Source organism: Melozone crissalis, unplaced genomic scaffold, assembly GCF_028551555.1.
Source record: "Melozone crissalis strain CALT ecotype California unplaced genomic scaffold, PUWL_Pcris_2 ptg000006l_1, whole genome shotgun sequence".
In the NCBI taxonomy this organism is placed as follows: Eukaryota; Metazoa; Chordata; class Aves; order Passeriformes; family Passerellidae; genus Melozone; species Melozone crissalis.
In genome coordinates this window covers 35,417,309-35,561,487 of record NW_026535784.1, presented here as the reverse complement: position 1 = coordinate 35,561,487, position 144,179 = coordinate 35,417,309, and the positions used below count along the sequence as shown (strand labels likewise).

The 144,179-nt window shown below is 37.7% G+C and overlaps 4 protein-coding genes across 4 annotated transcripts; 2 read left to right on the top strand and 2 right to left on the bottom strand.

The window, feature by feature from the left end:
- Positions 1-53,037: 53,037 nt before the first annotated feature.
- Positions 53,038-98,966, top strand: RXFP1 (relaxin family peptide receptor 1). Its single transcript, XM_054295827.1, has 18 exons — positions 53,038-53,121; positions 69,575-69,730; positions 81,863-81,967; positions 82,766-82,871; positions 84,130-84,201; positions 85,756-85,827; positions 86,874-86,945; positions 87,744-87,815; positions 88,562-88,636; positions 88,916-88,987; positions 89,885-89,956; positions 90,686-90,757; positions 91,151-91,222; positions 93,203-93,271; positions 93,520-93,749; positions 95,093-95,503; positions 96,021-96,239; positions 98,305-98,966. Exons 1-18 carry the CDS (start codon positions 53,073-53,075, stop codon positions 98,604-98,606), a joined length of 2,298 nt encoding a protein of 765 aa, XP_054151802.1. The 5' UTR covers positions 53,038-53,072; the 3' UTR covers positions 98,607-98,966.
- A 2,580-nt stretch (positions 98,967-101,546) lies between these two features.
- On the bottom strand, positions 101,547-101,974 carry CUNH4orf46 (chromosome unknown C4orf46 homolog). Its single transcript, XM_054295949.1, has 2 exons — positions 101,813-101,974; positions 101,547-101,717 (listed from the first exon to the last, which is right to left on the bottom strand). Exons 1-2 carry the CDS (start codon positions 101,972-101,974, stop codon positions 101,562-101,564), a joined length of 318 nt encoding a protein of 105 aa, XP_054151924.1. The 3' UTR covers positions 101,547-101,561.
- Positions 101,975-102,233: 259 nt separating this feature from the next.
- Positions 102,234-122,146, top strand: ETFDH (electron transfer flavoprotein dehydrogenase). Its single transcript, XM_054291775.1, has 13 exons — positions 102,234-102,319; positions 104,289-104,435; positions 104,850-105,079; positions 105,924-106,005; positions 106,264-106,382; positions 106,691-106,768; positions 109,323-109,469; positions 111,220-111,360; positions 113,322-113,465; positions 118,338-118,506; positions 120,222-120,404; positions 120,752-120,973; positions 121,282-122,146. Exons 1-13 carry the CDS (start codon positions 102,286-102,288, stop codon positions 121,443-121,445), a joined length of 1,860 nt encoding a protein of 619 aa, XP_054147750.1. The 5' UTR covers positions 102,234-102,285; the 3' UTR covers positions 121,446-122,146.
- A 69-nt stretch (positions 122,147-122,215) lies between these two features.
- Positions 122,216-136,567, bottom strand: PPID (peptidylprolyl isomerase D). Its single transcript, XM_054291787.1, has 10 exons — positions 136,441-136,567; positions 134,641-134,781; positions 134,095-134,201; positions 130,588-130,776; positions 129,712-129,834; positions 128,085-128,191; positions 125,411-125,552; positions 123,103-123,189; positions 122,983-123,025; positions 122,216-122,447 (listed from the first exon to the last, which is right to left on the bottom strand). Exons 1-10 carry the CDS (start codon positions 136,523-136,525, stop codon positions 122,359-122,361), a joined length of 1,113 nt encoding a protein of 370 aa, XP_054147762.1. The 5' UTR covers positions 136,526-136,567; the 3' UTR covers positions 122,216-122,358.
- Between the last annotated feature and the right edge of the window lie 7,612 nt (positions 136,568-144,179).

The following is a 144,179-nucleotide window of genomic DNA, read 5'->3' as shown; positions in this document are numbered from 1 at the left end:
ATGGGTGTTTTTCCCCATCCCATTTGCAAGCTCTGTTCATAGTTAGACATCACAACTTTTTGCTATCATGACTTGATATTGTTAGCATGTTTAGATTGCAATCATAATTTCTCCTTTCTCCCTTCCACCTTTCTTTGTCTGCTCTGCAACAGATTTGATTTTATAACTGTTACTTAACCTGCTTTTTCCTGTCTTGTCTTGTTTATTCCTACCTAGGTGTCAGAACTTGATGTCTGACAGTTTTTTCCCCCTTTAGGCATTTCTCTAATGTTAAACTTGTTCTCCAACAAGGTGGCAGCATTTTTCAGCCGGGTGTCATCTGCAAATTTAATAAATGTACTCTCTAATTGCTATAAATAATTAATGAAAATGCTGCATGTTACTGGCATTTACTTACATTTTGGTATCTAATACTTCTTTTTACTTTTCAGGGAACAATTGATTAACCTTTGAGTACAATTTTCCTGTCTTGCAGTGCTTTTGTTTAGACTGTGTTCTCAGAGCTTTTACATAACATCAGGTAGAAAAACCATCGCACATGATGTTTTCTACTAATACCTGATATTGAACTGAAAAGTGGTATTTTTTTTTCTGTCCAGTACCTGGGTCAGGCACAATTTCTCCTTGACAGACATCGACTGTTACTTACCTAGCCATTATTCTATTGACTCAGACAAGGACAAGTAATATATTCATTGTGGTTTTGAAATAACTTGAATTAAACAGGACATTTATTCATTTCCTTGGTTCTGTTTAATTTCTTAAAGTTCACAGTCTTAAGGATTCCCTTCTTAAATATTCCAGGAATTTATTCCATGCCAGAAAGTTGCTGATCAACAAAGAATTGGAAAAATGAAAACACAATATCCTTAGGCTCCTCAGGTTTATACATAGGCTTTAGGATAGGACTTTAAAACTGGCCTTTAGTATGTCAGTGAGGTGCATATACTTCACTGGTTTACATATAGTAAATTATTAGTGCCTCAGTCCTGCTCCCTAGGAGGGGCAAGGCAGCAGCAGGACAAGCTGCCTTGGGCAAGCAGGTGACAGCAGCAGGGGCAGAGGGGCAGGTGCCTGCCCTGCACAGCCCCTGTTTCCCCCCCCAGACCCTCTCCCCTTTCTCCCCTCTTCCAGGGGGAAGCTGTGCTCTCAGTGAGCAGTGAACTCTGCAGGAAATGTCCCTCCTGCTTCAGGCAGGAGCTCTGGGCTGTTCCAGTGCCCCTGCATGGAGGATGGCCAGAGGGTGCTGGTTTTCCAGCCATGCTTCCAACAAGACTGTGCCTGCTCCACCTCAGGAGCAACTCAAATGCAGGCATGCTATTGGAGTTTTGAAACTCAAGGGCTTTGTGGTGTCTAGAATTATAATCACTTTAGGTAAAGACATGTCACTTTTAGATGAAGAAAAGAAACTTGGATGCAGTATTCCATGCTGAACTGTACAGGAAATGTTACAAACTGTACATTCTGTTCATCATCTCCGTAACAACTATGACTTTAAAGGCTTGGGACATTATATTTACTACAGGAAAAAATCCCAACCTAACTAGTAACCAGGGGGGTTTTCTTCACAAATAGGCATAGATCTAGTTCAGCTATGGAGAAGATACATGCTCCTGTGGCTGCTGCTATTTCCATGACGATGAGAGACAGAACTTCCACCCTTTCTGCTTTCCCCCATCCTCTATACATTCCCTGGGATAGATGATCTTACAGCCTCTGCTGTCTCTCTTGGGGGATGCTGTTAAATTAACTTGAAATACAGGCACAGCATTCATCTACTGGATATGATTACAGGAAACAGCTAAGTGTTCCAGGGCAGGAGCACCTTTGCATTTCCTAGATTTTGTACAAGATCATTGATTTTTATTGGGGGGGGAGGGAACAAACAAACAAACACAGAAAAAAAATAAAAAAAAACCAAAAAAAACCACCTGAGCTCCTGTCCATAGCAATTGCCATGTAAATAAATGTTTGTAGTCTGATGCAGTTCTCCAGTCTATGTTGTAAGGCTATCAGATCTGCAGGCTTAATTGCTGACTGCTAGGATGTTAATTAAAAATCTTCCTTATGACAGCTCAAGTATGACCTTTATTAAAATTTTTTTACAAGCTGTCCTATTAGATTTGACTTGTTGACTGCAAGAAAAAAATCCCACCACTTCCAGCACTTTTCTGTGAAAAGTCCCCTGTGGCATTCCAAAATAATTTTTGTGATGTTCACTTGGAATATGTTGTATAAATATTCCACTCATTTCTGAGATTTTTCTTGGTCTTGACATTTCCAGTTAGAAATAACACTGTTACTTCTTTCATGTGAGGATGCTGGATTAACAGCATGTTTACAGAGTTATTTGTACAAAATGGTCTGGAGTTAGAAATAACACTGTTACTTCTTTCATGTGAGGATGCTGGATTAACAGCATGTTTACAGAGTTATTTGTACAAAATGGTCTGGAAGTAACTGAGTTTAGTAAGAGAAAAATCTACAGCTAATATAAATTGCCATGGTTCTGTTTATATCAACTTGTTTTTGTATAAATGGAAGAATCACATCTCTTGGAGAAAACTAAGCTTTCAAATATTTGTTTATGCCTGTTCAGCAACTTTTAAGAACATATTTTAGCTTGCTTTAAGAATTTTTCTCTGGTAATACTTAGAGGCAAAGTAGCCTTTAAAATATAGGTAAACTGGGAGTTTTTGAAGATTTTTGTGCAGTCTTGTGAGCTGGGGAGCTCGGTGTCATCTTTTTTTAGATTTCTTTTACCTCTTTATTCCTTTACCTATGTTAATTATCAATGGATAATTTGAGGCTCACTGCCCTTCCAGATTTTTATTCCTTCATATTCTTAGTAAAAATTATTGTACGTGGAAAAATAATTTAAATACAATTGCTCCTAAAACTGGTGCTTTTTTAATCCTAGATAAATTTTGTATTTTCTTTGCATCATAATTTTCTTTTTCAACTGATATTCAAGGTTGATTAAATACTATTTCAACTGTCTGACCTGATCTTGAGCTTTCTTGCAGCTGGCCTAAAAATAAAATGAAAATTAAGATGATGCATGCTGGCAATTACTGGTTTTTTTCTTTTCATTTTGACCTTGTTTTCAAATATAAAACTGATGTTTAATGCCCTATTCCATAATTACTGAATTACTAATGGATTATACTTTCCTTTAGCTATATGTAATGCTGATAGATAGTGACTATGAGGTATATTATGTTAATTGCTGAAGAATTACATTCTTCATGCTTACCATAAAATAGTTTTAAAATCTAAAATATATTTAATTTTTAATATAAATACCAAACAGTTCTTGTGTCTCTTGCTGCTGTAAAGGGCCTGTTTGAAAGTCTAACCTGAGAGAGGAAATAAAGGAAACAGGACCTGCATTAGTCCTGCTGCTATCAGTGGTTCAGGCAGTCCTTGGGCAAGTAACTTGGCATGACCTCAGGTTTTGGTATTCATATAGGGACCAATTCACTGGTACTGACATAAACCATACCTAGAGATACTAAAGTTATTGCCCATGTCTTAGCATTTTTCATGTTGTAGATCTTCTAAAAACATTTCCTGCAGAACTGGGAAACAAACCACACATCTTCCCGGGCCAAAGCAGGGAAGAGGTGCAGAGGGAGAGGTTTTTCACCTTACTTAATAAAATGAGAGAACTGGTGGCTGCAATTTTTCTGTGCCCCTTGGTTTGCTGCAGTGAGGAAGCTGTCACATCTCTCTGAGCTAGTCTCACTGAGCCTGTAGGCAAACCTCAAAGGATATTGTTCATTGACACCGTTCAGGGATCAGAATAAAAATGTTGCTGTTTGTGCATAGAGGCTGGGGAAGAGGAGCACTTGTTCAGGAGTTGCAGAGTGATAACTGCTCCCCACCTGTATTTGTACACCTGGGCTTTGATCCCAGCCAAGGAAGAGCCCTGGGAATACAAAGGCCAGATACTCTTTGCAGATCCATCTTAGAAGAAGGACTGATCTAGTCCTTAACTGGATGGCAATATTTCACATCAGGTGGTGCTCTGACTCTGTAGGTTATTTTCCAGTTGATTTTGTGTGCAATTGAAAGGTTGGAACTTGTATAAAAGCATATCATGGCTTGTGTTCCTTGAAGCATTCTGTGCTTGTCAAGTTCAAAGGAAATGGTTTAGACTGTTGGCTTGTCTTACTTCCAGATGTACTTGCAGTGAGCATGCATGACCTCATCATCAATTTCTGCTTCAGATGTTTGTGTCTAGCATTTTCAAGTGAAGTAGTTGAAATTTAGTGCATAAATCCAAAAACTAGCATTTCTATCTAACTAAAGCTCTATGAGAATAAAAAATAGCCTTGTTTGGATGTTTCTAGAAGTTGGCAGCATAACACATTACGTTATGTGAACAACGAGATATTTATTACAAATAGGTTAAGCACTTGTAGCTTGTGAGTTGTAGCATCCATTTTGTTTCCTTGACTTTCAAGAGGTAGTTACCACATTCTGCTTATACTCTTCTAGCTTTGCAGACATTGAAGTAAAATGCTTGTCTTTTTTTCTTCCTTGGTTACATTGATTATAGTTTAGATAGATTTTTTTTCTTAACTTAGTGGGCAATAGTCGATTCAATAAAGCAATAGTGAATTTCACAGAAAGGGGGAAAAGCTGAACTATGTAGACATGTTCCAAGGGTTGGTGATATCTTGCCATGCTATTCTTTAGCTGATCACACCTTTCATACTTTTCTTTGGTAGTTGTCATGTCCCCAGCATTTCCTTTTTTTACAGGAAATTGTGATAATTCAGTTAGACTGATCCAATTAATAGACTTCTGCTATTGAATCTGGATTTCACTCATTGTTCTCTTTACATGGGTCAAGTTGATTAAAGATTATGCCACTACCCAGCTGTTTGCTACTAACAGACACCTTGCAGTGAAACCAATGGATAGGATTGTGAGGAAGGTTGTGAACTTCTTGGCAAAAAAACAGCTACATAAATTTTCTTCACTGTGACGAGGTCACCCGAGGAAATTCTGGGGGTGTGGAATAGCACTTTAGCCTAGCTCATTAAGAGCATGTCCCTGCTACTTTTCATCTGATTCTTGGGATAGAACTGCTCTTTCCTAAAACCTTTTGTTTTCCCCTTTGTTTTACTTCAGTGAGAAGATTCAGCTTTTTTTTTTTTTTTTTTACCTGAAGCTAAGAACTTTGCAAACATCTGTGAATTTATTGTGCCCTGTGAGGCTTGCAAATTTGTTTGCTGCTTATCCTATTTGGTATCATTTCCATGCCTTACAGATAACATCTTGATTTTGCTAGAAATTCAGAATCCTGGCTGCTCTAAACACCGTTTTTAATATCATGTTATTTATTAGCTATGCCTTACACATTGTATCTTAAATATTGTCTGCTGTTGATGGCTGGGGCTGTTTAAGGATGAGTGTGCGAAGTTTCAAAGTCTCTTTCAGTTTTAGGTCTTCATTAAGTGTCATTTTGATAACTGCAACTAAAAACACAGGAAAGTATCTTCTTTACTGGATCTCCATGAAATATGCCCTGACCAATATTTGGAGAGCTCTTGCATTTGTTTCATGAGGAAGATCCAAAAGAGTGTGGTTAGACTCCAGCACATGGATTTCTGAGTGGCTAGAAGGCCCAAAGAGCTGCCATGCAATGAAATTGCTTCTGAAAATTTAAAAGAATAAAGCACCTCAGCAAAACTGTTCCACTCTGTCTTACATTAGTTTGTTATGTCTATGTATCTGTTGCTAGAAATGTTACCTTTCACATTAGTGGCAACTTGCTGATGGAAGATTAGTCAGAATATCGCATTTTAGGGCTACCATCAAAACATTTCAAAGAACATCACTGTTTCAAATGACCAAGTTATGTATATCTGCAAATACATAAGCTGTAAATATCAATATATGTGTGTAGACATGTAGAGATGCACTCTAAATCAGGTCCTTTTAGTTAAAGAAAGATCTGGGAGTTTTTGCAACTAGCTGCCTGAGAATGTAAATTCAGTGACATTCACAGGTTAACAGCAGTTGAAAAATGCTAGCATGTTTGAAATTATTAAACAGTAAGTGGGGAAATATCACTATGCCAATGTGTAGTTTCAATTCACTGATCACTGAAATACATATTTAATGGATTTTTAAAAGTCATGCAGAAACAATAGATCTTCCCTTTTAAAGAATAATTCCTACTTTAAGTAGCACAAGACCCAGCCTGAATGTGATAACATTATCAAAATGTGATAACATGTCCATACATTGACAAGAGGAAACATGTTAATAGGGATTGATTAGTCACTGTGGGTTATGCAGGAAAAACTGAACACAGTAAAGTTATTAGAAATGGGTTTTGAAAGACAATAGTGACTTTTTCAAAGAAATCATAATCAGTGTTTTGAAACTTATTCTCAGAAGATTTAGTACCCATTAGTATTAAAAATGGGTTCTGAGGCAATTAGTGAAAGATGAGGCCATTTCTGACTATCAGTCACTACTGCTGATCTGAATGGAACCTCTGGCTCAAGCCTTTAAGCCACTTGATTTCCAGAAAGAGCTATTTCACGAGAGAAATAGCTTTTGGTTCCAGACATAATCATTCAAAGTCCAATATTTGCAGACTTCTACATATAGACAACATACAATATAATTTCATTAAAATGGTGATATAAATTCCATGGCAAGGTTAAGCACAAAGCACCTTTTAGGTGTAATTTTTCAACAACTCTCATTGTTCCCAAACACTGCAAATGTTTTGGGTAATACTGACATCCGATGCTTAAATTAGGACCTAAACTTTATAATTTAAAATCTGTTTATGTTGACCAAGACTATTAGATTAAAATTCACAACTTCAATAAAAACTTTGAAATATTCCTTCTAATGCAGAACTTTGCACAAAGCAGAGGCTGTTTCTGGCAGGTATCATTCACCCTAGCAGCTGTGTGAAAGGTTACACTGTTAGTTTGGTTTCTATCTGCTGTGGCTTCTGTCCTGCTGCTCACTGCCCAGCAAAGAAATTTCTCCATGGAATCACCGTGTGATCATTGGTATGGGTGGGGACTACTTTTGATTAGTGGTGATTGTATTTTTTCTTCAACTTCTGTCTAAATTTGTCACCATGGTTTGTGCTAATTGTGATGACAAGCACAAGGAAGTCAAAAGGCAAAACTCCAGGAGATAGTAAAACAGAAAATGTTAAAGAGAGATAATTGAGAAAAGCAGAAGGAGCAAGCTAGTAGAAATTAATGTGATGAGAAATATAAGCAGAACATTGATGTAGGACTTCCACTAGAAGGACAATGAGCTTTTAATTAAGATGTGGCAGACAGGCAGAAATTCAAGAAGTACAGATGACAGATCAAACCAAGATGAAGCTGATTGTCTTTCCACTGCAGTAATAAAATTAAGAAGCAATGAAGTTACAATAACAGTTTCTGATTATCTGAATTAAAGGGACTTTCAACAACTCTGACATATTGAACTGATTATGCTTCTAATTTAGGGACTGTGGTATGTTTTAGCATAACTTTGCTCAGATAAAAACTTGGAATCTGTCTCTTCCAGCCTTACACAGTGAACTAAAGGAGGCTAAAAAGAGCAGTCTTTGTACAATTTTATCAGGGAATGCTTTCAGTATTTCTCCCCAACCATTGCAATGTGTCAGCAGCATAACTTATTTTCCTAGTTACTTGAGTAATAATTTCATTATTTCTCTGTGTGTTTGTTCTCAAAATAAACATGACTTGGCAAAAGTTTCCATTGTGTCTTCATTTTGAAGCCTGTAGGCAGTAAAGCTGGCTAATAATATTTGAACCTATTAGAGAAAGGACATAATAGAAAAGAAAAATAGTGGTTTAGTCCTCTTGTGGCTTCTTAAATGACTATTAGAAGCAAATTCATTTAGAAAAAGTGTCCTTGTATGTAACTAAAAATATGAATCATAATTAGGCCATATTTCTGTCAGTTTCATAAGGGAAATAAATGCTCTAGTACCAGGAAAATAATCTTTCAATTTAAAGTATAGCTCTTAACAAATAGTCTTGAACTGAACATCATGCTGTCATGTTATTGATAAGACAGTGTCTCAGTTCTCCTAATCTGACCATTCTAAAAAAAATACCTTTGGGGAGGAAAATGTTTCTGCTGGTTTTGTGATGTCAACTGAGCTGTTTTTCATATTTTTTAAATATTTAAGCCTAGGCCCAGAGTCAGTGCCTGGAAACAGGAAGTATGCATCTGTATACCATATTGATGCCAGTTTGAAGGGATTATTTCATTTTCCGTTGTCTTGTCTTCCACTTTAAAATGAGATTTGAGAGCATGTCCTTCAGCTGGAGAAGTTTCACAAGAGGCTCTGGATGAGCTGCGTAACGAGCTCAGCCGTGGATGGAATTGCAGCTGTCCAATGGTGTGCCCACAGAGACTTTAATAAGGGTAGCTAAGATGTGCCAGCCTTGACAGGAGAGTGAGTCAGGTGGACAAAATGTGTGTGCCCAACCTGTTCCTTGTGAAATGAAGTGCAAGGGGAAGAAAAATAATTTCTTAGGAAAGCATATTCTCAAACACATCTTCACTGGCAAGAAGCAAGGGCAGGTAATTTTAAGGAGTAACAATGTACTTTGGTCATTAAGTGATAAAAAATATCTCTTAGTAGCCAGGATGCTTTGAACATTTCAGTAAAACATTCTTATTTTGGCCATACTGGTGTCTGTAAACATCATCAGCCGCAGGGCAGAAAGGGTGGGTGATCTGTCTCTGTAACCACACCCTTATGCAGCAATGACTTGTACAGAAGAGAGGGAAGAAAATCTTAGCTACTCCTAGAATCACTGCCTGTTTCTGGGATAAATTTAAAGAGTTTTTTTTTTAATCATATTGCAGCAGGTATCAGAATAAACCAGTTTTTCCCTTTTAAACATAGATAGGAAAAAAACCTATTGATTACATAGCAATATCATTGTCATTGCCTTTTTATACTCCCCTAATTCTTCTATACTTCTACATTTTGCAAGATCAAGTAAATGTAATTATCTCCTGCAACACTTACTCTATATTTTTAGTATAAAAATTTTCCTATCAATTTCAAATGCTGAAGATTCAGAGAAATTGTCAGCACCTGAGGTGAGCTGTCAAATTGTTTAATAAGAATGATTCAAAACATCAGCATGGGTTTTTCTGGTTTGGTATTTTTTGCATTTTTTTACATTTTCCATTTTTATTTATCTATGGAAAATCTTTTTATGGAATAAGATCTGAGAAAAAATATAGATGTTTATGTAGACTTAAAGCATAAATATGCATATATAAAGAATACAAACTTATTTTGTTACATTAAAATTCACAGCAGTGAAAATATGCATAGCAGCATTACAAATCCAGGACTGTCAGTTGTCTTGAGCAGAGATTTCTAATGCAATTTTCTCAAAAATAAAAGCAAAATCAAAGATGCTTTATGGCAAACAACCATTGCGGATTGACATTCCGGGTTGCCTTATCACACTGAGGAAGAAAAATTATTCTGGCTTTGCTAGTGAGATAGAAAACCAAACTAAAGAAGTTATGCTTGGACTGTTCAGTACTAGGAAGAGAAAAACTTTGTATGTAGGGATGCATTTTTAAAATGCTTCTGCAGAAGAGTTTTGTGTACCCCACGAGAAGATCTGTTTAATCTTAACTTTCTCCTCTTCAGCAGTGTGGTCAATAAGCAAGCCAAACAAATAGAGAAAGGAGTGTTGCTCATGGATGGCTTTGCTTTTCAGTCAGATTGAATCAAGGCATCCCTGCCCTGTAATGCGTTCATGACATCTGAAAAATATTGGGAAAGAAATAAAACATGCTTTGAAACTTCAATTTGAAAACAGTAATAAGGGTTTAGGTTGGAGGATTTTGCATTTGATATCATGGGGAGGTGGGGCTGTGTGTATGAATAAAACCTCTTCTAACCCATAAAGGAACCTCCAATTTAAGCTACTTATGTTAGGTTAGGGTGGTTTTTTTTGTTTTTTGGGTTTTGGTTTTTGTTTTGGTTTTGGTTGTTTTTTGTTTATCTCCTTACAGCAAAGAATCAAAATGAAGGAAGAAGTAGGGAGGAAACTCACAATGCTACAAAGATTTTGTAAAACACCTAAAATACCTAAACTTCAATGCAAATATAGAGAGTTGTTTTCATTATATCTCCAAAAAAAAAGGTTTATTGAGATAAAAAAATTTTTGTGCTTAACTTATTCCAAAATACTGCTGCAACTAGGAAAGTGTCATGGTGATAGGAGAAAAAATGTTACTGTAGCACAGAGGATTCAAATATTATTCTTACATCAAAGCATAACAGAGGCTGTAGATGAGTACAATATTTCCATATTTATAAATAATATGTATTTGTTATTTTAGGTATGTAGGACTCCCACCACTGGCTGCTTCTGCTTCTTGGAGGTTTTTCCTGAAGGAGAACTGGTTCACAGCAGTGCAAAAGGGTCAAGTGTCAGAACACACAGGAATAGGTCTGACATTATGAAAGCTGAGCAATATACCGTGATGTACTTCAGGTAAATCTTGACAAGACTTAGTGGGGAAAAAAGAACTCTGAAGAACTGTGAATTGCCATTCACCTTGGAATCTAGGACATCCACAGTGCTGTCCTGGTAAGGTGTTTATCCTTTCTGCCTGGACAAAACTGAGAGTGTATCTTAAGATTTTGACTGATTTTCCTTCTAGGAAACACAAGGGGAAGAAGAAGGAAAGAAAAGGGAAAAAACCCACCTTCCTAAATTTTTTAAACAGAATATATTCAAAATCAATAGAAAAAATTATTGTTGTTGCTGCTATTGGTTAACTAAGAAACTGAAACAAATGAAAGCTAACACATGTAAGAGAACACTGTTTACTTTTTTTTTTTGAAAAGAGAAGCACCTGCAAAAGAAAAGGCATTCCCAGGTGAAATATGAGCTAAATTCAAATGCCATCAGAAGAAAGACGTCTAACTATTAAGTTTTAATGTGCCCTTTCTCACCCAAAAACATCTCGAGAAATATATACGTTAAGCTGCTGGCTCTTGCTTCTAAACTTTTTCAAGTCACAGACTCCCAGGTGTGTTCCTCTGCAGGATTTTCCAGTTCAATAGCTTTCAAATTGTTTAGTTCCATATAAAACATGAATTTTAAATATGTGTAAATTAAAAGTGCTCTTACAGTGAAAAACATTGACTTCAGCAGATTCTCATGAATGGAACATGAGCAATTATCAGAACAACAGCATTCTTGCTGAGAGTCTGCCTTAAACATCCCTATTTCTGATTTTCTCCTCCATTCGTCTTTGCCCAAAATTCACTTATCTCATGAGCTAATCTTTTTGTTTGCTTGGTTTTGTTTCTAGGCATGGAGTTTGGATTAAGATAATTTAGGAAGATGTAGGCATTCTGGAGGACAAAAAAATGGTGTTTATTTGACTTAGGTGCAAATAGGGTTTTTAAAACACAGTGTTGTTTGTTGAGCTTCTACCTAATTGTTTGATAGGAAAGCATTGAAAAACCATCTGTTGAGGAAACAGCATTTTAAAGATGAAAGCTCATAATGCAAGTCTTAACAAAGAGGGAAATGTGTGAAATAAGCCTTCTTATATGATTCAAGAGAAAGGAGACATTTCCTGGGGAAATTTAAAATGTTGCAGGCCAAAGCAATTCGGGGTGCAATCTTTGAGAAGTGACTTTCCTCTCCTCTCATGGTTTAAATCAATTCAATGAAGGGATATAAAATGAATAACTTTCAAAGACTTCAAATAAATCATCCTGTTAGATGATTACTAACTTTACTCCTTCAAATTCTATTTTACCTCTGGCCCTACCTCACTTTCTCACTTACCCAGTACATCAAGTTCCATTTTTAGACTATCATAGAAGACATATATAAACACTCAAAATTCAAAAGTTTCTTATGGCCTTATACTTTTCAGATGTTTCTTACATGAAAAGTTCCTTTATTGCAAAATATATGAATACTTGTGTCTTTATGGCAAGAGAATAAAGATCAGTATCCCTAATATTATTTGCTTAGAATAATTTATCTAATGATTATTACAAAGAAAAGTACGTTATATGTCTCACTCTTTTCTTTTTAAAGGAATGACTGAATTTTTGACTGTGGTATAGAATAGCTGTGCTATAAGGCTTGAAAAAAGTATAGAATTACATATATAGATTAAAGATTCTAAATTTCTGCAAATCAGGGACAAGTCCTCTAAGAATCAGGCTTCCTATCTAATTCTTCTCTTATTTAATTAATAAAATCAAATCAGTAAATCTAAACAACAAGTTCAAAATTCAGCTCTAGGTGTATAACTCTATGTATTAGCAAATAATGGTAAAAGTGGTAACATTCAAGTAAAAGAAAAGGGAGGACAACTTAGTGAACCTTTAAAAGAATCTTCTCTCTGTTGATGGCTGAGCATCATGTCCTTAAACATGGTGACGAGGGCACACTGAGGAATATTCAGTGATTTTGCTGTCACTGAAACTACCAATACAAAGTAAATCAGACATCATCTGCAATATAAAACAACAACTAATTAAAGATTTGCTCTTGGCGCACATTTTAGTCTTATTCAAGATCTAATATAATATTTTTAATTTTACCACCCAGCACCCCTCTAAACTAAACAGTCTCAACTCCTCTGAGGTAAATAGAATTCACAATTGAACTCTAATATTTTTATATTAATGCAAATCTACCTTACCTCTGGGCCAGAAAGATAGAAGTGACACAGAAATCCAGGCAGCCAGGTATTTTATTGCTTTTATGCAATTTCATAATTTCAAAGTGTTTATTTTGAAGGGCTGAATAATTCCAAAACCTTTTGTACAGGTTATTTATTAAGGTGAAATTATGGGGGGAGGATTACTTATACCCAACATAAAGAGGAAATTCCTAGTACATCACATTCTTTTCTAATGTGACATTTAACAACGTTTGATTGCTGTGCTTAAATGGCTAAAGTTATTTATATAGCTAGATATTATTATTGCCTTTGGCTTCAAATTTAAAAATTAATTCATAGGCATCATTACTGCATAGTCCTTTGAATATACTGTAAGGTCTTCCAGCTGCATGAGCACCCTAGCACCCATCACAATGCATCAGTCTCACAGCTGCACTTTATTTAGACATTCATTTCAGAAATTGTTTCCATGAATTTTTGTTTGTAGCTGTTTGCATTCAGCTCACAATCTGGGATTCTGTTACACCTTGTGCTCAGGCAAATTAACATCTGAACAATATTTGTTTGTTGATCTACAGAGTGATTCATTACAAGCTCTGAATCACAGTTACTTCTGGGAAGGCTCCATATTGTTAAAGTGTGCCTTGCAGTGAGTAGAACTGCTGAGATAATTACAATTTGAAACTTGAAACTTTAAGTTTACTTCAGTACAAACACAAGGAGCTGAGGTTTGGAGGCATTTATGTGAATCCATGAATAATTAGAAATGCTCATATGATTATGCAATTGAATTTATTAAGAAAAAGAGGCTTAATATCATCAGGAAGGTAACTGGGAAATAATTTTGTCTCCATTATGCTAGGTAAGTAATGAACCAATAATCTTGTACTCCCAGACCATTATATGTGTCTGTCTCACAACATCTTTGCACCTCTTTTACAATATTGTTCTGAATATACCTTGGATCAGCAGAAAATTGAAAAAGAAAAAAAACAAAATAGAGATTTCCTAAGTTGGAAGACGGTATACCTATTACTAGATTAGATTTTTTTACTTCAGTAAAAAACAAAATTTTTTTTCCTGCTTCATAAATACAGTAGAATTGTCTTAATTGGTTTTGAGAGTTTTAGAAAATTCCCTTTCTCATAGATGGAATTTCTTAGATTTTAGTCTTCTATAGAAAGATATTCTGATAAAATTGTTAGATGCTAAGTTGAAGTTATATTAAGAAATTCATAAACTGGTGTTATACAAATGCCTTTCTGTTTTTTCCCCAGGTCTCTAAAATAATTTCTAATGAAAAAAATAGGGCAGCTATAATAAAGGAAAAAAAATTATTTACAAAACTAATAGTTCAAAAAATAATTCAAGCCTAGGTTTTTAATTGTAAATTTCAAGTCTGATTCCTATCTGTTTAAATTCCATATTGTGTCACACAAACTGATTTGCGGACAAGGTTATTTGTGGTGCTGCATCAGGATGTACAAAGAGGAGTGTGATGGGCTCTGAGCTCTTCCATCTCTGGGGCAGGTTTGCAAGGGGGTCCTGTGGCTCATCTGGCAGGAGCCAGCAATGGGGAAAACCCTCTCAGGAGATTATTTCATCCTTTCTGGAGAACTTTCTTTCTTCAGCATGTTACTGACTTGCTTATTTCTACTAGCAAAACCTAGGCCTGTAAATGGTTTTTCACTGGGTGAATATTCTAGGTTGTTCTAAAAGTTGTTCTCTCTAAATAACTACAAATTTTATGTGCAGGAAGTGATAGTGAGTCCTCTCAAAATAATTCTTCTTTCGCCCTCTTGGATGTGTCCATCCACAAAGAATCTCATATTGAAATGATGAGGAACAGAGCCCAGATTGCCATTGTAGGTAATTCCTAAATTGCTGCCTTGGGGATCTCTTTTTCCACTACATAGCCACGTGGTGCATTTTCAGGAGACTGAATTGACACATCCTACCCTTTCAAACATAAAAAAGAGGAGATTTTCCACTATTTTTATAAATATGTTGCATGTTTAGGAAGCATGTATGATTTAGTTTCAAATGCTGCTGGTAGAATTGGCAGTTTAAATAAAATGTTTGTTAAACTTACTAGACTAGAGGACACAGTATTTAATTTCACTCTGTGAGACAGAAAAATGCTTTATTTAATCATTGCACCAAAAAGTGGAGCCTGCTGGGAAGGTAAACTTGGAAGAGATATTAAAGACTTTACTGCAGTTCTGTGAAAATATAATGCTTCAGTCTTAAGATAGAGATTGTAGCTTTTTCAGGGAAAACTTTGTATAAATTCTGTATGTTGATTATGAGTCTATTCATTACTAATTTATTTCTATAAATTAATGCACTATGGATAAACAAAACAGGATCAGAAGCTCTGGTTCTATCTAGCAGACATTTTGGGACTATACAGGAGAAGAGGAAAAAACCAGTGATACTGAACAGAGACCTTTAATGTGGACATAAAGTACTAAACAAGCTGAATAAATCTAAATATTACAGAGGGATGACGAGAAGATCCTAAACAAACAGGTGATTTAGATTGAATTTATGCTCCAATGTTCTTCAATTATCAGTTCATTGATCTTGCAAACTAAGGCCTTCTCAGAGAGAAGGAGGATTACCACATATCTTTGTAACAGCAGATTATTTTATTTGTGATCATATCTTCAGTTCTTAAAAATGGGAATTAACAAAAATGTGTTAGCATTAAATTCAGAAATAGTTAATACCATTAGCAGACTACTGCATTTTGGCAGGTGTAGGAAAATCTGCATATTCATGGATTTTTTTTCTTCTCAAATTAAAATGAAATGTTTTGGCAACTTGGCCAACCCTGTTTCTAGTTTCTTTCTTGTCATAAATCCTCCATTCTTCTGAAACCATTCTCCTGATTTTCCTCTTGTAAACTAAATTCCTTATGCAATTTCCTTATGTTACCACATATTTTTAACCCTCTAAATCCAACCTAGATTAACCTAAATGTTCCTCAGTGAGCTTTCTGCTGCAGTCACCAGGAAAATGAGAGTATAGAACTGTCACGAATGCAGAATTTGGATTTGCTCAGTTTGGCCAAAATGCAGTAGAACAATGCACATGTGCAGGAGTGTTTGACAACAAGGATAAAATGAAGCCATTGACACACTTTGCTTGTAGGGTTGATTGGCTGAAATATCTTAGAGGTTTTCAAAATGAAAGATATAAGTTCAAGTACAGGGGAAACCATGTGCAGAGTTCTGGATGCAGGTGTTGGAATGCCAAGGTAAGCCCTGGCCAGCCCTTGTACCACCCAGTGCTACCAGACATTCCTGTGTGAGAGATCTGGGGCCTCCAAAACCTTTTATGTTCACTCTCTGCAAGGAATGTGCAACCTATGTTCAATGTTCAATCTATGCAAGGAATTTAAAAAAAGGCAGATAAATGCAAAAGAAACATATCAGAAGCCTGTCTTTGCAGGTCTCACATTATTTAATTAGGATAAGGTTATTTCTGTGGAAGGGGACAGAGAGACTGGTCTGGAATGGGCAGCTGTGAACACTTCCCAGAGAATCCCATTGAGAAAGGGTCAAGCCTCAGTGGGCCCTGTGTTTCCTGATGGTTGGTTTCAGTGTTTTTCTGTGGTTACCACAGTTACATCATTGTTTTGTTGTGGTTTACTAGGGAAAGTGACTTGTTCTTGATCCCTTGCAATGCAATGATTCACATTGCATTAGTTTCTGTTTCCTCTTTCCTTTATTTGTTTAAAATTAAATTGAAGAAATAAATATTTCATGAACGTTTTAATTTAATTGTGCAAGGGAATACAGAAAGCAAGAACCAAAAACAAAATGTATACCAAACAACAATTTTGGATTACTTTTCCAGAATATGAGGGAAATTCAAAACTCAGAATTATAATGTGTCCATTTGCAGATATTTTTTAATGGAAAATAGAGGTAAAAAACAAATGTTGGCAGGAGTGCTTGTCCAAGCCACTGCAACCTGCATCAGTTTAATAGTTTCTCCTTTACTGACAGCTAAGTTAATACAGCAGCATGAGACTACTTTGGGGTTCAAAATGTTGTGGTGCTTGCTCAATTGAATTATATCAGCAGAAATCCTTAAAATTGAGAAGCTGTACCAGTAAAACTGCATTTTTCTCAGTAGAGCTCACTTAACTAATTTACCACATTGGTACAGTGTGATCTTTTTAATATACCCTCATTTATACCAAGAATGTTTTGCTTCTTCCATACTTGACTCTGATGGCATGGTAAAGCACAACTGAATTGAAAACATTTAAGAATACAAATGAACACTATTTCTCAACCTTAAAAACCCCTGTGCAGAATAATATGTTCCATCATGAGTAATTTAAGAAGAGGCATGTTTCCCCATAGATTTTTTCTATTTGCTATCCTCAGCTTAGCTTACAATTTTATTTTTTTTCTGATAGTTCCCTTCCAGCATTATTATCATTGGTTTTGTTGATATTTATATTTTTGAAGACAAATTTGTTTCTCTAAAGGAGATGCCTGTGAAAGAGATTTTATCAACAGAAGGATAAGGACAGAAGGAATGCTTCTTTTTCTTGGTCCTTTGAAAGAAAGCTGGCTTTGAAAATTCTTATCACTGTACTAAAGATAATGTTCCAGACTGTTAAATCACAATTTGATTCCTCAGAGAAAGTTAATTAACCTTCAAATGCATTTAGTCACACATCCTATGCATTTCAGCATAGCTCAAGCATTAAGTACTGAGACATTACTTTTCAAGAAAAGGTGAAATATACATAGAACTTTTGAAAAGTAGGAATTTTAATCAAAACTACATTTAAAGGATATAATTTGGCATCCACAATGCTGAACCTCCAGATGACTGGGTTTGTTTCAGATCAGTGTTGCTGAGCATTATTTTTACTTGACAGCTGCTCTGCATCAGCTGCACTGAGCAACTGGTTACAGCTCACACCCAGCTGGCAAGGCCCTGGGTAGTAATTGCCACTACCTGGTGGTAGTAATTAGCACTAATTGGTGGTAGTAATTACCACCAAGTGCCACAAGTGCCCAGTTTACCTGGGCAGTGGGGCACAGGGCAAAGATCTAACTACTAGCAGAGGGGCAGGACACACAGGTCGGATAATGTGTGCTGCTTTTCCTTGGGATGCATTTTCAGAGCTACAAACTCTGAATTTTTTTGAAAATTTGCACAGCAACCTTTTCAAGGAACTTTGAACATTTCAAGGTAGAGATCTCTATTCAATTCCTCTTAGCAAAGTACATTCAATTTGGTGTCCATTACAGATAGACCCATTAACTAAATTCATTTGCTTTAAACAGGGACATTTCTACTAATGCTTGTTCTTTTCTTGCTTCTTATGATCTTTCAACTATTTTAAAGAGATGCTGTCAGTATATTTTTTTTAAAAAAAGCAATTTCTGAACTCTGAATTTGGTTAAGACAATGTCACTGTTTTAAAATGTCACTTACGAAGTACTTTCCTTCCCTCTACCATTTTTTTTCCAGTAACGATTTTCTCTGGCACTTTTAACTCAATAACATGAATTTTCAACTTTGAGGTTGGTGACCTCCTCCTTTATAAAATGTCAGCTTTAAACTGCTCTGCATTTTAGTGAAATAACCTCATAACATTTTCCATAGCAAGAGGGTATGATGTAATTGCTGTTGAATTATGATCACTGCGAGATACTATGAATAAGAAAAACCTAACAAGCAAAGTGAAGTAATAGCTAAGCATTTTTTTTAAATATTAATAGTCTATTGCAAAATTTTTCTGTGTGGAACTTTTTTTTAATAGACCTTGTATTACAAATGTATGATGGTAGAAGATATGCTCATTCTGAGGAGACATGGGCTATTTAAATGGATTATTTCTCAACACAGCTGTTTCTTTAACATATGGAAAAAAAGCTTTGTCTCCATTGTCAGCTGGAACACAGTCAATTAGATTCTCATCATTGTCATATGTAACAACAATTAGGGTAAGAGCTATAAATAAGGCACCTGACAGATATGAGGATTCTCCTCACCTGTGCCCTGCCAAGACATTTTTTGTAGACTAGTGCTGTACTTAGGTTGTTCTTCACAAATACCCCTTCGGACATGTTGTTCAGCTTCAGCTCTTGGAGGTTTCATGAGCCACCTGATGATTGGTGCATATTATTTAGAGTGTCCTATCAATGACTTGGGTTATAGTGTACTGTTGTTTTTCCTTAATTGGAAGACTGAGGTATTTCAGTTGTAACATCATGCCTAAAATTTAGCTAGAAATCTCCTATATTTTACATACATAGTGCCAAGAATTTGAAAACTGTTTCATATTCACCTACAATAAACAAAAAAAAATTAATGTCATTATTGGCTTTCTACTGTTCCTTCAAGAAAAAAATCAGATATTTCAGGATACAAGCTGAGAATGCTTTTAGTATGAAAGCTACTTAAGTTGGGAAATGAAGTGCTATTAGACAGATATGATGTTTCATTAAGACCAGAAACAAAACAAATGAAAAACCACCTATACTCTAGTTAAAGAGAATTCAGCTAATAATCATTAAATATAAAGCTACTCTAAATCTTGATTTTTATGATTCTGCTGAACTTACATCCTGAGAAAGATATAGTGGGGGAAAAAAATGCATCTCAAAGAGGACAGTCTTTGAGAAGAACGAATTAAGCAGAAGTCATCAGAGATGCTTTCCATTTGTGCTGCTTGTCATGCAACATCTTTTTTTTCCAGACTGCTCTTTCATAGTTTTAAAGAAGTGGGGAATGCTAATCCTGTTTGATTGCTAACAGGGCTAACATCAGGCTGGTGGGTGGTCACCAGTGAGGTTGCTCAGGGCTCCATGGTGAAGGCCTTGAGGAGAAGCCATATGAGGAGTGGCTGAGGTCACTTGGTCTGTTCAGCCTGGAGGAGACTGAGGGGAGACCTCACTGCAGTTACAGCTTCCTCATGAGGGGCACAGGAGGGGCAGGCACTGATCTCGCTCTGTGGTCACCAGTGGCAGGACCTGAGGGAATGGCCTGATGCTGTGTCAGGGGAGGTTTAGGTTGGATATCAGGAAAAGGTTCCTCACCCAGGGGCTGGTTGAACACTGAAACAGCTCCCCAAGGAAGCGATCACAGCACCAGCCTGGCAGAGTTCCAGATGTGTTTAGACAATACTCTCAGCACATGGTCTGGTTTTTGGGGCTGTCCTGTTCAGGACCAAGAGTTGGACTTAGTGATCCTTGTGTGAGTTCCTCCAAACTCAGGGTCTTCTATGATTCTGATGTTTTCATTATTTGCAACAGTGCTGGACTGGTCCAGCTCACCCCATAGTAAAAAATCTAAAATTCATGGGTGGGTTGAGAGTAAGCTTTGGCTCTTGTTGGGCCAGAGTTTTCCAGAATATGCCTTCTAAGACTTCTTTAAACAACTTTTGATATGTACCATTTAATGAAAGGGAAACACAGTTATTGTCTTAGACTGAGATTCTTAGGACACGTTATGCCTAATGAGTCAAGGAGGAGAAAGCATCAAAATTAGAGGAAATCCTTCTGCAAGGGTTTTTTATTGCTTTTTAATTTGTTCAGAATTGTGAAATAAATTGTGCTGGGCTTTGATTAGCAAATTCTGTGGATGTCAACAAAAAGTCATGCAGCATTATTGATTTCAAGGTCTTGGTTGCAGAGGACAACTTATTTTTTGCAAACACAACAGTAAAATCCATATCTCCTGAAGGAAGCCTGGCAGTACCTAGAAAATAGCATGATGTTTGGGGTTTTTTTGTGGGACTACATAGTTTTCTTCTTTGCAAGTGAATTTTAATTTTTGGTGGATAAATAGCCTCTTGTCAGATTCACACAGGAGAGAAATTACAGATTTTATTTTCTTTGGTATAAGGGCTGGCTTAAGGCTGCTCTGATCCCATTCCAGTTACTTCATTCAATGACAAGCTTCAGAAAGGCTGCTCTGAAAGTGAGGACAGCTACAATTCTGTGATACAGTCACATCAGAGGGTCTCCACAAGGCAACACTGAAAGACCAAGGCATAGCACTGACAGTGCTGATTGCCACCTTCTTTAGTAGTCTTCTAAACCATGGAAAAACTCAGCAAACAGAATAAAAATCCTCTGGTTTCCACCTGCCAGTATATAAAGAATTCATTTTAGGAGGAAAAAAAATTGTGTTTTGTGATCTGAAATCACAATATGATGTGGAGAAAAGCTTTCAGTATAAAGACTACTTCAAAGACAAATTTGAAAGGTAACTGCATGACAGTAAGTTTAAATTTGCTGTCCTTTACTTAAAACTTCATTAGTTAGCATTCCACAAATCAAGAACTGTTGAATGCTTCCATAGAAAGATTTTGTGATGGGGGCAATCTATAGAAAATGTTTCAGTCCTCAATTAAAACAGTAGTGCTTTGAAGCATGTGATTTGGGCATAGTTCTGCAAACAAATATTCTTTTGAACAGCTATGGCAAAACAGTTTGAAAAAAAAAAAAGTAGTCTAAAAGTTTGACATTATTGCAAATATTCATCTCTCAAGAAATAAGGCAAGAAAAAAGGAATAAAGCAATGAGAAATAGTTTTTTTTAGGTTATTTTTTATTTATTCTCTTCCTTCTAAGCAGAAGGAAACAATTTATTCTCTAGAGCTCTGAAAGGTTAATCATTTGCAGGAAAATAAGGGTGTGAATAATATCTAAGTAATAAGAGCTAAAAATGTCAGATGCCTGGGGATAAAGCAAATATTTCTGTGTTTTTTCAAATCACTAGCTATTGTGACTTTTTTAACAAAAGGAAGGATATTATTTTAAATAAAACATTACCTCCTGCTTAAGGGGAATTATCAAGGGATGCAAAGAAAAAAATCAATTTGGAAGTGGTGAAAATCTGTGACCAGTATTCAGCTTTTTAGTGAATCAGTACAGCAGGCAAGGAACTGCTCTGCTGTTGGAAAGCACATTCCTATGCACACCCAGCAACAGGCAGGCACCAGCTGAATTCTCTTCAGAGCTGCCAAGCTGTGAGCCTGGCTTCCATAGGAAAAGACACTCAGAAAGTTAATGGTAGAGTGTATTCAAAGGGTGTTATACCATCCCTTTCCTAATTATCTTAATAAGCAGGAAAAAAACCTGCATCATTGCACATAGAAATTGGTTTTCAAAAAAATCTTGGTTTTTCTCCATAGCAGGTTTTTTTAGGTTTTTCTCAAGACATTAAAAGGAGTGGTTTTAAAAACTTGCTCAGAAATCCCTATTTCTGAGGGGAGTTTGCATCTGAACACTGCAAGTGTATCAGCTAGAAACATTTAAAATATAATATTTCACCTTTAACTTAGTGACAAGGGGCAAATGAAGAGTTTTTCAAGGTTATAAAATTTCTGATATATAATCTCTCATTTCCCTTTCAGTAGATCACTGTAGTTGCTCAAGCTTGTCCTAGTGCTGAAGTCAGAGAATCAGTACATAGGTTAGTGTCAAGCCTCCTGATTTGCAATAAGTGCTTTTGGTATTGAAAGTCTGGAGATTTTTATTTTTTTCATCTTGCTTCCTAACTATTTTCTTTTCGCTAATTTGTTTTGTGTTGCTCTCTGTCTTCATGACTCCTGTGCCCAAAAATGAATACAAATTTGTAGAAGCTGGTTTGCGGAATTGTAAATTTGTCCTAACTTCTATCACTTTATAATCCACAATTAAGTGATTGGAAGAGATTGCCTTGGTAGTAAACACAATTTCAATGAAACACCTTCTAAATCATGTTCTGAGTGTACACTCCAATCTTTTGGAGTTTTGGAAGGCATTTCCTGCTCCAGATTGTAGCCTGCTTTCATTCCCTGGCTCCCTGCAGACAAGCTAAGGGTGTTCCTGCCATCCGAGGCAGTCCCGAAGCAGACAGAAAGGGAATGGGGCTTTGGCTGCTCACTTCTCTTTGGCTGGCAGTGAAGGCATTCAAACAGAACATTTTTCACATAGTGCACTTTGTGATTGAAACACATCTATTGCTTAAATGACCTTTTTCACGGTTGGGCACAATTTGGTTAAGTTTGTGAAGGATTGTATCTCCCAGGGCACCGTGTTCTGTGGATACATTAAATGATCTGTCCTACATTTTCGATGTATCAGAGCCAGAGTTAATTAAAATACATACATGCTGTGTAATGTAACAACAGCAGTGAGGCCAATCCTGGCTCCCAAGGAAATTATCTATGCTAACCAAAAGTTATTTTCTCTCTGCACTGTGTAGCTGTTTCTTTTATTTAACATATTAAAACCATTTTAAGCTTTGAAGTTCTGTGGCTTACTTTGGCTGGTGTTTTCATCAGATGTTATTCATCCTCCTAAGGCACATGTTCTGCTTTTAGAGCAGATATGGGCGCTTCTCAGTAATTTATTCCTGTTAAAGATTAAAATGTATTTAAAATGTTTCATATTGGCAGAGCTGGAGATGATAGTCTTCTTTACTTATCCATGCAGCAGAAAGTGTATAAACTGTAATAGTGTCAATTTTTCTTTGTTAACTTAAGCTAGCACCTGTGAAATGATGGTTTGCTCATTATATTCCTAAATATGTATATGTGTGTGTATATATATAATGTCCTCCTTGTACCTTTCTTATCTAGAGTAGCATCTTCTCCTCTTACCATCAGTTTTAATGAAATGTTGCTATGAATTTGCTTATACCTATTCTGGCTGTGAAAGTTTATCAGACAACTTTGTTTCTGTACAGATAAGAAACTAGTCACGGAGATGCTTCCTTTCATTTTCCTATGGGCAAGTAAAATGGATTCTAGGGAACTGACTTCAAATAAATTGGTCAAGAAATTTGAGGCAAGGGTTCTACAATGAAGACCATGAGAATTTTGAAGCAGCACAAATACAGTCTTCAATGAAAAGTGCCTGATTAAATCATACTGAAAGAGCCATGTCCTTGAATTTGAAGGCCTTATAAAGGTCTTAAATGAAGAAAAATCTCCATTTAAGATGCATAATAATCTTATGAAGAATATCCAAATAGCTTTCATTTTAAACTAGCAAATGCTACTTCTGGGAGATATGCATAATGTTTCTAAATTTTATTGTGAGGATAATGTTACAAATATCCAAATACGCATAAATTTAATAATTTCTTTGGACCAAAGGGCACAATCTTTTTGGTGCAAGAATTCAAATGTGCTGCTGAGGTTTATGATGGATAAAATAACTTGGATCCAGTTTGTCAGAGATGCAGAGGGTGTCCCCATTTTTAGAGCATTGAATACTTTTTGGGTATGGTTTGTGGGATGCACTTCACAAGAGACTCCATTTCTCTTTTAAGCACTGTTGGTATTAAGCAGCGTTGGAGGTTTGGACTGGCATTTTCCACTGTCCTTTTGTCACATGCAATAATGCCATATTAGTACATCCAGAGAAGTAACAAGTACATCTTACATCTTGACCATAATTAGTTTTCTCGTCCCTGCCATTTCTAAAAGATAGAGGGTTCCACTCCTGTGGCATTCACATTCTCTGAAAAATCCCTTCACCCAGGATTGTTCTCCTGGGAAGCTGAGAAGCCTCAGAGAAAAGAAAACAATTTTTACCTCATTTGCTTCTCCTCTGTTTTGCTCATGTGGAATGTGTTTGGAGATTGTTTACCCACAGGTAAAAAATTGGATTCTGGTGTGAATTGTTTTGACAATCTGGCCAATCAGAGCTAAGCTGTGTCAAGACTCTGGAAAGGGTCACAAGTTTTCATTATTATCTTTTTGGCATTTAGCTTTATTATCATTTAGCATTTACAGTAAGTATCCTTTCTGTATTCTTTAGTTAGTATAGTATAGTATTCTTTAATATAATATAGTATTATAAAATAATAAATTAGCCTTCTGAGAACATGGACTCAGATCCATCATTCCTGCCTTCATTGGGACATTCCCTGCAATTACAATACACTTGTTTTTCCCATCATGGTAAAATATTTGTTCATTTATTCTCAAGGCAATCCTGTTTTATAGCTCTTTCCCTTCATTAGTGTTTACTCCAGCAGCTATACCTAGAGGAATTAAGTTTAGTCCCTTGGCCTTCATTTTTTCCGTGCTGAATTTTTCTACTTTCTTTTCTTTCCTATCATAAAAACAAACTGCGGATCCCTCCTGACAGGTGTCATAGCAGCAGCCCTTCCCACTTACAACAGACATTGCTTTAAAAACTATTTCATTGGAAGAGAGATGGAGTTTTCTGGTTAATATTTTTGTTTTGTGTTCATGATGTAAGTGAATTTTTGAGGGCATGTGTGAACTGAGAAGTGGATGGCAAAGAAGGAGCAATCCTAAACCAGAGAGGGGTTGGGGAGGGGGCAGAGCAGCTGTCTAGAAGCTGAGTAAGGAAAAAAAAAGGTGTCGTTTCAAAGCACTTTGCTTTTCTAAGGCTTAAGTGAACAAGGGCAATCGAGCTTTCTCCTAAATTGTGATCCTGGAAAAAAACGACACATCTCAGAGGATGCCTGGTGGGAAAGAGAACTTGAACTGAATGTAAATAATTGCTTGGTCATCTCTTTTAAGAAGCCAAAGTACGTTGCAAATACTTTCCCTAAGAATAATTCTGAAAAGAATGCCACAAAGCATTTGTAGTAGAAACAACTAGCTCTCATAATTGTCAGAGCTGCTGCTTGTAAACTGAATCTAGACTGCTTCAAATGAGATCTGGAGTTCTAACAGACACAAAATCCAGCTTTGTGTACTTGTGTTTTTATTCAGCCTAATAGGAGACAGAGTTCTTATAAGTCTTGATATAAAAAGAAGAAAAACTGGCTGTACTGACCTGAATCCATAATTAACAACTCTCCATTCATGGAAATTATACTGAACTTTCTTGGCCTTTTATAAGGCAACTAGCATAGTTGGGCCTTCATCTTAATTTAGCTCTTCTTAGTGACTCTAGGCAAGTTTTGTTACCTGGAGCAAAAAAAGAATTGTAATCTAAAAGGACTTCATGGAGACAAATTTTTAATCCTCACAAGAGATAATAAATGAACAGAAATTGGGTCAAGTATCAGGAAATGAGCTTATCAGTGCCTCTTTCTCTCCTCCAGCCACTTCTCCCACCTCTGGGAGGAGATCTTCAGATTCAGAATTTCCTGGCACCACAATTGAAGGTGCAGCTTGGGGTTCTGCAAAGGCATTCTGGATAGATATTTTGTGACATTAGTTACATGCAGTTTGAGAGCAAATTACAGCAGTGTAATGTCTCTGTAAGGCTGGAAAGAAACAGGATGAAAGTGTAGCTCAGGCCTTGTGTTGGCTGAGTTCTGGCAGCTGCTGGACCTGCCCCTGAGCCATGCAGGCATCTGTGGAATGCTGGCTCCTCCTCTCTGACAGCATTGGATGCAGTGTCTGCCTGACAGTCTCAGCTCCAGCTGCTATAAAAGTAGGAAAGACCAAACCACCAAGTAAAAATCTGCTCCAGTCTGTTCATACTGAGTGTTGCTGTGGAGTAGGCATCAGGCATTATTTTCTGATGCTTACCTTTGGGATCGTGCTGGCTGCTGATTCTTCTCTGCCCACACTGCTGTTTGAGGTCTGAGAACACTAACAGCTCTAATATTTTGACCTTTTCTGCTTTTCATTTCTGAAGAGCTAACAACAAATGCTTCTTCTCTCATCTAAATACTTCTTTTCCAAGAATCTGTCTTCTTTTTTTCCAAAGAAAATAAACTGACTTCTTACATTATAAACCTCTCATCATTCTCACTCTTTTTCTTCTGGACTCACTATTGGCCATTTCCTTTGAGACCAGGTTTCAAACACACCCAGTTTTTTGGCCCAGTGAGATCCCACCAGTATCAACTGGAATAAAGGAATAACCCCTTCCTCATACGCTTATTAATATGCATCAGTGTCACATTGAGATTTGGGGAACTTTTGCAACAATCTATAATAACAATCCATAATCTGCTTTGAAGTTTTTTGTTCATTATAACACCAGAATTTGTCCTAGATGTCAACACCATGTTGAACATCTTTGAGGCTACTTCACAAACCTTGCCAGCTTGCTCTCGATATGTTCATCTCTTTCATTATATAAAACATTAAATAATGGTACACATGTGAACCTGTCTTGCTCCCATGGGACATCTTAGGGATGTTTGTTTGCTTTCCTTTAGGATGAGACACATCCAGTGACTTCGGGCAAATCTTTCTACTTGTTTATACAATTCTCCATGACATTGTTATAAAGTCTCTCCACACACAGAGTATAGTGAAGTTGCACATCTGATCATTCTGAGTTTGAGGTAGATCCTTTTAAGGAGGAGGTATGAGATTTCATTAACACATAAAAATTACCAAAACAAAAATAAATTCTGGTAGCAGTTAACCAGAGGCACAATGCAGGGTGTATCAATATTCAATCAAACTTTATCTTGGCTTTTTTTTGTTGTGGCTTTTTTTTAAGAGTTAGGATATGTGATGCTTCAAGTAATGAAAAAATCATGAAAGAAAATCAGATTATTGTGGATAAATTACTCTTTACAACTCTCCATGCAAACCTGTAAGTACTTCAATATTAAATATCTCCTGTTTTTTCTAGATTTGCCAGTAAAGTCTGTGACTAATGATATTGCATAAGGACATGTTTGCAGCAGAGAGGTTTCAAAAAGCAATGCTTCTTGTTCTCTGTACGGGAATCACTTTTCAAGGAATTTCTGGACATTACACTTATTTCCTGGTTAGACATGTAAAAAGCAATTCTACAGTGCTTTACTGAGAATTCTTATCTGAACAGATTCCTGCTACTTTGGGATATTAGTAATTGAGGGGACCTTACTGAGTTTATAATGGAGTCCTCAGCTGTGTATCTAAGGCTGTTTTGTTGTGATCCCTCAATAATTGGCATTAACAATATTCACTGCAGTGATTAATGGGCTTAAGATAACCTTCTGTAAGGTTCCTATCTATGCAATTTTTTATTACTTTTCTATGGGAGTTTGTACTGGATCAATTTCTGAGATTCTAATTGAGGGGAAAATGTAGTTTTGATTCTATATTTCTGGAGTGATTGTGACTGAAATCAAAAACTAAAACTTGCATTTCACCAAAGTGAGGATTATAATGTTAAATTTTTTTTGGCATAGAAAACTGGAGTTACTCAAGTAATTCCAAATACTTGCTCTCGACTGCTCAAAGTCCTTCAAACAAAAACTGGTGTAATTTTTACATGGTCTAGTTTTTATTGAAAAAGGAAGAAAACTAGCTCACATATTTTACTTATCCATTTCTACTTTAGGGTTAATGATATTTCCATCTTTCTGGAAATTGTATTCCTCCCTCAGCTGAACTAATAAGCAGGAGTTTTTAGTTTAACTTGTTTGCTAATCATCAGTCATGTACAAGTAATCTTTTTCTCAAGATCCTTAATTGTAAGTTTTGCACTCAATATGCTGAATCTGATAATTAATTATATTCAAGCAATTTAATGTTCTTTATCAATTCTGCATTGTTGGGGATTTAAAAACTAAAATAGCCCCATCAGAATTCTTGTACTTAATGTCCTAGCTTGAAAACTTTCCATTTTTTATGGACTAATAGGGCTGTGTGTTTTCTTGTACTTTGTCAAACATCTCAGAGCAACACCACTACAATTTCAAGAATCTTAAACCATGAAAGTGCTGTCATCTGCTTTGTATCAACATCATTTTATGGGGTTTTAGAACAGAGGACAGTTTCCTGGGGAAATGAATATGCAGTTTTAGCCTGTGAATGTCAAAGTCTAGTTTGGCCTACATTATGGCTAATGGTGATGGTTTTCTATTACCTCTGACAGAAACTTGATCCCACTCTTGTGAATGATATTCAGAATTTTACTGCACTTCTATATATTCCATAGCTCACTTGTTCAAGATGGAGAATGTAGTTCTTGAATCCCTTGCCTATCCTGTTTCATGAAATAAAACAATGAATTTCATTCCACTGAATTTCATTCCAAAATTTTTGTTTATTTCGGTAATTATTCAAGGATATTAGAGAGTTTGCTGGGAAAAAAAAAAATCTTCTGAAGGATTTACTCTTCCCAGCAAATCACACTCTGCCCAGTTTGTTTTGTCATGCCTTTGGGTAAACAACTGAACGAGGATGTTGTTAGAAGATGAAAAACTTCTCAAGCAATTCCTCACCACATGGTATGGCTCAAGGAGACAGCTTGATCCCAAGCTGTACAGGAGGTCAGTGTCTTACTGTAAAAACTAATAAAATAACTTTTTTTGACATAGATTTCAGATTAATTTGAAGGTCACAACTCTGAATATAATTGTGCTAATTTTTATTTTTTTTTTACCTGCTAGCCAATTTTTCCATATTGTGAGGTAAGAGTTCCCAAAGAATTTTTTTTGGGGAAGGGGAGAATCTCCTCTAAAATATCATGTGTTGTGCAGAGAATTATCTCAAGAAAAATACACTCTAGCTTCCTTGCAATTATGAGGTTCCACAAGTTGTTCTCTTCTTTGGAAGACACGAGCCTATTTCTCTCAGTGCTGTTTGCTTTCTCTGTAGGTTGCCATGAAGGAACTACAGCCATCATCCTGCTTCATTCTTATTTGTGACTGAAATTCGTTTTTCTTTTACATGTCTATCACAAGAATAAGCTGTTTGCCCCTCTTTTCAGTTTCAATCTGTCTTAAAACATACACTACCAAAGCTCAAATCTTTTATGTTCCATAAAAGTTTTTCTGTCTCAGCCATTCTGTCACTGCAATTGTTTTCAACTAAGGGACATCAACTCTTTTGTTGATAACTTTTATTGACTGTCTTGCTTTTTACTGTGAACCTTGCAAGCCTTGAGTGAGAAGTATGAAATATAAAGTGAGGATGATTTTAGATAACAGAAACTAAAAATTAAACAAAAGAAAAATCAGGCCACACTTCAAGGCCAGTTTGCCACTGGCTTTAAAAATAAGTAATAGCATTGCTGCAAATCTAAGTTGCATTCCCTTCACCATGACTTTTTTTTTATTTAGACACATTCACAACATAAATTTCCTTCTATTTCTGGACTTTACTGCTTCCCAAAACTGTGGTTTAGTTACCCTGCTCCTGTACATCCTAAGGGTCACTGCTGACAGTATCACGAGTGCAGCATTTTTCACTGCTACCACCTTATGGTCACTTGGGGTTCACAAATCAGTTCTACAGGACAAATCAGGTGAAGCAAATAATTCGAGGTTTTAAGAATAATTCTTTTTTTTATTATTTCTGAGAATTATATGATTAAATCTCTAAATAAACATGTCTCACGCAAAAGGAAAAATGCCAGAAGAAATGCAAAGTATCTGTATATGGTCCCCATGTAATTTCCCTTATCTGTTCTGATCATTTCAGACAGGTCAGTCATCTTCCCTCCTCTCACCTCTGTGAGCTCACAGAAACTCCTGTCTCTTTCTGCAGGTGTGTCACAGTCTGGTTTTACAGACTTCTATTATGAAACTTGCACCTCACTCTCTCATTCTCTCTCCAAGCACTAGCGACACCTTCCCAACTGTCTCAAAACTTGAGAGCCTTGAAATAAGAATTCTTGAAGTCTTGATTTGGCAGGTGTCCCCTTCGTTCTCCTTCCAAGGAAATACCACAATTTTCTAGAACTGGAGTAGGCTGGACAGTTTCCCCTAATCCCTACCATTCCATTGCTCATGTAAATCCTTTTGACAAGTGCCAGAGTTTTGGTGAGCTTTCTCTTTGCCTGGTTTCCAATGGTGAAAGAGATGTGACAACCATGGCTTTGCTTGATTGCATTAATAAATAATGTACTCAAAAATTTAGCAGTTTAATATCCTCCACTAGAGCTAATAAATTGCACACAGGTGATTCTTTTTTAGCTGACAACCCCAGTATGTTACCTTTTCAGTTTTTTAAATAGTATTTTGTTATTGTGAGGAAAAGAAAAAATGTGTAATTTGATTTTTTTCCATGTTTTACCTGATTTTACAGTGAGTTATCTTAGAAGAGACAATCAGCAATTCTAATTCCCTGCAGAAAAAACCAAAAAAAAGATACTAAAATCATGTCTGCAGTCTTTAATGGGTAGATATAAATGTGCTAATCAGTCTAGCTCCAAATCCATCAAAGCAAAAGCACATCAAGTAGCAGAGGTTCACAAGGTCTAGATAAAAATCCCTTTCAAATATTCTGTTAGTCTATGTATATGAATTTACATTCATTAATAGGCTTAAATATGCACAAGGAAAATGGATTCAGCTCTGGGCTATTATCATGAAATATTGTGGCACATCTATTAGTAGAGAGTAATTTCAATATCTCACTATCTAAATTCAGTACCTGAATAACTCAGCTTCAGCACAAGACTCTTAACAGTGTTAGCAGCATGATTTGGTGGTTGTGGAGAGATTCTCTGTTTCTCTTTACATCTAGGGGCACTTTTGCAACATACAGGTGACTACTGGACCTGGAAAAGAGAAGAAAAAGCACCCTTTGTTTCCATATGCCCATCCAGGAAAGCATGTTTGGAATATCTTTTGTTAGAACTTGATGCAATAAAGGATTTATGATCTTGATTATATCTGAATATTCAGGTCACACATTAAAAATATATAAAAGAGACCCCTCTGTGACACTCACCTCAACTTTTCAAACTCAGTTTGTTCTGGGATGTCACAAAGATGCTAACTGACCTGAATCGTTCAGAATTCCTTCTAAGACTAGACCTGCAGCATCCTGGCAATCCTACAAATACATCTGCATTGCAGTAATGTGAAAAATCATTCTTTGCACCTAAGTGCTACTTCAGAAAAATGAGGTCATCTATACCTGAGACACATGCTATAGAAAAGCTGAGAATAAAAAAATCACCCATTTATCACAAGTCCCTGTGAAGAACTTTGATGTAATAATTGACTAGTAGCTTATTGTTCTGTCCCCAAGACTCTGCCTTCTGTTTTGTCATATTCAATGCCTTTTCATTTTGCCATCAGAGGCCAAATGGTTTGTCTCCTCTTCCAGTCAGAATAGTATTTTCCTGCTCTGAAGGGACCAGCTCCCAGGGAGTTCACAGCTACAGAATTATTAGCTAATGCCTATTTCAACAGTGTCTGGAAAGATGCAGCTATTTAGACACTGAGTTACCTGGGCAGCATCCCTTTCACTTTAAGGTGTTGGTGAAATTTCAGGAAAAGATTCTTGGTCAAATCCTTTAGTTCATAGATAGGGAATCTGAAAAAAAAATTTAATTTGTCAGCCTCTGTACATGACCTCAAAATCTCATGACACTCAGAAGGAGTATCATGGAATTATAGAATGGTTCAATTTGGAAAGGACATTAAGAATCAACCCCTTCCACTGAGACACTGAAGGAGAAAAAGAATCTTGTTTGCAGTTAAAGATCAACTTTCAAAAAATCATTTGTTTTTTATAATATTTTAAATATTATTCTATTGTATTTCTTCTGACAATAGTAAGAAGCAGCCTGTTCTACTTAATGTGGCTATTGCCAAGTGAGTTCTGCTCCTGCATTCCTTTTTATAATGTTGTTTGCATCTGCATACCATTTCTCTCTATTAACCACTCCATTATATATTTTCATCCTCTATAAGCAATCAAAAGAGGGCACTGTTAAGTAGTAGCAACCAAAAAAATTAACTGCACAAAATTCCATGTCCCCTCAAGCCTTATGTCTTGTATAAGGTAGTGGTTTTTCACTAATTTTCCTTTGAAAAACTGCTATGATACTGCAGATCAGAAGAAAACCTAGGAGGAAGGGCCTGAAAAAAAAATGGCAGCAGAGATCTGAAGATGATGGGAGCCACTCTCTGCTGTAATTTGTTTTTCTACAAAGCCTTGGTACAAAATAAGTTAGCTGTGCTATTCAAAAAAAAATCTACTGATGCTATGTAATGTTGTTTTCTGACAGAAGAGCCTTTTATAAAAGTAACATAAAACCTGGGAGTTTCACAGTGGAAATGGGAACTACTAATTTGTTCAGTATTAAATTTGTAGCTGATTTTCTTTTAAGACTCAAAGTTAAGGTTTCTTTCAAGAACTTTCAGATATTTTATTTACTTCTTTACTTTTTATACTCTCATCTTCATCTTAAAATCACATTATAATTTAACATACAGCTTTTATCCACTTATAAATTGGCTATCCACCTCCTATAACTCTGGGGATATGTCTCAGAGAAGGGGAGAGCACAGGTCCTGAAGCTTTCTGGAATGGAAAGCTCAAAGGCCAAGAGCTTGCAGACCTGTGGAGGGCTCTGGCAGCTTTGTTTTCTGCATGGTAATACAAGCCCCTCCACAAAGAGTAAAAGGAAACAAGAGGGAAAAGTATAAGAAAGGCAGGGGCATAAAAGCAAGATAGCATGGGAAAAGGGGCAACAGAGGAGAATGTTTAGGCACTGGTAAAAATCTGGGGGAAAGAGAAAAATGGTTTAAAATGTAAGGAAGTAGAATAAGAAAAAGAGCAAATGGAATGGAAAAAGGTCTCAATGGTAGAGTGTACCACTGCTATAAATTTTCTGAGAACTGTAAGAGAGGTAAGAAGAACAGTCTGTGATCTGGTGTTCAGGAGTCAGAGCTGAATAAAGGGAAAATTAATCATTCATGAGAAACAAATACTTTATTCAAAGCATAGAATTGTAATAAATAATCACATTGGTCACTAGATAGCTTGTGCATTTAGGGCTGGCACAAGTCTTTATGTAGAAACCATTTTGTTAAGCTGTTATTAACTTTTGACTGTTGGGCTCTGAGAGGTAATATTGAGAAGGGAATAGGAGACCAGCCTCATGTACGTGTCGGTGCCAATGGGCTGTGCAAAGCTCAGCTGCTGACATTATAAATTGCAAGCTGGCCAAATGGCAACTATGCCTGCTCTTTTTGCTTTCTCCCTCCCTTCTCCCCATGCTTTTTAAGGTTAGAAATTGCACAGCAAGTAGGCACAGCAGAAGGATTTATTAACGGAGACCACAGTTTCATACCTCCTCATTAGTTTCCATTCCTTCTGAGAATATTCAGTAGGTGCTGCAGAAGGTCAATGTCTTCTGAGAATAATTCAATAATATTCTGGCCCCTCTGCTAAGTGTCCTGTACCCTTAGACATCCAACAAACAGCAAGACAGTTTGTTAGAAAGGGCTTTTTGTTTCACCTCGAGACTTAGGATGTGTTTTGGAGTGAATATTTGAACAGGCATAAATTCCACATTTAACATTCCATATGTGGGAGGGCAGGGGTGTCAAAAAGTATAGACTCTTAATTAATTTATTCTCACTGTACTAATGTTACATCATATTTCAAAACATTGTATTAACATGCAGCTGCTGAGCTACACAGTTTTTAATGCTAAGCTTTTTTTTTTTGTATTTCAAGGGGGTCAAGAGAAAGGGAAGAGAAAATTAAATAGTTATCTTCAAAGCCCACCTTGCATAGAGCCAATATGTGACCTGAAGCCTGCTTTGGGGAAGTTGGTGAGTAAAAAGGATGAGAGTTGCTTATATTATTTTTTATGGTAAAGTTAAATGAATTACTAAATTAAATATATGCAAATAAAGAATATTATAGTATCATTGGTATGTAGGTAGATGGTGCAATAAGTGCATTTTCATAACATCGTTGTATGATCTCAAAGCACAGAATTATGCGCAGCTTTGTATACTGGGTTATATGTCTGGCTTGAAACATGTGGACGGCTCTATATTGTTTGAAGAACTCAGGACACAAGGAACCAAGTAAACATTAGAATATGAATTATGTAAGAATATTTTCAGATAAATGTTTGTTGCAACTCTTCATCTTTGTTAGCAGAGACATGCTGTTAAGTGCAGTCAGACTAGATTCAGACTCTGAAAGAAATTGAATACTAGGAGAGAAAAATGTTCTATCTTTTATGTCGTAACCATAGGATAGCGATCAGTGAGGTTATAATTTAATTCTACAAAATATGATTCTACATTTTCCCTGGAGTCAGATCAGTTCGTTCAGATGAGTCTTTCATTCTAAGAATGCCTTGAGTGTGCCTGAATATTTCTACCTGAGGTTCTTGCTATTCTGTTCACTCTTGCACCAAAATAAAGCATAAATCACAACTATCTGCATATACCAGAAGTCTTCATCACCTACATCCACTACCTCCATTTTCTTTCAAAATGAAAGAGCTGTAATTGCTAAATGGCATTCAAATTATTATCAACACACCTTGCAGAGACAATAGGATGAATGTCACACTAAAATATCTTTATTCACTTCACAGACTTATACAGACACCTGACCATCATTATAGTAAATTACCAAAGCTGAGAGTCTTTGTCATTTTAATGCACAAGCCTTTTCTTAATGCATTTTTTTGCCTTTTTCAGTCCCAGGACTATGAACTGCATCATACAACCTTTGGAGTACTTTTTTTTTTCTCTCTATGAACAAAGGAGAAGGGGAAATAAGGTTTGGAAATGTAAAGATTTTGAGGCTTAGTGTAGATAGAAAGCATTCTTGCCTGAAATGGCTGGTGTGGTAGACAGAGAGATCACTGAAATCAGGGATGAGTCCTGCTCAGCTAAGGACTGGCAATATGGTACTCCACTTGTGCAGGTGACAAGGAACCAGAAAACAAGTCTGTCATAAGCTGAAGTACTATGGAAAGGTGGAACAAGCTGCAAAAAAATTTTAAAAGGTGTCTGTGTATGCTAATCTTATTAGGTATGCTTATAGTAATTGAGTAATTGAGAGAGGTTTCATCATCTAAGGGAAAGCTTGAGGTAATTAAAAGATGTTAATATGCAGTGAATATGATGGTGTGTCCCAGAAGGAAACAAGAGAAGACTTAAGAGCATTTTCAGTGCATATTAACATCTTCTAATTACCTCAAACTTTCCCTTAGACAATGAAACCCCTTTCTCAATTAAATGAGGCTTCTGAGTGCAATAAACTTTTAGCAGGTAGCTAGAAATTCAGAGGAAAATGAAAAGAACAAGGTTTTTATCTTGTCTGATTTCAGTCCCTTGACTTAGTTGGAAAAATTTCAGAGACTTTAAACAGAATTTCTTGGATGAGCAAGGGAAAGAGCGTTATTGCTCCTGGCAAAAGTTCACATTAATTATAAGATAAACTTTGGTGATTGCAAATCAGTCAATGGTTTAGTGGAAAGGTTATGATGAGAAGGAAATAGAAAAGCAGTTCAAGAAGAGCTTTTCAAGTCTGACTTATCAAATTGTTGAAGTATATTTTTTTCCCTTAGCTTTTAATGATGTATTGACACATTCTGTAGTGCTGTGTATCAGTATATTTCCCATACACTACTTCAATGAAGGGATTTAAGGGAGAAGCTGAAATTAAAATTCCTGTGTAAATCACAACCTTCACCTCCTATTCCTTTATATAAGTGAAATTGTAAGTGAAATCTGGCAAGCCTAGCATGGCTAACACAGAGATGGGTAGTTCACATATCCAAACCAGAATTCTTTCTGTTCATCAGTTATGATAACAAGTTTTGATCATATACTCTCTATATGCGTACTTGCCCATGCCTGAGTGAGAATATAGGAAATCAATCTCCTTTTCTTCTTTCCCTTTGAAGCCATGTTCAGGTACTGAGTTATGAGCCCTTTCCACTAACCAAGATGCTACTAAGTGGATTACAAACAAAACTTACCAGTCTACACACATAAAACATACATATTCCTGCCATACAAATAACTAATTTGGGATAATTCTGACCATTCTTTCAAAAGGTAAAGATGTCATTTTTCTGGAAGAGATAGTCATCTTTGCTATTCACCAGTAAACTGAAGTAAACTGCAGCACCTCAGCTAAATGAAGTAATAAATGTGGATTTGATTGCTACTTCTGGGACTATCACAAACATCTGTTTGTACTATTGTGTAGGTGTGTGTGAAAATTTATTCCTCTGGAAAATGTCTGCTACTTTTATTTTTTTATTTTAAATATTGGCAAAGAAACTGTACTACATTATTAGGCACTTTTTATACCCAGAGGCACTTAAGTTCTACCCTATCTAAATTTGTGCAGCAAAATGTGAATTTATGAGTAACTTTGAATAGGATTTTTACACAGAGCTTGAATTTCTCTTTCCCTAAGCAGATGGCAGAAAAACAGTTGCTGTGGCCATCAACCACAAGCACAAGGCTTTAGGCTGATTTTTTTTTTTCTCTGATCCCAGTGGCTGTTCTGCAGAATGCATGTTTAGCTCCTGTTGTCCCTCTGTGCAGGTCATGCAAGGCTTTAGGGAGTAGGGTGGGAGATTGATCATCTTAACTTCATCAGAAATAGCTGCTGCTTTCCACCAGGAGAGCAACAAACACAGTTTTATTAAGGACTCATGTCAGTATTCCCCATTTTTCAGCCTAATGTGGATGAGTAATGTTACAGGAACAGACTGCTTGGGAAAGTGCTTGTATTGCTCCCTAAAATGTTGGGTGATATCAAAAGCTGTCTGCTACAGGTGAAATAAAACACTCTTCAAAGCAACAGCCTTTATTTGCATATCAGTCAAAGGAAAGTTAATTAAAAGTAACATAACTACTTTAGGTTTAACAATATTCAGACAAAGTGTGCAATTATCAGATGCTCAATATTCCTGGTTCATGATCTTTCATTTTAATTATCTCCATTACTGGAAGTTACTCTGTTTAAAGTGCATTCTGATGTCAGACACTGTGCATTAAACAGTTATTAGAGATCTGGAACTGCAGGATAGCCACTATATGATATGAACTGTCAGTGACTTGAAGCAGCAATTGTCCAGAAAATACAAGGGAAATCTTGATCAGAAAATGGTTTCCTTCAGACCTTTTTCTGTAAGAGTTGCAAATATAATTATTCTTCTCCAATGGCTTTACATGTTAATGTACTCAAAAGTTTTGCAAGAAGTTGTTTTAGAAAGCTTTGCTTTTTCATGGCTCTCCAACTTTGAACTGATGACCCACATGGATTTGGATTTTGTACCCTTTGTTTCATGTTTCCTCTGTGGTCTGAGATAATTTAATCACTTGCATGTCAAGTTGGTGCTATTTAGATTTCAGTTTTAACTAAGCACAAGAAAACAGTTTTTATTTTAGATCTGGGTAATAGTAAATATATGTAAACAATTCTTAATGAAGGTGTCTTCTTTCCAGGTGTTACCTCACTGCCCAAACTAAAGAAATGTTAAGTTTGGGTAATGACATGCACTATTACTCAAAATTACAATAAAAATAAGAGAGTTTTAAATAACCATTCTACCTTGCCACAAGTATTGAAAATTTTAGAATGTAGAAGGAATAGGATTATCTGTGAGATTCGAGTAAAGCTAAACAAAAAATGGTTTTGTATTCATTTGGAACATAAATTGCAGTAAATTATATTTTCCTCAAAGTATTTGTTAATTAGTGTGAGAGAGATATTTATATCTGGTGTCCTGTGAAAATTAAATTGCTTACATTTTAAAAGTTATTAGTATTCAGCATGGATGCTGAATCTTTTTGCTGATAGCAATTCAGTATAGTTTTTCTTAAACCACATTGTCAGCAGTTTTGCTGTAATAACAGGCTGAGACACATTGTATTCTGCATTTATGAAACAATGAAATGTTTTGTGATTCTCTATTAAAAACAGCATGAGTACAGGAAGATTTTAGCAGACAAATGCTAAAATGCTGAAACAGTCTTAAAGTGCTTTCTTTTTTTCTCTTCTTACTTCTGTTGAGGTGAACAGAGTAGTCATGGGGTCCAGTTGAAGCTGCAACCACTAAACACAGCAGCTGGATCATAGTAAAGGATTTTAACCAAAGACATCAAGATTGAGTCGTGGTGAGTTCATTTTTGATCACTAAGAAAACCTATAGAATTTGTTAAGGCAAGAAAAGAAGATTTTGTGGAAAAGACGTGCAAATAACAATAAAAGAGAAAAAAAGAGTAACAGCACTACCTCTTCCTTGAGATGGTAATGAAATTAGAGTAGTGTGGGCACCATTTTCACTTAGTCTTGTACATCAGGACAACATACTTGGTATCTTTCTGTTGAAATAATGCAATAAAAATCAATGTTCCCTGAGTCCATAAAGCTGATCTCTGAAATTCCTGTAGCAAGGAGCCTTTTATGCTTCCTTAGGATAATTTATATTATGTCATATTTAAAAGAATAATAAACAAAAGTAAATTCCATTAACTCCTTGTAATATTGGAAGGGTATATTCTGGAAAGGAAGCAAAAAAAAGTATTTCACACCTCTGCCAGAACCAAAATACATTTAGCCATTTGAATCTTGATCCATTAAATCTGGAAGAGTGATCAGTAAACCCTGATGGTCCATCTCTAGCAGTGCTGACTATCCAGCACAGTGAAAGACAGAACACATAGGGATTTTTCTCGATGGTTTTTCTTTAGTCTTAGGATAAATTGGCTGATGAAAATGTCTGTGCAGGAGAGTGCTGTGCTGTTTAAAGAGGAGTCCAAAACAAATCTATTTTCCTCTTCTACTGTTTTGTATTGTTGTCCATCTGTGTGCTAGCTAGAATTTCATGCTGTCAAATCTGATTGTAGAGTCAAAGTCATAATTGTATAACCTTCCCCAGAGGAGAAGTATTGCACAAGATGTAATCTTCTTCATTCATCGATCCCTTGTACTGCAGTGGCGTGTTCTGCAAAAGTATGAAAATTTTTTTAAAAAAATCAAATCTCCAGGAAACTCACTGAAACTCAAAAATTTCTTCAGCTAAGTCAGAACAGCTCATGGCATTTTTCACTTGCAGATCCCAATATAATTTCAAGAAAACCCTAATACTGTTGCTATATCTTTAGGGAAGCAATTGCTACCTAAGAATCATTCCTTTTTTCCTTACTCTTAATTTTCACAGAGGGACCAACAAGGAACTGAACAACAAACTAGCATAAGACACCTGCTCCTGGTCCAAATGCCCCCAGAAACCAATTATTCTTAAAAAGAAAATATCAACTACTGCACTGTTATTCTTACATTCTTTTATTACTTGCATTAAAATAATTATGTGCACCCAAATATTTTAAAACCTAAACTTCAATAAATTCTATTACTCAAAATGTATTTTAAAAGAACTTCAAAGTTAACTCAATTGATCTTTTTTAAGCAATCTACTTGATTTAAATGTAATTCTGGGGAAGAACTTGTATGGTTTCCAACACAGAGACTGCAATGCTTGCTAAACAGCAATTCTGTCTCTAGGAAAATACATGTGGCATGTAATAAAGGAGGCCATAAGTGGAGAAAAGCAAAAAGAAGAAACATCACAGGAATGCTGAGACGGCTGTTTTCATCAAACAGATTATCTCAAGCCAAATTGAAAGCAATCTGGCAGACTTAAAACAGGATGCTAGCAAGAATATTTGGTGACTATGAGTAAAAATGTAAACATCAGTCTTCAGCAGCCTCCAGCATTTTATAATGGCTATTCAGAACTTCTGGTAGTGCATCTATAGAAGCTAACTCCAAGTACCCTATCACAGCTCCCTCTTGTCAGTAGAGCTTTTCAATAGAATGGTGAAATTTAGAATAATCCTCGTAAGTTTCACTGGAAACATAGGAATATGTGTTTCCTATTACAGACATCTAGATTAGGTGCCTAAATGTAGAATATATGAAGTAGGTTTTTCTATTTCATTAATTAGCCCTTTTTTGAGAGAGAGAGAGAGAAGGAGCTGGTGATACAAGGCAGTACAAAGAAGCAATCTTCTCATTGTTTCTATACATGAGTAAGCAGGGACATTAGGAACCCTCCTACCCACATTTTTTTTGGCTCAGCTGTGTTTGTTTTCTAATCAAATTGCCTGGATGAAACATCTAAATTGATCCAGTACCTTTACTCCCTAAAAAAGAAAAAGCATTTATAGGCCAGTGAGGATTATGTGACTCAGTTTCACCTCTAGTCTTGCACAAGTGATAGGAACCCCTCTAAGTGTTGCTCTCTCAATCATTACAGAGCAAATGAGCATCCCTTGATGGCCTTAGTGAAGAAGCTATGGGAGGGTCACATGTGAGCTTCAGAGGCATTGCTGGTGTGCAGAGTCTTTATGACAAAGCCTGAGATCTCTTCAGAAGTGTCACGTGAGAGCAGCCCAGCTTTTTGAGCCTGTTGTTTGGGGAATTTACCAACCAAATAGATGGCAAGGATGCTGACATTAAACATACAAAGGAATACTGAGAGTGGGGATTTCTACTTTAATTCCATGTTCTTTGTTAAGGCAAGCCTAATGGCTGCCCTATCATCTCACAGATCAGAAATTCTCACCCTCTGTAGCCCACAAGATAAACCCAATTAGGGTTTATTAGGAAACCACACCAGGCTTAGCAGCCTCAGAATTGTGCACAGATCAGTTTTTCTGCTGCAAGCAAATACAAAACCTGGATTTATTCCCCTGCTGGGGGGGATGGCCTGACTCTGTTTGAGGTGGCACGCATCAGCTGACTAAACAATCCCACTAACAGGACCAACAAACACATTTGGGAACAGCTTCATGCACATGCCATGGAGAGTCCATGAGCTTTCATGGAAATCACTGGACAGCACACAACAGCAGGAGCGTGAGGAAACAAAGCACATGAGAAATGGCAAATGTTTTCTCCGTGCCTGTGGCGTGCTGCCTCTCCCAGTGTCCTTGTTCCAGCCACAAGGGAGTCTCAGGGTGGCAGAGGAAATGGGATATGCAGCACATAATCACTGGCCACACCACATGGGGAGATGTTGAATGATCAGCTCCTATGTCACGTGCAATTTTCCCAATCTGGAAATATGGCAGAGTACATTGTTCTAACACACTTTGGAGCTTTCAAAGTGCCTGCTGATTGTATTTTATTGTGCCCCTACAGAGAGGGAACTGCCAATCTGCATGGGGCATATTGTACCCAGTTAATTTTATAGGACACGTGGAAGAGGGGCACGTGTCCTTGCTGAATAAAATTTCAACTTAAATGCAACTCTCTGCTTGTTGTCTAGAGATGTGGAGTCACATTTAATTGGCTTGCATTGATCGTTTGAAACTGCTTATTAGTGTTAATGCAGTGTTTTGGCAAAACTGTAGCCTTCACTTAAATGGAAAAAGAGGTTGCTACTGGCAATTGTATTCAAATTTTCCATTTACCAATATATCAATTTATGAAAAACACATCTATAATCTCAAAGATTTGCTGGGTTTTTTAACTATGCACAAAAGTGGAATCTCAATGAAATTAAAAGTTGGAGACTGACAGAAAAGCATTACTGTTTCTTCTATATGTAGCTCTTAATCTGTCTCCCAAGGAAATACAAATGGTCTTGAACAGGGGTAGGAGTAGTGCAGCACTACTGGAATGGAAGTCTGCAATATCCCTTACAGGTAGTTAAGCATTTACAAAGGTACTTTACAGCATCAAAGACAAATAAATTAGTTGCTCTATTTGCATAAAGGTTTTTCAAACCTGCTGACCATTGTTAGTGCGGTGCTCAAGTAAAAATTGCCTTGCCAGTTTATGAAGGAATTAAAGATTTTGCAAATAGCACCTGTCAAAGTGGGGTGAAAAAAATCCCAAGCATAAAACAAATGAAATAAATACTGCTTGACTTGGACTTCCTTTGGTTTCAATCTCAAAACTTTGGATGAAGAGGAGAAACAAAACCTGACTGATCTGACTATTGCTGCTGGTTTATCTTAGCAAAAGCTGCAATACACAGCTGAAATAAACAGGGTTTGTTGACTGTTTCCAAGGGACGGAACCACTCCCATGAAGGCACAAGCTTTGCTAGTGTTCAGTAACTCCTTCATCATGTTGCACAGCAAAACCTTTATATTTAAGTCTTTGAGGTATATACAAGGGAAAAAAGACTTCTTTCTGCCTCAGTGGTCTGGTTAATAGGCATTATCAGAGCTCTTATAATGGTAAACTCTGCTTCGAAGTAAACTCTCAATAGGTCTATTTTGACTTGATTAAATCTGTTCTATTTTTACAGCAGCCTTGCCTGCTGGTTCCAAATATATTGCACATTCACACCTGAAGATACCCTTATCTTTTCTTGATCTCTTGTTCACACTTTTAATTGACAGCTTTTGAACTATTGAGTAGCAATACCCACGAAGTTGCCAGGTGGGCTGTGCTAAACTTTAGCTTGCAGTTTCGTGTACTGATTGGACTTTTGCTGAAAAGGACTTTTAAATTCCACACTGTAAAAGACCATGATTTTTGGGGGGAGTATTATGATGTTTTCAGTCTTTAAAATAAAGGAGCAGAGTTTTCCCAAATTCTCTGTGGCATCTATGCAGCACCTGTGAATGGATACAATTCTGCATTTCAGTGTTTGCTGTGCCACTAACGATACATGTTTACATGAAAAATGACATTTCTGGCTTTTATAAACTCGTTCTAATCAAAAAGGTTTGCATGTCTTAGCTGTAAAGCATTCAAATTCTGATCAGGCAATAAGTAATAAATATATAGTCTCTGTTCTGAGATGTAGCCTAGGGCTTCTGTGTGCCATCATGCTTCCAAATGGAAGGTGTATTATGTCATTTTTGGCCATGTGGATAAATGAGAAGAATTTTCTGAGTTTAGGTCTTCAAACAATAGCTGAAGGGAAAGGGAAGGAATATAGCACACATAATTCTACAGATATTTCCCCTGAATGAGCCCAAACTGTTTATGGGTAAAGCATAGTGTACATAGTGTTTCCTCTGGTCATTTATTCTACTGACTAACTATCCCCATTATTAGAAAGTCATGCATTATTTCTTGTTTGTGCTTATCTGGCTTTCAGCTCCTCATTGCTGCTTCATATTACATCTCTCTCTGCTATATTAAATATCCCATCAGTACCCAGCAGAAGTGACTCTGCAGGAGAGTGCTTATAACCTATAATCAAATTACCTTTTGAACTCTATTTTGGGAAAGGAGAGCAAGCAACTCACTAAAGATATTGTGGTTTTTTTTAGCATGTTCTCAGCATTTTTTCCTAGTTTTTAACTTCCCTTTTCACTAATTTAAATTTATAGAAACTGTCAGCAAAGTAGGTCAACTATTTATGAACCTGACTGTGTGCAAAGATAATCATTAAACCCTGTAATTGACTTAGCCAGAGGTTTGAGGCACTCTAGGGTGAAGCTCATTGGGCCAAAGCAGAAGAAAGATGTTGGACTTGTTTACATGTATCCCAAAATGTTATTTACCTGCTTGCCTCTGTTTGTTGCTCTTGTGTTGGCCAGCTGATCATCCTGAAGTTTTGAGTGAAAACATCCTTATAAAGAGCATTAAAAACTCTTAAATGCTATTACATACAGAGCCTTCACAGGACACTTAAAGCCCAATTTTGTCCTTTCTTTTAAATTATGTGTCCAGCAATTTCTTGTTCCTCTTGATGTCCCTTGCTAAGGGACAACTTGGTTTTGCACCTTGGTTTTGTCCTTTGGTGATTTGATTTTGGCCAGCATGCCTGATCTATACCTTTGAAAGTATAGATCATTTTCAGCTATCTGATTTCATTTGACTTTCCAGTATGGCTCTTTCCTGCACTACAGAATTAAAAATATCTGGTTGAACCTATCTGATTTTTTCACTACTCTGCCTTTCTTTCCCCAAGAATAGTATTGTTTACACTTCAGTTCTAAATACTGCATTGCTAGGGAACTGCCAGATTTCCTCAGGAGCTTTTTTTAGATCAGCATCCCAGAAGACTTCACCTATGAAACCTCTGATTTATGAGGTCTGCTTTTTGAAGCCTGCTATTTTTAATTTTTTGTACTGCACCAACTTTTCAAGCCAAAGCTTTCCCACAGCTGTATTTTGTCCAAATATGTCACAAGTTTCAGACCATTTGAGGGTTCGTTGAACCACATCCAGGTGCTATAAAGAAGAAATAAAAATTATGTACATGCAATAAGCATGCAGGGAATAATGACTGCCTAAAGGTGGCAGCTTGTCAAAGGATTTTGTGCTACTTTTTATTTCATCTCATGAGGGAAGCTTTCCCCAAAGGAAAAACAGGAGAGGAAAGGTTTCCCCAAAGGAAAAATTTATGCATCATTGCAGCTAAGATGCAACTTTTTTAAAACGCATGCAGTAACACACAGCTAAAACCATATGACCAAAATGGAAATCTTATGCCAAAAGAAACACCCAAACTGACTTAAAGCAAAACAAAATAATTATTTCAAAAATGTTTGGAGAATTGCCTGTCTCACCTTGATTTTCCATGGCTTCTATGATCCAGCCATGAAGAAAACGTCTGAGAAAAATCTTGTGACTTGGTTACTTTTAAAACTTACCCAGACTTTTATCTTGCTTGATGGTGAGATGCCCTAGGAAGGAAGGATTTGACCAGTGAAAGGGATTCCACAGAAAGAGAACAAGCACATAGCTCAAAGTGTGACTGTTGTTGGTTGCAGCAGTATTAAAATCTGGCTATCTGATTTTAAAACCAGGTAGATGTTACAAGGATTCCCACCATGGGTTTAGGTTGCAGGTTACAAATGCTTCTTTAAAAAGGTGCGGATTTCCCACCTTGTTCTGTAAGGACCCCAGAGTACCTCCAGCTGTGCTCAGTGTGGATGGGATTATTGGAATGCAACTATTTAAGCTAAAATGAATTCAGCACACAGTTATTGATTCATCTTTTATAATAGAAAATTCAAAGGCTTTATATATTTATAGAGAAATAGAGACCTAGAGGAAGACAACAATACTAGGCATTTGAATGATGCCTGCATAAGGCATGAGAAATGTAATAATTGTTGCTTCTCAGAATTCTGCCCATCAGTTCCTATTTATTTGTTTTAACATTTTGGGCAATTATAAAGTCAGAAAAGTAATAATTATTAAATATTATTTTGTTATTAATAATAATTATTATTATTTATTATATCTGGTTTTCCTCAGAGACCTGATGATTAAAGCTGATGGCTAGAAATGTAGATAATCAAAACACATACATTAAATTGTGTGAGATCAAGACCTTTAGAACATAGACCACATCTTTTAAGCAAGCAATAAAGGCTAAAAACTGTATCAGCTTTTTGAAATCCCAGAGCATTTATACAAGTAAAATTCATTGCTAAATTGCTGCTTTCAGGCCACTGGAGATACAGTTAATTATCTGCAAGTTTTATTTCATTTTACTTCAACAGAATGCAGAAGCTAGGTATTCATCAGCCTGAGCCCTCTGAAGACAATTTCAGAGCCCACCTGTAGGACAAAATGAACTCAAACTCCATACAGAACATAATGATGGCCCCTGCTGTTTGCCCTAATATGACCGTGTGTCAGCACCAAGCAGAAGTGATTGTGTTGCCTCCTTTCATGCAGAGCCCAGCATTTAAGGCTTTTGAGCCAGGTGAGAAAAATTTCATTCAATGCTCTCATGTCTGAGAGGAGTACACAAGGGAGCAAGGGTAGCAGAATGAGCTGTTTCTTTTAACGAATCTACTTTCCTGAACAAAAAATAATCCCAGACTCAGCCAGAAAGAGAGCACAAAACACAGTGTGCCACTAAAATTCTAGATGCTCAAGCAGTTGTCTAGAATTTTTGTTATATTATCCCTATTACAAAAATATTCCCTATAATTAGCATAGAAATCATCCTGGGATAAAATAAAAAGCCAAGCTAAATGCATTCTTTGATGTTATCTTACTCTTCATTAAATTATACTTTATATTCTCAAAGATATTAGAAAATTCAGGAATATTGGAAATAAATACCATCAACGGGAAAACAATTATTTTTATAGTGTTAGTCAGCCAGACACTTGGCAAAAACATCAAATATATTTACTTGTAATATAAAACTGTTACTTAGTCTTGCAAACCTGTAAACTTCTGCTATGTTTCAAAACAAAATAAGGAAAAAAGAACCTGGACCATAGGTCATAGCTTCCTATGGTTTAACCATACATTCTGCATGGTTACATTGAAAAGGTTTTCTCTACTTGTAATATCCCAGGGCTTTAGAACTGTATGCTTAATATTGAAATCAATTCTCATTCTAGTTCAAGCTGCTCACAGAAATATTGATTTTTTTTTCATGCACAATTTATTTGAAGGAAAGGAAGCAAAGCTCACCTAAATAAAAAATCTGCTAATTTAAGCTCCTTCATGGCAGGGTATCAGCTGTTCCCAAGCCAGACATCTTTGCAAGCTCTTTCAAGGAATTTTCATTTCATGCTTCTCAAAAGCTGCAATATTAGATACAGATAAATGTTATACTTATTCCCTGATTGCATCCAATGTGTATCTGTGTAAAAGAACAATCTAAATAGTACCCCAAAGAACGAACTCAAAGCCCCAGTGAATTTAGGTCCTAAATATTTACCAGCATTAGGAGAATGTTATGATACTGATCACTTGCAATTACCTAACAATGACTGTGGGATTTCTGAATTTCACAGCTCCTTATGCTGTCTCTGTTGGTTTGTTTGTTTGTTTGTTTGGGGGGTTTTGTTTTTTGGTTTTTTTCAGGCTGTTTCAGAAATACAAAACTAGAATTGTAAATTAAGGCATTATATAAAGGCACTGGATTGGAAACCATACCTACTTCCCAAAATATGGGTTCGTGTTAGAGAATTTATTTTCTTCACAACAGTGCAGTGGTGAGCTGTGGATATGGATAGTCTTACATTTAATATCTCAAATTCATTCTTCATTTCAGGGACTCCAACTTTTGTTAGTGTCTTCTTACATTACATATTTGCCCTCTAATAAGCCCTGCTTCTTCATACTGTAACTTTCATCCTCTTCCTCCTCACTTCTTTTGCATTTTGGGAGATGTTATTGAGGGTTTTTTTGGGTATGGGTGTTTGGTTTTTTTTGGAGAGGGGAGAGCAGGGTGTTCACCTTTTTTGGGGGGGGAGGGGAGTGTTCACTTCAACATATGTTTGTCCCACGTGTCTAGTTGTTCCTTCTCTTTATCTTAGGTTAAATATTTCCTCAATTCAGTTATTTCCTTACAGGGAGCATTGTGGATTCACATGTAAAGGCATTGATGAGTAAGCAAAGTGTAAACAGTTCAGAAGGCTCCTGGTGTCCTCTGAGGACAATTTCTTAATCTGGGAGATAGCCCAAATGTACTGCCATTCTGCTACCACATATCAATGTCTCTCTGACTTCAAAGTTGACTTTGGTAATTCTCTAAAACAAAGGTTTCATAGCTGAGTTACTGAAAGACCTTCGGTTCTCAAAACTTAATGTGCTATATCTCTTTAGAGTACATTTTATCAAAGTGGGACTTAATTGTCAATGTTTATGTCTGGTACCATCTCGTGTTCAAATGTATAAATAAATTCCCAGTGAACATTTTGTGAACTTTGCAATTTTGATATTCAGCTATTCATACCTGAGAGGTCTGCCTTTTCTTCTAGAATCTTAAGTCCTGTAAAGCAAAAATTGCACTGCCTCAAATATGAAGGACAGAGGTAACTTGGAAAGAGTCATATTGAAAAATCAAGATACATCTCGATTTTTAATCTTCCATCTTTCAGTCATAGGCAGTTACTATAATGTTCCCAAATGGTATAATGATTTACCAAAGTCTTTAACATCATACCTGTAATCATGCAGTCATAAAAATACTGTTGCAATCTTTAATCAGTCAAAAGACTGGAAATGGCTGGTTAGGAAGAGTATCATTAGCAAAGTTTATATGTTTGATTGCTTTTAGAAATGTACTTTCAACATTTCAGTTGCAGCTTTGAGTCAGGCATTTGATTTAGTCAAAACACCCAGTTGGAAGGAACAGCTGGAGGAAACTGGGGAATGAGGGAGGGAATGAGCAAGTTTGCTCGGACTGTGGCCTTCTTGCACAGCAGCTGTAGCAGGACAGCTGGGCGGGGCCCAGTGGCTGAGGGTACTTTTGTAGAAGAGAGGAAAGTGTTTCAGTGAGCTCAGAGCTAAATTACTGCTGCTTGTACGTCTAAATTACTGCTGCCTGTGCACCACTCTCTTCAGGCAATACACTGTCCCATCCACAAAGAAAAGATAGGTAAGGCTGTCTTAGAAAAAGAAAAAACAGTCATCCAGTAATGTCTCCTCTTCTGTCTGCCTGTTTCTTGTGGAAAACTGAAACTCATTGTCTGTGTTGCCCTCTGTAGCTGCAGCCTGAGACCTAGCAAGGGAGTTATGATCAGCCTGCAGCTAGGAGCTGCCACTAGAGGCAAATTTTGTACAATATCTTAAGCTTAAGATAACTTGGCAGAACTGATTTCTGGGTTAAGGCTTTTGGTGGATATACATTTCCACTGAAGAAAAAGCCTTCCAGGTGAGAATATCTAGCTCAGTTTTTCCAAGAGAGGAATATCTCTCCCCTTTCTCCAATGCAATGTCAGTAATCCCAGCTTAGCTGCAGCTGTGCTGATAAACAGGGTCTGGAGAAGGAAGTGAGAAGTGAGGAGGTCCTGCAGCAGAGGTGCCTGCACAGTTAGCTTGGCCCATTAGGTCAGGTGTCCCAGGCTCTTCAGGTTTTGAGAGATAGACCCTATTAAATCTCTGTAATTGTGAAATGGGAAGAGTAATCTTTACAAAAAAAGTAGTCCATTTTTACAGCACTGCTTGAGGCACAAGTGTATGAGATAGAGAGGTAGATAAAGATACTGTGGTGCAGCTTAATGTTTGGAAAGAGCTGCTATAAATGAGGTCTTTTCTATCTCTCTGAGCTTAGACATTCTTGTGCTTCTCTTAAGAGGTCCTTTAGTTTGCTTTGCTCTGAACTCAGGGAACCTGGATGTGGGTGTTAAATGAGGAATAAATCCTCTGAAGGTAAGAGTTGCCCTGTAAAATACAAATGTCTTATTCTCAGTTGTACTGTCTGCAAAGTACACTGACAGAGCTTTGAATGCAGTGAAAATTAAATATAATTAAGCCAATTATGTTCATTTTCACAGCTAAGTCTTTTGGATTGTGGGATTGATGGACATAATGAAGGATTTAGATTTTAAATGCTGTGTTCTGGAGCCTTATCTCTCCATTAGTTATTCACATAACTATAATACAAACCCTAGATTTTGGTCATCAAATGGCTGAGGAAACAAGAGGGTCATTTCTGGGGCTGTCATTTTTACGTATGAACTGCTGTAATACATAATCTTCATGATGCAGGTGGCAACATGGGCCCTGTTTTACTTTCAGTGCTTCATCCTGTACTGTTTTGTGTTTCACTAGGAACACAGCAAAACAGCTGACAGGTTAATCAGCATTTTCAGCTGAAAATTTGCTTTGCCTAATGAGCATCTCTTAGTAATAAATCCACCATTGGCATAGCAATTGTCTGGTGGGGCTTTGATTTGATGCGTGACATAAAGCATCTTTGAAAGCACTCCTAACTAAACCAAGGAAAATACCAGCATTAGGAAAGAGCAGAAGTGTATCCATACAGTGAGATCCATACTACTCACTACTTGGAGAAGAATGGCATCAGGCAGACTTTGGCTGAATCCATTTCCCTCATTTAGGCCAAAACTTAGAGATACAACTTTTCTCCTACCTGTAACCTTCAAAGGAGTAGCTGCAGCCTGCAAATAAGTAAACCTTTTTTCCTCAAGCTGAAAAGGAATTCTAACTTCTTTCCTTTGTAGCAGATTTACAGCTTAGTGCATTTTTTTTTAAATAATGAAAATTACAATGATGATGCATGCAGCTATCATTTCTTTACTTTTGTGTAGTTCCTTCTACCTAGCACCTAAGGTGAACAATAGAAAAAAGACTACAAGGGGCTGGAACTTCACTAGTAACTTGTTTGAAAGTGTCTAATAATTGCAGTTATTTAACTCTTAGTTCAAAATTTGATTATGAACACTTTGGATTTAGTGAAACATTAATGTGTTCTGATAATTTGTGGTTTGGTGGTACAATGTTTGTTGAATGTTTGGGGGGGGGGGGGTGTCCCCCACAGATATGACAATTAAGTTCCTGCAGTTTAGATACTCTTTGGACTGAATTTCAATTTTAGAACTCCTGTAAGTAGAAATAAAAGCAAATACTGACCATCCCAATGAAGTCCAATGTCTTCTCAAAGCTGTTTGAAAACATGCAATTCTGATGATTTATTTCTTTGCTGTGTAACGAATTAGTCTATCAAGACTATTGTTTTCTTGGAAAGAGTTCTTAAATGCCAACATACCATAACTTTTTACATTAAGTCAAGAGGGAAACACTTATTGACCTTCTAATACACAGAAATGTTTCTTCTAATAAGAAGCAAAAATGCATTCCACTAAGGTAGGCCAAAAGTACTTCTCAAAAGCTGGTCTCTCCTCCTTTTCCTGCCTGCATTCCACAGTTCAGCAATGTGTGAGTTTGTAACTCTAGCTTCTTGATTTAAATATAATTATACTGAGAATGGGCTGGAAATTGCTGCTGCTTCTGTTTGTGATATCATGAATGTGTAAGAAGTTTAGAAGAGGGAAGATCTCAGTGGGTTTTCCATAGAGCAAGTGTTTATTTGCAGCAAAATTAACTTTAATGAGTATCCTCGCTTACTCAGGATACTCATCCTAAGGTCATCCTAAGGTCCTTAAAAAAGAGGAAGGCTGAAAAGTGACAACTCCCACTGGGGCTGAGCTTCAGAAAATGTGTGTGAGTGGTATGTACCACATTTGGGGGTTTTCCCTGTTTGCTCTGACGTAGAATATCTTCAACTTTTGTGGTGGGTCAGACTGCTTTTTAAAAAAGCAGTTTGCTTGATTTATTATGTTATCAGGTGAAAGGATCTATTCCAAACACATGTATGGTTCTTACACTTCTCAAGTAATTATGACTAGATCAGGAGCAGAAAGCTACAGAGGAATCTATACAAGAAAGAGAATTCTTTCTTTATAATGTGAGTTCTCTCTCACCCTGCACTGAAGAGGTAAAGCTTTTATTTTACTTTTCATTGAAAGAGTATTTCACTTTTCATTACTTTCTTGGTTCAGTTTCTTCTTCTATTTTATCACCTTAGAAGAGTTTTCAGCTGAGACATTAGCCCTAGAGTATGTAGGAGTTAGATTAACTCTTAAACAGCTGTTTGAAGCAAGTGTGATCTTAACTGATATGCTCAAAAGCTAGTCCCTACCTTACAAAAGAATCATTTTATGTCTAGTCCTTTTGATCCATTTTTGCCTGTACATTGCCTATTACTGGGTCTGTTTGTTACAGTAGATGTCAAAGTATTTCTTGAGGTTTCCATAGACAACAACCTTTCTGTAAAGCCCTCTCTGTTCTGTATTCTTTTATACCAGAAATCAAGAGGCTGGCAGTTCATAATGCCTATTTTGTAGACAACTTTGCCATAGCAACAATGTGGGCTTAGATTTTGACTGTGATAAAGGTTTTTCTAATTTTCTAAATTCACCATTTTGTGGATGTGTTCTTATATGCACGTTTCCTTAGTCAGAGAAGCTCGTTTCCTTCAGTACCTGACATAACTGCCCACGGGTTACCAGTGCTCTCTGATTCATTGGTATCCTGACAAGCTGGTTTTTTTGAAAAAAAAGAAAAAAAACTTAAAAGTCTGAAATTCTTTGAGTCCACATAAAATTTAACTCCTCGCTCAAGTTCATCTCAACTGCCCAACTTGTTTTGAAGCATGTCTTGCTGTGCTGCTAAATGTTAGCCTTCACATCATAAAACAGATTTTAACTTGTGACTGTAATGGGGAATACCATGATCTACCGGTGACAGTAAAATCAGGGGCCAGATAGGAATGTCTCAAAGTGTTCAAGTAAGACAAAAATCTGTGAAAAAACTTTTCCTCATAAAGAATATGTTTTTGAACACTCCTCTTTGTTCTTTCAGATTGCTTTCCTTAGCATTAGTCATGAAGAGTGGTTAGTGTGTAAAAGTAGTGACATGCTGATATTGGAAATAAATTACATTGTGCATTTTTCTATATTTCACTGAGTATCTGGATTGCTACAAAGGGACTGTATTTATAAATTTCACTTCCCCTTAGTTGAAAAACCTCCAGTTTTTATCTAAACTACAGAAAACATTTGGTTTCAAACAGATTAGACTAAATAAAACTGTGTTTCTCAGACCTCTTGCAGGATTGAAATTTTAGGAAGAGAAAAAAAAAGAGAAGGAAGAATGATTGGGCTATTGATGACAGCTCTGGGGACCTGGCTGTGTTTTGTGCAGCAGCAGCAGCAGCTTTGCTCGGGGCAGAGCCGTGTCCATGCACACAGCCCAGCCTTTGCCTGCCACAGAGCACATCCCAGCCTGCAAGGCAGAGCTGAGTGTGATCCTGGAAACTTTCATGTGCCTGTGTGCCAGAGAGGGGGGAGAGGGAGAGCCAGGGTGAGTAGGGAGGAAGGCAGGGAGAGCAGGAGCTCTCCTGACACACTGCTCAGGGCTCTCAGAGGCAGGCTGTGCGTGCAGCTCTCCGGCTGGAGTGCGCTTCGAAGGACAGCACTCCCTGACTTTATCCACTGAATCCCTGAAGGACAGATATGACACCCAACTGCTGCTTCTACATGCTCTTGCTTATTGGTACCAAGGGTAAGTGCCCCTGGCTTCCTTTCTTGTTTTGAACATTGCAAAGCAGAGAGCTGATAAACTTCAGGAGCGGATTTCTTTTAAAAACCGTGGTTTCTCGTGGTATCTCATGTTATTTTACATTTCTTCATGTCAATTGTTTTTCAGTAGAATCGAAGTGCAATGCAGTCTCTCAAGGTTACTAGCTACATGTCAGGATCAGATGTTTTTTGCACTTAATGCCTTGAGTGTTACTATTAATAGTTATGAGCTGAAATTTTAAAATGAGAGAGAGCTTAAACATTGCATAAATACTTGCTGTAAATATTTATTGAAGGTACCTGCAGAATGGACTTTACTCAGATGCCATGAAATCCGCATTTTAGACTCAGTTCAGTAGTTTGAAGTGAGACTGCAAGTGCTACTAGAATAGATAGTTCTCAGAGAGCAGAATGTGTTCAGGTAATGGGAATTTTTAGCATGATAGGCTGTATAACATGCAAGAGGGAGACTGAATTCAATTTTAGTTTTCCTTCAGATGCAAATCACTTCAGTGTGATGAGAGTTACACAAGACACACTGCTTACTTTAGCTGTGTTTTCTTCATTTCATTTGAGCACCCTGGTTTGTTAGTGCTTCTCAGGACTTGGTAAAGCTGTCCCTGTGAAGCTGCTGGTGCTGATCTATATGCTGAAAGTTCCTAATTATTATAATTTTCTTTAGTTGTAATTATTATTAATTGCTTTCTATTGCACAACGCCAATATTAAAATAGTGTTTCATTAATTGTGTACATGAAAATAGCTACTCTTTATAACATGAACAATTTTGTTAAAATAATAGGAGCAAAAGGTCGAATTCTGTAATCTTCTTTTGTATTGTGCAACAGCTTGTTCTCTTTCCTGTTTTTAAATGAAATAATTTTGGGTCCATGTGTTCATAGGATGCTGCTTAAGATAACATTTGTAAGGGGTTTTGCCCCCACTAGGAGTTTGGGAAATAGAGCTCCATACACAGCTATTTTTCCAGTTGCAAAATTCAGTTAAATCAGTGGAAAAACTCTAAGCAATTCCTGTATGGTTTAGAGGAATACATAATTGCAAGCTGCATGCATGAAAAAACCAGTGATATTAATGTATTTGGAATTAAGAAAGCAACAATAATGATGTAGTATCATACCTATGAGCAAGGTCTGGTTTCATATGCACCTGCATTTTCCGTGAGCTATAATTCAATATTTAAAGTAGTACTTCCAGTTATGCAGAATAAAGGCTAAGTGTTTTCATCAAATTAAGCCTTTCGCATTACTGTTTTCTATGCCAAAACATAAAAACATAAAATATGTGCCAATTGTTGCTATAATTTCTGCTGTTAAATTCATCTCTGCTATGGAGTTTATTAAACATATTGGAATATATTAAAGCATACTGCAAAATAGGATAGCAAGTGAGGACTGTAAATGACTACAAGCCTACTAATTATGATGGCCATTACCTTTTTAGGTATATACACATCATATATAGTGTATTACAATAAAACCACATGGCTCATCTAGATTTGTTAAAGTGAGGAGTGAATTCATAGATTAAAGCACATCCATGCCCAGAGTCTCTGGCACCTGTTAGTGCTCTGTGTTGCACCAAAATTAGCTCCTGTTTCTGTCACATCTCCTCACCTTGCTCAGTGCACAGTTCACAGCTTCACTGCCTTTCAGAGTTTTAGTCAACAATGCTAATTATAACCACACCTACAAGCTGACTGATTTCATCTGTTCAATAGGCATCAGCTCTGCTCAAGCCTTTAGGGTAGCTGGTATTAAACATTCCTGGAGTAAGGATAGCTGTCCTTAGAAATTTGAAATTTTTTTTCTTTCTTTTTCGGTGGATGGCTGCAAGTTCAGCTGTGTTTTGTTGTGGAGGTTTTTATGTTTGGTGCTGGTATTTTTTTTTAATTTCTACAAAGTTACATATCCTTCTAATTCTCTTGAAAGTAAAATAAGGAGTATATATTGTACAAAAGCTACTAGTTTCATTTACCTGGATCCATCCAAGCTGTGTCCCTTTAGTTTTCCATTCAACAGCTGAAATTCAATCACTGTTTTTACTCTCCTCCTTGAGAGTCCTCATTAAAGTTTTTATTTTATGTATGAAAAACCTTTCCCTCCAAAATCTAAATAATCAAATTAATTCAAGCAATCAAGCTTTGTGCGTACTGGCAAGCACCTGAGTATGTTCCCAAGTGGAATACACAGTCCCAGGTAGAGCTTTCTATGAAAACAAAGCAGCATCTGCATCATAGTTTTTGTCCACACAACAGTAGTGAATATAACATGGAGATAAATAAATTCAGACTCCAGCTGTGGAACTGGTGGCTCTGGATGTGTAGCCAGGATGAACTTCTGCCTGGGTGGGTCACCACCTCCCTTGCAAAGCTGGCAGGTCACTTCAGATGTGTGGCTGGCATTGCTCTGGCAGCTGCTGCATCTTTTCTCTTAGCAAAATACTCAGCTGGAGCTGCTGCAACCTCTGTAGTGCACTGCTGTGCCCCCAGAGTGCCTTTGATTTACTTTCTGGGGACAAAAGCTATTTTATCCTCCTGGACCTTGGCTAAGTGACAGGATCTCAAACAATTCATTTATCAATCATTAAGCAAAACAGGGGAGCATTAGTATTGAAAAGTATTCAAAGTGAGTTCCAAAAGGGTTTTGGCAGGCTCCTTATGAAAAACAATTACAACTCTTACAATTTTAACTCTTTATGCTCTGTACCTCTACCTGATGCTTCCAATCCTATTTCTGTTTGTACCTCCAGCTCCTTTAGGCTCCTCCTTCTGTTCTTCCCTCATGTTTTTTCCATCCTTTACCCTCATTTTAAAGTGCCAAGGACAACTTTTTAAACCATCTGAATCTCATTACTTGTTCTGGTACTTCATGCAGGTGACAGCTGTTTTCAAGGCCAAGATCTTTTATACCAAATGCTTTCTGTTAAATGTGGGAAAGAGACAATCCTGAATCCTTCAGAAAATTGCAAGTTTATGATTGTGCTCCTGTTTACATAGTTTGTAACATATTTTAAGATTCCTTCCAGATTTGTAAATAGGAAAGTGAAATTACTTCAGCCTTTGCCCAAGCTCAAATAATCATTGTGTAATAATAATATTTGGTTATTTCTTTCATTTAATTTGGTCATTAATCTCTTTGGCTTTCCTGTAGTTAGAAGAACAACGTGCTTCTTGTGAATCTACGTGTGTATAATATGAAAATCAGTATATTTAGAGAAAATCAGGGATTCAAGCTAGATTTCCTGAGGAAAATTTACTCTAGTATCAGTTAGAGGGTAGTTAAAATCTACAAAATGGTAAAATGAAGTTTTGAAAGTTAGATCTTAGATCCTGCAGCTGCTGCTTGGGCAAGAATGTTTTCACGTCTTTGTTAACAGCCCCAGGAGCTACCCAAGTTGAAAACTTGAGTGTTTATAGCGACTCTACCAGACTTGAACCATTTGCTCTGAAATTTTATGTGCAATCTGTGGACCTTGAGCAAGAAGACAAGCGAAACTTTTCCAAAATTTTTTCTGAATATGAGGAATTGATACTTTGCCTACATTGATCAATTTGGATAATCTTGTATTAAGCAAAGCATTTTCTTAAACAGCTCTTTTGAAGTATCTCTCTAAAATATCACTGTGCTGAGAGACAATCCTCTGACAGGCCATCCCACTAGAGCTGATGACGCGGCTCAAGCCTGGCTGCAGTAAAGCAAAAATAACCTTTTCTCATAGATGTTACTTGCTGCTAGAGACCACTGTGACACTCAGAGGATCTGTCACCAGCCATCTCAGCATGAGTTTTCTCTTGAGTGCCATGACTTTGAAGCCATCAAATCAGACTTTAAAATGGCTGGTGCAAGGCTGGGAGGTACAGGGAGCTGAGAGGATCAGGAACTCATAATTGTTGTGTCTGAAAGACAGAGGAGGTGACAATGTATTGGGAAGGACTGGAAAAGGACAACAAAAGCAGGGACAAAAGGGACAGGTAGATGGGACAATGGAACAGAGAGTTGAGGGGAAAGACTAATGCTACTTAGAAAGGGAAAATGGAAATCAGGACGATTATTAGTCCAGGAGAGTAGAGACTGAGGAAAGGGATGTGAGAGAGGGAGCCAGCAGGGAACAGAAAGTTAATTAAAGGAGAAGGACAGGGAGTTCTGAGAGAAGGGAGTGAGCATCTGAAGAATGAAGTCAGAGGATGGTGAGATCAGAGCTAGGATTCTGTACAGAAAGAAGGGGATGAGATGATGGGAAGCAGACAAAAAAGGATGGGAGTGAAGCAGCTGGGTTGAGCCTGAGCAGAAAAAGAAGCTGTGCTTGGTAGGGTGAGCTCTGTATTACAAAGCCAGAATGAAGCCCAAAATTGTCCTGTGACTTATTGACTTCTTTCAAAATGTCTCCCCCTGAGTAGCACCTCTGCCCAGAGGCTGGTAATCAGCGCTGCCAGATCACTCTACCCTCCCAAAAAACAAAGGTCTGGAGAGCTAAAGGATCTGAACTAGTGATGCAGCATGCTGTCCTGTTATAAAATGCTGGAGGGGAACTGATTTCCTCTTCTAATAGTAAATGTTACCTAAGTCAGAGAAAGTTATTAATTTTGTAAACTCAGTGTTTAGGAATTTAGGCAAGAGACAGAATCTTAATTTGTGCTATGTGCCCATACTGAATTTTCTTCATGTTATAACTGCACAAAAACACATGCTTTGTGTCCTGCATGAAAAGGATGAATCAAAAATTATGGTAAATTATGCTGGCTGTATGATCCCTCCTTCATTTGCTGTAGAAGATTAAGATAAAATGTGGATGAGGCTGGGGATTACAAATTAAAGGCCATTTCATGAAAGCAACTGAACTCCGCTGTGGAAAACTTTTCCTGTTTTTTGCTCTAAAAGCCTTACAATTGGATAATAATTATATAGCAGATTTTCTGGCATTTTTGGTTTGATCATCCTGATGTGGCAGCGTTCATTGCATGGCTGCCACTGACATCTGTAGAAGCTGTGCTCTAAGTACTCTGTGAAACTGACTGATTCAGAAAGTAAAAACTTCAAATTAGCAGAAACCCTTGCCATACATATGTTAATGTCTCAGCTCCCCATCTGAGCAATAATTTCATATTCTAAACTGTAATCTAAGTAATCTCTGAAGACTTAAAAATGGGAAGTCTAATTATTGTAGCAGTATAAGGAACTAATTATGAATTTAATATTATAGCTTCTAAGTGGTTAAACTGTAGACTAAAGAGCATGATGCCAGTAATACACGAGAAAACCAATCAAAGATAAAATGCCTTTAGTAATATGTGGAGGAGTGTTATCAGAAATGTATGAAATATAAAGGTCTTGAGTTTGAATTCAGGTGTGGATTATATGTTGCTAATAACGGATGTTGCACATAAAGTGGCTGTGGATAAGCAAAGAAGTCTTGCAGAGTCTTGTGCACACTCCCTGCTGTGTCTCCCCAGTGCTCTTGAGGGATCCAGCATGCAGCTGACTGGTGTGACAGGGCAAGACAAATACAGCAGGAAGAGAGACTGATGGAAAAACAAGGGATTGAATGAGTCTAAGGTGGCCTGATGGGCACACCCAGCCCTGGGAGCACAGGTTGCATTCATGTCCTGGTGTGAGGGTGAGCTGGCACTGGGACGAAGAGCCCAGAGCAGTGACCCTGACCCTGGGGGATCTGTGCATGTGAGATGACTTAGCAGAGCTTATCCAGAGAGGATGTTAAATCACCCATCCCCTGTAGCACAGCTCGTTGTGTTCCACCCAGCTGTTCTGTATCAATCCCAAGGCTTTATTTGGTCCCAAGGGCTTGTCTCAGTCAAGTCAGTGCTGCCTCCAGAGAAAAGAAAGTGTCAGTATGGCCCTGGGAGTGGGAGAGACTGTGCAGTCACTGAGGCTCAAAGGCATGCACAAGTCTGTCAAAGCAGGTGAACATCACCTCTTTCTCCTCTGTTCTGCAAAAGAAATAACTGGCTTGACCTGGGAGAAGAGACTTTCCCATCACAGACCTGATTGTCAATGTTATGCTCAATGTAGGGAAAAAGGCATAGTGCTTGGGAGGGTAGAAGTGGTATTTTTGAACTTAGAAATATATTTTTGCCCTGGTTTTTTAGTTTTGTTTTGTTTTTAATAGATAGGAAGAGATCAGCCCTTCTTTGGAGTAGGCTAAGAGCAGAATCCATTAATGAAACTGCCCACATCATAGTTAAGCCAAAATTTGTGTGTATGGGGAAGAAAATGATTAAATTATTGAATTTAAAAGCCACATGATTGAATACCTTGATTAGTCTGGAGTACTTAATAGCAATACAGTTGACAAAGATAATCTACATTTTTAGAAGTTTAATTTAAGAAGGCCCATCTGCCATAAAAATAGGCTTCTTGACCTCATTTTTTGGACTCCAATTCCATGTAAAACATGTGAATCAACTGCTATGTAGTCTTAACTAGAAATTATAGACACTGGTTTTCAGACAGGAATTCTTTTCTAGTAATCGAGTAATGCTGCAAACATGCATCCATAAATCCTGCTTTTTCTTCAGTATGGATTTCAGCACCATCCAAGAGAGTACAGTCATTTTCTACTTTTTCCAAAAACATATCAGAAACAGGTGTTAAATAGCTGGTTTTTCTGCACCCCTAAGATTTAAATGTCACATGATGTCTTTCTTTTTCTTAAATTGGTTTAGCAAAAATAAAACATCTTTTACATCATTCTGTTCTATCGCTATTTGGCTAAATTTTCATTTTTTCTTATAAAATCTTTCATTATCATATGCACTGCTTTCACACTATCATTTAACTACATTGGTTTCTAGATTGGCTCCACAGGGCACAGAGCACTCCACTGCTGGCAATGAGAAAACAGTGTCAGGGCAGACACCATCCTCTTTTAGGTTAGATGAAGTGGCATGAAATGAAGAGAAGTAGGAACAGGAACAATTCTATGTGATTTAACCTTCACATAGAATAGACTATGTGAAGGTTAAATCCACAGCAATCCACACAAAAATATTGCTTAGCCAAAGTGCATTCAAAACTGAGCCACACTTCTGAATGCTGTTTCTTGTTATATTTTCTAATTTGGATATACAAACTTCTAAATATGTGCTGCTAATGTGACATTTCTTTATGTACATTAATAAAATCTACAAGATATATTTTAAAGATCTATTGCCCTTAATCTGCATGCACATTTTGATACAACCTGCAGAAGAAGAAATAAGTCAGATGTCTGTGGTCATGGGGTCCAACAGCTGGATGCCATGATCTCAGAGGCTTTTTCCAGCCTAAATGAGTCCCCAGTTCTGTGGTTTAACCAGCTCACATTATTCGCTTCATGAAGGTCAGAAATCCTATTAACTTGAGATAATTTCTGTTTTATGCACTTAACTGGAGTGTCACAACTTTTAGTGGTGAGTTATGTGTACTCATAGTGGAATACAGCAGAGATTGGAAAACTTGTCATGTTTAAATCGAAGCAAAGATTAATGAGTCAGAATCCAACAATAATGCATTTATTTAAGCACATTCTGCAAATTGATTTTTCTGCAAATTGAAAATAGCTCTGTGAGGTCTTAGAAACAGATTTTCTAAAATACTTAACTTCAAAACAGAACAACAAAGGGTTCCATATTTTATAATACTTAAGGAGGGTGGAATCTCATAGGGCACAGGGCAGAGCCACTTCCCAAATCTGAACTTGTAGTTCTATATTCTATTTAAATTCTTAATAGTTATAAATGGTTCTTAGTAACAAAGGTATGTGAATTAATAAAATATATCAGACAGTCCTGTCTCCGGCTGACCAAGAAATAATGTATTTTCATTGTTACAAGATTAATCTTGAGCATGCTTCAGAGCTTCACTTCAAATTATGCTGGCTTAGTTCCATTGTAAGAACTATTATTGCAATCCTTTTAGTCTTTACTAAAGCCACAATAAAGGGAGAAAAAAGAAAAAGATAAAAAAAACCCAGATTATGTTTCATGTTTCAAATACAGCATTAGGGCTCCCCAAACACTTTTTCTCTGTCTGGAGTCTTAGAAAAACCATAACTGAGATTATTTTTTAAAGACTTATTTGGGATTGTGTTACTTGGGAGAAGAGGAAAAATAGTGGAATCTGAAATAGTGGCTGATGTCCAGCTTGCTTAGCTCTAGTGCCTCTGTAGAAAAATAAGAGACTAGAGAGGAAAAGAAGACAAAGATAATAGAATCTCCCACTGCCACCCTTCAGGTTCTTTTCCTCAGACTGTTTGGGCTGGCTGTTCTCAAAGCCATTTTTCTATTATCAGCACTGCAAGACACTCATTCTACCATGTTGTTGGGGTTTTGTGGGGGTTTTTTTCCCCATCACAAGAACATACCAAAGTTGGAATAAATTGCATAACTTAGCTATAACCTCTGTTTTGGGGTGGGGGTGAGTGTATAAATACTTCACAGGAAAAAAATGAAAGGCAGGTTTGCCCCTCTTGACAGAAGAAAAGTTAGGCAATTGTTTATGATCTTTTAGGTGGTTTCTGCATTGAGGACAAGTTAATGATACCCAGGTAATTCTTTTCTGTTCTGTTCTTTCGCAAAATAATGTGTTCCTACAATTTGAATATCAGCAAGTAATTTCATGTTCATTGCCTTTCTAGTTTCATTCCCCTTTCTCATTGCAGCTCTCTCTTAAGGCTTTGCTGCAAGTACTTTCTGTCTGATCTGCTGGATTTCTTTTTGCTTCCATGCATGAATGCACATGTACACAAACTTCCTCCTGTATATGACATTGTGTCATGAAGTCACTTAAATCTGCCTTTTGTTTATGGAAACTTAAGAGAAATATTACAAATGTCTGTTGTTTGTAATTTAAATAATTTAGTTTTCACTAGTCAGTGTTTCACTTTTGCTTACTTTACGCATGGCTGACTGGATTAACTCGCTGAAAGCAGCAAGTCAGAAATTAATTTCCTTATAGTAATCTCTAACTACTGTCCTTACATACTGAAATTCAGAGTTATCTAGATGAGGTGAATGATTGTTGCTTGAGGGACACTCATTTATTGATAAACATCTGTCCTTAATTTTTTTGGCTAAAGTATATTTTGGATTATTAGATTGCTCAGATTTTAAAATATAAAGAACAGTCATTAGCATACTACTGTGTTATAACATACAAAAATAATTTTAAGTTACCTGGCAAATACTGCAGTAGAAGAAATCTTTTACCCTAGGATTACAAAACTTCAGAAATGCCATTCCAGGTATGAAACTTCAGAGGTCTTTTTTAATTTTTTTTTTATTACATGTGTTTAAATTGTTACCTCATAAATGCTGCTTTTCAAATGAGAGGGAAAAAATTACTTACAACAAAAATATTTTCTCTTTGGCGCTCAAAGAACCAGGCCAAATACACTCAATAGTGGTTGTGAGAAAGAATTAACTCCTGGGAGAGCAGTTTCCTTTATTTTGATGGCTAACCTTTCCCTTTCCTGGCTTTCCAGGTGGGATGCTACTGACAAGTACAGTGTATTTAACACATTTGGATTGGTGCCTTCATTTCTACGCAATACCTGGCACCATTTGAACAAAACCCCAGTGTTTCCATGGCCAGCTTTCAACCTGATATTGCCCTGCTGTGAAAGACAAATTAGTGAAATTGAGGAGTAACACTGAGGCAAAAATCACAGGGGCAAAGGAAAGCTTACCTTGATGTATTTTCTTCTGGAAAATCATGTCCGAATATGGAGCTAGAACTTTTTTCTAAACAGAAATAATAGTCAGATATTGTTTAAATTCTGTTTATTTGGGGAGAGAAAGAAGAGGGGAAGTGGAGCAATAAAAAGGTTTGGCCCTGTTCATTAATTTGTGTCTTTGTTAGGTATTATACTGAACTCTCATCCTTTGGGAAAGCCCTAAAAATTTTGAGAGTTTGGATTGAACTTATTTTACTTCATATTGAGGCATTTAGAGGTATTAACTCTTTCAGTTCTTTATGCACTTATTCTAAATTCTGTGCAATCAGAGCAAAACAACAAATTACTAAAAGGTATAAAAGCCAACTGCTGTGGCAATGTGCCATGTCACCAGTCTGAGTTGTTCTACTGGCAGTTTCCAGCCCTGGAGTGGGTTTATCTGGCAGTTAGACAGCAAGGATCCTCCAACCCTATAACTGCCTTAATTAGACTGAATTTTCTGTGACATAACTGATAACTAGTGATGTTGTTGTGAGATTGGAGGTGATGTTTTCAAAAAAGATAGCAGAAATTTTCTGGTTTGGAAAATGCTTCTGAAATTAAAGCATTGTGTAATCCACAGCAAGGTATGAAGGTACTTTATGAAATTAAAATCCAGGATAATTACCAGATTGGTGTGCAAGAGTCATTATATATGCATCATTTTTGCTAAAATCCATTTCACTATATTGTGTTTAATGGAAGCAAATGTAAATTTAGTTGTGTAGTTCAAGTACTACACATTCCTAGAGTGACATCTAATGTAGTTTGCTAAAGATAAATGAAATACAATAAAACTGAAAGTGTATTTCTGGTTGCAAAGGTAATAACTAAATATTCAAAACAATTTGGAGTGTTTTAGAAATGAATCCGTCATACTGATAATAAATGACACTCTGTCACTTGTACCCAATCAAACCTGGAATTAAAAACACAATGCATTTACAATATATACATACATTTAGAAAATGTTATGGACTTCAGGGCTGGAAAACTACCAAAGGAGAGGCACAAATTACAGAAAAGGCAGTGCAGTGATAGCAGTTTGATTACACTTCTCTGAGTGCCCTGTACATATATTTAAATCCTTTAAGCCACAGACACTTTGTCTCAAGGATTAATGCCAAAGAATCTATTGCCACTAGACCAAGGTCTATTTTGGTACACAAATTTTGCCCAGGGTGTTACCCCAAGTGTGTGTACATTAACAGCACTAAAGTACAAGTGTATAAACTCTGTTTTGTTCTTGTATGAATCTGGAATCTATTTTCAATATGGTATTTATGGAAAGTTTAAATTTTAGTTTTATTGACATTTAATAATATGAGAATCCTGTTACATTTTCCCAGATATCACTAGAAAGCTTTTCCTAAAAGAAAATTTTAGGAGAGTCTTTATAAAATTACTTGATGAAAAAAAAAGCACTCTCACCGGTAAATTCATAATATGATAAATGAAATTATGCAGAAGTTAATTTTTATTTCTATCCTTAAACATGATGGACTAACTTCATCCTTGTCTCGGTCATATATTACTCAAAAATCCCATATTTAGTGGGAAAAAAGCTGAAAATTCTGAACAAAACCAGGAAAATTAATCTAAGAATTAACTCCATCTCTTCATTCACTTCTACATATTGTTGTAATGGTCAAATTCAGACAACAAATTTTTTTTTTTAAATATCTTTTTAAGTTGTATCTTCTTTTTTGTCATTTGGTAATTCAGATACATCTGATCAAAGCTGATCAGTCACTAGTCGCTTCTATTCTTTCTTAATAATTAATTAAACATCTTGTAAGGTTAAATAATTCATAGTTGTAAACCTTTATAACCTTGTTCTGATGATTCATCTTTACAAATGAAGGTAATAGGCCTATGAGACCTGTTCTATGTTATGTTAAAGGTTTTTCAAAACCATTTCACATGCCCTTAATATACCATTCAGCAGAACAGGATATTTTTTAATTAACTGTCAGCTTGAAGTATTCAAGCTAGCACAAAAATTACAAGTGAAATTGATTTTAACTTCAATATTTTCTGAGTTGATTCTGTTTTATTAGAACAAAACATTCTGTCTCAAAGCAAGAATATTTTCAGTCTTCTGTTTCTCCAGCCCATCTCCCACTGTTTCTAGAAGTACAGCAACTAAAAAATGTTATGTAAGAGTGAAAAAGTGCCACTGGTTTTGCATGAGTGCATTTGAAGAGCTTGGGCTTTTGTAGGTAAAATAATTTTCCATCAGAAAAATGGAAAAATACAGGGTGGATTCTTCAGTACCACAATCACTCCTCAGTTCTTGGCATCTAAGGAGCCTTTTTAAAAAGCAATTGGATTTCCTCAACCCTTTTGAAGGGCTAACTCAAAGTGAGGAAAAGCAAGTTAGCTTATTTGGCTGATGGAACTCATGAGTCATTTTGGATTCATGACACTGGACTTCATGCTATTCAAATTCTTGAAAACACAAAAATATTTTCCTGGTTTTATGATATGCCTTTATTTGAAGCTATATGTGGCACAGTTGAGACTGGTGTGACTAGGGGGTATCAAGCAATGAGTAATGCCTTTGGATGGTTTCAGTGCTCATGGCTCAGTCCCACCAGCCCAGAGCTGTTCTCTTTATGGAGTCATCCTCGCTTCTTTTACGGAACCTCCAAGTGTTAAGTCTGTGTTCTTATAGTGCGCGTGTGCCTTATTTGGTTTCTCAAACAGCACTTGTGACCCAATCCCTGTATTTCAAAGAATGCACAAAACTAGCAAGCCTAATTAATCAATTCAGTTGGAAGCCAAGCCATGTTGTCCTGGGAACATCTTGTTCTTGGCTTTCCCAAATGCGTTCCTTCTTTCGATTTCATTTTATGACTGTTTAAAGAGGGGCTGTCATGTTCTCTCCCCAGTGATTCTGCATCCATGCTACAGAGTAAAAAGCCTTATTGTATTTACTAGATGACAACCCAACTCATGCTTATTCCTTTAGCAAAGGAAAGCAGAGTTAACTCAGGTATTTAAAGACAAGCAGGGAAAATTATCCACCTTCTTCTTCACCACACACATCTTATAGCAATAAGCATCTCAAAGCAGCCAGTCTGGACCAGCTTAAAAAGTGCACAACAGAAATTCTTCTTCTATTTTTGAAAATTTGAGATTAATCTGGGGGATTTCAGGGGACCCTAAATACACAATAGTCAGAAATATTTATTTGCAGTATCATGAACATGCTGCTAGAAAAGTAGAACATTTTTTTGTACTGAGACAAGAGTCAGAAAGAAGTTCTTTGCCATTGTGCTGTCTGTACTGATACCAGCTCACCTATTTCTTTTCTCTTTTTCTTAAAACATTGCAAATATTTTAATATTTATGCTTAATGTTATGAGAAGAAATTTTCTGGAGCAGAATAGCTGAAGTGTCTGCAATTATCTCTATGTCACAGGAAGCGGGAGATGATTTTCTCTACGAGGTATATAAAGAAGAGGCTCTTTTACTTGGTATCTGTAAAAGCAAACCTGATAAGCAAGTCTGTCACGGGTTTATCACTTTTCATCTTCTTTCAGCTGCTAAAAAAAAAGAAAAAACATGATACAAGAAGAGTGGTTCAATTTTTTCATAGTGGAAAATCAATCAAATGTAGAAAAGCCAACAACTTTAATACCACATCACAAAGATGGTGTGATAGATCATAATCTTGTCATGGTGAACTCCAATGTCAGTAAAGTCTGTATTTGCAAAACAATAACCATAATTTTTAATTGCTGTTGTTGCACTGCTATCTTTATTTTCCTCACATCAAAGACCGAAGTTTAATTTCCTCAATCTGAAAGATAATTGTTTGAATATTATCTAGCATTTTACAACAATTTTTACTGTCTTATCTTCTGTCTACCTTTCTCAGCTTTACTAAATATTTCCCCAGAGAACTGGGGGCTTTTCCAGACATAAATCACATAAATCTCCTGCAATCAGCAGAGTCCAAACTTCTGTCTTTTTTTGCATAAACAAAGTGATGTTAACAAGTTAGTGGACAAAGACCAGTGCTTTCACTGATTTTATAACTGGGATGAAGTTGTTGAGTTTTGAAGCTGTGTTGTCTCCTTTCCCAGGCAGATATTTACATGCCAGGGTAATCCAACATAGCACAAATGAATAATGCAGAGATTCAGAATAGATATCATCGAGGCTATAAATGTACTGAGAATTCAAAACATTGAACATCATGAGGGACTTATTCTTTGTGGCAAAGTACAGATTTCTAAAATGCAGCAGCAAATTCATTATTAGTTCAGGGATTAATATTATTTGAATAATTAATAATTTTTGGAACATGCTGTGAAATTCCATTGAATGCTAGTGTGAGAAGAGAAATGCTTTCATTTGAAATTTAAATTGCATGGAGATCAGCTCCTTTAAGCACAAGGTTTAGAGCAGTCTAAATATGTCTCTAGCATGTAGGATAAAAAGCTTGACAAAATGTGAGAGGTTTTTTGATGGTCTGTTTGGGATGTTTTCATTTATGGTGGTTTTTTCCATACAGATGTCTCTTACCAATGGTTTGGTGGGTACCCAGATTGTAACAGGTAATTATTGCTCTTAAGGGAGCCTCAGTTGCCTGCTCAGCTTTGTGCTAAGAAAGAGACTCAAGACACTAAGTAGTACATATACACTGTTTGCTTAACAGTATGCCTACATAAGCTTTTCTTGCCACTTCTCTTTGGGTGGAACCAGTTAATCATAATGTTCTGAATACGAGCACAGAGCAGCAGAGAAATTTATGAGCAATATGCAAGTGTGAATTCACCCTGTGACTAGGATGTAGCTTCATTTTTGGTACCCATACATAAAAGCCTTAAGGAGCTGATGATCTTTGAGTAATTGCATGGGTTATATACTTGTGAATAAAAGCAAATCAACTTTTCTCAATCATTCAGTGGTGGTTAGCTGGAATATAAGAATTTCTATGCAGGATGCTGACAGCAAGGATAATTCTGTACATATAGAGGATACTTATCTCCATTTTCTGCAGCTACAGCTCTTACATTCCAATTTTTCAGAGTTTTTAACATTGTCAAAGGCTTAACTGGAAGGAAGTTCTTCCAGAAGGGATTTTTTTATGAATCTGAAGTAATTGATTGAATTTTAGGTGATTTCTCTTAGTCCAAGAGAAAAATGAGTGCAAAAAATCAGACATTTTCCAAGAAGATTCCTTGTTAATCTGGGAAAGTTGTGTGAAAGATTTATATTTTGTCTTTGAAAATAGCTTGGAAAAATAGTTGCATGTTTCAGAATTAGCAGTTTACTATCTGAACAAGCATCACATCACAGTTAATAAAGTTTTTAGAGAGTATCTGAAGTGCTCTAAGATCGCAATGAAATTTAAAATAAAATCTGTATTTGATTTTTGGAGTTTTTTGTAACTGTATGCATTAAGTCAAATGGTAGCTGTAAGAAAAAGGGATACTCCCTTTTGAAAGTACTTCAAAAATTAAACTAGCAGAGCCTTGCAGAAAGGTACTAGGTAGGTTTAGGGAAGCTTTGGAAGTGAAGAACACTGGAAAGTGTTCTGTCCTGATGATGCTTTTCTCCATTTTCAACGTATTGTGGGCTGAACAAATTTAATTCTAGTGTAATTTTAAACCCTCTCCATAGTATGCTCTTGGGAAGAAATTGGTCTTGTACAAGAAGAAATCTGACTTGGCATCCTGCAATCCATTACAGATGCAGTAGTTAAGTCACTCTTTTTTGGAAAAAAATGGTGATGGCAGAATTTGTCCCTCAGGTGCACTGGTGGGACTGGTAAGGCATCGTGCATCTGCAGATGTGGGTGATTGCAGCTGCTGCAGCACAGGGAACTGAATCACAGAGGGCAGGCAGAGTCCTCCAGGCACTCTGACTGTCTCTCATCAGCATCTCTCTACCTTTCCCCTAAGCACCACTTGAATGAAGTCCTGTGTTCTCTGAAATTCTTTCCTACAGAGCACAGGCTCAGCAGAACAGCACCTGTGTGTCTAAACTTCACACTGATATATTCTGACCAATATCTCCACAGTTTTTGGATCAGACTGACAGTTCTTCTGAAGGATTCATAACTGGCCCCTTCATGATGTCTTACTAAATTTTCAGCAAAACTGTGCCACAGATGACACAGATTTCATCTTAATTGCCTTGTTTTTTGATCCTTGATCCATTTACACCTAGTCGTTTCTTTAAAATTGGAATATAATCAAACATATATTGATCTAACTTTGTATAGAGGGTCTTATCTATCTGAATCTAAAATTTCAGCACAAATGAATGTCATAGAATGGTTTGGGTTGGAAAGGACCCTAAAGATCATTTAACTCCAACCACCTTCCATAGGCAGGAATACCTATAGCTTATCTTGTATATCATTATAATAAATACTGAAAAAATTCTTTAAAATGGTAGCCTTAGTTCAATTGTCTTGTATAATTAACATTTTGAGCTTATTCTGAGGAAGAATAGGGAGGAATCACCTGTTTGAGAATTACCTGTTTGCTTTATATCAAATGAAATTTTAATTAGCTAACAATATAAAATATTTTTGCCAAGTTTAACAAGTACTTCATATACTGTTTTTAATTTCATTTTTGTTGCTTTATATTCACATTCAAATGTAAATGAGTACTTACAAAGGCGTAATATCAAATACCTTTAAACACACCACAAAATAAACGTATTTTTTCTGTTCCTATTTAGTCATCTGTGACTCTTTGGAAGACCATGTTTCTGGAGCTGGCACCAGGTGCCCCCTGGGCTACTTTCCATGTGGCAATATCACAAAGTGTTTGCCCCAGCAGCTGCACTGTAATGGTGAGGATGACTGCGGGAATCGGGCTGACGAAGACAACTGCGGTGAGTGGCTGTGGCTTTGCCTTGTGTCCAGCACCTGTAGTCACTGAAACCCAGGCAGTGCTCACACCCAACAGGAGGCTGTGGAGTGCCAGCAGTAGGAAAGTTACACGCTTTGCAGAGGGTGCAGCAGGTCTGCAATAGCTGATAAAGCCACTCTCCTTCTCTAGCAAACCATTTGCTAGGGAAAGAAGAGTGAGCCACATTTTTCTTTGTATATGTTATCAGTTATCAGTATCCAATTTTTTCCCTGCTTTGAGCTTCTATGTACATGTCATTTTGATGTCTACAAATGGATGTATATGATCTCTCAAAGACTGTTGCTGAGGAGAGTTAGATGTGTGCTCAAAGAATTTATGAAAAGCTTAATGTGGCTTAATGTGGGAAATATAATTTAGAAGAATTTTCAAGGTTTTCCAGGAAAAAATTCCCTAATTTGGGAGAAAGATGTGCTTCTGTAAGTGTACTGTGTACACTGCACTACCAGCAGGCTTTGGTAGTTGGGAATGTGAAAATCCCAGGGTGTACACATAGTCAGGTCACTTGTGCTTGCTGTTTTGATCCTTGTCACTCCTAGCCCCTCTGGATGGTAGCTGTGATCTTGCCTTGGCTTGCGGGCTCTGGCTTTACCTCTACTGCAAACCAGGAAGGGCTTTGCATGGTCACTTACCTGTCCATGCTGCTTCTTTGTGGGCATGGCCCTGGCATAGCTCTTGTCCATGCTGAGCAGCATCTCCCATGAAGTGTTTGGACACAGGTCAGAGGTGGCACAGCCCTGGGATAGTCTGGAAAGGGGCCTCTGTGTTCTGTGAGGAGAGAACTTCACCATTTGGTTGTGAGCTAAGACCACAGGGAGAGAAAATGGACCCTAGCACATTTTATTTACTGTTATTGCCACCTTACTTATAGCCTGGATATTTCAGAGGTGCTCTCCGGAGCTGCTGAACCATGGCAGATGGGGAAAGTAGGCTTCCTACTCCCTGGTAGTTTTCCTGTAGCCATGGAGGACAGGCAGGTGCACCATGCCCTGCCCCACACTCTGCCTCCAGCCCCCAGAGCCAAGCAGCTGAACTGTTTGTCTGTCCCAGACAGGCACGTCTGGCATCCAGGCCATTGGATCTGGGAGGGAGGACTGCAAAGAATTAAAATATTAAGTGAAAATTCCATGCTATCTATACTGAAAGAAATTTTGTGAAAGAAATTTCAAACAAAATATGGTAAAGATATTTTTCACCAGCACTCTCAGTAAAGTCAATGAGGTTTTGAAAGTAGTTGTTCTCATTGCATGTGCAGCTGATTTGTGTACCTATGTGAAGTACCTTATCATTATACCTATGCAATTTTAGGGTCTTACTCCATATGAAAGTGATTTTAAATTCTAATCCCATATAATGAACCTGCACCATTTTGTGGTTTTATACAATTTGTTGCTGCTGTATACTTAGTTTCTGTTGTAAATAATCAAAATCCTGAACAAAAATTGCTTGCTCTGTTTTTTCTGTAGTCATCTTGACCTACAGCAGCAGGAATTGCCAATGATGATGGCCTATCATGTTCAAGAAGTCCAAGGACAATAAACAGTAGCTTTATCCATATTTCATTTCTGTATAATACCACAAAGTCTATCGTACAAGGACTTGCTGAAAGAAACAGCTTAGTATGATAATAATTAGGATATACACAGTTTTGTAATGGGAGTTACAAGACAGTATAGGATCATAGAATTTTTTAGGTAGGAAAAGAAATTTAAGATCATTGAGACCATTAATCAAAGAGCTCTTTGCATCTCATCTTATTACTAACACAGAACTGAGGTATTCTTGGATTATGAATAACCAATTTCAAAAATTCAATTAGAAGGAACATGGGTTGTCAGTGAGCAGGGAGAGTGCTGCAAGAAGTGATTTAATGCTGAACCCTGAAGCAATGAATGAAAAAGTCCTTAGTAATACCTTGGTGTTCTTCTATAGAAATGAACATACAAAACAATTCAGCTGTGATATTGAATCCTCTTCTGTGTATTGTAATTCAAGAATGAGCTAGCCTTGATTTTTGAAAACCTAAATTACAAAAGATGAAGAGTCATTGTATGGATCTACAGGGAAAAACTATGCTGCTCATGTTTTTCTCATATCTTGACCTCCTCTTCTCATTTAGAAATGCTTTAGTGAAATATACAGCAGCAATGTTTTCTCAGAAATTGATATTGCAGTCATACTTTGTTGTACAGTTAAAGAGTCACCTCCTTGTCTGAGTATAGGGAATGTTCTGAGGAGATTTTCTGCAGACTCCACACATAGGAAGTGGGGAGATCTTTGTGGGGTAACTCTGGTTTTGATTATTCATCTTGTTTAAAATACAAGAAAAGAGGCCTCAATGTTCCTGAGACAGAGAAACCAGATGTCTTTTCTTCTTCCCCTGCCATTCCTAGGATCTCTTCAGGATGCCTGCCTCATGGCAGCAGTTATATCTGGCTCGTCTCCCCAATTTTTTTTTAATTTACAACTAGTTTTCAGTTAAAGTCATTGCTCTTGGTTACAGAAAATAAATTAAAAATTAAATTATGCCAGTGTAGTAATTGTTTCATTCAGTGCCATAGAAATTTTAATCTTATGTATGAGTTATTCTAATTAAATAACTCAGCTTCTCAATTCCTGAGCACTTTTGCATCAATGTGAGGAACTTTGAGGTGATCAGTCTACAGGATTCAACCCAACAAGTGTGGGAGGCAAAAAAAATCTATGAAGACCCTCAAAGCAGTTCAAAAATACCCCCCTTTTTTGCTTTTTTAGTACATATATTTCAAACAAAGCTAGGTAAACCAAGTGTTTCCATTACTACAACCAAGTGTACCATTACTAACAGTAATGGTAAAACACTATCTTAAGTCTATAGTAAAAGCAGCTATATAGCATGGAAACACAACGCAAAATATGTCCTTAGATGTTTCACTCCAACTATCTTGTAGTGGTTCCTTTCTTCTTTTAGTCAACAAATTTGTCTTATTCCCATTTTATTTCTATAAGGAAATTATAGTTGTAATCTTTGTAAGATTATATTTGTAAGAAATTATTGTTGTAAGAAATTGTTGCTGTAGTCTCTGAGATTATTTGCAGTATTAATCTCATTTCAGGCACTGTGTGCCTGGTAACAGCAAAACCTGATTATGAATATTTCAAACCAAACCAAATCCACACTGAGACGTGTTTTCAAATGTGCTGTGATCACTGCTCATTATCCAGTTTAGGCACACAAAGATTGGCTTTGTGGTGCCCTTTTCAATTCTGCTTCCTCTTTCACTTCCACCCTCCTTTCCACTTCCAAGTAGTAAACATAAAAATAAGGTCCAGAGTACTGAAAATCTTAAATTAGGATCAAAGGTAGAGTTGGGAACAGACTCAGAGTGCTGTGTTAGTGCTTAACCTCAGGGTGTGGATATCCTAGCTCTTCTTCAGCATTTCTTCCACTTCTGGAAAGGAATGAATTATAGCTGATATTTCACACTAGAGTGAAGCCACTCATCTTTGAAAATTCATGCCTTTGCCACTTAGCATGCTTTCCAAAATCAATAAAATACTGTGTGCTATACCCTAATGGGGAAGAGCTTGAGGCAATGTAGTAAACTGCAATAAGAGGAGGCAGCTGGCAATTTATCCCTGCAGTGACGGGAGGCTCTGCTTGAACTATGGCTGGATAACCTTAAATGTGCATGGAAAATGTAATCTCACCTTTTGAACTCAAAAGCATAGTCCACCAAGAGGAAGCAAGCATCTCAGCAGATCTGTCATAAAAATAGTATTTTTAAATAAAAATAGTTTAAAGTTTTGTAATTTGTCATAAAGCTTATGGTTTTGAGGAATTTCCTTTTATAGGCTCAAGAGAGCAGTAAATTTTACTCTGCTGTCCTGTTCCATGCTCATCCTTGCTGAAGTACTGAGTTCTTAATTAGGCTGAGGGCATTGTGAGGCAATTTAGCCTCTATCATGTTTCACTTGGAGTTATTTTTGCATCTATTTGCAAAATTCAAAATGTGTAGGGAAAAAAGAGATAGCAATTTCAGCATCCTTCTGCACCCAAGCTTGTTTAAAGATGAAGTTGGCAAAGCAGAGCAGATATTGTTTAGACCTAGTATCTTTGATTTCAAACATAATGGCTTCAGCCTGATTTTACAGGGAAGAGCTTTTCCCATTTATTTACAGCTGGGAGGTTTGAATCTGTAGCTACTTGGCATTTATAGATGGGGGTTAGAAGTTCTGTTGACTGCATTGCTTTTTAAACCTGAGCAAGGATAAATAGGCATAATCGCAAATTCTGCTCACATCATGCCATGGCAGTGTTGACATGGAAATTGTTCCTAAAATAAGTAACAAATATTTCTCACACTGAAGACACTACTGCTGCAATATGACTGTTAATGCAGTCTAAACAATCTCTAGGCAAACTCTGTGATGTCCAGGGGCATTTTAAACATGCTAGGTATGTATTCCCAAATACAAATTCATGGAAAGAAGAGTTTTGAGATCTCTGCCTTCACAGTGGTGTTTAATGATGAAACAAAAACAAAGCTAACAATAGATAAAAGTAACAGTTGATTAATGCAAAGCAAAAATAACAGAACAACCATACTTACGATGCAGATTTGCAGTGAGCCTATGTGTTTTTTCTCATTACAAGATGTGTGTTTCTTTTGATGAACAATCTTGACACACAACATATTGGGAAAAAAAAGAAAAGTTGATCATACATAGATGTACTCCATGCATTTGGAAGAAGACAGCTAACACTGCCAGTAATGATCCATGGATATTTCTGTTTTCAAAATATCTAGAATAGCTTTAGACACAAAAAAGTTCTTTCATATGCTCCTAATTAAATATTTAAATTTTAAATCTTACACTTTTTTCTTTTTTTTTTTTTAATTCTCTGATGTTTTTTTCCTAGATAAGAGTCAGCTTTCCCTGACTAAAATTGTCCTACTATTGACTTCAGTGATAAAAGAGCAAAGTTCTCAATCAAACAACTTTTGTGTAATTATCTCTGCTGGATACAACACTGGGTCAGTTGCTATTTTGTAGTCATAACATACTAATTAAAAATTAGTATGCAAAAATTCTAAATGCAGGTAAATTTTGAACCAATGAAAGACTGAATAGATGTTTTTCCTGCCTGATTTTCTAAGAAATTTGTTGCAATATTTTTTCTCATATTCCATATATTCTGCTTGGTGATCAGCACAATTTGATCATCAGAACGGTAAATTAGCTGTGCTGGTAATATGATGTCAGTTTGGGGGGAGAAGCCTCCCAGTAAATTGCAGTAAACGTTACCTCCAGTTTCTTGTTTCAAAACTACCCATGAACTGTCAAATTTAGTTTGGGGAAAATATAGAAACAAAATCAGAGTTCAAAAGGTACTGGGCTTTCCTCTGGACTTTACATCCTACCTGGTCAATTTGAAAACATATTTTATATGTCTGGAAGATTGAGATTAATCCCTATTGCTCTGTCACCAATATAACCAATACTGTGTGTCAGCATCCCGTAGCTACAGGTTCTGAAAATCCCTTGTATGTAAAGTAAGGCTGGACTCATTCCTTTATAAATAATCCTACTTTCAGTTTTAAAAGTTTTTTTCCTAGCTTCCATTAGGGTTTGGTAGCACACAAACATGCAGTTTAAATCTATACAGTTATTTGATTTGTTATGTTCTGTTCTAATTTAAGATGCAAACAGTATGACTGATGTGATATCTTCAGTCACAACACCTGGCCGATAAAGCAAAGCCAAGCCCAGGGAGAACAGGCCTGGACTGCCTCCACTAAAATCAACAGAGAGATTCCCACTGTCTTCAGTGAGCAAAGAATCATAACTTACCTAAATTAGGAAACTAATAAAATGCTCATATGTATGGAAAACCCAGTCTTTGTTACTCATATACAAGCCTTCCTCAATACATCTGGGAAAGATTGGAAGCACTGTGCTAGCAGTGGGGTTTTTTCCTTTAGATGAAGAAATCTAGGTTGTGCAACCTGTCACAGAAATAATATAGGTATATTATTATATGCCTTTATATATTATTATACATATATATCATTATTATAATATAGATTATAATCTGTATTATTATAATATAGATTATTATATTATACAGGTATAATATACAGTCTCTTCCCATGCAGGCTGTGATATATAGATTCCATGAATAAAGGCCTCAATCCTTTTTATCTCAAAATTAATTGATTGAGGAAGTACAGTTTATTCTTCTTTTAAAATTAGTGTTACTGTCCTACACACTAGTGCATAGCTCTTATGCTTCGTCTCAGAACTGGTTGTTAATACAGGCTCTTCATTTATTATTAGTAAATCTCTAGAGGAAGTCCTTATGTGCAAGTAATACAGGTATAAGTCCTACTTAGAGTAAAAAGTATTTTGATGTAAGAATTTTAAAAAATGCAAGCACCAGCATTCTTATTATTTTCAAAATAAAAATCACACATATTGGCCCTAATCCCTTGCCCCTCTGCAAACCAGACTGTTCTGCCATGAATGGGGCATTATAAAACAGCAATTATTATTACACATTTGGCTACTCTTTACATAAAAGCAATAATAAAAGGGAGAATGGAAGAAAAAAATGCACTAGTGTTTAATTCTATCCTTTTTGTGAGCAGTATCTTTAATTATGTAGAGCAGTTAATGGAACAAAGTAGCCTGAGTTATTTTGAGAGCACAAATTTCCTCAGTGGTTAAAAATTTGGCTTCTGGACAATTTTGCTGATAGTTCTGTAAAACTGTGTTTTTGGCAGCTAGGCAATGGTTGCAGTGTGTCTGCATTTGTTTTTTAATCACAGTGTCATAGCCACGTTTTTCCAGTCTAGTGAAGCAAGAATAGGCATGCAGATTTAATTTGTTTCTGACTCCAGAGGAGTTTTTTGCTGGCTAAATGTATTTACTATTGTGTTGCTCTCAGCCCCAAGAGTTCCCTGAACAAAGGACTGCGTTCCGCTCCCCAGCTGTAAATTCACTTTTAGACGTTCATCACACACAGAGGTTTCCTAAAGAACTGGGGCAGGGAGTGGCTGTTTGAAGTCTTGCACCTATTTGCCTCTAAAAACACAGACCTCATCTGTTACTGTGTGCCACACAGTCACCAGGTGACTGGCTTGCCTGAAGAAATAAGTTACTACAGAGCAGCTCTTTTTTTAAAAGGGACCAATAAAAACTCAAAAGGATAAACATACTAACAACCTGTATAGTGTAATGCTGATTTGTATGTGCTTCTTTGAAGGTCTGTAATTGTACACAGAATTATTCCAGTTCTGTAGGTTCAATTAATCATCATCTAGATTTCCATTGCAGAAATCTAAATTTCTATGGGGTATTTCAAAACATCTATACAAAAGATATATGTTTTAATATTACAAGATTGCCCATAAGGGATGAGAAATTTCATTTTTGTCTCAGCACATGGCAGAAGACCTTGATGTTTTTATATCTCAAATTAATACTAGTAATGAATAATGTTATAGTTGTTCTGGTGTTTTCCTGGCATGGCATTTTCCCCATCATACTTAAAATACCAGGACTTGAATGTATGAGGTACTACTCAGTTTTGAGCCTAGATAATAAATTCTGTTTGTGAAGCATAAAGGAAATATTTGACAGTCAATAGTATACTCAAAATGTATCAAATACCTGGGAAAACATGGAATTTTCAAGCTTCACATGGAAATTTTTTGTAATGGCCAAATTTTATTATCATTGCCATCCATCCACGGTATATGGCACCAAAACAATAAGTTTTACTCTGATGTGCAAGTATCAGCACACGGAATAGCTTTGCTGAAATTTTGAGGGTTTTTAATCAGTTTTGCTACTGTGATTTTCAAATATTGTTGGTAATTAAGAGGAACTTGCATTTCATTAGACTTATGTCTCTCCTGGTCTCCACTGTAGTGGCTTACTGTCAAAGGAACTTTTAAGCAACTAAAAGTTCTATAGATGTATTCATGCTGTTACATTATTTTAATTTCAAAAATGTAATACAGTTCAAGAAAAAAGGAATATAAAATCATAAAAATTTATATAGATTAAAAGTATTGTTATAAAACTAGAAAACTATGCACATGTTTCACAGGAATAAAGATTAAACATTGAGAAGATTTTCATCTTCTGGAAATTTTAACCTGCCTGTTTTCCTAAAAGTTGCACTAGCTTAATTAAGTTGCCCTAAAATCATAAAAAAACTTTTTATTATTAAGTATGTAATCTAGTTCATCCAGAGAACTGTAAACCTTATGCAAATTAATGTGTTTACTGTCTGGTTTACTATGGTTGCATTGTCACATATAAGCAGACAAGCTAAATGTGATTTCAGTCAATCAGCAGGTAGAGGACACAGTATGTGTGCAGGGACATGCAGATTGCTCTGGGGTAATTTACCTTTGAATTGACTCATAAGGTGTCCAGCTCTAAGCTCTTAATTTTTTCTGCTTGGATACTTAAACTGAGACAGTGAAATTCCATCCCAGCTTTGCCCTCCCTTCAGGCACCACAGCTCTTGATTTTGTGAAATCTCTGTGTGGTTTTGGTCTTGCTGTAAGTTATGAGGCTGTATCAGGATGACTCAACACTGTGGGAAAGGGCAATTATATTCCTTAATTGGTAAATATTTTTAAAGGAAATGCTTTTTGTCTGAAGGGCATGGGTCTTCCTTGTACCAAAAGATACTTTTGTGAAAATCCTGAAATAGTTCTTTGCAGCGAGAAAAAGTTTATTTGAACAACTGACAAAAAGAAATATGTCCAAAGGTTATGACCACCAACAGCAAACTCAAAGGGTGACACAGTGTCTCTTTAGAGTGTTTATGCTTTTAGCTGATAGCATTTCTCTGTATAATACCCATGATGACATGGCTGAGAGAAGGGGGAAGTCATATAGATAGCATCCTCATCATAAACTCCATACTAAGTAAGAGATATGTCTTTAATTGAGAAAAGATGATACTTTCTTGGATCTGACACTGAAATGATTACTCAAATCTGTAGTTTGTCAGGATTAACATGCTCTTTCTCATTCCCATCAGAAGTGGTAATTGGAAACTTTCAGTAAGAAAGAGCATATTAATCTCCAGTCAGATAAATCCAGTTTGCCACCACTAATTTCAGATATCCCATGTAGAGAAAGATTTGATTATGCTTTATTTTCTCAGATCTCTCTTTTTTTTAACAGAACCACAGCCAACATAATGTATTTTAGAACTGGCTCAGGGTAAAAGTAATTTCTCATCTGAGCTGTGCTGCCTCAGATGATAGATTTGGGATTTCAAGACCAGTACTATTACCAGTCATTTCTTCAAGTGTTTGGAGAATCTCACCTCGAAAGAGGTAAAAACAGGCCACAAACCTTCATCTAAACTCTAAAGGACCAAAAAGTGATTTACAGTTCTGCCACTAAGTGTTTCACCAAATGGTCATACTAAACATAGTTATTTGCACAATACATTCTTTCAGGATTTGACAAAACAACTTGAATAAAATAGAGATTTTCTCATGTTTGGGCACAAAGTTTGGCCCAAAGCATATATTTCTGAAGGTCAAGGGATGTTTAGTAACTTGTTTTATTATATTCAGATATGTCTTTTTATTTCTAGTAGAATGCGTGCCATAAGAAAAGCCCATCATTTAAAATGAACTCACTGGAAACACCAAACAGATGGAATGATTCTAGTACAAAATAATCCATCTTCTCTGTGAGTCTTTCCCCTTCTTTTTTATGTCCACCCAAAAATACACAGCTGCCTCTAGACTTCCTCAAAAATGCTGAGGAACTTCCCTTTTGTAGCAATCTGCTCCATCATTCCTGTTAGTGTGGGAGGCACTTCTCATCCTTTTTCTCTGCAGATGTGAAATGCAGTGATGGTCACCTCTTGTCACATAACAAGGCATTTTAAAAGTACAAAAATGTGGAATAAAATCTCATATATCCACTTTCTATGAACATAATAATGAATTAGAAAATCCAAGAGTACTTTCATACTATATCCCTGATTGCAAAGCATTCATTTGGTATAATTTATACTTCAAGAATAATCTCATTTTTAAACGTTTTTCCCAAAAAAAAATCCTACTTTCTCTGTGTAAGTTGAATTCTCACATATTGCTGAGTCCAGTCATACAAATGAAAGTCAATGGATGTGCTCCAGTTAAATATTCAGGAACAGTGGTAGAGAAAACCTCGTTATGGTTCCATCTACAGGGCAGTAGGTTTTGATGCACTTGCCACTTGACAAAGGATCTATTCTCATCACTTCATCAATGAATGCAGGCAGTCCTAAAACTGATCTTCTTTTGAGCATTTAAAGCAGGCAGGAGCAGGTTGGCCAATACCTTTCATTTTGTCCAAAATGCATTAGGCTGCTTCTGAATATTAGCTTAATGATCTAGAATGGCAAAACTGCTAATGGATGCAAGGCGCTCTTGAGGAAGTTAATAAAATGTTCTTAAATGTCTTATCAGGTCTGTCTTTTCTCTCACTGGAGCAATTCCTGAGGACAGGCACTTATGTTTGCTTTGAATCTTTCATCTTTTTAATTTATGTGTAACAAACAAATAACTAGATGAAAGCTATTTTGCCTGAAGTTACTAAATGTTGCATATTATCATTAATCAGTACCTATAGCACACCTTTTCAGCCTAGACAGCAAAGAGGTAAGCATCTCTCAAAACCAGCTTCATCTGTAGGCAGGTGTCAGGAGATGCTTTCAAGGTCGTTTCCCTGCCTGTCTGAGAAAACAACAACTGAGTTGTAATGTGGCATGAAAAATGAGAAGCCATTTCAGAGTGGGAAAATTTGCAAGGAAGTAAATATTTTTTATTTCTCCCTGCCTATTTTGAAGCCTATATATATTATAATAATGCTTAGTTAAATATAAAGATTTATAGAGAAATGTCCATGAGGAATTGTATTTAAGTATAACTAAACTATTAACCTGTGAAATTGCAGGGGTAAAGACAATTACCAATACATCATAAAGGTGAATCTAAGACTCTAATTACTAGCAAAGCAGAGCCATCCTAAGTGTTCTCATAGAAATGTTGTTTTGCAGTAGATACCCTTAAAGTGTGCTGCTTTCAATTGTCATGGATGCTTTGGCTCACCAGCTAGTGAGTGCCATCCCAAGGAGCATTTCTGCTACTGCTGTGTGTTCATCAAAGGAGATGCTTTAAAAGCTGAAGAGAAGACAGACTCAAATTAAGAAAACTAAAGTCAGACTCAAAGTAAGAAAACTAAAATCCAATCACAGCTTTTAAAGGCAAGTTCCCTTTCCAGCCTGTTTGGAAAGTAGCTACCTGATCAGTCAATTTACAGGTCTCAGATACACAGTAGATTTCCAAGAAACAAGTAACTAACAGATCTGTAGCTATTTCTAGCACCACTATATCTTGAAATGCCCATTCTTTGAAAGGAACTAAAAGGTTTGCTCCTAAATTTTTCTCTTACAGCCATAAACTACTCAGTTCCAGTACACCTGTGCACAGTGACCAAAGGGGTAATATGGAATCATGCTTTGTTTAAGATGCATATTAAGCCTAACATGAACATTCTGACTTGAATGTGTTACACCAAGTCCCTCCTTCTCCTGAAAAGCAGTGCTCCTTTGGCCTTCTTCTAGATTTTCAGGAAAGAAATTATAGGCTGTGATAGTGCAGAAGCCTTTCTGTACAAACTAGTCAGGGTCATAGTAATCATTTCAACTTTCCTGGACAAAGTGGCAAACCTGCATGTTTAAGGAAGTATGAAAATATTGTTCTCTCTCATTTTTAGGCTCCTACATAAATAAATATTTCTGAAGTCACAACTATGTTTTTTCAGTGTGACTGTCACAGCAAATGTTATTGAAGGTATAATAAGCTGTTACTTCTATACAGCTCATATCATTTGACATGTAAGATTAAGCAGCTGTATAAAGTTATCTAATGGTGTGTGAAACTCTCTGGAATTAAGACCTGTATTAATTAGACAAAAATTGATGCAATTACATTAAGTGAAGACATTTCTACCTTCCATTTATATTTTGATATCTTCTGTTTGTGGTCTGTTTATGGTGTGTTTCTTTGTTTGTTTTTTTTATTAGAGGACAACAATGGATGGTCTCTGCAATTTGATAAACATTATACAAAGGACAAATACAATAAACTGAAGTCTCTGTATGCATTTCAGACAAAGACACCTGAGTGCTGTAAGTAAATTACAGATATTATTTTATTACTGATGATTCCTAGAAAGAAATACAGAGCAAATATATTCTTAGCAGGAAAATTAGTGCTGTTTCATTTTTAGTTAAACAGCATAATATCTCAAATGAACAAATGCTAATTTGAAGCTAATTGCAGTTCCATTAAGGATGATTCATTTTCTGCAAGAAAAGTGTCAAACATATTTTAATTAACATATGCCAATTAGGAGGACAATATAAATGTTTATCTAAATATGCTGATACTGCTGGAGAGACCATAGAACTGGCAGATATATTTCAGAGTGAAATGAAGGCAACATTGCTCCCAGTTCATTTCTTTGTACATCAAGTGAAATTTGCAAATCTCCTCCATTTACACAGCTCTTTGCACAGACTTTTTGATTCTTCTGTCTACTATGATGAGCAAACACTTCCTGACCCATTTTTGGTCTATTTTCACCCATGGAAATTGTGTTCCTTCTAGCAATAAGATTGCTGAATAATTTAAAGAATTGTTGAAAAAATTGTATTCCAGATTCCTGTATATCATGCCTAAGGTTCAAGAGCTTTTACAAGCTCGTTCACACAGTAATATATTTTTTGTGTCCCTTTATATTTATTGTTAGATTCCTCCAAAGTCTAAATCAATTTTGTAAAAAACACGTGCCTTAATTGTGTTTAAAAGAGCCTGCTATGTCTGTCTTTGTGTTTGTTGTTCTTTGTACCATATTTCTTTTCTCCACATGCCATCACATCTCACATGCCACCCTTTGCCCTGACCATGTTCTTGCTCTCCTGCAGTGGCTGGAGATGTGCCAGCAGAGTGCACCTGCCAGGGCCTGGAGGTTTTCTGTGATGCTGCCAAACTACGTGCTGTCCCATCCGTCTCTGCAAACATAACTATATTGTAAGTAGGGAAGTCACTTGTTCTCTTGCTCTGTTCAGGTTTGACTGTCAATCCTACAACTTTTTCACAACTACAGCCTCATAATTATCATCAGCTGATGCTTGGGAAGCACTGTGCCTCTCTGTTGACAAGTACCTTAATATTTTAAGTACAGATTTTCTTTAAACAAAAGGGGAGAAAAGAAACTAAGGAACCAAAAAACTCTGTGAACTGATCATTTCATGTTTGCAACAGTGACTTCAACTACAAACAATTTCAGGATAAAGGAAAATCTACAAAAGAAATGCTTCCTTTTAAGACAAAATGCTTAGAACCCGTTTCTTTTTCTATGATCATGCCAATATTCCTAGTCTGTGTTCCTGTCAATAAAGTCAATAACCTTGAACTTGGTGGAACTCCCTGCTGGAGCAAATCTATTTAGATCTCATTTGATGTTTCTGAATATGCTGTTATTTAAAAGGATTTAATTGGTCTGACTCATCATGCAGATATGTATGTCTAAGCCAAACTCTTTTATAAGAGATCAGAATACAGCTGATGTGCCCTTGATTTGCACATTGCTGTTTGAGAAGCAGTTTAGGTGTGGTGAGCAGGGAGCAGCATCCCATGTCCTTACCTGAGGAGCTCCCCCACGGATCCAGGTCACGGATCTTTCCTTTTGGTACCAGCCTATGTTCAAGTTCTCCTTGTCAGGTCCACCTTCAAACACTGCAACCATTCATAACAAAAACTGATGTGGAATGTCAAACATCTATTTAAACTGGCTTCTGGCTCAGGGTCGAAAAAGAGTTCAAAAATACTGACCCAGTTCTGGCTGTAGAAACAGCAGAGTTCAGCTGGCTTTCAGGCTAAATTCCCTTCTAATCAAACCACATTCTATAGGAATTTTGTTCTTGACAGGACACTTGAGTGTCTCCAGTGGAGATGGGACATAGGGATATATGAACTGGGAAATACACTCTGTATACACTTGAGGTTTGAAATAAATCTGTTGTTTGTATTCAAATCTTTTTCATTCTTAGATTTAACTATTATTTTGCCAGTTTTTCCTGGGGACATGGATTTTTTTGTTATTATTATAATGTATTTTTCTTACTGTTTTAAATAGATACAAGCATACAGAAAAACATAAGTAGCATGTTCAGATGGTTTCATGTTGCTTTTGTTGTTTGGCAGAGTGAGAGCTGCCCTTATTAAATAACAAAAGTGCTGTAGGAACCTGGGACAACAGTTTTACTGTATGCATTCATTCCTACAGGTCTCTTCAGAGGAATCTGCTGAGGAAACTTTCTGCTGATGTTTTCAAGAAATACCAAGATCTCAAAAATCTGTAAGGGAGTGCTATAACATAAAATACCTATCTAGTGTCTTAAACATTCATCCTTTTCTTCCTCCATACGTACACACATGGACCTTAACATTTAAGCACCAAAAGTCTGGTTTGTCTTACCCTTTGGTACCTCATGTGTACCCTGTTTGGCTCAAGTACCTTGATTTGACATCTCCCTTTTTGTAAGGCCACAATTTCTGCCTATTCAATGGTTTATGTTTATAGACTGGTTTATACCAGAAAAATAGTGAATTTTAATTTTGTCAGAAGGATGCTACATTTATAATAAATATGCCAAATCGAATTAAAGTAAGTTGATTGATTTATTCTGGCAAAAAATTTGGAAACTCAAACTTCCCATTATCATGGAAAGTTCATTCCCATGGCACATGGTTTCACTCCTAATTATGTCTGGTATTGATTTGATAATGCCCAAAAAGTCAAATTATTATGGCAATATAATACTGTGTTATGTTTTCCAGTGTGTAACATACATACCGTTCAAAAATCATAGCCTTCAAAAAGTTTCCTTTATATAGAAATAGTGAAATCAAAAATAAATGCAGAAGTCTGGAGTAGGGCTTCCATGTAACCTATTCGAAGTGTTCTTTCATGGGAACTGTGCTACACTGCAGCACCATCTTGTGTTCTGAAAGTTAAGTCCCATTATGTCCCTTAAATTCCTGAAAGGTAAGTTTTCACTAAAATAAATAAATCCATACCTACCTATATATGCATAAAAAATTTGATTCTAATATCAACTTCACACCCTTCTGATTGATAATTTTACATTTTTCAGTAGATCTTGAGCAGTGTTTGGCAGAAACCCATTTTGTAAAACCAATGTCCAATTTCTTACTGCTTTCCAGCAGGAATGCATCTACATGCTTCATTAGGTGGAATTTGATTTAAAGGACCTACATTTAAATATTATTCAGAGAATAATGTTATAATGCCTTTAAATTATTTGAAAAAAATTGGCATTTGCAGTTGATATTTTTCAATTCATTACTTCATCAAAATAGATAATGAAATACAGAATTTTTTTAATAGTATCTTTAGTTTACAGGAGATCAATAAATTTTGCTGGATATTTTTAAATATATTATCTTACTAACACAATATTTTGAGAATTCTCTAATACCACAAAAAATTCAAAAAAATCTTTTTTTTACATTTGCTGTGCAAAATTTTGGTTTCAGCAGAGATCTTGATAACTACAGAGATCACACAGGTGAGCCCTGCAAGGCTAGAACCTAACCAAGCAGATTTCAAAACACCACGACACTGTTCATTTTAGCAAAGCAAGCATCCATTGGAATGGTTTTTGTAATTTTGCTCTTTGTGTGAATTTCTTTAAAAACAACCTTGCAATCTTTCCAGCTATAGCTGTGAAATGGTCCTTGTCAAATTCAAGGTGTAACAAATATAACAGCTTCTTTTCAATTATCAAATGTGCATTCAGTTTAGCTGATAGATTTTAATTGGTCACTTATGTTCGCTTTAACTTCACTTGTTTAGAGAATAAATTGTTTTGGGTTTGCATCTTCTTAGGTATCTTCAGAATAATAAAATCAGAGCCATATCTGAACGTGCTTTCAAAGGCTTATACAACTTGACAAAACTGTAAGTATTGCTTTTAGAATACTGAAGTAAAAAGTGGCAGGCAGAGTTCTGAGAATCTCTCTCTCCCTGATTACATATTAGGAGCTTGCAAAGTGGTCCAAAACTTTAATCCAATGATTGAATTGAGAAAGCAAAGACAGATAAGGAGGTCACTGTACAAGTTTATCTGGCAGGACAGTATTTTGAAAAGAAAAGCTGGCTCCATAATTTGATTCTATTCCCCAAATCCTCAGGATGGAAGAAGGAGACAGTATGGTAGTTACACTGCAGAAAGCCAAAGAGAATGGAGAAAGAGTAAAATGAAAGTGAGAGCTTGTGATGGGTGAAAATTCTTTAACACAGTGTTTTGGTTTACAAATGCAATTCAAAGTAACCAGTATAGGTGATGAAAGAAACACTTTTTTTCTTTATTTTGCAACAACTTGTTGAAAGGCGTTTCTAACTTTTAAGGGAAATGCTCAGTGAAAGATACAACACATAAATTGCACTGTTTGGTTCAGAACTTTTACTGCCATGTTTTCAGAAGGAAAGTTTTACAAAGCTGTACCTCTTATTGTTTCCATCACACAAGTGAGGCTAAATGTCTGTTATTACAGCTGCTGTTATTATCTTCCCAAACCATTTATAGTACCCCTCCCCATTCATTTTCAGCTTTTCTTTTTCCATTATTCTGGTATCTACATTTATGACTAATATCCTTAGCAAAGACTGAATGGGATCCTGGAAACTTTCATGGAACAAATCACTCCACAGAAGGAAACTGGAAAGGGTCTAAAATCTGACACAGTGAAAATATTTAGCTGGCTGTACTTTCTTATAGATAAGACAAAGTTCTGTACATAGTTGCTCTTAAAATCCTCACTAGAGAGAGTCCTGCCTTGCTCTCAAACAATGGCATGAAAATTACCAAAGTTAAAAAAAAATATATTAACAAAAGAGGAGTATTCTGGCAAATTATCAAGGAAAAATAATCTTAAAACTCATTTTCATGTGTTTACTGCTAAATAATCATTACATTCTTTCATCTTTGGTTGGTCTTGTTTTAGATATCTGAGCAACAACAAGATAACGAATTTGGAGCCTTTTGTCTTTGCAGACCTCCACAGACTTGAATGGCTGTATGTTGTTTTTCTATTTGTATATTTATTTACTCAATAATTAATTAATTTTTTTATATAACTAAATATTTTGATTGCTTTCATTTTTGTGCATAGCATTACTTTGGACTAGCTAATAACTAAGGAACTCCTGTTACACTGTGCAAGGTAAAAATGCAATTGGCTTAGGTGAGAGCAGAAAATAGCTCTTGAGCCTTAATGATTTCAATGACTGATAACTTTCAACAATGGTAAAAAATGTTTATTAGTAATTGCTCATTACAAAAGAATGTAGTAAGTAACCTAGGTACTATAAAACAGTAGACAGATATTTTTTGGGCAGGTCTTTTCCTGTAAATAGTGCTTAAAATGTCCACGCAAAATTACTGTCATAACCTGAAATATTGGCTCATTACTGCTTTTCAGAGAGATTTTGAATAATTTATTAAAAATAAGCAAATACTGTCTTACATTCTCCTGCCTGTTTGGGACTGTTGGATTGCCACAGAGTAATGTTAAGCTGGGCTGCTTTGTTTTTACAGAGAATCCTATCAAAGTGTCTTGATCAAAGGATTTAAAAGCCTCAAAAGAAAACACTTTTTTCTAAGTTGAAAGAAATTATTTTCCCTAAGTTACTTTTTTTTATTAATTTTTTCTGAAAGGAAATTAAACCATCAAGGAATAGTGTGTTCATTTTTATAAGTAGTTTGACTGGACTTTTGAAGAAATTCACTACAAAGCTTGTTAACTTTTATTATCTCTTCAATTTAAGACTGCAGTCAATTATCAATCTGATACATATTTTGCTGTCATTTATAGGATAATTGAAAACAACAGGATAAATCGGATCTACCCATTAACATTCTATGGACTCAAATCCCTTATTCTTCTGTAAGTATGAAACAAGAGAAAAAAGGCGCTACTTAAAAGAACAGAATAAGAAGGACATACAGATATGAAAACCTTTTTAGACCAACTATGCTTGCTCACCCCGGAGTGCCAGCAGTACCCCTGCAGCTTTCCCTTACCCCAGGCAAAATGTGCTAGAGTGGGAGGATTTTGGCAGCAGTGGACACGGAATGTCTGGAAAAGTATAGGGAGAAGGGTTGGGAAAGTGACGAAAGGTGTCACTGAGAGGGCAGGGCCAAGGCAGCTGCAGCACTGGGCTCCAGGTGTCCTCCACAGCCATGGTGGGACAGGAGGAATCCCACAGTCCCTGCCCCTGGTGGCAGCCTGACCCCCCTCCCCAGGACCCTGTCTGTGATCTGCCACTGCCCTCTCCAGCCTGAAAGATGAGGGAAACCTCCCCCAATATCCCACTTCCTCCATCACCCACAGAACTTATATGTTCTGACTGAATAGTAGATTTGTATTGGATTTCTGCACTTCATTTCAATAGCAGTGAAGTGGAGAGAGCATCTTTTCTTTACCTAGACATTAGCAAGCTAAGGATAAAATATTGCTGCACAGAATGCCACAGAGAAAATAAGCGAATGTTGAAGAAAATAATACCACTTCCAAAACTATTCAAGATTGGAATGATTTTTTTTCAGAAGTGCATAAGAGACATGCATTTTTCTATGATGTAACTGTGCAAATATAACCAGCTGTACTAATTCTCTTTTTTTTTTTTTCAGAGAGATGATGAATAATTCCCTTGCTCGTTTGCCCGACAAACCTCTGTGCCAATATATGCCAAAATTAAACTGGCTGTAAGTCTACCTTATTTCACTGAGAAAATATTATTTTTTTGTCTTTGTAAGGCAGTTCCACACCACTTTTTCTTATGGGGAGCTGGATCTTGCAGAGTGCCTGCTGGGTCACTGCAGGGCTGATGGCCTGAAGTCATCAGTTGAGTGTGCAGAAATGTTCCATGTCTGCCTCCCACTCTCTTCTGTGTAGTCAAATTCTGGTAGTAGTTTTCCTCAATTACCTTAGAATAAATGCCTGAGTTTATTTTCAATGACTGATGGGGTTCTTTTATATCCCAGAGACCTTGAAGGCAACCATATCCATCACGTGAAAAATGCCACTTTCATGTCCTGCAGCACTCTAACTGTCCTGTAAGTAATTGCATATTCTGGCTAGCCAGAGTGAGATGTGCTTATGCTGAACAGTCAAGTGATTCATTACAACTAATAGAAAAGCTTCCTGAGTATGGTGGTTATTCCTCTCTTGAGGATATTAAATTAAAATGTTTGGTTTGAAGTAAGCACCACACAGAATATCCACTGTTTATATTTTACAGCAAAGTTCAGCATTGAAATATATAAAAAGATTTCATTGAAGAGACTTTAGGTGATACTAAGATTCAGAAATTTTCATTATATCCTTTGTATTGGAGTCAAAGATCTCATAATGAGAACTAGCAAACAGAAAAAATACATAGCTTGTTGCTTATTTTGATTGGCTGGTGGGTTGACTGCCTCGTCAATTTTAGGATTTTCTCCAAAGTTTCCTCAGTGATGATGTAACCATCTTCAGAAAATCCCTTCTACTTGTTGGTACATCAGTAGGCTCCATGGTGTCACTTTCAATTCTTAGCTCTTCTCCAGTACCCATGTTCTTGGCTTTCTAAGCTCAGTGGCAGATGAAATAAGGGTGAATGAAAAATTGCACAACCGTGTACCTGTGTCTGAGACAGGATTAAGTCACAAGTCTTTCAGCCCACTTAATCTTCCTCCTGCCCTCAGGCAATTTGCATCAGCCTTCCATGGATGCACATGTGTATGTGTGCATATATATATATGTAGAAGTACATGCATGTATAGGCAAAAAAAAAAAAAGTTATTTACCAAATGATAAAATGGCAAACTTCTAGATGCAATTAGCTTGTTAAGTGAATTGAACAAATATTTGAAGATGCAGAGAACAGAGAACTTTTAAAGTTTATAAAATCTTATATTCAAAATTAAATAGACACCAAGAAGAAGAAACATAAGTTTGTTTTATTCTTTCAGGGTGATGAGACGAAATAAAATCAGTTCCCTAAATGAAAACAGCTTTTCTTCTCTCCAGATGTTAGATGAATTGTGAGTAGATTTCTTCTCTTTTTTATAAAAGCACACAGTTTTGCGATTTATATGAGAAATAGCATTCATCATAAATTCTATTTCATATAACATACTCTGGAAATGGCATCCTTCCTTAGGGTATTTTTTAAAGATATATTTAACAGGAAATAAATAATCACTAAAATACATCATCGGTATCAATCATACTGGGGCTTTTCTCACATTATGTTCCCTGAATATAATAATATTAATTATCCTTTTATCATTACAATCTAGGTGCATGTGTGCTTTCAGTGTCTTTTAGGCCAGTTTGACAGTTTTGGTTGGACTGAGACCTTTATTCCTCTTTTATTAGGATTTCTGCACAGTGAAAGTAAGATGAAAGGTAGAAATAAATGCAGTTTAGCCCATTTGGATACATTCCCATCATGAAACAATATGTTTAATTAATTTGTAAGCTTCTGCAAGCCAAATTAATGGTATTTTACTTTCTTTTCAATGGAAATAAAATAACAATAAATTATGCATCTAACAGTATATCTGAACTAATGAGACAAAGCAAGATCTGATAGCTCTAGCTTCCCACCTTGTTTTAACATCATTCTTTTATAGTCCAGATTTCAGATAACCTATAGAATAAATTATATCTTATTTGACAAATAAAATTGTGTATATTGAAACTGCAAAACTATTCAGTAAAATTACTGTGTGTAGTAAGAACTTACTGAGATCTGTGTGTTTCTGCAGAGATTTGGGTAGCAACAAGATTGAATCACTTCCTCCATATATATTTAAGGAACTAAAGGAGCTTTCACAACTGTAAGGATTCTTGTTTATTATTATGCATAATTGTACATTCCTCATTTGATATGATGTTTTCAGTCATATGTGTCAAAAAAGAGTACATTTGTTTGTATGCATCATTTAAGCTCTGCCTAAAAAACACACCAAAAGCAATTTTATATAGCATTTTGTCCAGAATAATTTTGTCAAAGATGTGCATTTTCATGTCCCAAAAGACAGCATGTTCAAATTCTACCTTTTTCTAGCTCTTGTTAGTCCATACAAGATGAGCTATGCTAGCTACATCATAAGAAATTAATAATTTCATGGAAACACTTAACATGATATCAGAATTTAAAAGTAGATTGACTTTATTTTTAGAACAAGCTGTAAGGAATGTGGCCAAAGTTATTTTTGTTGTGTTTACAGGAACCTTTCTTACAACCCCATCAAGAAAATACAAATAGACCAGTTTGATTTTCTAATTAAACTCAAATCCCTGTAAGTATCAAATTTTTATATTTTAGCTATATTTTCTTTGTGATTTGCACATCTCCCTCAGTCAAACATGATCCAGAATATGTTTCGTAAGATATTGCCCCTGAAGAGTTTAGGGGGATTTTTGCAGGTGCACTAACACAATATCTCTAACTTGAATTCTGCCAGCAGAGCTCTTCCTAAAACTCTGAGATAGTGCAGCAACAGTCTTGCAACTCTGAAATGATGCTGCAGTAGATTTAAGTACCTCTTCACTGGTCACTTCAGCTCTGAAGTAACCAGCTTGGTATGTGGCACAGCATTGGTTCTTGTCAGACATCACTTCAAAATCATAGAAAAGTTTGTTCTGGGAGTGACCCTTAAATGTCCTCTAGTTCAACTCCCCTGCAATGAGCAGGGACATCTTCAACTAGGTCAGGTTGCTCAGAGCTCTGTCCGGCCTGACCAGGAATGTTCCCAGGTATGTGCTATCTACCACCTTTCTAGACCACCTACTCCAGTGTTTCACCACCTATTCATAAAGAATTTTTTCCTAATATCTAGTCTAAATCGACCTTTTTTAATTTAAAACCATTACTCCTGGTCCTATTGCAACAGGCCTTACTAGAAATGGTTGTGGAGATTAAAAACCAGAGGTTTTCTTGGACAGCAGTGCAGTAGGAGTTTATGGTTTGGCCTGATGTGATTATGTGTGAGCTGTAGCCAGCAGTACACACACCTTTGTTGATCAAACCAGCTTCCTCACAGTGACTGGAATCCCCTGGCCAAATTCAACTAAATTTGGTAAAAGGCTAATGAACTGAAAATACTAAATCTATAAGTGTTATGAAAATAATGAGCTGAGCACAGCACATAACCAATTACCTCCTTAGCAGTCAAGCTACAGCATGATTTTATCATTTTATCTATTATTTAGCACCAAAGAACTCATACAAATCAGTGATCATGGCCTTCATCCTGTTTTAGTTTAAAAAAAACTATTAAATCTTGAGATAGATCAACAGACAACTGTGTTTTGGCAGTTTATAGGACACCAGTTCCTTCTTTATCTGTTTGAAATAGTGGAAATAGTTGGGGAAAGCAATCCCTAGGATTCATTGCAGCACTTAAATAAAAGCGGCACAATTCCATGTTGGGGCTTTCTCACATCTGCCAGCAAAACTGCCCACCAACACACATCAACTAACCAGTTCTCCATTTTTGCCCAGATGAATTCAGAACTCACAGGAATATTACATTCAAATCTTTGAACAATAAGTCCAAATAAGGCTCCCCACAAGAACAAAAGACCCTTGATCAGTTGCACATCTAACCAGAGAATAGGAGGGACTGGAAGGATACAGAACCTGAAGTTCTAAAAGAACATCTTACAGAGTTAAATTTTATTGATCTAGCACTGCAGGGGAAAAATATTATTGCTTTCATATATATAGGTATAAAATTTAAAATAAGGAGTCCCACCTGTGTGTCACAAAAAAGCCAACATTTTTTCTTACATGCTGTGTTCTGTGTCCCAGCTTCCTGCTGGTTTTGACAAAAAGAAGAGACTGAGTTCTTGGGTTGGTTTGTTTGTCTAGTAAAGCACTCCCTGGGACAAAAGAGAGAAGAGATGTGTAAAAATATTACTAGAACAAATTTTTATTTCCCCAGAGATGATGAAAGAACATCAACAGAATAGTACTTTGAAAGGGTGACATATTAATCAGACATTCATTAATTCTCATGACTGGGAGCAATACTAAGAGTTTTCTTCATGAATCCGGAAGAACAGTGAGTTTATTAAAATTATTTGCAATTCCTTTTGTTTCACTCCAGATTTTACAATGACTTTTTGGTCAGGTTACAAAGGGTTGACAGATTAGATGGAGTAAAATTCTTCTTTAGTTTCCTATTATCATAAAATCACAACTCAATGCTCATAAAGTTTGGGGTTTTGCCACCGAGTTTCTATGGCCTTTTACTGAGAATGTATTTTTACAGCAGCTTGGAGGGCATTGAAATTGCAAACATCCAGAGGAGAATGTTCAGTCCCTTGAGAAACCTTTCCCACATGTAAGTAGATTATTTTAGAAAGTTTGCTTTCTTTGGCCTGAATTTTACAATTATGGAATACTGGATAATTGAAAACATATTTTCAAAAGATGTTTGAAAAGCAGCATGTTAGCAGTTTTCAAATTTTGACCATTTTTTATTTACTTTTCTTCTTTCAGAATATGTTTTCTGAGTAGTTACTAGATAATTTTGATATTCTGACAACCAATCTAGAATGATCTCTCATCTCATCTGTTTCTCACAACCAGATATTTTAAGAAATTCCAGTACTGTGGGTATGCTCCTCACGTGCGCAGCTGCAAGCCCAACACTGATGGCATTTCCTCCCTCGAGAATCTTTTAGCCAGCATCATACAGAGAGTATTTGTCTGGGTTGTATCTGCCATTACCTGCTTTGGGAACATTTTTGTTATCTGCATGAGGCCTTACATCAGATCAGAGAACAAGCTGCATGCCATCTCCATCATGTCTCTCTGCTGTGAGTACTCCATATCTACAATATCTTTTTAGTCTGCTTGTAGCGTGTATGATATTTGTTATTATGGTATAGTGATGTATTTCCAGCATTGGATTAACTCTGCTTTCGTGACCCTGCAAATGAAAACACAAAATGCTGTGGTTTATATACCAAGAGGTCTCATGAAATGCTGCCTTTGGCAGCTGGGACATTCCAAAGGTTTCATGTTTGATTTTCATGTCGTGGGAATTCTGTCAAATTCCCACTTTTTTCAGCAAGAAAAATAAAATTCCAATATTTCGAATGCCCAAACGCCTATATTTTACTATGCATTTCTCAGTAAGTAGTGATTTCTGCATGTAATTACTGTGTTCAAATATTCTATTCTTTGCACAAACAAAAGGTTGTTTATGCAAATATAGAAAATTAATTTGTCCTAACTCCCCAATATTAGGAATTGGGGTGATTATTTTTTTAATTTTAATCCTGAAAGCACAACAAGTTTATGGATTAAGTACTTGGCAATACAATCACTACAATCCTGAGTCTTTCAATATAGGAGAGTCGATAAGTATTGCACAAATGCAATTAGATGCATTTTGAGAGGTAGCTGTCAACATTGTCTAGAATTATCGCAACATTTCTAAATACAGCCTGTCAATGATTTTGAAACTTTGTTTTTCCCATAAGATAATCTGAATACTATGCAAAATTTTTAGCAAAATACCCATGAAGCCTTCAGTTCTGTGTTGACAGGTCATCTCCCCTTACTAGTCTTAGAAGACTATGCACATGAGTTTTGAACTAGCAAAATGTGGAAAAAATAAACTTCGAATCTAGCAGAGATGGCAAACTCAAAGAAAATTATCTCTTAAGCCAAATGTTAATATAGAAATAAATAAAGAAATAACACCTAATAAAAAAGGGTTGCAAGAATATTTCTATAAATAAAGCTGTATATTTTTCTATCTGCAAAACAATTTTACCAGAGCTTTAAAAAATGGAAACAAGTATGAAACATGAACTGTCAGACCAAATGACAAGGAAAACAAAAAAAGGAAAAAGTAACATAATTACTTAATTACTAAGTAATTACTCTAATTAAGTAATTATAATTACTTAATTGTAATTCATTACATAATTGTAATTCATAGTACTATTCCAGACGTAATATTGATTTGATATCTATGTAATATTGATTTTATATCTATTTTATATCTATATCTATGTAGTAGCTTACTTGTAAGTAGATACTTATGTATTTATTTATGTGTGTATGTGTGTGTCTGTTTTCCAAGATACATGTACAGAGAGAATGGGAAATTCAGATGTGTAAATAATGATGTTAAGCAATGTGCCCACAGGTGCTGACTGTCTGATGGGGATATATTTATTTGTGATTGGAGCTTTTGATCTTAAATATCGTGGAGAATACAACAAGCACGCTCAGTTGTGGATGGACAGTATCCACTGTCAATTGGTTGGATCGCTGGCTATTCTGTCTACAGAGGTGTCAGTCTTACTGTTGACTTATCTGACTTTGGAAAAATACATCTGCATAGTTTATCCTTTTAGGTGTTTGAAGCCCAGAAAATGCAGGACAATTTCCATTTTGGTTCTTATCTGGATAATCGGGTTTGCTGTTGCTTTTATCCCACTGAGCAATAAGGAATTTTTCAGGAACTACTATGGCACCAATGGCGTCTGTTTTCCTCTTCACTCAGAACAATCAGAAAGTTCAGGAAGTCAGATTTATTCTGTTGTGATTTTCTTAGGTAAGTTGCTTTTCTTCTTTATGTATTACTAGAGCTGCAAAGGAACCAAGTTTTCAAACAATTAAGATAGCTGTGATGTTCACACCTCCTTGGATTTAGATGCTTCAGCAAGCATTTAAAGACTATTTCCAATATAAATACTTTACTGTGTTAGATGTGTGCCTACTTATCTTAAAATGCATGAAGGGATGAGAAAGTAGAAAGAAATTATTGATCATTATGTTCTTGAATTAATAGACTATGTTAGGGAAGTAGAGCAATGGTAAGGCTAGAGAAGAACTATTTAGTTTTAATCAGATGGCAATCTTTTGCCAGTTATCAGTGAATAAAATGAATACCTGAGTAGAGACAAAAATTTACTCTTCAGGATGAGAACAGACTCAGACTTTCTGGCCACTTAATTCCACGGGACTAGCAGTTTAGATGAAATATTCTTCTTTATTATCCAGAATGCAAATAGGTGATGTAGAATTGCAATTATTCTTTTAAGGTATAATTAATTTTAACTTTTAAACAGGTGTAAACTTGGCAGCTTTTGTCATCATTGTGTTTTCCTATGGGAGTATGTTCTACAGTGTTCACCAGACAGCTATTATGGCTACTGAAATTCGGAATCATATTAAAAAAGAGATGATCCTTGCTAAACGTTTTTTCTTCATTGTATTTACTGATGCACTATGTTGGATACCTATTTTTATTTTGAAACTCCTTTCTTTACTTCGAGTAGAAATACCAGGTAGGTCTTTTCTTTTATGACACTGTTTCAACAGTGCCTGCATGAAATGTTCCTTCTACTTCAGAAGAAAAATAATTTAATGAAATGAGCTATGTTGCTGAAATTAACTTAATGTTCTCTATCTATATATATATATATATATTTACACACAATATAATGAACAATATAGTTTTGCTATTTGATTAAACTCTATTACTATAATAATGAAAGATTAGTCACCTTTGAGTTACATAAAAATCTCCAAAATTCAAATCATTCAAGTCTATCTGCATATAATATCTATAAAGTGTACAAATATATTTGAAAATCAAGGCTGAGTTCCACTGGCTTTTCTCATCTTAGGACTTTTGCTGTTTCTGTTGCCTAAATGTCTTAGGACAATATAGTGTTTTCTATCTTGATTTAATAATGTAACTTATTCTGAAAAAATTATTTTATTTTACAAGCTAGTATTTATAGCTCAAATCATCAAGTCATATAAAGATCTGCTTATCTTCTTCATGCTGTGAATATATTCCCATGTAAAAATAGTGTAACCTAAAAGACTAAAATTGCACTTTAATTTTTTCCTTCTCTTTGCAATACCAGTAGATGCCAGAAAAAAGCCTCTTCGTGTGGGGCTTGTTAACCCTGTTAGAAAGGACATGTGAGCATGAACAGAACAATCAGCAACAGCGGATTCAGATGTATGTCACAATATTACATTGGCAAGAAAATGTTTTAGCTCAGATGATTTTGCCTTATGTGCTGACCAGGAGGGTTGGGAGTTGAAATTTTCAAAGTTTGGGCTTGCATCTCAAATGTCTGGAAGTTACGCTGATTATGTTAAATATTCAGTTATTTCAAATATTTTTAAATGGTTCTTCAAGAAGCTCTCAAACCACCTATGATATTTGAAAGAAAATATTGTGAAAAGTAGAAGCAGGTGTACTACAAGTCAAGAAACCTTGAAGAAATCTTGCTGAATCACAGGGCTATCTTGGGTTCAGCAAATTGGTGTCCTGTGATAGATGAACCTGATCAGAGAGTAATTAGTCAATTTGTGAAACTAAAGACGTGACAGCTAGCTGTTCAAATTGACACAAATTGTAAACCTCCTTCGATAGCATTTGCTTTGTGTTGGTGATACAATGTGACAGTTTTAGAACTAAGCACCTGCTTGTGTCCAAAACTGTAGCCAATGTGATGGGTGTCAACAGGAATGTCTTGATATTGCAACAAAGTTGTAAAAGTGGAGAGGGGCATGGAGAGGAGTCGGGGAAGGAGAGAGTCAATTAAGGTTTTTATGCCTCTTGGAACAGTTCTGTAACAATTTTATAAGTCAAACAACCACAACGGAGGGCACTCACTGACATCTTCCAGCACTTTAATCCTGTCCCTTCTCCACCTGCTCCTCAGGTAACTAATCTCCCAAACACTAAAGGACGACAAAGGGATGTTGTAAAGATGCACAGACTGACATAGGCAGACAGTGAACACAGAAACTCTTACCAACAGGAAAAGAAGGAAATTAGGAAGATGTATACAATGCTCTTTTCCAGGAAGAGGAATGGAGAAGTCCTGGTGCAGAAGAGAAAACCAGGCTCTGTGGGGATACAGGAAATGGAGGATAGTTTTGCAGGGCAGAATGTCAGGGGCATGATTAGGACTGCATGTCATCAGTCCTGGGAAGAGGATGGGGAATGAAGATCACAGGAAGGGATAAGGAGCAAAGCAGAGACAAAAGGTTTTGGGGCAAAAAAGGGGCTCAGCCAGAACAAGAAGTCTGTCAGGGCAGATAGGGAGCTGTGGCATAGAAAAGAGGGATAAATGGAACTACTGGGAGAATAATAAATGTCAGCTTTCGCAGGGAGTACTGAAAACAGAGGGAGATAAGAAGCAGTGCAAGTGTAACAGAAAGAAGAAAAAGAAAAGCACCTGTTGTGCCAGGAGCTGAGCCTAAGAGCACATGATCTCCCCCTCTCACCAGCCAGCTGTGCTGCATTGGCATCAAGTGCTTATGCTAACTAAAGAATGCAAACACTGGGGTGCATATTACAGCTGCCTCTCTTTTTCCCTCCCTAAGGTACCATAACTTCTTGGGTGGTGATTTTTATACTGCCAATTAATAGTGCTCTGAATCCTCTTCTCTACACTTTGACTACACGACCTTTCAAAGAAATGATTCATCAGGTTTGGTACAACTACAGACAGAGAAGATCCAAAAGAGGTAAAGGCAGCCAGAAACCATACGGTCCATCATTCATTTGGGTAGAGATGTGGCCGATGCATGAAATCACGCCAAAGGTTACGAAGCCTGTGCTTTGTACAGACTCTTCTGATGCTTCAGTGACTACACAGTCAACAAGACTGAATTCCTACACGTAATGACTGTTTGAGTCCTCACGGTGACATCGGCATTGTTAGTGTCACATCCGTGGGCTTGCTGCTTTACAGCCACGAGGAAAATGGGGAGGTGTGACAGCAGGGCTCACCCGAACCACTGCGGGAAGGAGAGGGAGCCGGGTGTCTGTTTGCAGGTAGAACTGGCATTTCACCATCTCACAGCTGCACCTGACATTTTGACAGTTCATCCTAGATCAGAATGAGAAATCAGATATTTGGGGATTTTTTCTTCCAGAAGCCAAGAGTGCGGAAAAAGCATGAATTGTCATTTGAAACATCTCACCCTGAAAGCAGATTGTTTGAAAATCATCTATTTATGGGGAAGTGTGTGTGTGTGTGTGTGTGTGTGTGTGTGTGTCTGTATTTTCTTTTTTTCTTTTTGTAAGTTCCCATTTCAACAGGTGATTTTTTTTAAGAGGTAAAGGTTTCCTCATTAAGAAATGTATTTTCTTCTCAAAGTTTCTGACTGGCTCTATTTAGGCTGCATCATCTCTTAAAAGCTTTAAGGAGCAATAGCTGTAAGAAAAACATTCACATTTCATAATTAGGTCAGTTAACTATATTTGTCAAAGCCAAACAAGTGAAAATTATATTCCTTTTATAAATTTACAGACTATTTAACTCACGTAAAGGCAATAGTGAAGTGGTAATGATAGTTCTAATGCAGTTGCCAGGTTGGACAAGGCCTTGATCAGCCTGGTCTACTGGGAGGTGTCCCTGCCCATGGCAGGGAGAGGCTGGGACTAGATGATCTTTAAGATTCTAATTCAGGCAGAACCAGAACTGTGGTGAAGAAAAAAATAAAAATAAGGGGTTTGGTTTGTTCGGTTGGTTTTTTTTCCCCCAAGTGAGTGTCCCCCAGCTTTAACTAGTGGCAGTTTCTCCCTTCTTACTCTGGAAAGACTGGACTGAGTATCCCAGCACCTTGCTGCTGCTCTTTCCCTCACTTTTCTTAACAGGCTACCAAAAGTAGCTCACCACAGCTTGCAGACTTCAACAAATACCAGTCTTTAGATGTCTCTCTATGTACAAGGGAGATGGTCAAATAGAAAATTATCAGTCTTAATAGGTGTCATGACATCTACATTTTAATCACTTTGTACATGACTGGATGCATTACAGTTAAAGTAATTTAAAGACCACAGCCATTCAGCACTTTTTGAAGCATTATTTTACTTCCCAGAATTATAGGGTAAAATAAAAAATATCCCATCTGAATCAATCCCCTAGAGGCAGTTCCTTCACACATTCTTAATGAAGAGAATGTTTTCTATTATGAATTATTACAACTTCCCTTCTTGTTTCAGTACCGTATTCAGTCTGATGGCCTAGAAGCCCAAAAAGGTAAAAACAGCTTCTTTTTTGTATTGATTTGAAACTATTTAAAATTAAGTTAAAAGATACTTCCAATGTTTGCACTTAACTTCTTAGCAGTATAAGAAGTAAAATTTTGAACAAGTGTGGCTCACACTTCAACTGTTTACAGAACTTTGGATTATCTTTTGATTTGAAACTGAAGATTGTTAAGCATCTTGTTTCCACTACTGTATGTTCTACTGAAATAAAATATTATCTGCTAAACAAAATGACTTCTTTTCCAAGCTGTTCAGCAAAATTTCGGGTTGTTGGGGTTAAAAACACCTGAGCAAAATCCTGCCACATGGATTGTCTTTAACTAGGACAATTACAACTCAATTCAATGGAAGTTCCTTACTCATGGGCCAAGCTCTCTCAAGGGCTGCAACTGCCTTTGGTGAGATGTGCAAGGATGCCTGGCCTTGCCACTACTCGTTTTTCACTACACATGATTATGGTTATATTCACTGTCACCTTTGTTTCTATCAATAACACAATAACAGTCAATACTTCATAATTTTTGCAACTTCTTTATTGTTTTGGTAAGCAAGCTACAGTGGGTCTTTCTCAAAGTCCTATAAGTAAAAATAAGGCCTGCTAATAAGTCATGGCAGAGTCTCATTCTCCTGCAGCCTGTCCTTGCACCTCAGCATTCCTTTTTTCCACAGTGCCTGGTTAAGGTACAGGAGTGTCAGGACAGCTATTTATTACAGATCAGCCATCCTTCAGACCAAAAGGTTCTATTAACAGTAAGCTCTAGACTATCAAACTAGCCACTGCTTAAGGCAAAGATAAAAAACCAAACACTGAAAAAGCTCTGAGGTGCTTCCCCAGGGACGGGAGAATAAATGTCACAGATTGTATTCTAACTAATAGAAGCTTTTACTAACAGTTCAAAATAATCCATCCTATCAGCAAACAATGCTGCTAAATGTCTACCCTACAGAGATACAGGGTTCATCATAAGGCACTTTATTACAACAAAAGATTGGGTAAAATTGTTTGCAGTAATAAAACATCTTGCAAAAAATAATCTGCAGCTTTATAGACATACATTGCGATACTGCTAAAAATAGTAAGGTTTGGGATATAGAGTTTTTCTACAGTTCATAAATAAGCCACAACTTGTAGCATTATCCCATACTTAACATGAAAAAAAAAAAAAAGTGTGTAACAAAAAACTGAAGTTGAAGTTTCTCTGGGGTTGGCAGGGTTTCTGCTGGTGACGGGTCTTAAAGAGGAGGGCTGACAATTCTAGGGCTGACAATTCTTTATCATAGGACACACTACCAGTAAGGAGTTCTGAACGTAGCACACATACTAACTTTGTATCTACCACGCTAGCACAAAAGAGAGAGGAAAAAATAGTGGAGTCAGAGATCGCTTGAGCTTCAAAGAAGAATCTAAAAGTCAACTATACAAAGTTTTTTTATTCGGGTAGGCTACCATAAAACATCCATGCGAGAGCCCTCAGGTATTTGTGTAAGACCTCTGGGGGAAAACAAAGCTCCACGTGAGGTCCCTGAGGCGGCGGGCGAGGAGAGCCCCGCCGCAGCGCGGGCCGGGCGGGCAGGGCCGGCCTCACCCGCTGGGCTTCAGCGACTCATAGCCCTCCCTCAGCAGGTCCCGCCACGTCCTGAGGAACCGGGCGTTCTCCGAGCACTTGGTGGCCAGCTCCTCCACCTGGACCGACACGGCCGACGTCGCCTCCAGGATCTTCGCCAGCGAGAAGGCGGCCTGGAGGGACGGCAGAGAGGTTGGGGGTCGCCGGCCCCCGGCAGCGTCCCCGAGGGGGCCCCGGAGCCCGCCCGGGGGCAGCGCGCCGCACTCACGTCGCCGATCTGCATCTCCACCTCCTCCAGCAGCTCCCGCGTGTCGCCGCCGGGCAGCTCCGCCGACCCCGACCCCTCGCTCCCGCCGCGGACTCTCCGGGGCTGGGCGCCGGGCGATCCCTCGGACACCGCGGCGGGCGGCAGCGGCCCCACCTCGGCCATGTCCCGCTCGGCTCTCCCGCGCCGGGAGCTCCTCCCGCCCGAGCGCCGCCCACGGCCCGCCCAGGCCCCGCTCCCGCCGAGCACCGCCCACGGCCCGCCCAGGCCCCGCTTCCGCCGAGCACCGCCCACGGCCCGCCCAGGCCCCGCTCCCGCCGAGCACCGCCCCGGCCGCGGATGGGCGGCCCTGGGAGCTGTAGTCCTGCCGCCCGCACGAGGCGGGGCCGTGGCCGGGCGCGCAGGCGCGGCGGGGCGAGGCCGGCGGGGTGAGCGCGGGGCGGTCGCGGGAAGCGGACGGTGCCGGGCCCGCTGCGATGCTGTTCCACCGCTGCCCGGCCGCCGGCCGAGGTAACGCGCCCGGCCCGGCGGGAGCGCCCGGGGCCTCGGCCCGGGCTGGGGCGGGCTGGGCGCGGCGCGGCGGGTGGGGTCGGCGGCTGGCGTGGCGCCGAGGCGGAGCAAAGGTCGCGGCTGGGTCGCGCCAGTGTCCGGGCGGGCGCGGGGCCGGAGCGGGGCCGGCGGGCGGGAACCCGGGGTTCGCCCTGTCCGGGGTTCGCCCTGTCCGGGGCACGCCCTGCCCAGGGCTCCCCCTGCCCAGGGCCTCTGTGCGCCCGAGGGCTGGAGGACAGCGCTGTGCGTGAGCGGTGCCCGCGGCCCGGCTCCGTGATATTGACGTAGGTTATTCACCTGCAGCGGGGTGCCTAAAAACATGAGCGGGACGCTAGGTGTCACCTGCTTTAAAGGGTGAAATAAAGCAGCTACTTGGGAATTAGTTGTGGAGACAGCATCCCGACAGCTGTTACTGATGAGCTGCCGCAAAGTTTCTCCTTGGGGATTGCCTGGGTCGTGCAGGCGTTTCCCATCGCATTCCGAGTCCCTGAGCTCGCAATAGTCGTGGCCCAGGCCCTGTGCACTCGCTGGGCAAGAACCTGCCCTCTGTTATTATCAGAGGTGTTCGGAGCAGAGTTTCACTTCTTTTGCATATGTGCAAATGAATTGGTTTTGTTTGTTTTGGTTTTTTTTATATGCTGTGTGATTCTTAGTACCATCACTTGTGGTCAAATAAAAAAAAATCCTAAAAGTTAAGTTAAAGTTTCATTACATATATATATATTTTTAATATATATATATATTTTTTTTAATATATATATATATTTATATATATATGTATATATATATGTGTATATATATCCTTATAGAGTACTTGTTCTCAGATCCTGCCTGGTTGCAAGTAAAGGATAACTAAGAATCATGAAGTGCTATGATAATACCACCTTTTATGTTATGTTGCTTAGGTACAGAATTCCTGTTGAGGAACCAACATGGATAATGCTTGCTACCTTGCATGTAGCGACCTCTGGCCTAATTGTCACTGGGCAGGGTTGTGACTCAGGATGCTTGTGCTGGCCTTGCCAATTGCCATTCTCAACTAAACATTCCAGTCAAAGCACAATGGTGATTTTATTGATATAATTTTGCAGAAATACTCCACTTTACATATGGTATTCTTCATCCCTGAATAAAGCAAATTCTTTAAGGAAGGAGTATTATTAAGGAAGGCAAATTACTTCACAGACCTTTTAACTAACCCACTTTCATACTAATGATACTAAGTTTTTTTAATACAAATCACACACATTTATTACTTTTTCCTAAAAGAGGGAAAATATGACATGTAATAGCTCTCTGAAAAGAGTCCTGATAGGTTTGATAATTTGAAACTTTATTTTCTGTCCATTTGCTTGTGCAGAAATTCTAATTTGTTTTCACAACAATTACTGTATCTGCAGCAAAGGTAATGGTTACCTGTATCTACTGTTTCTAGCTTTGGCTAAGCACACTTGGGTTCAGGTCTGTGCTTTTACTGCAGACCATGACATGTACTTTAGGTGAACTGCCTTGTGTTAGTAGCCTCAAGCTCTGTGTCTCAACACGTGTTGAGATGGCAGAGCTAAACTTGCATGTCCCGTTTCTACCATTGTTTGGTCACTTTTAATGCAGTTTGAAATAAATCTTTTGAAGTTCAAAATTAAATCAGAACTTAGTGTGTTTGACACCTGTGTATATTTAATTTCCTATGTCAGCTATGCCTGTGTACTGAGTAAAGAATGCTTAAAGGGGAAGCTGCTAATAAAAAAATTACACAGTATCCTCCTTACTTGAAAATTTTAAAATCTGTGCTTATGGTTTCTCATCTTCACATCACCGGGTAGCCTTTGGGAGGGGGAAGCTGTCATATTTGTTGTGCTTCTTGCATCTCTGAAACTTTGAAAAATTTGAAAAACTACAGATTTGATGAAGTTGTTTCTGGTTTTTGCAGCATGTCAGTGCTTTCATGCTCTGAAGTTGATGAAGAAGGATTGCCTTCAGTCGCTGCGTGTCTCACGATGTGCCTCCACTGCCGCTGTGCCTCGCATAACCACACACTACACAATTCATCCTCGGGACAAAGACAAACGATGGCAAGGTACAAACACTGCCTTCTTTAAAAGCTGCTTTATTGTTGTTATCATTGTTATTACAATTGTCATTGCTGAGTCTTAAAGACATTAAAATGTGTTGTTGGTTTTTTCTCATTATGGAAATTCTCTGTGCTTAAATACAGTACTAATATTTCAAATGAAATTTTTGCTTGCTATCTCACAATGAGTGTCTTTAGTGCTATAATATAATATCAGAGGAAACTTTATGCTTGTTTTAATAAAGAAAATATACAAGCAGCTTTTGGTTTAGTGATTATCACAACAAGATTTAGTTCTGTTCAGTATGTATCTGCTTGATTTTTTCAGTTGTTCTTACCATGAGGGTTTGGTTTTAGTGAGAGAGAGGCTGGAAGAAATTGGAGATTGGCTTATGTTATTATCATTTTTTTCTATTGAAGGGGTAAACATGGAAAGATTTGCAGAGGAAGCTGATGTGGTCGTTGTTGGAGCAGGCCCTGCAGGCCTTTCTGCAGCCATTCGACTCAAGCAGTTGGCTGCTGAGCACAGCAGGGAAGTGCGTGTGTGTCTGGTGGAAAAGGCTTCTCAGATTGGTGCACACACTTTGTCTGGTGCTTGTGTCGAGCCAAGAGCCTTAGAAGAACTCTTTCCAGACTGGAAAGAGCGAGGGGTATGTATGAGCTTGTAAACGCCCAAAGTTCATTGCTAGAGTGTAATGAACTTCATATCTGACTCATTCTGGTATGAGTTAGTCCCTGGTACCATTGGTAATAAGCACCATTTTAAAATACATTGATGGAACAAAACAAAAATGGGCACCTTCTTTTTCATCTGTTTCCTGTAGTTCAACAATGCTGGATGTTTTCTGTTTACACAGATATGCTGTGGCCCTTGCTCTTTTCTGCAGTAGTCCTACTGCACATACACAATATGTCTGCTGCAGCCTGGGGTGCCCTGCACTTGCTGCCTGTGTGCAAAGTCCAGGTCCTGTGAACAAACAGGAAGATGTTTGGTCCTTACCAATGACATATGTGCTGGATCTGTACAATTGCTCTTCCTGGAGATGACTGATACTGACTTCTGTGCAGACACCCTGGTGTAGCAAAGGCTTAAGATGATTTTAGGAGAGAGGTCCCAGAACAGCTGTCTGACTTGCAGTCAGCTGCCTGCTATCACCTGAGAGCTGCAAGAAGTCAGCTGTCAACTCTTTAGTTTGCCTTATGGTGATAAATCTGCAGGCTGAGCTGCCTTCTTTAAAAAGGTCTAGACTATTGATGTAGTACAGGCCTGTGTACAATAGATGTTATTTGCAAATTTGTTTTTTTTTTAACCTCAGTAGTTGTATTGATTCTTGCCTCATGACTGCCTCATAAAGTATTTTATCTTCTCTCTTGTGGTGCCTTCCTAAAGAAGTGCTATACTAAACCTGTAGTTTGTTTGATTTTGATTGTGTTGTTGTTTCTGTTGGATTGGCTGAGAAAACATAACCTCTACTTCTATTTAATTTTTTGTAGGCTCCACTTAATACTCCTGTAACTGAAGACAAGTTTGGAATTTTAACAAAGACATCTAGAATTCCAGTGCCAATCCTTCCAGGTAAAGTTTAGTGAGGGAGAAGAGAGTCAGCTTCCTCTGTGTCTTTTTGAACTTCTCCATGAATCAAAAGAAGTTTGAGTTGGTGTAGTGCAGCAAATGTATGTAGACTATAATAGGTTACAGTGATACACTCTGTGTAGGTGATGGCTCTGATAACACATGAGACTAGCTTGAAGGTAGTAGCTGTAGAGGTGACAGCTTTGGTTATTTTGCTTACTGGCCCATGTGTTATTTGTGTGTGTGTCTTTTTCTGCCTAGGGCTCCCGATGGTTAATCATGGAAATTACATAGTGCGTCTGGGCCACCTTGTGAGCTGGCTAGGTGAACAAGCAGAAGCTTTGGGTGTTGAGATATATCCAGGCTATGCAGCAGCTGAGGTACTAATGACATCAGTGTGTGTTTATGAAGAGTGGCTTTGGAACCCCCTGCAGTGCAGTCATGATCATTTGTATATGTGCAACATTCCTTTTAACTGATATGTATTGTGAAAATTGTATTTCTCTATCTCAATTCCCTGCCTCAGATCCAGCAAAGTGCACACAATACACGAATAAATACATAATCTTCATGTTTGACCATTTAAGTCATAGTGTTTCGAAGTTCTGCTTTAGAACTTTTAATTAATAGATTCAGAGTACAGTTTCATTACAATGTTTTTTATTTGTTTGTTTAAATATTTCCAAAGGTACTTTTTCATGAAGATGGTAGCGTGAAAGGGATAGCAACTAATGATGTAGGCATTCAGAAGGATGGAGCACCTAAAGTGAGTATCTATCTTCCCCATAACTAGGGGTCTGATTATGAAAATTATGGTACATCTGCTTCTACTGCCATCACTAGTCTTGCTGCAGCATAAGAAAAGTTGTAAAATTCAGTACCTGTCTTCCCTCTCTATTTAATTTGATTGATTGTGTTCTCATCTCAGAACACTGTAAAATTCTTCTGAGATTAGTAGAAAAAGCCTTTTCATAAAAGTTGTCTTGAAGATGATTATGTAAGGGTGTTTTGGCATATGTGAAATCTGGAAACAACACAAAGAACTCCAGGAACTCCTGGAAAAAAGGTCCAAATGTGAAATAGAAAGTTTTAGTCCATCTGGTAACTAGCAACATGTAAGAGAGTGTGCTTCTGGCTGGTTTGGTTTCCTTGATATTTACAGCCACAGTTGCACTTGCTGACAATCTGTCTACCTTGTTGGGGCAAGATACACACTAAATCTTTATGCCTCTATGCTGGTTGGTCATGTTTCTGCATCCAAAAGGATGCAGTAATCTGCCCTAGGTGTCAGACTTGGATTTTTGTTTTGTTCAGTGGAATCCAGAACCTGCCCTAAGTCTGCTGTTTCCCTGTAAAATATGTTGGGAAAATGTGGCACCTCAGATTTGCTTGGAGCAACCTTCACACAGAATTATATGACTACATAAATTAGGAGTACAAGTTTTTCCTTAACATTTACTTTCCTTTTTTATAAAGTTTTATCCTGGTTTCCTAGAGTTTCAAAGAGGTATTGACTTGCACATAAAGTGTGGGCTATTTTTCCCCATTTAAGGCAGGGAGTGAGAAGAAAAGACTCTTTCTTTTTTTGAGAGAATAAAGCCAGTGGAGGAATAATCTATTTTTCCAGTGTAATTTTTTTTATCTGTTGTAGGGGACAGACACACAGACAGCTCTCATTTTCCAGTGCATGCTTTGTCCAGAAGGTGGCACAAGTAACGTGTGCAGCTTCATTGGGAGTTTGGGTTTATTTTAAGACAGGAAGGAGCATTTTAGATGTATTTCTTAACATCCTCAAAACATAGATTCATTTTTTTTCTCCATTTGTTCTGGGAGAATGCATCTCTTAACTTCTTTCATGTACATATGAGTGTGCCTCTACTGCAGCTTTTTTTACTGGACTGTCACTCAATTCAAGTTTTTTAGCTGTCAGTTTTGTCAATTGCTACTACCTCCAGTGCATAAAGGCTCAGGTAAATTGGTGTAGTTTGTATAAGCTCCAAGGCAAGAGTATCTTCAACATGTTTATACAGAGCCTAATCAAATAGACTGTGGTTAATGAATAGATACTCACCTTGCAGTCAGCACCAACCAAATAAAAATGTCAGTGGTAAAAAAACATTGTAGTAAGTTGCATGTTAATTCTTGTGTAGATACTGGAGAAGGTTGTTAAATGTGAAATACAGCTGTGTCACATTAGTGAAATGTTTCAAATTAATGGATTTCTAATATTTACAATGTGGAGTTGTAGTTTGTTTGTTTTATATAAAGCTGTAGTTTGTTTTATATAAAGCTTTGACTTTTCAAAACGGACACTATGTATTCAAGAGGTAACTCTTGTTTAGAATTTTGTAAAATTAATTCAAGTTCACATTGACAATCAGAAATTCAAAGAGTACAAGAATTTCACAAAATCCTGTGACTCCTCTTTAAATGTAATTCTCAACTAGAGGGAACATTTTCATTTGTAAGTTACAAGCAGATTCCACCTGAGAGACAATTAAAAACCAAAGCAGTAAACTTCTTTTAAACCTATTCTGGCTTACCTTGAGATGGTTTAATTGAGTACTGTTGATGAGTCAATCCAAAACTGTTGTCCTTGTCTTTTTCAACATCAAACTTTCTGACTGAAATCAAGGTTTTTTTCATTATGAAAAATTTGTAAACATAATCTATATTCTTGTCCAGTGTGCTCACCTATGCAGGTGATGTACTCATACAGCAGTATGCCAATTCTCCTTACCTGGTTCTCAATCCTTCTTTGGAATTTTTGATGAGAATTTTTTTATAGTTGTATTTTATCTAGTTTAATTTTATTGTATGTTTTAACATGCCAGATTGGGATAATGTCATGTGGTAGGTCCTTTTGGGAGCAGGGGTGATTCGGGTTTTTCAGATATGGTAGCTCTGTCTAGCCTATGACATTTGTGTTGGGGCACAAAACATTACAATGTAATGTGACTTCATGAGCAAAAATTAAAGTGTGATGTTACAGGTAAAGATTCTTTGTCAGAGTTCCTTTGCACCTTGTGAAGGAGCAGATTTGCTATAAGTATTCTCTGACCTGGAAAGATTCTCTTTTTCAGGGATGAATAGTGGTTCACTGTGGGGCTGCTCCACTGGAATCCCCTTCCAAGACTTGCCAGGGGTGCATCCTGGTTGGGTGGAAAAGACAACTGAACTAGAGCCATAATTTGCAATGGTCTGTAGTGTCTGAGCTGTGTCACCAAGTAGTGTAAAATCACTTTATTGCTCTCCATTTTCTTGCTGTGAGTTTGGTGTGGCACAGACCTAACTGCTGATGAAATGCTGTACTTTTGCAGGCTACCTTTGAAAGAGGCCTGGAACTCCATGCTAAAGTCACAGTCTTTGCTGAAGGTTGTCATGGACATCTAGCCAAACAGCTGTACAAAAGATACAATCTAAGGGAGAATTGTCAACCCCAGAGCTATGGCATTGGATTGAAAGAGGTACCACTTGCATCATTTTAACAATTAAAGAAAATAGCATGAGACTTAAAGGTGGATTCCGTTTGCTTTCTAGCTAATTTTTGTAGGACATAAGAATTAAAGAATTTGAGTTACACTTCGAAAATTCAGAATCTTTGCTGTTCTGAGGCTGATCAGAGCAGATCCTCTCTGAATGTTGTGACTGTTCCACTTCAGCTGCTGCTTCTCTTGTATCTGTTATAACTAGAGGTACCTGTGAATCTGCTCTGTAACATTTTCAAATTACAGTCATTTGTGATATCTGTTTTCCATATATCTGCTAAACAAGGAAGGAATTTGTGCTGCCTAATTTTGGGGGGGCTTTAGTACATGAGGAAGGAAGAAAATGCTTGCTGTGGGCTTTCTGTATGTTAGTAAAAGGGAGAGAGGAGAGCTGTTTCAGATGATGAGTCGTGGTCTCTGAAGCACCTTCTGGATGAGCCTTTCTTTTAAAAAAAACTTCCTTCATTGGGCATAGAAAATTGGGATAGGAATGAGGTTTCCTGTTTAAAATATTCTATACTCAGGAAATATCACTCATGAAAAAGAGCTGTATTATTTTAGAATATATTCAGAGTTTTGACTGTAACAGAATTACTTAAATATTTTAAATAAAGCACGTACTAGTTAAATGATGAGTTTACACTCTGTAGAGAATAATCATTCTGTAAATATGACATAATCTTAGCTACAGTCTCTAATACTGAAATTGTCATTAAAGAGGGGTTTTCCTGTAGAGTTCCCTTACTTCCAGATGAGACTGCCTGCTTTAGCAAATAGTGCAGTCCAGTAGGAATGGATCTGAAGTAGTTGGTGCTGAGGAGCTGTTGTCCATACTATGCACGCCTCAGGTTTATTTTTACTTTGGACTAGCTGTCATCTGGTCCCATAGACTGAGTGCCCTTGCATGACTGGAATGTTTTAGATGGACTTTTAGGACCCTGCCTTTGAGTTTCACATTGAAGGAATCCAGTTCATGCTTTGGCTGCTGTATGATGTGAGTCAAAACACAGTAAGTGGGAGGAATCAGAAGTCCCACTCAAAAATGTGCTCCTTAATCTAAACTGGAACATTATTGTAGGTGTGCCCTCAATGCTTGGGCTGATCTGTGGTGCTCAACTGCCCTCCTGCCATTAGACTGTGCCTAGCATGTACCTCCATGGTGCAAAGATGTTTTGTGAAATGAGCAGAAAATTGACTCAATCTTGAACACATGAAAATGCTTCTCTGAGTTCACCATGGGTCAGTGGAGCACTGAAAATGTGTAGAAGACAGCAGAGATGGGACAATTTGTTTGGCAGAAAATATTTAGATCAACTCAGGCATATTGCTTTGTCCTGACCTTGAAAAACTCACAAGATAATTCATAGAATCGTATGAAAAAACAATACTTTCAAAGAAAGAAGTCACCATAAGCATTGCATTCTGTGGCAGAGGGATCTGTCAAAGTCACTAATATTAGGAATTTTGGAATGAAAATTTTGGGTGTAGTACTGGAGTCTCAGTCACATTTTCTGATACACAGCATTTTAAGAGAGGTATTGGGAAAACCTCAAATAGTAATCCAAAAAACTTTACTGAACAGTTGGTATTTTGCTGTCTGAATTTTTGCATTGCTCATAGGAGTAAATTAAGTTTCTCCTATATGTAATTGTGTGTTTGTCTCTTAATATATTATTGAAAAGCCATTGCTTTGCAATGTGAAGTAATTTTTTGGTCATCCTCATTTCAGTTATGGACTATTGATAAAACAAAATGGAAACCAGGAAGAGTGGAACATACTGTAGGCTGGCCATTAGACAGACATACGTATGGAGGATCCTTTCTTTATCACTTAAATGAGCCTGAGCCTTTAGTTGCTCTTGGATTTGTGGTAAGTGAAGTTAGTTTTTTTAATTCTTAGATGTTGTTTGATCTTCCTTTTATGCAGTTTCTTTTCTCTGTTTTAATGAGAAAATGTAAATACAAGAATAGGAATTGACCAAATTTTATCCTTTCTCGATCTTAAGTGTGGTTATGCCCATACTAGGGAAGGCTAATTTGTCATATTAATCTGTCTTTAATCCAATGTCTTTTATTGAGACCAACTAGAAAACTTCCTCATAATTTCTTTGCAAACAAAGCAAATTTTGGTAATGGCAAAACCAAATGACTAATCAAAACTGTGCTCAAAACTTTCTTGTAAGTTAGGAAATCTAAATCACATGCACTTTTTACAGTTCCATTTCCTAATCCATGTGTCAAACCTGTGTGTAACTCAACTATTTGGGAGAAGTGTCTAAAGTGGAAGCAATGCAATGCTACTAGCAATGTCCCTTTCATTTCTGAGCTCTTCACTTTGGTTTTGGTATTCTCCACCCCTGTTGGGATTGCCCTCTTTAGCAACTGCCTTTCTGAATTGGGCAGGCAGCTTCTTCCTGCTTATTGCCACTTATCAGAAGTGTGAGATCTCCAGAGATAGTCTGGTGTCATTCTGGCAGCCAGGTGATGCAAGGAGGAGCAGGGATTGGAAATACTCTCTGTCACCTGCAGTTCAAAATGAAAAATTCACTATTTACCCTGTGCACATGCTTCAACACAGATGTTGTAAGAGTCAAGAATACAAATGGGACTTTCAGCAGCATGGGACTGAGCTGACACTTCTGTCTCCTAGATTTCAGAAGGATTACAGAGTGTGTGGAAAAATTCTATTTTTGTCTAACTCTTTTGTAAGAAGCATTGAAAAAAATTCATTGGCTTTCTCAGACACGCATACTTGTCCTGTAAAGATTTCCAATATTGGAATTAATAAGTACATACAGTAGATACTCAATTTCTGTTTGATTTTAGAAGGGCTGAGAGCTCTGATTCTTGCAGAGAATGGTAGGTAATCAGTAACATTCATATTCTCTCCAGAGAGGAAAAAATCAACTTCTGTGTGAACACACAATCACTTTTTTGTCTTTGAACTTTATACCTATTTCAGTCTGAGATGATTCTTGTAGTAGGGTTATTTTACCCTTATTTTGGAACTTGTTCATTAATTTTGTCTTGTCAGCAGCTCAGATGCAAGCACTGCTCTAAAAGCAGTGAGCTGCCACAGATACCAAAGTCTTGATTGCTGCTGACTCATGATGTATTTTGTTACTTATCTCCAATAAAGCTCACAGGAACCAGAAATAATCCCTTTCTCAAAAGAGGAAAATTCAGCAAGAGAATTCTTTTTAAGAATATCTTAAAGATGGGAAGTGCAGAGTATATATTTGGTCATATTCTCAAATGTATAAGAATCCTGAGCATCCAGCCCACTGGCAATCTATTTTACCCTATTTTCTGCTTTCATCATTGCTCCCCTGTGCTTTATTACAATGGCACCTAATTGGAAATTATAATTGAGTACTAAACAATTTGAAGAACTGTTTAAAGTATGAGAGCTCAAGGACGTAACAATCAAAAAATAATTGTTTACCTCTTTTTTCAGCTTTTTTTGGGCAGAGGTATGAAATGCAGATTTAAAACAAGTTTTGCTGCTTATCCCACCCATTAAGTCATGCTTAATTTAATCCTTTTTATGCCAAAGACAGCTGAAAGGAGGTTACAATGCAATTAAATATTTTCCATATTTCAGGTGGGGACAAGAGCAGACTTGAAGCAGCAGATTTTTAGATTTGCTCCTGCTGTACCATTAATAAAATATATTTTTGGCAGTAGATTAAGTAGAACGATCCTGAGGTTGCTTTAGAATAAAATACATTTAAAGACTTGATGTGGTAATATGCAATTGCTTTGATTTCAATTTTTTGTTGAAATTTCATACCTTGTTTTTATTGATGTGCACTTTTTTCCTTTTTTAAGGTTGGTTTAGATTATCAAAATCCCTATTTGAATCCATTTAGAGAATTTCAGAGGTGGAAGCATCATCCTAGTGTACAGCCTACTTTGGAGGGTGGAACAAGGATAGCCTATGGTGCCAGAGCGTTAAATGAAGGTGGTATCCAGGTAATTTTTTTCACAAAGCTTTGATCTTTGAGTTTTCTATAGCCATATATTTAGTGCTGTAGATTTGGTTTGCATGCTATACCAAATGTTTTGCTGGACAGAAAAAGCTTCTTGTCTTGCTGGGTACTGGCTGCTGAGATTAGCTAGTCTTAGGCTCTGTCGTACTGAAAATCTTCTGACATCCTCACTTTACTTTCTAAATGAAATACAGAATCATAGAAACATTTAGATTGGAAAAGACCATTTACATCATTTAGTCCAATAACTAGTTCACCACTGCCAAGTCCACCACTAAACCATGTCCCCAAGTGCCACATCTATATGCCTTATCCAGGCATGGCAACTCAACCACTTCACTAGGCAGCTTGTGCAAGTGCTTGACAGCCCTTCCTACGAAGATATTTTTCCTAACATCCAATCTAAACCTCCTCTGGCACAACTTGAGCCCTTTCCTCCCTTCCTGCCACTTGTGAGAAGAGACTGGTCCTCACCTCAGTGCACGCTCCATTCAGGTGGTTGTAGAGAGCAGTAAGGTCCCCCCTGAGTCTCCTTTTCTCCAGGTTAAACACCCCCAGCTCCCTCAGCTGCTCCTCATAAGACCTGAGCTCCAGGCTCTTCATAAATTCCATTGCCCTTCCCTGGACACACTCCAGCATTTCAGTGTCTTGTGAGGGGCCCGGAACTGGGCAAAGGATTCAAGATACAACATCACCAGTGCTGACTACAGGGAAATAATCGCTGCCCTGGTCCTGCTGGCCACACTATTTGTGATCCAAGCTAGGATGCCATTGGCCTTCTTGGCCACCTGGGCACATACTGGCTCATGTTCAGCTGGCAGGACTCCCCATGTCCTTTTTGCTGGGCAGTTTTCCAGTCACTCTGCCCCTGGCCTAAGGCACTGCATGGAGCTGTTGTAACCCAAGGACAGCACGCAGCACTTTGCCTAACTGATGTCAGTATAATCAGCCTTGGTCCATAGAACCATCCTGTCCACATCCCTCTGCAGCAGATCAGCATTCCCACCCATCTTTGTGCTGCCTGCAGACTGACTGAGGGTTCACTCAATCCCCTTGTCCAGGTCATTGATAAAGATATTAGCCAGGTCTGGCCCCAGTACTGAGCCCTGCAGAATCCTACTAGTGGCTGGCTGCCAACTGGATGTAACTGCACTCACCAACATTCTCTGAGCCCAGACATCCAGAGTTTTTACCCAGCAGAGTGTTTGTCCAAGCTATGAGCACCCAGTGAAGTGGAATTTATATTGCAGTCAAGAATGTTCTGCAGCAAAGATGCCATCTATCTTTTGTTTTGCGTGGAATCTTGGGGAAGACGGGGTAGTACCACTGATCTGTTCTTTTGGGGTCTTCCAAATTACTTATTTATCCCAGCAAAAAGAACTCCTTTTCAGTGCTTGAGCCTTAAGTCACTGATGGTGCTGAAACTGTAATGTAATTTGGTAGGTAAATCTTTACCTCTTCAAGTACGAATACCTTGAGTTTCTTTCATGCTCGACTTTGAGTTTCTGCTTTCTTGGGAGGTGGAATGCTTTGTTCATTTTGTTAACTTAAGTAGTGCAAAAGGTAAAATTTTGAATATGTATTGTTTAAGACTGTCTGATTGATACATTTCCTTTCAAATACTGACCTTTCTGACTAAGGTCAGCTGAAAGGGCTGGAAAAGCTTGCAAAAAAATGGTCTGGAGTTTATATTTAACAGTTTTAAAGTACATTCAACCTGTTAGCTTCTCATCTTGAAACACAGGGTGTGGCAGTATGTTCTGTACTCCCAGATCCATCTTCCAGATGCTCCTTTCAGTTTGGACCTTAAAACTAGCTTCAGTGTCCATGATCTGCAGCCTGTCTGTGGGGCCATGCCACTCCGCCCTCTGACTACTTTGCCTTTCCTTTTTGAACCTCTTCTCAGTATAAACGTGGCTTCACGAGGTTCTTGCAATACAAGCAGAATTTCATCACAGCTTCACTCTTGTCACAGTCATGTGGAGTTAGGCTTTGACCCCAGTGTGCATTCCTGCCAGTGAGTCATGTGAGTTTGGGAAGCAGCTTCTTGATTACACCCATGCTGCACATCTAATCAATCTGAGCGTTGATTTTGTCCACTCTGTAGTGGAAATATGTCATATCACATTGTAACACAGCTGTGTTACTGGCTTATTTCAAAAACCATTGCCACTCCACTGTTAGCACAGACACCATGAAAAATACCAAGATGTTCTAATCTGGACTTCTATGCAAGAGGGGCTTCTTTTTCCACCCTGTGCCCTGGTTTCTCACATAGTCATTGAATTTCTGGCTTTGGTGAAGTAGCCAGAGTGTGACTAGTTGCACCCTCCTTATACTCAAAACCTATAGCTGAAAGAATACAGTATTTTTAAGTCACTTACAGACATTGTGCTAAGTTACATAGTAGAACTACAGACCTCGCACATCTCTGCCTCATCTTTGAACATCTTTGTTGGATTTAAACCAATATGTCCCTTACTTTCCATTGTTCCTAATATAAAAGCATGTTTTGCTTCATTGGTTTTTTGGTGGGGTTTTTTAATTTCCTGTAAATAGATTTGATTAGGTGATCATGAAGTCACTCTTCTAAAAGACTTTTTTTAATACATGGCTTCAGTAAAAAAAAGCTTTATTGATGATTCACTTAGGAAGAGTTTTAAGATTAGCTCTTCTTTTGCATGTGTTGCTTTGATTAATAACTGTAGCAGTCTGACTCATTTGTATCACTGTAGTCCGGGAATATTTTCTTATGTAAGTCATTCCATAGCTCCAGTTTTTGATTTTGGTAACAGAATTGCATCAAATAGGTGTATAGAGTTACCACCAACTTCAGCTTTTTTGTTATAGATACCCTAATGACCATGATCTTCAATCTTTAGCACAGAGTGAAGAGGGAGAGAGAGTGCATGTGTTTTTTAATGTCTGTGGAAGGAAAGATAAGAGTTTAGTAACTTAATCTCTGTAGCTACTATTTATAATATTTATTAAAACTACAAAACAAAGCACCTAAATTCCCATGCACCCTCTATTTGGTCTCTATTTTATCAAAATCTTTTGAAAGGTTTAAGAATTTTGTGGAGAAAAAGGTGTTGCAGTTATTGAGCAGTGTATGCTGTGAATATCGGGGGGGAAAACCTGACAACCCATTTAAGTGTCAAACATTAGACTCACTTAACAGATTGTAAGCCCTGGTCTGGACCTAAGGGGAGGAAGAACATGAGGTTTCCTGTCTGCCAGCAGGAAAGACTCTGCAGGGAGCAGGTGTCTCTCCTTCTCTAAAGCAGTCTTGTTTTGTTTCTGTATCTCAGAGGCATGATGTGTTTCTTCCACTGACTATGAAAGCAGGCTCCAAGTGCCATAGTACTAATAATGAGAATTACTACCACAGCTGCAGTATGTGCTACCTTTTGTGTTACATGACTCATCTTTAATCTCATTTATTCTTTAGCAGTATGGTGGGTCACTGTGCATATTACATGAAACAGTGTTTGCAGAAGAAAAATACTTGATCACCATCTTCCTATGCAATTCAGAATCAGTCAAGAAGTCTTTCTATGCTTATGTCAGTGCTGCACCATTGAATCCTAATAGATAACATAGGATGGCTGTTTTCTGAGAAAAGAGAGAACATCCCACATACTTAATCTCTTTGAAATAGTGTTATGTAGCTGAACTTGAAACTTCTTTTCCCAGAAAAGTAAGTTGTCGTTGTGCTTTCAGCCTGAATTACCTTTTATGTGAACCAAATCACTAGGTCTCTGATTAAACAAACTGCACAAAACACAGAGGAAATGCTGTGTAATTTAACTTTTAAGTGATTGCTATATGACTATACAAAAGTAAGCAGTCCTGAGTGACTAGTAAAGAGGTAACAATTGAACAAGCAGAAGAAACAAAACTATTGATTTGGGTTACCCTAAATTCCAAGGGATACATTTTTTGACATTTTTCATGAAATTCAACTACTTGTTTAGTATTTAGGTTACTGAAAAATTAATTCTTTCAGACAGTTTTAATAAAAGCAGGATGCTAGATTAAGATGTGCTGCTCAGCACTAAAGACTTTAGGAGGAAGGGTATGTTCAAAACTTCAGCAATTTGTGACTTAGGCTTTGATCAGGCCTTTCTGCTCAAAGTTCTGCAGTCAATCTGCACTTCGAAGCTGTTTCCAGTGTAAAATCTTAATCACCTTGGTAGCTGAGGTATTCCTCAGTCAATATAGGTGTATAACGTAGTATATTAATACTATTGACCTGACCAAATCATCTTGGCTGTGTTAGGTTTGTGAGTTGACCATACTCTATGACATTATGCTTACAGAATGGGAGTAAGATGGTGATTTTGCACCAAAATATATTTGCTGACTGTGAGCAACTTCTAAAATAAGGAGGAGGGGGGCAGGTATGATAGCAGTGTGCAGTTTCACAGAAAAAAATTTGTGGAAAAAAGCACTGTGAGGTGAGATGACTACAACTTACTGTGTGGAAATCAGGGAAACAAATGGGAGTTTGGGTTTTTTATTTTAAAACATTTACTTGAGCTTGAAGGAGAAACACCATATTGGTGGGTGACTACTGGAGTTTTGCTGCAGATAAGGCAGGTGTGGAGAGGATATACGGAAAATATCACTTTTATACTCCGCACAAGTAAAGTGTCTGTATTCCTATGTGCATACTGTGCTCAAATTCCATGAGTAAGTGGAGTAACTGGTGCATGTTTAGAGAGTACATGTGCCAGGTCTGAAAATGCAAAGGACACTCAAGCCTTATGCCAGTTTAATTTCAGAATGTTATTTTCACTTCAACAAACAAGACCAAACAAGAACAAAACCTTTCATTCTGTTTTCCCTTCAGTCAATACCCAAACTCACCTTCCCAGGTGGATTATTAATTGGTTGCAGTCCTGGACTCTTGAATGTTCCCAAGATCAAAGGAACACATACTGCAATGAAAAGTGGCATGTTGGCTTCAGAAGCCATTTTTAGTCGATTAACCAATGAAAATCTCCAATCAAAGACAATAGGTAAGATCATTTTACTTTGATTTGTAATTACCTTGTGTGCAATTGGAACCACCACCAGCAGTAATTAATCAGGCTGAAACAATTAGTTGGAAATGGGAATAAATCATGAAATGGGTGTGTTTAAAATATATTTTATTATTTACTATTGATAATGTCAAATTATTTATTAAAGAAATTAATATTTGCTGTTATTCATAAGTATTGATCCTACTGCTAGAAGCTCTAATGACCATCTGAAAAGTAAGCTTATGCTTCCTGTGTAAGTAAACAAGAATAGTTTTGTTCCTACAAACACAATAAAAAGTAGTGCTTTATGATTCAGAAGGTGTTACTGAAAGCCTGCTGAAACAAGAAAAAAAAAGGGAATAGATTAGATGAAGCAAAGCAGCACGAGATTTTTCAAATTTGCTCTTACTGTTGTTAGGATCCTGTTTTCATCCAGTCCTTTTTTCTGTCTTTTAATCTTTTAGTTGTCTCAGTTTGAGACTATGTGTATTTTATTTTATACATAATACAAGCACATTGTAGTAATCACCTGGTCCTGACCACCTTGTAGTGATTTGTTTAAGCCTTGGTTGTCCCCCTAAATCTGTTGATAAAATCTGTAGGGAGAGAAAGAGAACTAGAGTTTTGGTCACTCTGGAGCTAAGACTATACCCAGGTGCCACATGATTATTTTAGAAATCTTCTGTCTGTACTGGTGGATTGAGGCCTAATGAGCTCTCATTCAGCTGAAACACACCATACACAGAAGGTGTGCTGAACAATTAAAACTTCAGCTAGACATGCTAAAATGCTCAGAATCCATCTGAAGCTATAAACACTGTTGGTGGGTAGTGTGCCACTCCTGTTTGATTATGGACAGGTTTTATATGCTGTTTTCCAGTCTTGTCAGGGCTGGACTGCTACAGCCCACTTCCTTCTCTTTGCAGAGATAATGGACTTTATGGCAAATATGGACTGAAGCATGCTTTTCATATGTAGACAGGGCTTAAAACTCATTATTTAGAACATTTATTCCTCCACAGTAGTAATGGAGAGTGGTGAAGAGAAAGCTCTCAAATAATCTTCATTTGAAGAAAGATTATTTTTAAATATAATTACTTGGCTTTAACTACACTGTGGTAGATGTATCAAGTGTGAAATGTCTAGTATTTGTAAAGAATACAAAGAGTTTAAATCAAAAGTCTGCAGTCAAATACATCTCATGAATGTGCTAATTACAAAGGGAGAAATTATCTAGTATTGGCATTATCTGTTGGACCATAGCTATAGTTACTGAAATGGGACTTTGGTTGCAAAACTTCTCTGGAAAAAGCTTTAGAACTTGACATTAGAATTGCAAACCTGGCTTTGGATCACAGGTGGACTGTCCTGGTCAGCACTCAGATTCTGTGAGTGAGTAGCTGCTTTCCCACAGAGGTGCCATGGAGCCACCTGTCTGATTATATTTTGCTGAGTTTTGAGACAATGTAATGCTGCTTGTGGCTCATTTAATAGAGGCTACAAAGGAATTGTACATATCTGCCAACAAAACACATCTCTTGATTCGAGAGGCTGAAACATGTTGTCTAGTATATTCTTAGCTTACAGTTCTGAAATTCTCATTTTGCTGATTTCATTGCTAGCAGTTGCTTTTATTCAGCATTTATTCTTTTATTTCAAGGATAGTCTTGATGCACTGTAGGTACCTAACAAGTAATGTACTGCCTTAGGACTTGATGTGCAAGAATATGAAGAGAACCTGAAGAAGTCCTGGGTGTGGAAAGAGCTGTATGCGGTGAGAAACATCCGACCATCCTGCCATACTGCACTTGGTGTGTATGGAGGAATGATATATACAGGCATATTTTATTGGATACTGAGAGGAATGGAACCATGGACATTAAAACATCCAGGTAATTTCATTATCTCCTGAAGAAGATTATAAATTTCTATGTCAATCTTTTCTGGTCTGTTTCTGCTAGTGCACATCTGGTCCAGTCATGAGGCCTTAAAGTGTACAAAAGAAATGGATGATAAAATTGAAGCAGACCTTCGTATCAGCTACCATACAATGTAAATTAAGACATTAAAACATTGCTTAGTATAACTTGGTATAGATATTTGTCTCGTGAAAAAGGCTGTCTTCTATGAAGTACTTCATTCTGATGACAAGGGAAGTTAAAAGAGTTTAGTTCAATTGTTCTTGAGTAACTGCAAATTACAATAATTCTACACTGAAATTTATTTAAAATGTATTTAGGACCAGATTATGCTCAGCTCAAGCCAGCCAAAGACTGCACCCCTATTGAATACCCAAAGCCCGATGGAAAAATCAGTTTTGATCTCCTGTCATCTGTGGCTTTAAGTGGTACAAACCATGAAGATGACCAGCCCCCTCACTTAACTCTCAAAGATGACAGCGTCCCTGTGAGCAGGAACCTGGCTGTATTCGATGGACCGGAGCAAAGGTTTTGTCCTGCAGGTAGGTAACAAAAATGTGTGGGTTAGCTGTTTCTGCAACAGGAAAGACTAAGTACTTCAGGAAGGGTCCACCTGACCTCCTACGTACTTCAAGCATTCCATCCCAATTTTCCTCCAAGAAGGGGGTTCAGTTGAAGGTCTTAAAACATGTTAGCAGTACTTTTGTGATGAAATAACTGTTAAATGTTTTAGAAGGGAATTAAGTCACATTAGTAATATTCTTCCCTTGTTACACTTGCTAGTAAGTAGAATATACATGCAGAGGGGAAGCTGTTCAGCAAAGTGATAGCTCCCTTCTTGTCTTTGCAGGAGTCTATGAGTATGTTCCTCTGGAATCAGGAGAAGGATCAAGGCTGCAAATAAATGCTCAGAACTGTGTCCACTGCAAAACATGTGATATTAAAGACCCAAGTCAGAACATTAACTGGGTAGTACCTGAAGGTGGAGGAGGACCAGCTTATAATGGAATGTAAACTAAGAGATCAATTCAGTGACTTCTGATCACCAACAAATATGTTGGAGTATTTTATGCTGCAGCGTAATTAATGTACAGCACTGACTTGAATGTTAAGAGTTTGAGACTAATTCTGAATTTTACATTTGACTGTTGCATTAAATACAAAGTTGGTGCCTTCTGGTTAAACCCTAGCCTTATTTAATAGCACTTCTTTACAGGAGCTGTATGGCAGGCAAAAGTTCTTATCAGGACTGAGAAAGGAGCTTTGGATCTTGGATGTACTGCTGAAGTTCAGTGACAGCAGGAGCCATACCCGGAACTGTGCGTATTGTGGTGGAATAATTTAGTACCCACCTTTAAAAAAGTATTTTCTCTCTCTAGATGGAGTGATTTACATGTAATCATACCTGGCAGTCAGGGAAATAAATCAGTCTAGAAAACTGTCACTGTTTTAAAGTGTTACATTTTACATCAAATTTTCAGTTTGGGGTGCGGTTTTGGGGTTTTTTTTTCTGATGATGATAATAGGGAATACCTCTTGTAAAGTGGTTCTAAAAAAAAATAAATCTGCATCTTCATTCTATGTAAGGAATAAAAATGCTGGTGGACAAGAAATCAGGCCTGCTCTAATGGGAACTGTGAAAATGCCTACATTCTCTTCATGTGAAACCAAGCTGCTCAGGAAGCACTATTAAGCTGTGAAAACCACCATTGCTTTATACATCAGAAAAATACCTGAGTTGCAAAACACAAGTTCCTACAGCTTAAAAAAGAGAAAACCACATCAACTTTGAACAGTTTGTCTTTATTATTAGACTTTTGTGTTGTAAACACTGAAAACTGCAGCAGAGGGCAAATGAAAGAAGCAACTCCATTTATCCTTTTGCATGAATTAGTGCATAGATTGAAATGTTTAGGGAAAAAAGAAATCAAGCAAACATTTTAGCATAAGCTGCTTTCTCTTTCTCCCTTTGGGCCTTTATCTTCTGCTTGATTTTGAGTGTTTCCGTCTGGATAGCTGCTCAAAAAGAAAATGACAGAGTTACAGTAATCTCTTTACATGAGGTCTCCTCATAGGTTAACACCAGGTCACTGCTAGAACTTACCTATGTTATATTTCATAAAACTGCATTTAATCTTTGATTAGGTCAGATACTAGCAGCAAAAGCCTTGTCCCTTGCTTTGTGTCAACTAGTAAGGCAACCACATCAAGGAGCATGCAGCAAGCATGGTGTGGGTGCCAATACAGAACTTAGGAGATAAAAATCTCACCCAATGAGAGGAGGAAATTAAGCTAGTAAGAGCCCTGTGAGATACAGACACAGTTCAAGAGGAATGCTGCTGACCTACATAAGGAGGTTTTCCAGTGCAACAGAAGCATCACTGCTGTATAAAATCAGGTTTTCCACCTCAGTGGGTTCTGTGCTTAGAGAATGTCAGTGTTTAAGAAGCTAGCATTTTAGGCATCACACTGGTATTAATTCCAACTGAATACTACCCTGGATACTTTGCTAAATTCTTATGGGAATTTTTAAAGAAACAGTTTATTTTACCTTTGTCTTCAGGGGCTATTTCATGAGCCTTTTTAAGATCAGCCTTAAATAAAAGAAAAATATAAATTAATGATCTGACAGAACTTTAAATTTAAAAAGACAAAAAGAAGTGATCATTACCAGTGCTTGATCAAGATCTTTTATTCCCTGCCATCCTTGAGCCCGTCTGTAGAGAGCTTTAGTATTTGCTGGATCTATTTTAAGAGCCTGTAAATTTAATAAAATTGTCACATTAACATTTCTTATACTTCACAGCCTCCCATCTCCACAAATGGCACAATTCACACCAGCAGACAATCTTCACAGTTGGTTTGAGGGTAAGCTGTCAAAACATTAACTGTGTAAAAAGGAATGCTATAATGCAGCACAGTGAATAGCAAGTAATCAGCTTCAGTATCGCTGCAGCAAAAGTGGTCTTTTGTGAAGGATGAGCACACACGAGGCCCAAATGGAACAGCTGCTGTGTGTGTGTATATATAGAGAGCTGTCAGGGCTGAGGAGTTGCTGCAGTTCAAATTATCCTAACCTCGAGTCTCACAGGGCATCTCTCTATTACAGCTCCTTCCTTCGCACCAAACCTCCTCAAATGGCATCATAAATAAAGAGATTTCCTGTAAAGATTTTTTTCACTGTGCGCTAGAAAAATACATGCAAGCAATCCATCTCATCATGCTTCAGGAACTTTGCCAAGTTCCAGTCATTACGCCTTTTTTGAGCTGAATGTTTTCAATAATGTGTATATGCCAGCTCTATTATGACAATATCAAAATAGGAAATACAATGGCTGGGCAAAAAGATTGTTCCACTATTTGATTACTTTGATCATTTTTTCAGAATACCTCAGATAATTTGGTCAGCTAGCTGTTACCTTATCTTGCCTGTGAAGATCACATTTTTACTGCAGTTAGCTCTATTGTGTCTTTAATTTAAAGAATGTAGCTTCTCAGTGTTTAGAGGAAATGTCTTCACAGCAATGTGTTGCTTTAATAATTTTATTTACTAACCTTAAGTCATTAATAGACAACACATCCATATTTTTTAAATCACTTGGGTATTGGCTGTTAATAGAAAGGAAGTGTTACTGTGGGTGCTCCTATTGATCTACCTACTATAAAGCCTTCAGCCTCTTCTGTGCTAAGAATTAGTCTGGATTGTATACACAGAAGTAGCATTCTTTGGTTTTACTTTGACCATTGTGCTTACAGCTATTTCAATGCAAGGTTTGTTTGAACAGGTTCAGCTGTTCATAATTCATTATTTACACCAAACAATGCATGTATTCCAGGCTGTTAATTTAAATTGCTTTTGGCCTTGTGAAATCATAAAAGTAAAAGTGTACAGTTTCTCATTAACAATTACCTAGAACTTTACTAGCTAATTTTAGGAAACTGGTGTTCTGATTAAAGCACTGACACAGTTATTAGACATAAGCTAAATGACTTACAGAAATCTATTACAGCTGTGGAGTTGCCCTCATCTAACAATTGTTTACTCTTAACAAAAGGAAGTGTGATTTTCTTCCCACAATGGCAAGTACTATTAGTTATAGTAATTTCTACCTGTAACACTTTTGTTTCAGTTTTTACCACTTTCTAGGTGACAGGTATCACATTACACAATATTTTTACTATTTTCTTCTTTCCTCCTTCCCCATTTGTCCGTTCTAAATATAGGTTTATGAAGGTTTTCCAGCATCAGCAAGCTAGAAAGCAAGGCAGCATTCTAATGACCTCACAGATAAGGTGAGACTCCTGCTTTCAGCACAAGGCCCTAGGAGATGCTGCTCAGGATCCTTTGCTAACAGATAAGAGCATTCTTTCCTCTGTTCTGTTCATATTATTGGAGTTTTACTGAATTATTTAAAGTTTCCTCAAATTTACTAAATTTTCACTATGCCAATGTCATGGTTCCTTTTTTTTTCCTTTAAATCTACTGGTTTTCTTTTTTCCAGATTTATCACTACCTTGTTTCTTTCTTGCTATTCAGTCATTTTATTTCACAATTAAGCCTGCCTGGAAGGTTAGTTATTTAGTTAAAGTCCCTGCCATGAATAAAATACAAGGCCATCAAATCTAGGGGCAAGTAAAACATTTTGCTCATATTTGTCTTCCAGAGGAAAGTATTCCTCTTTCACTGAAAACAGTTTAACTCTTTGTAATGTAAGAAGTAGCTCTACAATCCAAACTGACAATGATGTGCTTTTTTCCTGGCAGTAAGCAACAGCCCTCTTTTGTTTGTTTCTAATTATTCATTTCAATTTCAGAATCATTTTAAAAAGCCACATATTGGAAAGTTAGTACTAAGTTCACCATGAGCTTCTACTTGTTTACTTTCAAATCATAAGCTTGTCCGAAGACTTTAAAAAAGCTTTGTGGTCTTGTGTCTACACAGGCCAATTCTTGACCAAGATACTGAACATTACATTTACCTCTGAACAGCTGTCAATGGCTCCCTGCCAATCTGACAGTTTTAGTTTGCAAGCACCAATGTTTAGAACACAGGTCAAAGCAACAGTCTTTAACTTGGGCTTGTCTGCCTCCTCTGCCACTTCTTCAGAAGCTTCTACATACCTGCAGAAAAACAGATTCATACACAACATGGGTTAGTGTTGCAACTTCCATATTGTCCTCCCCTTAGCTATCTCTCCACAGATATGTGTGAACCAACCTATCCACACTACTTCTAAAGCAGCTTCAACTGTTACAAATCCTTATTAAACTAAACACATAAACTGCACCCTAAAAAACCAATCAACTCTCACTAAGGAATGTCTTCCTGTAACTCTTAGTCCTCCACTGTATTAGCACACTTTTTCTTAGACAAATGCACTATTCTACTGCAGGAAAACATCAGAATTTATCTCAAGTTCACTCTCAAAAAACACATTGCTCATCAGTGCTAGAAAATCAACACCACCACTGCCCTTCCACGTTCACGAGAAGCTTTATCTCTTCTTGAGTTCCCTCAATAACCTTTTAATTAGCTTAGGCATTTGTAGCTAAAATCTGAAGCTAACTTTACTTTGTAAAGGAGTGTGGTTTATGAGCATTAGTAACAACACCTTCTTCCCACTGTCCTCCTTCATGACTCTTCCTGAACTTCAAAACTGACACTGGTTCAGAAGGAGCCACAGCAGTTACTACATCTCTGTTTTGAAAGCACATTTCTTAACTTACAATGTGCTAATGCCGTCTGGTTTTTATTTCCAGTGGCAAAGGTCTGCTGTGGATACAAAAGTTTTAACTCCTTAATGGTCTATTTGATAGAACTTCTCTGAGTTTTATTTAAAAAACAAAAATTGTGCTTACATACATTCACATTTTAAGCATGCTATGAATTAATGTAGTCTTTGCAGATCAGGGCCTATGGAAGTTCACTTTTTGCATGCCCTGTCCTTTTTGTTTTTCATATATAACCTTTGTATCACAAAAATTAGCAATACTTAAAAAGTAAATTAGAAGCTTTGTGCTTCTAAATTAGATGCAGTCCCAGTGCTTGTTCCACTTGCTGAAGATGAGAACAAGAAGAAAGAGCAAACATGTAAAAGGTAAGGGGAGTTATAACACAAATCTGTATTATGTTCAAAACAAATGGAACACATGTATAATATTTATCAATCACACCAAAACATTAAAGACTGCAACCATTCTGGACATAAGGTTAGAGCTTCCAAGTTAAAGAAATCAGTGGAGTAAGTATCAAGGGAGATAACAGGAAGTAATACTTTCTTTTTGTTTAAAAAAAAAAAAGGTGTCAATTCTAACATGTAAAATGTATTTTTTAAAAAATGCTAAGAAGCAATAAAGCAAGAAAAAGAACATAAGATTGGAATGGTTACTGTAGGTGAAAAGAAAAAAGCATTTTCAGATGGTGTGCCAGGTAGATTGTACCTAAGCCATGGGATACCCTGGCAAGAGCTATTCTTTTCCTGTAAGTTCTAGGGAAGTGCCAGCTAAAGGTCACCATCCTACATAAAGTATCAGATTCTAAGGTACAGTTACAGGGCATGTCCATAAAAGTATGGCCTATAAAGAAAAGCTGGAAAGATCAGATTCATTTAGTCTAGAAAATTACTATGATTTCCACCTACAAGGACAAATAAGCACCAAAGCAGCTCAGACAGGAAAAGCTTTCACTGGGTGTGCTTAAAAGTGAGCAAGACACCTAACTGGAAGGGATGGTGTAATTATATCTGGCATTTACTTAAGAATGGGGAGAGAAAATGGACAGATACAACAAAGATCCATTCCAGCCTTTTTAATGTACAGTTTCCAAAAGGTTTGCATAGAAATCCTTTTTACTTTGGGGTTTCTGTTTCTATGATGGGCTTTTTAAGGGCAGGTTGAGACACTGCATCTTGGGTTAATATCTGCAATAAAAGGATTCATTTTATGGTTCAGAAAGGTGACATTTATTTGAAAGCTAGTCTGATAAAATCTCAGCTGAAGCATTTAATATGCCTGATTTTTTTTCTTACATTTTTGTAACTGTTGCTTAACCAGTGATCATTAAGAAGGTTGAGATAAAGGTCAGTTAAGTATAACTTTATTTTTAAGAGATGTTCACATACTTAAAACAAAAAGCATGAAAATATGAAAGGAACAGTATGGAAGCAAAAGCAGAAAGACTATGATTTTGAAGGCAAGTCTGAATTATTCATGAAGTCAGGATGATGGTATGGGCCCACAGAAAAAAAAAAACAATAATGAATGAGTAAGGGCCACATTGGTCTTTTGAACTTATCAATTTCCTAAATCTACTGCTTTTTATAAATCATAGAAAATCATTTCCCTTCCTTGCTGTCCATTAACTACCCTGGATACTCCTATACTTTTCTTCCCAGATATGTACCTGCACAGTGGCAGTATTATAAAGAGTATTTAGGCAGTTCTCAGGAATACTTCTTACCTAGCAAAGAGTGGAAGACTTAATTGATTATGTAGCTAAAAATCAACCAGATGTTTTCAAGATTCAGAAGGATCTTTGTTTAAAAAAGAAAAGAGCACTGCACCAGGCACCTTTTAAAGGCACAAATCACTGCTTAATAGTGGGATTCGTTTGGGTTACAGGAACTGCACCTGATTGAGGGATGAGAGCCTTACCGTAAACTTTTACTATACTTTTTAGCTGCCATTGCCCAATTTTGCGATTTGAAGAAAGTATTTCCTATATTCTTTGTGTCTTCTGCTATGGCCACAATCTTGTCAACCTAATAAAATAGATGGGAAATATAAAGGATGAATGTATTTATGAAAGAAGTCATGAATTAACTAATGTTTAACAGTACGATCCCAGGCCCATCCTCTTTCAAGCTTTATAAGATCTCAGAATAGAAATACTCCAATTTCAAACAAAATACTACTTTCAAACCACTTCTGTAATATCCTCTACTTTATGTAACACAAAGATCTGAAAGATGAAATTCCTAGTGGCTTTTCTACAGTATAAATGGTGAGAAAATACTAGAGAAGACAGATTAGTCCAACTCTTTTCCCTAAATGCTGCTACCCACATAGAGCTATATATAAAGGTGTTGACCATTATTCAAAGAAAAGAAGATGAATTTACAAGCAAAGTATTCAACCAAGACTGTCTTATTCCTGACAAAACGTTGTCTTCTGCTTCTCAAAACAGTATCACTCACGTGAACCCTGCACATGCTCAAAGTGGAAGTCATGTCAACACAATTCTCCTTCTCTCTGAACACTTAACATATCAATGGAAGGAGAAAAGAACTGCCTATCTTTATCAAGTCCATAATTTCTATTTCCACAACTGTATACACTTCAAGTTACTTCTCTAGTGGTAATTATAAATAGTTTATCGTTACAGCTGTCTATTTTACCCTACTACAATCAGTAACCTTGGCAAAAACTGATCAGTGTGAGACCAATGTCACCATGGTTTCTGTAGTTGGTTTATATGAACAAGTTTTAAGTTAAAGGGCACAGGCACTTGCCAACTTCAATTCTACACCACATCAAAGGCTATCCAAAAGCATTTTCATAAGTTGAAGTGCCTCTCAACAGCCAAGGAGATTGTTTTGTAGCTCAAATGGATTTTTACTATTCTTATTCTCTATTTGGAATCTACTCATGCAGCCCCCTTTTCTTCCCCATCTCACAAATCAATGTTTGACTTGCACAGTTTGTCTAGTTCCCCTACATGAGAAATTAAAACCCTGCAGAAGAGCTGCTTTCACCAGTCTGCTCCCTGACTTCCAACAACAGATCTTCTGCAGGTTTGAACAATCTAAAAAGTAAACAACTACTGGGAAGAATGAACAACTACCTCTGATGTAGTAAAAACCTTTTAAAAAGGCCAATCCTTTATTTCTAATAAGTGGGGCAGAGTCTGTTAAACAGTGAGTATTTTTAAAAGTGTGTAGATAACAACATTAAGTTAGATGTCTGCAGGATGGAGTTCTAGTAATTGCAACCTGACATTACAGCACAAACAGAAATAAAAAGAAATCAAGAACAGAAATTAAGTATGACAATTTTAAGTTACTGGGGGGAAAAAACGGGCTGAAATTAGCACTGAAAAAAAGAGGTAACAATCTCTTCCCACACAGCCTTCTCTTTCTTAAAATGGAATGTCACCATTTAACCAGGACCTCGATCCATTCTTAAGAAAAAAAGCTTAATGAACATCATCACAGATACCATGTAACTCAGATCACCTACAAGTCTTGCAATCTGCAAAATACCCAAGAAGAAAAATACTTACATCTTTCAAGTCTATATCTGAATCTTCAGGAAAATCTGGATGAGCATCTCCAGATCCATCCTGGGGAGTAATTCCCCAGTCATCTCCTTCCTTTAGCTCTCCACATTCGGCGATGACACACAACTGAAAAAATGAAGTGTAAATAGTAGTATTGCTTATTAAGACAATTTTTAAAAAAGCAGTAACTTCCAAGTGCTCTTTGAAATTTTTGAAAGTCCATAAAAAGGCTTTTTCATCTGTTGTTTGGGTGCATTTATTTCAGAAACCCATCACATCATTAGCCTATCCTCATCAAAAGGCTTTTATCACACCAAGTGTTGTGTTCAGAGGATCAGCATTCCTAAAACACCATACCCACGCTTCATGGGGAGGCTGCAAGAGGAACTGGCAGCAAGCTGAAGTGCAGCAAAAAACAAGACATGGAAATTCTACTACATTAGAGAAGATGCTTCTTTCTTCAACTGCCAAGACTTTTAAAGTTAGAGGTATTAATTCATCCAACACCCACAAGCTGCTATGACCTACACACCAACTGCATTTTCAGAAACATGACTTCTGACATAAAAATTATAAGAATTACGTATCATTTAAGTGGGATTGTGAATTCCACCTTTTCATTTCATCGCCCATCCTACACTTCTGGCAAAGGCTTCCACCCTCACAGCTGTGTTGAACAATAAATGGTTTGTGCAAGGAAAATGTACAGTGCAAGAACAAAAGCCTCTTAACAAGGACAGTAAAATGGAAATTACCAGTTAGTAAAAATAACTAACATTTAATAGTTCTAAATATTACACCAAGAATTTAGAAGAAATTATTATACATCATGTAATGAAATAATAAACATCATCCCTCAGTGCTTTGTATTTTGCTTACCTTAGCAGGATTTTCTCCTTTAACTTCAACATTTTCTAGTATTTTAACTACACCCATTCCTTTGATCACTTGGCCAAACACCACATGTTTCCCATCCAGGTGAGGAGTAGGCACCGTTGTAATAAAGAACTGAGAGCCATTAGTACCAGGTCCTGCATTTGCCATGCTCAGCAGACCTGGTTTGTCATGCTGCATTGGGGGGGAAAAAAATCACCATCAGCATTTAAAATATGTTATAAAATCATATGGAAGGTTCTGTAAGGCTGATCATAAACATAGCCAGGACAGCCATAGCAACTCGGTAAACCAATTACATACAGGTGCCAACTAATTTTAACCACCCTGACTGAAGAGGGCAAATGCTCAGCTCAGGGTCTTTACCTGCCCCCTACCAATGCAGCAAGCACAGCCACATGTGACTTAATGCTGTAACACCTGTCTCCTGCTTCTACAATCCACCCCCTACACAGCTGATGAGTTTAGGCAGATCACCTGAGAAAGGAGTGAAGTTCCTCACTGAATTATTTAAGACCACTGGCCTTAAGAAATGAGGCTACACACCACTGAAACCAACTTTAATGTTGAGCTGCTAAGATGGGTATGTAATGTGAATTTTAAAAGGATTATGCACACAAAATATGGTGTAGAACTACGGAATTTAGAGGACTGTGGTCTTTGAAATTCATGATTTGGTCATTTTGTTTGGGGATTTTTAATCTCCTTCCCTTTCCTAGAGACATAGTTTTTAGTCTGTTGGGATTTTTAACCATATAATTGTTTTGCCACTTAGGCCACCAGGCCTTAAACTAAAAGAAAATTGTTAAACAGCCTAATGTAAGAAGATACTGTTTATCCTGTTTCTTGCAAGAACTTTTTCCTTTTTTGAACTAAGACTTTTCTTGTCCCAGCACACAGATTATTCTGCACTGCAAAAATGTATTTTTTATTACATGTTGTGAATGTCTTGTTTAAGTGGCACAACCCAGCCATGAAGTTGTTACTCTCCCCAAGTTGGTCTGGTTATTAAGTGCAAGGAACTCCATTTAATCTAAGTGAGGATGTTATACCTAGACACTGGTACACATCTAAAGCATTCATGCTGTGGTACTGTTAAGAAACTTAATACTGTGGGAAGGAGAGGAGGAGCAAAAAGTGATGATAGCACAGAGGACATAGAAACAGATTTCAGAGCTCAATGAGAGTTTGATTAGTTTGAGATAACAGTCTGAGCCTGGTGTATTTAAGCATCTGCTCTTTCCCTACATTCTCTACCAGTTTCAAGAACCTGTTCTTTTGAAAACTGTTTTCCCACATAGTGTTTGGATTTCCATAGTGGTAGGTAGGGAGACCTCCTTGCCTGAACTGTTTACCTGGTCCTAAGGCACAGTAAGTCTGAATCTTTTCAGTCAGGATTTGGCTTAGGAACTCTGGGAAAAGGTTCCACAGCTGAGAGCCAGAATCACACCCAGCCAACAGAAAGCTACTGGAATCTTGGCTTTATCTGTTCTAACCTTGAAACTTGCCCTGGGAGTCAGAGATGGCAAATGACAGAGGAGCCTGTGTCCCAGAGCAAGAGAAGGCAGCTGGTAGGATTGCAGCCTCCAAAACAAATATCTGATACTTTGCATTGTAGTTGCTGGCAAACAAGTTAAACAGAAGGGTTGCCCCACAGCAGATTTCTGCAAATACCATTTGAGGCTGGTCACTGCTTCACTGCCTAAGCCCTGTAAATCTTAGCTTTTCCTCCCCCTCTCCCCAGTTACAGCTAGTGCTAGACAGCAATAGCTTGTAAACAAAAAAAACAAGTAACAGTAAGTTCTGGTGTTGCCTTAAACCTGCAGGTTTACCTTTTGTCTATAAAGATGTGGGAGGACAAGTTGGAAATTATAGAGAGCAGTCTGGTGCCTTCAATCTCCTCACTTATACCCAACCCCATTTTGTCTGGAATCAACTATCAATTTTAGTCCCAAATTACGAGAGTCTCTATACAGAAAACTCTTGTCACTCATGAATTTTCTTGCTGTGTTTTGAAAACCACTGCAGACAGATGGAGTGTCTTTCTCATTATGATTTCTGTGGTCATTCTGTAAGCTTATAAAGCAAGCAAAAAAATCTGGACAAAATCAGATTCTGTGACAGATCCAAGGCTTGCAAAACTATGCCATAGTAACAGCGCTTGGGGTTGTGTAAGTTGGGTGTTCCCCAACAGCAGAGCCATTAGCTGGAGAAGTGGCATCAAGAAAAGCCTAGTGGGACTGATCTGAGATGATAAGCTGACTACTGACAAAAGTTTTGCAGTTTACTGCAATTTGCAACAGTTCATGCAACCAGCACAAGAACAAACAGTTCCAGTGTCCTCAAATATCAACAAAAACAACTCTTTGTTTTCTGAGATAGTGGGTGAGAACACTGCAGGGCTGCTGGATTAAGTGCAAGAGCTAGTGAATTTCCACCTAACAGAGACATTTAAATTCCCAGTAAAATCCTAACATACTTGGCAAACAGATAACAGGAATCAAGCTCTTAAGAGTCTGTACAGGATCCAAATGGGTTCTTCAACATATCTCTGGCACTCTGACAACATTTGTTAGAGCTGAGAAGTACAGAAACGGGAATCATTTGTATCATGTTCACAACTACTTCTGGATCTCAAAGAACAACCAAAAACATGACACAAAGTCATCTTCAGGAATGTGATCCTGTGACAGTACCAACAGACAGACACTGTTAGCAGCAGTGCCGTGGGCACCACCAGAGTGTCAGACTTCAGAGAACACAACTGGAATTATCTTTATGATGAACACTGGAGTCACATTTCCAGTTATTGCTCCAAACTTAAGTCCTTTCAGTCTTGTGAGGAGTGGCTGAGGGAGCTGAGGTTTTTGAGAAAAGAATGTTCAAGGGTGACCTTATCACTCCCTACAACTACCTGAAAGCAAGGTGGGGGGTCAGTCTGTTCTCCCAGGCAATCAGCAACAGGATAGGAGGAAATGGCCTCAAGTTGCACCAGGAGAGGTTAAGGTTGGACATTGTGAGGAATTTCTTGACAGAAGGAGATGGGCTGCCCAGGGACGTGGTGGAGTCATCATCCCTGGAGGTGTTCAAGACCTGTCTATATATGGCATTTAGTGCTATACTCCACTTGACAAGGTGCTGTTTGGTCAAGGCTTGGACTCGTTGATGCTACAAGTATTTTCTAACCTAACAGACTCTGTGATTTTGTCAATCTGATACAGGATTTTGTTATCTGATTAGTGGAGGATTGCTCTATTTTCTTCTCCTACAATACTGGGGGCAAGTACAACTGCATTCAGGGCTTTGCTTTAACCATGGGACAGTGATATGTGTAAGGTTTTAGTCATTGTTGTTTAGAGTCTGTCATGTGCTACCACATACAACATGACATGAAAATGGTTAGTGCCCATGCTGACAATTGTTATTACTGCAGCAGGAGTAACATCACTGAAACACAACAACTGAATACAATCAGTGTTTTTAACAGAGTACCTGATAATGAAAGTTTTCATCTTCAAATTTTTCACCATATATACTTTCTCCACCTGTGCCATTTTGGTTTGAGAAATCTCCACCTTGAACCATAAATTCCTTAATAACTGTAAAAGAAAATAGTTATGAAATGTCTCAGCAAGGCACAAGGAAAAAACCCAAAAAGCTAAACAACTCTAAGATGAAAAGCAATCCTTGTCGCCAGCACCTAAATGGAACCAAAATCCGTCTTTTATTTACCAAGTCACCTAAGTACTCCTTTTCAGTTATGTGGTTATCACTTGATATTTAAACCTTTACCTGAAATTCATTTCAACCTCTTTACGACTCAGAGTAAACTAGTTTTGCAAAATTCCTACTAAATCTATAATTTACTATTGTCAGTGCATGGTAAGAACACATGATCATTCGGAGGATCAAAAAGTGAAAAACTTTCCTTCAGTAAAGTTGTTTCTTTAACAAGTACTTAAAATATTTTTTAATATTATTTCAATGGTAGACAACTTTTATTACCAATAGGAAAACAGAGGATTTCCCAGAACTTACTCCTGTGGAAAGGACATCCTTTATAATGGAGAGGTTTTCCAGTGGTAGGTCCTGTTCCTTTTTCTCCTGTACACAGCGCACGGAAATTCTCAGCAGTTTTAGGTACAACGTCAGCAAATAATTCAAAGACAATGCGTCCAACTGAAATGACAAAGAGAGAATAAGAGATTTTTAAGTCTTGTCCTAGGCATGGTGACGTGTTGAGCATTGTATGTCAAAAGAAATTAATGTTTCAAGCTTTATTATTATTATTATTATTTCAATTACTATTCAATTTCCATCTTGGAGTTGTTCTGTGGCAATTGCTCGCAGAGTTACATTGGGTTTTTAGCAATGTTATTACCAACAATGAATTCCCCTCTCAAGAATAATGTAGCAGGAATAAAGGCAGATTCTGCCAAAAACTAATGAAAATGCCAAACGCATTTTCTGCCAAAAAAAAGGGTGTGTGGGAAATCACACATACATATATTAAAGCCAAATTATGAATTTTAATATGCACACTTATGTCAATAATTTTCGTATATATGTAGCTTGTTCAATTAAAAGTAGATGCAATACAATGACTGTTTTGTGGAGACTTTTAATCCATAAAGAAGCTCATGCTAAACACATCCCTTACCCCTCACTCTCTTAAACCTGAATTTTACTAAGACACAGTGATACACTTTATATGCATATGAATAATGGCTATTTACAATTGGAGACACCACAAGCAATTGTTTAACAATTGCTGTACATGTTTTAACTGAATGGAATTAAACTTGAGTAGCAAACAGATCCTGTAATTGCTGATAAATGGATTCTGTGCTGAATTGTCATTCCTTCACTAACTGGCTTCTCACAGAGCTATTTCTCACTCCTAGCAGCCTCCATCAGTTGACGCTCCTGTTTTCTCATCAGCCTCACAGTCAATTAATTAACATAACTTCACTCTACCGGTAGCTAAATGTAAATATATTGATTCTAATTAATACAGGAATGAAAACAAATTAGACAACTGAAAGGCAATAAAAGGCAAATCATCTCATAGACTTTCTTCTTCTATTCTTCTGAGTAACAGAATGAATAAGAGAAAAACAGTATACTGACATGATTTAGGCAGTCCCTATCTTTTTCCATGTAAAATTTTTAAACCTTTCACGTAGTACCCCAGCTAACTTGCTGTTGTTTCCTTCTTTCGATTTTGACCGTTTGCCCAGATTTTTGAGTGACCTCTGGCAGCACTGGCGCCGCCAAGAGAACTAGGGCTGCGCTTTCCCCGAGCTTTCCCCGCGCAGCCCCCGCTGCCGGCCCGGCCGCCATGCCAGGCTAGCCGTGCTGGGGCAGCTCGGCGGGGCCCAGCCACGGCGGCCGGGGGCGGCTCCGGGCGAGGCCGCGCTCGGCACGGCGCAGCACGTGGAGAGCGGCGCGGGAGCGGCCGCACACGTGGGCAGCGCCGGGAGCCGAGGCCGGGCAGCGCCGGCTGCCATGGGAACGCCGTGCCCGACCCCCGGCATCGCCACGGGCCGGGCCCTGTGCTGCCATGTTGCCTTTATCGCCATGTTCCTCGGGCCTGTTCGCTCTGGCGGGGAGGCCCGTTCGCGACGGGACGTTCTCCTCCTCCTCCTCCCGCTGCCGGGGCTGTGCGCTCGCAGCCCGCAGGGCACGCCCGGCCCGGCCCAGGGTCCCCCCACGTCCTGAGCGCTGCGGCCCGGCCCGGCCCGGAGCCGCTCCTGCAGCCGGGCCCGGGCCCCGCGCGGCCCGCACTGCGCCCCGGCCCGGGGCGCTCGCCCGGGCTCCGTCGCGCCCCCTCCCCACCTCGCTCGCCCCCGATGTCCACATCGAAGAAGGCGCGGGGGTTGCTGGCCTTGCCGGGCCGGGCGACAGGGGACGGGTGCGACATGCCGCAGCTGCCCGCTGGCGCGGTGGCTCCGCCCGCTCGGCCGCCCGCGATCCCGGCCGCCCGCGAGTCGGGGCCGCTCGGCGCTCCGCCCACCGGCGGGGGCGGGCGGGCGGCCAAGCCCCGGGAGCCGGGAGCCCGCGGTGGCTGCAGCACTGGCCCGCCCCTGGGCCTGCCTCTCGGCGGCCTTAAGTGACTCGGGGATAATCCGCAGAGAAGGAGCATTGCTTTCTCGAGGTTATACACACGCACAAGGCCTGGAAATAGGGGGAAGGAGAAAGATTGTAGGTTTTGCCTGGGTTTGTATTTTATGAGCGAAATGGCAGGCTGCGTGGAAAGTCGTGATCCGTGGTAAAATTGGCAAATTGTCCGAAGTGACTATTATCCCATAAAGATTTAGAGATCCAGAATAGCTCCAGCCTTCCTAAGGTCTGAAAACAAAATATGTTTCATCCCAAAGGATGAATGTCACAATAATTGCCCCAAGGCAAACAATCTCTTTCGGACATTTGTGTTGAGTAATGGACGTACTATCAATACACTTGGTTTGAGCTCCTCAGGGTGTTCCTTGATTCCCAAGCAGATGAATGGTGCAACATGGCCATGTCCTGTACTCAAAGGCATCATGGAGGCAAGGTACCTGTGGCAAAAACAGAAGGGGCAGGAGAGTTCTGGGGTCTGACTTCTGCAAAATTATAGTACTTTTGCGAATGCTGCTGATCAAAATGGGTCTCTTTATTTCTTGGACTCCTCAAATCCATTCCAGAAACCTCTCATTCTTTGATTTGTTGTGTTCTCTGAAGGCTTTCTCCTGTAATTCATGTCTATATGTCTGGACTTGAGCTTCATCAAGCTGGTTTTCATCTCTCTCTCAGCATGTTCTCAATATTGGATGTGTCAGAGGGCAGTTGTAATTCCCAGATTGAAAGAAAATATAAAGTAGCATTTATATTAATCACTGCAGTCCATATACTGCATTGTAATCATTCCCACTCATCTGTACAGATGTCGGGTAGGAGAGGTGATCGGCACAGAGTGCTGTTACACATTGCATCTGGGAACCCTTAACAGAAGGAAAAGCCATCTGCTGCCATCTGGGAACACTTAGTGAGAAATCAGTGGAACCACACTGAGGCATTCCTCTCTCTGAGCCAGGTCATGCAGCTGTGTCAGGGATTTCACATGCTCCACGATGTCAGAGGCCACCAAAGCTTTGAGTCATCTGTAATTCACGAGGCATTTGGCCACGGTCACTGGCTGAGATATTTTTATCATTATGCTTAGCCTAGATGAGGTGCAGTGGTGTGGTCTCACACCAGCTACGTGCACTTGCCACCCTGTAAGCCAACCATATCCTGGGCTACATTAAAAGCAGTGTGGCCAGCAGGGCCAGGGAGACTGTTCTGCTCTTCTGCTCTGCCCTCGTGAGACCCCACCTGCAGTGCTGCACCCACCTCTGGGGTCCCCAGCACAGAAAGGATGACAGCCTGTTAGACAGAGTCCAGAGGAAGGACACCAAGATCATGTAAAGGATGAAGGGATGATTACAGGACCTCTTCTATGAGGAAGGGATGAGGGAGCTGGGATTGTTCAGCCTGGAGAAGAGAAGGCTCTGGGGGAGAACTTAATGGAGCAGCACTTCAGGGAGCCTATAAGAAAGACAGGGACAAACTTTTTAGTAGGGCCTGTTGTGATATGGCAGGGGCTAATGGTTTTAAACAGAGGAAGGGTCAATTTAGATTAGATAAAAGAAAGAAAGGTGTTACAATGAGGATGGTGAAAGACTGGAACAGGTTGCCCCAAGAAGTGGCAGATACATCATCCCTGGAAACATTCAAGGCCAGGATGGGCCTTGAATAGGTCTGCACTACCTAGACTAATTGAAGATGTCCTTGCTCATTGCAGGGGAGTTAGACTAGAAGACCTTTAAAAGTCCCTCCCAACCTAAAATATTCTATGATCTCAGTGAGTCGGTTGCTAGCCAAGTGAGTAGAGTCTATAAGAGATTTCTGTATCAGACAGCAGAGTAAAGTGTGTGTTGTTGGTGTGTGTCCCCCGCAAGAGCTGTTGGCAGCTTCCTCTCAGGAAGAAGCAATGATTCATTCTTCCAGGAGTAGACTTATTCAGTCCCTGCTGGGTTTTTTGCTGGTGAAGTTGGAATAGTCTAGATTCTAGATGAGTAATTCTTTTTACACTAGTTGCTTGGAAGTCCCTATGAAACATCCTTTAGCGGTACAAAGAAAGACGCATCTCATGATAATTTGGAGATGTGAGCTGAACAAGAGAGAAATCAAGTGATTTTTCTCAGTGTCAGTAGGAGATTCTGGAAACTATGTGAGCTGAATTAATATCTCCCAAGCACTACAGTAGCACAATTAGTTTCACATTAATTTATAGTCATTGACAGATTGTAAAAAACAAGCATAATGTGACTTCTGTCAAGAACTTACTGAGTGATTTCATGTTCAAATTCATATATTAAATTATACATTGAATTTATATACAAATAACTTCTTACAAAGTCAGACTTCCATTATGAAGTCCTCTAAAATCTGTTTTCAAGCAGTAAAATCTCCCGTGATCCTCTAATCCTTTGTGATCTTGTAATTTAAAAATATTTCCTATCACCAAAATACCTCTTTTCTTTTGACACTTCCAATAGTTTATGTAGTAAATGCATGTAAAACAGTACATTGAAAATACTCACTATAACTGAACTGTCCGTTAATTTTTTAATTCGCATATTTATTTTTCCACACATACAGGTTTGGCTACCCAGTAAAGTAGTTTGAGTATTATCAATAGATAAATGAGCTGTGAGCCCTAAAATCCTGAAGCAAATGGCTTCAAGTACAGGTCCCCCTTCTACCAAGTACATCATACTTGCTGGAGTACGACCCTCCACCCTAATTAAACTCAAAGATCAGCCTGTTATAAAATCTCTGGTTTTACCTCTTCATCCTTCACTGACTGAATAACCAAGCAATCATTGATAAATGCAGAGAAATACATATGTAATTCTAAAACTGGGACTCTGATGGAATACACAATAAGTGGATTTATTTCATAATTATTATAGCCTGTCAATTTGCATTCACGAAAGAATAAACTGCAAAATAAAGATTATTTATAGTTGCTGCAGATTGTGTTAAGATGGGCAAATGTGCACACATACAGACTAGGATTTTTTTTCTTTTTGTTTTTCTTGCTTTTTTTCACCTTTAAATCTGTATTTGACACTGTAAAGAAAATAGAGGTTTAAATATGGTAATTCCACTGGAAAGTGAGTGTTTTGGCTCAGTGCAGGACTCACTTGTCTAAGGATATTAAAAGCCGTTTTGCTTTGTACAGAAGTAATCATATGTGAGGTTCTCATTGGACTGAACCGCAGCCTCAGAATATGGTGCAGTACTGATGGGATCCATCTGACAAGCAATTCAAACACATAGCTCAACAGCTTTTCAGAACAGCTATCAAGAAACTCCCAACATGCAAACATTCTTGGAAAGGATGCTTTCACTGCTGGCTGTGAAAGAGCAGCCACTCAGCCTTCCCTGTGCCCTGTGACACACAGGGTGCATCATGTGCTATTCCCATGTGACCTGGCACATCAAGCATGTCACCTTCATGAGAGACACACGAGACAGGAAAAATAAATCTGTTTTTTCACCATCAGGTTTATTGTTTCCCACCTGCACCAAGTCTTTTTCTGCATAAAATTGAATAAAGAGGGCCCAGATTAAACTGATTCTGAGCAGTTACTAAATAGTGCAGATGCCTCTAAACTGAGTTAAAATGCAGTGTTCAACAATGAAAGAACTACATGTTCTTGTCTGAGGATGTTTTAAAAAGAAAATTTTCCACACAGAGATGACATGACAGAAACTGAAAATAAAGTCATGCATTCACTTGTCACTAACTTTCAGAGATGCTGATCCCTGAAGAAATGTTAAGATCCAAGCAAGAATAAGCAGACTTTTTTGCTATATATTTTCGGTCTGCTTAAAATATGTTTTAGACACAAATATTCAGATTAGTGCTTAGGAACTTAGGATGTGAGGAGGCATGGAAGAGGGTGCCTGTGACTTCTTGATAACAGTGGAAGCCATGACTTTCAAGGAAAGGCCCATGGTGTCAGCTAGCTGCTGGTCACTGCTGCAGCATTGCAGGCTATCAGTTTTGCTGCTACATTTCTGTCCTCAGTTTTGATACAAATGTATGTCCTGATATAATTGCAATTTCATGTAAATGCCTGTTTATCACCGTTACCACCAAAAGGTACTGAATTATCAATTATAATGACTGCAGTCTTTCTTATGTAGAAAATGGTTTTGGTCTGCATCTAATGTGGGTAGGATGGAGTTCCAGGTGAACTACATCTGCGTGGAGTTAAAGACAAGAGTGCAGCCAACAAACAGGAAGGCCCATGGCAGATTTCACCATTGAAAATCAAGGATATGAGGATTTCCAGCTAGACTCGGGATGGAGTCCTGGGCAGGAGACTTACAAATACAATTTACCAATGCTAAGAGCTTCATTGAAAAGAGGAACCAAACCAGTTTCTAAACAAGTGTTTGAACATTCACAGGTATGTACATTTTTAGGCTCTTCTGGGAGGAAAAGTAGTGTACCCTTGCTTTAGGAAATTTGACAAGATACTTATGTACAGTAGTGATTCCAGAGGACTGTACTTATCACCTTCACACAAGCCAATTCTCTCCATATTACTTGATATTTATATTTTGGTGATTAAAAGAAGACATTCCTCATCTGGCCATTCTCTTTGCTTTTAACACCAAAGACTATTGCAAATTACATGTTTCATAACACACATCAATATTTTCCAGAAACTTTGAAACAATTAAATTAATATTTCCCTACAAACTCTCTTTTGTTTCTAACTGAATATGGGTTCCATGTAAAAAGGCAGTGAAACTGCTTATCTGTATTATGGCAGCACCTTTGTGGCTTTGTTCAGGGGCTGGGGAAAGTTGCTGCAGCAACAGCTCAAGTTATGTAATGCTTCAGTGAAGGATGAGTAAGCTGGTTTGCAGGGGGCTGCAAGCCCAAGATTTCCTTTTCTGTCAGTTTCTGTCTGTGCATGTGAAGTGAAATCCATTTTACAATAGGTTTTTAAATCCTCTATGGAGAGTAATTTAGATTTTATGTGCTAAATAGTAATAATAACAATATGGAGAGAGAATAATTCTGGGTACTTCTTAATATCACATTTTACTTGGCATGTTTGAATAGGCATTAAAAACTGGATTTTATTTATTTTACAGACTCAAAAATGTTGCTGATGCATTGCAAAGTGTAGCAAGACTTACCTGTGTTCATGTAACCTAAACAGCACGAATTACTGCACTAAGCAGTAAATCATAAACAAACATCTCAGTTTACCAAACATTTTGTTAAAACTTCAGAGTTTACCTGTTCTGGCCTCCCACTTCTCTTTGCAGTAACTCTAAAGGCTAGTTCTGACAACAGAGGTTTAGGAGCATTTTGGAATTGTGCATTCAGGACTGAGCAGAGTGGAATGAAAGCATCCATAAAGGAACTCAACATTTCATGCAGGTACAAGTGATGGGGAAGCAAAGTGTGACTCAGGAGACTTGGCTTTTAATCCTGCCTGTCCTGGCTATTAAACCTGGCTACATTTTCAGGAAAGAATCTTAAAAGAGATTTATGCAATATGAAACATTGATATGCTTTCCCAAGTATTCAGCGATGCTGGATTTGAATGATCCTTTTTATGTATTGTCAGTTTCCTAACAAGGTCTCATCTATTTCTGCATTGAGAATCTGGCTCCTTTTCTGACTGAAATTTAAACAACTAAATTTTCTTTCTCTGCACATAAAGAGTCTGACTGTCAGGCAGAATATCAGTTTTTGATTGTTAAATGCCATTTTTATTTCCTGTATTTCCTAGAAGAGTGAGGGCTGTAGACACACTATCTTGCTGTAAATGATCTTTGCTTGACAGTGATATGGCTATTTTCTTTACATCTGCTCCTGTTTTGGACTCTGAGGTTAGTGAAAAATCAGAGTGCAAAATCAATCACTGGTATTGGCTTTGCCAGGGGTTTTTTATAGCCCAAGTCTCTTTGGGGTGTGACAGTGCATTCTGATTGTGAAAATTATTTTGCAGTCCTTTGCTGATTGTGCTGCTTTCCTTTTTTTTTTATTTTTTCAGAAATGGCCTTCAGAACACTAGTGTCTTAATGTGTTGTTATCAATTTCAGTAGTGATAGTCACACACATTAACAGAACACACTGAGAACTAATTTTGCACTGAGCATCAGCCAACATGTAGGGTGCATTTACACTGCTATTTGTGAAGAGAGTAACCCAATTGTCTTCACTGACTTCATTTTTCTTCACATTTTGGAGTGGCATCCAGGCATATAAAGTGGATCATTTTCAGATGAAACTAAACCACATATTTTTCAGAAATGCATTCAATGCTCTTCAACCACTGACATGCATTCTGCTGACAGGACCAGACTGCAATCAGTCCAAAATAAATGGACTGGTAAAATGTTTGTGTAAAATGTAAAATGTTTGTGGTGTGGACACTAGGAGATGACTGTTTGTTAGCCTCTGATTCTGTCCCCACTGGTCAGCACTCCTTGCTAACACTGATACACCTTAGAGGTGAAGCCAGAGTATTTGCAACTTTAAAGTTTCTCAGGACTGTTCCTTGAGAAATCAGTCCAGTGATTATTTCTGGAGCTGGATGCCTAGATTCTCATCTGTGTTGATTACCGTGTCAACCGTGATGTCTTTCATCTTGTCCAGCCCCACCCTGCTATTCACCTTTCTGCGTGCTATCATCATCACACCCTCTCTCTTCTGTCCTTCAGCTTTGTTTGAGTCGATTGACTCTAGTAACTGGGGGCAGTAACAACATCCAGGCTGAAAGATTCACACTGGGTATTCAGTCTCACAGAGGAAGTGGTGAAAGCCCTCCTGAGAATGGACCTTCATTCAGGATCAGTTGAGCCTTACAAAATTCAGTTGGGTGTTACCAAGGGTGCAGCTGATTAGATTATCAGGTCAGTAGACAATCACCTCTTATTTCAAAGAGAAATCAGCTTCTCCAGACAGTGAAAGGCTGACTCTGAAATACATTCACCACGTCTTCTACCACTACTGGATGCTGAGTTTGCAGACAACTATTGTAATGATTCTTTACAACCATTATAATAACCACTATTCCCCATGTCTCATCTTCCAGTTTCCTAAAAAGAGCAGGAAGTAATTGTGATTCTGCTTTTCTTGGGGTTTTGGGGGGATTTTGTTGGTTGGTTTTTGTTCCACCATGGTATGCAATGACTTAGCTGATTGAAAAAGAGCATTTGAAGTCATGTTCTCTTGCTAGGTACATCGAGGTGTCATCCTCCTGCTGGGCAAAGCCACACAAACAATCCTTTCCCTCAAATTAAACAAACATAAAGCTCCAAACGATACCTAAATACTGTAGCCTCATCTAATTATTTATGAATAGAATAGGTCTGTGTGAAAATAGGCACCATTGCAGCAGACCTACCTTCCTGCAAAAATATTGCTGCTTGCCTGGTCAAAGACTAAAGTAAAAGCTCAGACTCTCCAAGGGAATCACAGTACTTCTACAACTGTATGCTAGGGATTTCTC

What these genes read in the sequence shown, in the direction of transcription:
- RXFP1 (XM_054295827.1), top strand. Translation starts at nt 53,073, where the DNA reads ATGACACCCAACTGCTGCTTCTACATGCTCTTGCTTATTGGTACCAAG. An exon ending in TTATACAACTTGACAAAACT is followed by an intron (nt 85,828 to 86,873) that starts GTAAGTATTGCT and finishes GTCTTGTTTTAG; the next exon opens with ATATCTGAGCAACAACAAGA. An exon ending in CTCCAGATGTTAGATGAATT is followed by an intron (nt 89,957 to 90,685) that starts GTGAGTAGATTT and finishes GTGTTTCTGCAG; the next exon opens with AGATTTGGGTAGCAACAAGA.
- CUNH4orf46 (XM_054295949.1), bottom strand. Translation starts at nt 101,974, where the DNA reads ATGGCCGAGGTGGGGCCGCTGCCGCCCGCCGCGGTGTCCGAGGGATCG. An exon ending in TGGAGATGCAGATCGGCGAC is followed by an intron (nt 101,718 to 101,812) that starts GTGAGTGCGGCG and finishes CCGTCCCTCCAG; the next exon opens with GCCGCCTTCTCGCTGGCGAA.
- ETFDH (XM_054291775.1), top strand. Translation starts at nt 102,286, where the DNA reads ATGCTGTTCCACCGCTGCCCGGCCGCCGGCCGAG. An exon ending in TAAATGAAGGTGGTATCCAG is followed by an intron (nt 113,466 to 118,337) that starts GTAATTTTTTTC and finishes TTTTCCCTTCAG; the next exon opens with TCAATACCCAAACTCACCTT. An exon ending in TCTCCAATCAAAGACAATAG is followed by an intron (nt 118,507 to 120,221) that starts GTAAGATCATTT and finishes GTACTGCCTTAG; the next exon opens with GACTTGATGTGCAAGAATAT.
- PPID (XM_054291787.1), bottom strand. Translation starts at nt 136,525, where the DNA reads ATGTCGCACCCGTCCCCTGTCGCCCGGCCCGGCAAGGCCAGCAACCCC. An exon ending in ATGAAAACTTTCATTATCAG is followed by an intron (nt 130,777 to 134,094) that starts GTACTCTGTTAA and finishes CCCCCAATGCAG; the next exon opens with CATGACAAACCAGGTCTGCT. An exon ending in AATAGCCCCTGAAGACAAAG is followed by an intron (nt 122,448 to 122,982) that starts GTAAAATAAACT and finishes CTTTTTGAGCAG; the next exon opens with CTATCCAGACGGAAACACTC.